This window comes from Dryas octopetala, chromosome 1 (assembly GCF_963921425.1).
Source record: "Dryas octopetala chromosome 1, drDryOcto1.1, whole genome shotgun sequence".
Taxonomy (NCBI): Eukaryota; Viridiplantae; Streptophyta; class Magnoliopsida; order Rosales; family Rosaceae; genus Dryas; species Dryas octopetala.
The window spans coordinates 12940758-13084040 of NC_141366.1; the positions used below are offsets into that span (position 1 = coordinate 12940758).

The 143283-nt window shown below is 36.0% G+C and overlaps 12 protein-coding genes, 1 long non-coding RNA gene and 3 pseudogenes across 22 annotated transcripts; 7 read left to right on the plus strand and 9 right to left on the minus strand.

Moving 5' to 3' along the window:
- Positions 1-3801: 3801 nt before the first annotated feature.
- On the minus strand, positions 3802-9647 carry LOC147298058 (nuclear/nucleolar GTPase 2-like). Its single transcript, XM_086243594.1, is given in 12 exon segments — positions 3802-4185; positions 4188-4577; positions 4888-4945; positions 5501-5601; positions 6215-6355; positions 6667-6795; positions 7063-7167; positions 7285-7386; positions 7893-8047; positions 8277-8406; positions 8821-8954; positions 9283-9647. Coding segments are annotated over 12 exon segments (1752 nt in total). The 5' UTR covers positions 9521-9647; the 3' UTR covers positions 3802-4116.
- A 4888-nt stretch (positions 9648-14535) lies between these two features.
- On the plus strand, positions 14536-22032 carry LOC147298059 (Leucine-rich repeat (LRR) family protein). The gene is made up of 21 exons (XM_086245716.1): positions 14536-14743; positions 14913-14976; positions 15090-15226; positions 15318-15404; positions 15929-16004; positions 16258-16332; positions 16459-16528; positions 16621-16698; positions 16801-16861; positions 16965-17043; positions 17147-17237; positions 17744-17804; positions 17887-17954; positions 18117-18187; positions 18333-18470; positions 19394-19498; positions 20303-20427; positions 20595-20691; positions 21067-21141; positions 21312-21367; positions 21694-22032. Exons 1-21 carry the CDS (start codon positions 14679-14681, stop codon positions 21767-21769), a joined length of 1755 nt encoding a protein of 584 aa, XP_086101842.1. The 5' UTR covers positions 14536-14678; the 3' UTR covers positions 21770-22032.
- Positions 22033-22962: 930 nt separating this feature from the next.
- LOC147298060 (uncharacterized) lies at positions 22963-23733 on the plus strand. The gene has a single exon (XM_086243578.1). It carries the CDS (start codon positions 22963-22965, stop codon positions 23731-23733), a length of 771 nt encoding a protein of 256 aa, XP_086099704.1.
- Positions 23734-25655: 1922 nt separating this feature from the next.
- LOC147298061 (nuclear/nucleolar GTPase 2-like) lies at positions 25656-43300 on the minus strand. 4 transcript variants are annotated; one of them, XM_086229632.1, is made up of 5 exons: positions 42971-43300; positions 42589-42706; positions 42023-42152; positions 41638-41792; positions 25656-25862 (listed from the first exon to the last, which is right to left on the minus strand). In XM_086229632.1, exons 2-5 carry the CDS (start codon positions 42658-42660, stop codon positions 25731-25733), a joined length of 489 nt encoding a protein of 162 aa, XP_086085758.1. In that variant the 5' UTR covers positions 42661-42706; positions 42971-43300; the 3' UTR covers positions 25656-25730. The 4 variants fall into 4 exon arrangements, with proteins under 4 accessions (XP_086085758.1, XP_086085756.1, XP_086085757.1 ...); XM_086229630.1 differs by having other exon boundaries at positions 42924-43300; XM_086229631.1 differs by having other exon boundaries at positions 42907-43300.
- A 575-nt stretch (positions 43301-43875) lies between these two features.
- Positions 43876-51528, plus strand: LOC147298062 (plant intracellular Ras-group-related LRR protein 6-like; annotated as a pseudogene). Its single transcript, XR_015122294.1, has 17 exons — positions 43876-44033; positions 46326-46461; positions 46620-46655; positions 46769-46896; positions 47071-47146; positions 47402-47476; positions 47610-47678; positions 47771-47848; positions 47943-48012; positions 48095-48173; positions 48277-48367; positions 48853-48913; positions 48996-49063; positions 49228-49298; positions 49449-49585; positions 50471-50575; positions 51387-51528. The product of XR_015122294.1 is annotated as a plant intracellular Ras-group-related LRR protein 6-like (transcript).
- Positions 51529-51532: 4 nt separating this feature from the next.
- LOC147298063 (uncharacterized) lies at positions 51533-53410 on the plus strand. The gene is made up of 2 exons (XR_015121764.1): positions 51533-52735; positions 52861-53410. It is a non-coding gene; the product is annotated as an uncharacterized LOC147298063 (long non-coding RNA).
- An 882-nt stretch (positions 53411-54292) lies between these two features.
- On the minus strand, positions 54293-56310 carry LOC147298064 (uncharacterized). Of its 2 annotated transcripts, none has more exons than XM_086229191.1 (2): positions 54984-56310; positions 54293-54511 (listed from the first exon to the last, which is right to left on the minus strand). In XM_086229191.1, exon 1 carries the CDS (start codon positions 56269-56271, stop codon positions 54988-54990), a length of 1284 nt encoding a protein of 427 aa, XP_086085317.1. In that variant the 5' UTR covers positions 56272-56310; the 3' UTR covers positions 54293-54511; positions 54984-54987. The 2 variants fall into 2 exon arrangements, with proteins under 2 accessions (XP_086085317.1, XP_086085316.1); XM_086229190.1 differs by having other exon boundaries at positions 54294-54511; positions 54992-56310.
- Positions 56311-62356: 6046 nt separating this feature from the next.
- Positions 62357-63354, minus strand: LOC147298065 (CBS domain-containing protein CBSX5 pseudogene; annotated as a pseudogene).
- Positions 63355-65419: 2065 nt separating this feature from the next.
- Positions 65420-72525, plus strand: LOC147298066 (plant intracellular Ras-group-related LRR protein 6-like; annotated as a pseudogene). Its single transcript, XR_015121763.1, has 17 exons — positions 65420-65527; positions 65689-65724; positions 65838-66197; positions 66453-66527; positions 66656-66725; positions 66818-66894; positions 66998-67059; positions 67142-67220; positions 67324-67414; positions 67901-67961; positions 68044-68111; positions 68276-68346; positions 68497-68634; positions 69519-69623; positions 70430-71454; positions 71554-71795; positions 71917-72525. The product of XR_015121763.1 is annotated as a plant intracellular Ras-group-related LRR protein 6-like (transcript).
- A 772-nt stretch (positions 72526-73297) lies between these two features.
- Positions 73298-75769, minus strand: LOC147298067 (uncharacterized). 3 transcript variants are annotated; one of them, XM_086228952.1, is made up of 2 exons: positions 74402-75769; positions 73298-73562 (listed from the first exon to the last, which is right to left on the minus strand). In XM_086228952.1, exons 1-2 carry the CDS (start codon positions 75679-75681, stop codon positions 73559-73561), a joined length of 1284 nt encoding a protein of 427 aa, XP_086085078.1. In that variant the 5' UTR covers positions 75682-75769; the 3' UTR covers positions 73298-73558. The 3 variants fall into 3 exon arrangements, with proteins under 3 accessions (XP_086085078.1, XP_086085080.1, XP_086085079.1); XM_086228954.1 differs by having other exon boundaries at positions 74398-75769; XM_086228953.1 differs by having other exon boundaries at positions 74394-75769.
- Positions 75770-85705: 9936 nt separating this feature from the next.
- LOC147298068 (CBS domain-containing protein CBSX5-like) lies at positions 85706-87564 on the minus strand. Its single transcript, XM_086228683.1, has 2 exons — positions 87086-87564; positions 85706-86704 (listed from the first exon to the last, which is right to left on the minus strand). Exons 1-2 carry the CDS (start codon positions 87433-87435, stop codon positions 85822-85824), a joined length of 1233 nt encoding a protein of 410 aa, XP_086084809.1. The 5' UTR covers positions 87436-87564; the 3' UTR covers positions 85706-85821.
- A 21852-nt stretch (positions 87565-109416) lies between these two features.
- LOC147298069 (stem-specific protein TSJT1-like) lies at positions 109417-110761 on the plus strand. The gene is made up of 4 exons (XM_086244848.1): positions 109417-109728; positions 109858-110098; positions 110184-110304; positions 110394-110761. Exons 1-4 carry the CDS (start codon positions 109517-109519, stop codon positions 110582-110584), a joined length of 765 nt encoding a protein of 254 aa, XP_086100974.1. The 5' UTR covers positions 109417-109516; the 3' UTR covers positions 110585-110761.
- Positions 110762-111102: 341 nt separating this feature from the next.
- LOC147298070 (ribosome biogenesis protein BRX1 homolog 2-like) lies at positions 111103-114319 on the minus strand. Its single transcript, XM_086244842.1, has 9 exons — positions 114193-114319; positions 113881-114098; positions 113576-113717; positions 113176-113254; positions 112931-113055; positions 112676-112777; positions 111855-111923; positions 111667-111765; positions 111103-111394 (listed from the first exon to the last, which is right to left on the minus strand). Exons 2-9 carry the CDS (start codon positions 114078-114080, stop codon positions 111263-111265), a joined length of 948 nt encoding a protein of 315 aa, XP_086100968.1. The 5' UTR covers positions 114081-114098; positions 114193-114319; the 3' UTR covers positions 111103-111262.
- Positions 114320-114998: 679 nt separating this feature from the next.
- LOC147298071 (lanC-like protein GCR2) lies at positions 114999-123425 on the plus strand. The gene is made up of 7 exons (XM_086240139.1): positions 114999-115057; positions 120948-121185; positions 121425-121603; positions 121791-121902; positions 122002-122118; positions 122208-122522; positions 123007-123425. Exons 2-7 carry the CDS (start codon positions 121000-121002, stop codon positions 123343-123345), a joined length of 1248 nt encoding a protein of 415 aa, XP_086096265.1. The 5' UTR covers positions 114999-115057; positions 120948-120999; the 3' UTR covers positions 123346-123425.
- LOC147298072 (protochlorophyllide reductase, chloroplastic) lies at positions 123426-125829 on the minus strand. 2 transcript variants are annotated; one of them, XM_086240160.1, is made up of 5 exons: positions 125436-125829; positions 125238-125336; positions 124394-124913; positions 123938-124296; positions 123426-123822 (listed from the first exon to the last, which is right to left on the minus strand). In XM_086240160.1, the coding sequence occupies exons 1-5, from the start codon at positions 125487-125489 to the stop codon at positions 123667-123669; spliced, it is 1188 nt and encodes a 395-aa protein (XP_086096286.1). In that variant the 5' UTR covers positions 125490-125829; the 3' UTR covers positions 123426-123666. The 2 variants fall into 2 exon arrangements, with proteins under 2 accessions (XP_086096286.1, XP_086096278.1); XM_086240152.1 differs by having other exon boundaries at positions 125238-125351; positions 125436-125824.
- A 1517-nt stretch (positions 125830-127346) lies between these two features.
- On the minus strand, positions 127347-134249 carry LOC147298073 (Transducin/WD40 repeat-like superfamily protein). The gene is made up of 7 exons (XM_086229283.1): positions 132294-134249; positions 129920-130010; positions 129605-129762; positions 129474-129525; positions 129249-129331; positions 129019-129112; positions 127347-128208 (listed from the first exon to the last, which is right to left on the minus strand). Exons 1-7 carry the CDS (start codon positions 133902-133904, stop codon positions 127616-127618), a joined length of 2682 nt encoding a protein of 893 aa, XP_086085409.1. The 5' UTR covers positions 133905-134249; the 3' UTR covers positions 127347-127615.
- Positions 134250-143283: the final 9034 nt, after the last annotated feature.

The following is a 143283-nucleotide window of genomic DNA, read 5'->3' on the forward strand; positions in this document are numbered from 1 at the left end:
TCAACTAATCCGAGAGAAGCTAGATTGTTAGATTGCTGCCATGTGGTTTATGTGCATAATTGCACACGCAGATTTTGTTTTCGCTCACAAAAACTCATTTGACACTCTCACTTATTTTATTGTAAACTTGTGGGGTGTTAATTATCATACATTGTTTCCCCTTATCATACTTTTTTTTTTTGGCCACTCATACTTATTTTCTTTAAATAAAGGTAAAATGAGTATTATGATATTTGAGGGTGTAGAGAGTACAAATGTGTTGGGTGCCAAATGCAATTCCCTTTTTCTGTTCCTAATAAAACTCCAAACAATGTGTTCATATGTGGCATGTGAATCCCTTAATTATTTATTTAGCCACATTATAATATAATTTTGAGGTTGAATTGGAGTTATGCTTAGATTAATGCAATTTCGAAACCTGGGATCCATAAAAAAAAAAAAAAAAAATTAATAAAAAAAAAAAGATATGTTCAAGTGGAACTGTGGAAGGACTGGTAAGACTTTGGGGGATGGAGTGAAATGTGAAATTTTCATTTTTCTTGTTATCTTAATATTTGTTCTGGTCCAAATGGATTTAGGTATATAAAAAATTATACACAACTTTTGCTATGAGAGAGATGGTATCACTAGTTTTGCCATGAGCTTAAAAAATCAATAATGATAGCACTAAACTTGTGTTACAAATTCATCCACTGTATAATGTGTTAGAACATGTATTAATATATAATTTGTTAAAAATAAATAGAGTTTAAAATATAACAATACTCTTAAATTAGCCTAATGCTACAATTACAATGAATTCAATTTCCCAAACAAAGCTGATGAGTGATGGCCAGTGATTTTGGCAAAGCTGAATACAAAAAGAAAAGGAAAGAATATAATTAGCCTTACTAACATGATGTCAATGCCTACGTTTGCAACAGGTTAATCAATCATATTATACCCAGAATTAAACAATTAATAAATCATGTAAGCAATAAGCTAGACAAAAGGGCAATATTTTTTTTCTCAACTATGTTAAACAATAATACTCATTAACTAAAATAAAATAATTTATAAAAATGAGTGTCATGAGTCATGACAGATGTGCAAAGCAGATCAGATTTTATATGGCATGCATGTATATAGCTAGGAGCTAGAGAAATCCATTGATAAGGAAGATGAATTCTATGGATTTTGAGTGGCCGGCTTATAACAAGAGTACAAGACCAACAGAAGTAAGAAATATTTGGATTCAAGTTTTAGGCAATTTTGTAAGCAAGATAGAATAAGTTTTGGTGAGCATACATATTTCTAGCTAGTCACTTAACATGAGAAAATCTTTAATGTGTTTTTACTTTTTCGTTTGTTGCTAAGTTTTGTATTTCTTTCAAAGAACTCTAATTGGATTTACAAGATGTTAATCACATTTATTCATGATTTGAGTCATTGGTTGACATAGGTTCACAATATGAGATTCATTGATCGATAGTTGCACAACACAAATTTTATTTTAAGCAGAATAGTGTAGTAGTAGCAAATAGTGGCCTTTTTGACAAAATCCATTTGAAAAGGAGATGGATAAGAGTAGGACAGACAGCTGCTGCCTGCTGGTTGTATTCTGTATATTGATTTGATTCTACACTTTCCAACTCTCCCGCAGGGATTGGCGCCGCAGGGATTGGCGTAGGTCAAACTAGCTTGCTGGGTCCACTCGCTAGTCAGGCAACTCAAAGTGTCATGTTTGGACCTTGGGACCCACATATATATCACCTTCAATTTCTCATCTCTCTTAGAAGTTTTGAACGAGGGGTAGTACAACGTGTATGATACGATTCATTAATTTTAAAATGTCGTGTATGGTACGTGCATGTATTCACATATTGATATGTATTCATATTTAAAAAGTAAATAAAATATATAAAATCATCATACTTAGAGTCCGTTTGACACTGTTTTTAGAATTATCAAAAATATTTTCAAATTAGTAAAAATATTTTTGGTAGCGTTTGAGCGCTTTCAGTAAAACGCTATTAAATAAAAATGCTTCCTAAAAACGGTGTCAAATAGACTTTTAGTAGTCGTACGATGCAATCACCTTGTATTCAAGACTTTTTCATAAATTTTACTTAAACATGTATAATAATATATTAATTATACAGTACACGTGACACACGATTAGTCCAAGAGTATCTCATGAGTTATCCCATACCACCCACATAATATAGAGTAAGTTTTCCATTCTAACGGGGCATCATTCATAATGAGGTAGACCCCTCAACGCATAAGATCCACCTGATTATAAGAGATGTCCCGTTAAAAGCATGCCCATGGAAGACTCAGGCCACAATATGCAGGCATGACCGCATGAATGCATTATTTTTACAGCTTTTCTTTTTCCTGACAGAGATCGAATATGTGTGACACTTTTTTAAGGAAGCTCCACCTCCACTGCTCTAAGCCATGCAGTGACGTACGACACAGTAGACTACAGGGTTGCTTAATTTGACCTTTCTCTCCCACAAAATGACTACTTATATACCTACTAGGTTCTGTCGTGTATATATATATGATTTAATAATAGAGGGCATGATATTGATGGTCTCCTTCAAAGACTGAGGTCCCTCTCCTCCCAAATAAAAAATGGGAAATTACATTTCATAAACTTTCAAAGATGATTCTGTCACGTTTTTCCTCACAGTGAGTGCCAACTGCCAATTAATAAGAGTTTAGGATTATGAATTTCAAATGACTTCATATACTATTAAAGAAGCGTTTATTTGGTGGCAAAGAGTAAATGCATTTGAAGACTTATTTCATACAAATTGCATGAGAATATGAGATATATAGCACTTGTCACTTGGGCCAACGAAATTGAGTAGATAATTGCTATTAAGATGGCATATATGACCTAGCCAACCCAATAGGTGAACAATAGAATGGTTGGGACTTGGGAATTAGGACCGAAAACAATCAGTACTCATTCAGGGACAAAAAAACAAAACACTTTGAAAATGTGGTTGGTATTAATGTATTATACTACTAATATCTAAAAATAGTGTACGTACATACAATTATACCAACATTTGGTTGATATTGGTCCATGTCTCATGACCCAAAGTCTGAATTCTGAGTCTCGAGACCAAGGACTCGAGGCTTGAAATTCAACAGATAGATTCAAGACTCAGGAGTCGAGATCAAGGACTCAAGGGTAGGAATTCAAGACTCGGGATTCAAGGTTTAAGGCTTGTACTAAGAGACTTGAACACACCCTTGCATTCCCAAAATCCAACTTATTGTTTGATTAATTCGTTTATGTGATAAGAAAGAACAAGATAACCAATAATACGTGGAGGGGTGAGAAAGAGTATTGGTTCACTTCCATGCAAACTAGATGATATGAAGTTTCTTCCCAATCATGACTCCACAACGGTAGGGATTGGCATTGCTTTGCATTACAATGGTTTGTGGTACAGATTTGTCTATACCATTAACGAAAATAAGTGGCATTCATTAATCGAACCCCAATTGTTACCCCCATGAAGTGATTGGGTCCATTATGGCAAATTTGGTCGCAACACACCATGTGAACGTGAAGTGTGAAGTGTGAAGTGAACAAGTGAAGGGTAAGCTTTTGCTATCAAATTAATAATGGTGTATGCTGTAGTAGCTAGCCTTGGATAAAATATTATCTTGGACCATGGGAAGCCTACATATGAGGGGACCAATGAAAAATTGATTCAAATTCGCTGTCACACCATGGGATGGAAAATTGACCAAATCTTTGAAATTAGTTGATGGACAAGTATGAAAATTGGGAAATTTTAGAAACCAACCCTTTTATATTTATCATCGAGAAAATCTCTACCAACAAAAATAATACTGGGCTGGTCAGAGTAAAGAATTGCCTCCCTAATGGGTAGAATAGGGCATAATTTAGATAAAGGTAAATACAGAATTGGAATAGCAGTTGTCGTCATTATACTATCAAACTCGTACGAAACTCTTGAGGTAATCATAACATTTATGGACTACAGAGAGTAAACATCTCTAATACAAAAATCTATTACTCCATTGTTGGAGACTCGCCAGCCTACTCTTCCTTAGCGGCTGGAAAACTACTCAGATGTCTCATTCTCAGAGTCCAGAGACGGATGTCTCATCCTCAGAGTCTTCAGACTGCTCGGATGCCTCATCTTCTGAGTCTTCAGACTGCTCGGAGAATGCTCGGATGCGTCATCCTCTGAGTCTGGAGACTGCTCAGATGTCTCGGCCTCAGCATGAGGAAGCTGTTCAGATGTCCCAGCTTCAATGGCGGGAAGCGGTTCAGGTGTCTTGTCCCCCTTCAACTCATTTTCATTGTAAAGATCCCTTTGAACAGGGACACTCATTTGCTGCTGAGATGAAATAACATTTGCGATGGCTCTAAAAGCTGATGCCTGATTGCTATCTACCACTGTATCATTCTCTATAACATTAACACCAGTCTCCTCTGATGGCAATTCTCTTTGTGGAGGGGGTACGAAAAATGGTATCTTACCCCTCTGCCAATCATGGAGGATCATCTTTGCTGCAGTCATCAAGTCAGGTTCACCACCCTAAAAGCAGGCCAATCAAAAAATTTAGGTGCATAATAACCATTGGGGCTTGGGGCATATGCATAAGTTATAAATCTATCACAATCCACATTCCACGGTTAGAGCTAAGGAGGGCAATGAACTATCTCTAAGGAAGAACATACAAATTAAAGGGAAAATACCTACACTTGATATTCACAGAAATAGGATTCCACTTTTCCTTCACTTTCCTTTTTTTTTTTAATAAAAAATATATAATTGGGAAGACACCAATTGCAGAAATTTTAAAACTATTGTGATAGCTAGCAAGCATCATTAAGTAGCAAGTTACCTTCAAAAGTTTGCCAGATGATTTGCACAGTTGAACTAGAAAGTCATTATCATCATCCCTGCAAACAAAATCACATTAGATATTGTTACCTGTAACTCTTCGTTTCTGAGAACACGTGCAATTAGAAAGATTTCCATGACCAAAAAACAGCAAAATATCAAAGTAAATAAATCAATAAAATAAGATGACTGCAATCTCAATGAACTTGTCAGGGCATAACAAAGTAAAAACCAATCCAATACTAAAACATATCAAAACTACACCCCTTTCAATTATACTAACAGAAACATGGCACTCATACATGCTACCTGAACCATTAAGTAAGCCACATAAAGAATTTCAGGTTATTTTTTCACATATACAAAGATCATTCTTTAGGATCTTTACTTTTTCTTATAAAGTTGACCCTGAGGAAGTCTGATATTTGGGTTTTCTGCAAATATGTAGAACCCAGCCTATAACTGGTGACTCAGACTAACAAAGACCATTGGGAGGGTGGAGACCACTCTCAAACAAAAGCTTACAAAGATCCAAAACACTAGAGATTTCCATTTAGTATTAGGTGTCAGGACCAAAGCATCAATATTCAATACACACAGACAAAGCAACATACCAGTCTGCTATCTTATATGCTCTTTGCAGGTGTTCCTTCTTAACTCGTTTCAAAACTTCTCCTATGTGTTCTGAAGCATCCTGCAGATTTGTGACACGTACCTGGAAAAAAAGGCCTAATTATTTCCCAATTGATGTTTATGTAGAATACTACATTTGCAGGCAAACACCGAACTCAGGCTCCACCCCACAGTGAATAAGCAAACACAAATGATAGCCTCTAAATGGGTTACACAAGTACAAAAAAGGTCTAAAAGAGCAGTATTTGGAGGAAGAACAAAGGAAGCTATAACAAAGTAAATTTCAAAAACCAGAGTTCACTTATGCCATGGATGGTATATGTACAGCAAGTAACTGGTAGAAACATAAATTAGATTTCATAGAACTAGAACACTTCCACTATGGGGGGAAGTAATATTTATGATCATTGAAAAGACTTTTCACGTACAGGCTCCATGTCATTTTTGAGCCTGCACTAATTCAACCTCATATATTTGCAAGTCAAATTCAAGACACTATGACCAAACCACTGCATTAAGGTATAAACTTAAAAGCACCAAGTTCAGCTAGCATATTCTAGAGTAAATTGTGATATAACTCACACTTTTTTTTATGAGAATTGTGATATAACTCACATGATCATCATTATTTCAATGGATTGCTCCTATCATTCACTTATTTAAAAACCAAAAAATAAAAACCAGAAAAGACATACCACACCCTTCAGTACAATATCTGTTTCAGAGTCGCTGCTTTGATAGACAACTCCAGGGCAATCAATCAAGAAAATCCTCTTAGTGAGTGCTATATATTGCCACACTTTAGTTTCCCCTGGAATAGGAGCAACCTTGCAAACCTGTGGAGAAAGAAACACAAAAATATGTCAGCTAAATCCAGTACCATAGTTAGAACATAATGTAATATAAGTAAAACAGAATGAACCAGAAGTCCTGTAAACATACAGACAGAACCTTAAACATCCAACTCCCAAACAGCTAGCAATAGAACTACCATTGAAAAGCATCTAGAACAGACAATCACTTAAAAAATAGTGGCCCTGCCAATCTGATTAGCACGCACGCACGCACACACACACACACATAATCCAAATTAATGGCAATGAAAGCACTACAACACCATAGCAGAAAGAGAGTTAAGAAATATTACATTTTTTGTTCGCAATGTGTTGATAACAGATGACTTTCCGACATTGGGATACCCAACAAATCCCACAGAAATTGCTTGCTTGTCACTTTTTAAGCGGGAAAATTGTCTCAGCACTGATAGAAGAGAACCCTAAGTGCAACAAAGAAAATAAATTAACACATTGCACATGAAATCTAAAATAATATGAATATATAAAAAGTACCATGCAATTTCCTGCAAGGCAATTGAACAATTGCAAGTGTCACATTGGAGAGACAGAACGGAAGTGGTGTTGGAGGCAGATGACACGAGTTCCAGAAGTCCAAAAGGATCCTAACTCGTTAAGGCACTCTTACTTCACCAGCACTACCATGAAAGTCGATACAATAAAGGGGCATCATGGTATAAAGAAGGTACCTTGCCAAATGATTTGTTGATGCTGGCATGAAATGCAAGAGTTGGAAATTCCCCAGATAATACTTTCAGCCAACCTTTTGTCACCCACGCAGGTACCAAATCACACTGAAAAATCAAAGCATCAATATTGTTAAAAAACCATAGGAGGAATCTGATTGAAATAAAAGAAGGTGAGCTCCTCATAAATCTAGAGGATTCCAAAACATGAGAAATGCAACCAACCTTGTTTAACAAAAGAATTAAGTGTTTATGCGTGCAATGCTCTTTCAAATGCTTCTCTAGGTGGTAACATCTTGTACCTTGCGGATCCCTTGCATCCAAAACCTGTAATTGGAGGGGGGGAAAAGTGAGGTGATGGTGTGACATTCAGTCAGGTGATCTTAGGTGTATTGAAGTGGACAAGCATGGCAAGTAAGCAAATACTAGAAATAAAATAAAAAATCAACTTTTGAAGATTTGATAATTACCAACCACTCATAAAGCAAGTCTTCTATACAAGAGATGTCTAGGTGAATGATGCAAATGCTAGAAGTAGATCTACACATTTGAAGCAGGAATTACCTTGACGAACACATTGTCCTAAGTTCTTTTTTGTTTTTATCTGAACATTGTCCTGACCTTATAAACATTACTACAGCATGTATTCCTTGTTTACCATGTTACTATGTGCAGCATACAACTAATGAATAATATGAACTCAAATGATGACCATAAAAAAGACAACTTTGATGACAGCTAAATTGAAATTAAATTTTTGTAAAAAAGGTTCATAATACATGTCTGAAATTAGTACTATACTTTCTAAATCAACAAAAAAGAGAAACACTGACCTGGACAACAACATCTGAAGAGTCTATTACTTTGTAGAGCTCACCCCAAATACGTTTACTTTGTCCCTTCTCAAACATTGTATGTCGGACGAGGTCCCTAAACCCGTCCCCTTCGCTTCCTTCTGCAGCATTGTCATGCTTCTGCTCGAACACATCTACAGAGTTGCAAATAATATTAGGTGCACAACCATTTCGGATTTGAAATAAGAAAATGGCCAATGTTTTTAAAACTAAATACATATATACACACTTGCATTTTTTATTTACAAATGCTCTACATTTCAAGCATACACAAATTACTGACCAAACAATTAAAGCAATAGAATAATTGCTTATTACGACTGGGCACACCCAAGGGAATAAACTTTATAAGACAATAATTACCATGAGAACCATCAGCTTTCTTAGCTAAAGACTCATAATCTGCTGCCAAGAGTTTTGGACGCTTCCTCTTCGTCTTAGGTCCAAATGCATCGGAAAACGGTTCTCTCTCGAGGAGATGGACTCTAGTTTGCTTCACAGGTATTAAAAACATTAAATTAGCAAATTATATTACAACTAAGCCATCATCAGAACAAAAATAAATATCTAAGGTTATCTTCTTTTTTCCTGTTTTTTAAATTTTTTTTGTTTATTAAATTTTATAGAAATTTTAAGCTTTCTTTAGAAGCAAGGTAAGATTTTCCTTAGGAGTTGCGAGTCTTAAGCAATTTCTAAGGTGTGAATAAGATCACACATAAATAAAAAATGAAAATCAATAGCCTGAATGCTGCATCAAATTAGGCAGTCCCAAAGAACAATCTTGATTTATTTATTTTTTATGTTGCTCCAACAAATGTTAGCTCAAAATGTTACCTGTGATTCTCCGGCTCTTCGTTGAAATTTTAATAAATAAATAAATAAAATGCTAGACTTCACAAAAGCATACCTTCTGATGGTCATTCAATAGAGAAAACGGCAATTTCTTCTCTTTCAAAATAACATTGTATCTATTAGACATCCGATTTTGAAGCTCTTCGCGGAAAATTTCAAGCTCCTTCTGATTTACAACCCGAGTATTCCCTAAAAATTCAATGAACGTGAAAAACTGTTCAGCAACAAAGCAAATTTAGCTCAAAGAGGGAAAATCCATTAATCAGCTTTTTTTTTTCAACCAAATAAAATCGACACTGCCATAATTCAATGAATTATTCAAAAAATTCTAACACAAAGATAACTAATATAAAAATGAAGCATTTCAACAAGCTCTGCTACACTCAATATTAGCTAAAGTATATTGCAACTAAGGACCTCTATACAGTATGTATAATTCAACCATTACTAGAAACTCACTAATTTGTCAACAATACCAATATATACGTATACGGTGTAGCTATACGTATCTACGTACCGAACCAGCGGCGGTCGGGTTGGATTCGAGTGTTAGGCAACTCATCGGATTGGAACTCGTTCCTCAAGACCTTTCCCTTGCGGTCACGCTTGGGCCTCGTGTTGTACATCTTGAGGCGGCGGACCGTGGCCGCACTACGCGACTCCGAGCTCTTGCTCTTCCCATCCGTACGGTTCGCATCCAAAGAGTGCTTCGGCCTGCCGGAGATGTTTACTTTCCTCTCTGTCTTCTTCGTCATGTTTGTGTGGTCTGTTTGGTTGCCGGGAAAGTGATGGAAAGTAAATGGCCAAGTTTTCTTTTTTCGTAAAACCCCGGAACTAGGGTTTCGAAGAGAGGGGTAGAGCAGTAGGGGTAGAGGACGATATGTGGGTGGGATTGATGGGCCGGGTCAATAGGGTTAAGTGTTCGGGCCGAGCGAGTTGGGTTAAATCTTAGCCGGAGACCTCTTCGGCGTTTAGCAGGATCGGTAGATTTTTATTTTTTGAAAATTTATTTAGTGTAACCGATACATAGTGTAAGTTTGTAACCAATTTAATGTATAATAGTTTTATTAGAAGATATATTTATATTAATATGATATAGTATTAATAATATTCACTCATGACAAATTAAATTAATTATATTATGTAGTGATGCATCAATTACATAAAATACGTTTTTCTATTTTTTAGCGGTCCAATAATCTTGAGCCAAATTGCATGATGATAATTTCAGTCGGTCAGCGCAGCTCTAATTTTTTGTTTTTTTGGTTTTTGGTTGACGAAGAATATGGGATGTTAGTTTGCACTTTGATTTTTGGGTGTTGTAAACATCGCACTTGTTGTGCTGCTTGTGCATCAAATAATTTATGAGAGTTTGGCTAAGGCACTTAGGCCCCGTTTGTTTGGCTGTAATGCTACAATTGGAATAGGTATTGTATTCCATTCCTTAACTATGTAGTAATGTAATGACTTTTACCTTTTCATTCTAATGTTTGGAACAATTTAGTAATTGAAAATATGGAATGATTTGTAATGGAGTAAATAATAGCACTTTTTCAATTTTATCCTTTTCTTTTAACTTATCAAATTTGAGAGAGGGAGAGAGAGGAGAGAAGAATGAGAGATAGAGTGGGAGAGAAACTGCTGTATCGTTCGACAAAAAAAAAAACTTCCTATTGGATCAGTTCAAGGAATTTCAAGATAACAATAATTTTTTAATTTGGACAATTATATCTTTTTCTTAATCTCTTTATGTTGATGATGAACCCAGAAGTTTCTCTGTCAATTGTTTGTTTCCAGAATTAAAAGGATCGATCTCGTCCCCCTCCTTCAATTACTTCGAATATCGGCATCAATGAGTTTTCTCCAAGTCGCAGAGGATAAGAAAAGTTGAGAAATTATAATCAACTTAATTAATTGATATATAATTTATTGTTAAAGATTGATTAATGGGGTTGAAGATTGACATAGATATATCCTACGGTGGTGCTGCTATGTGCATAATAGAAAGAAGAACATCCATAGTGGTAAAAAATTATTATCAACTTAATTAATTGATATATAATTTGTTGTTGAAGATTGATTAATGGGGGTTGAAGATTGACATAGATATATATATATATGTATATCGTACGGTGGTGCTGTTATGTGCAGAAAAGAAAAAAATAACACCCATGGTGGTGGAAGAGGAGGAAGTGATTTAGAAAAAAGAAAAAAAAAAAACTCTTTTTTATTAATTTTTCTTCTTCCATGGAGGAGGGATCAGGTGGGGTGGTAGGAGGCATGGCAGATCTGCCATGGAACAGAAGAATGGAGGAGGACGAGAGGAGTGAGTTTAATGTTTTCAATTTTTTAGTAAATGAGAGGGTAATTATTGTAATTTTACATTCTAGCTAGTGTGGGAATAGAAATACCACCTCCCTTCCGGCATTTCTATTCCACCTCTTATTAGGAATTGAATTATGGTCAACTAAGGTCAATTCCTTAGTACATTTCCCTTACAAGCCAGCCAAACACCATATTTGGATGGAATGGGAATTGAATTCCCATTCCTGCTCTAGATTCCGTCCAAACAAACAAGGCCTTAGAGCAATTCCAAGTTTCCAACAAGCTTACTTATATTCTAAATAAATTTGTATAAAAAAAGTTAAAAAATTTATTTTAGCTAATTACTTTTAAAATGTTACTCCAATAATGTTCTTTATTGTAGCTAACATGTGAGGTAAATTTGTACGATTGCATTTAAATAATTCAAAAATTCTTTAGGTGTGGCTGTTTTGGTTATAGTTATTTTCTCTCTCCTCTTACCTAAACTTAGCTAATCAAAAAACAAATCATAAATTAACTAACCGGATAGCTAAGGGTTCGTTTGGTAACGTTTTACAGAACAATTTTTTAAAAACTGTATTGTAAAATGAAAATGACAAATTAAATTTTGAAATATCAAAATATGAAAAGGCGTCTGATAGCGTAATTGAAAAATAATTTTATAAAACAAAAATAACAAAAACACATTTGATATTAACTAATTTTTACAGCCAAATAATTATATTCACAAAATATATTAATTATAAATTATTATTAACCAATTTCATAAAATAATTATAAAAAAGAGAAGTTTCATAAAACCCAACCCACCTCGGCCAACGCGACTATCTTGGAAAAGGAAGAGTTGTTAGTGGCCGTGTTATTCATGGAGACAAGACTGCAAGCACCTATGATCTAGTTAAACGGATGTATTTTCTCTATGTAAAAGTTGTTAAGGCTCGTGAGCTTCCTACTATGAATGTTACGGGGAGTCTTGATCCGTTTATTGAAGCGAGAATTAAAAATTATAGAGGAATTACAAAGCATATATTTTGAGAAGTAGAAAAACCCAGTATGAAATCAAAGGAACAGGTGCAAGCATCTGTACCTAGAATCTGCCAGCGAGTCCCGACATCAACATCCCAGAGAGACAGAGATGGATAGATAGAAAGAGAAATAGATAGAGAGAGAGATGCAAGTCAGGTTTTCGCCCTAACATATTTTGAGAAGTAGCAAATCAGGTTTTTGCCTTTTCAAATGAACAGATGCAAGCATTTGTACCTAGAATCCGCCAGCGAGTCTCGACATCAACATCCCAAAAAGACAGAGATGGATAAATAGAAAGAGAAATAGATAAAGAAAGAGAGAGAAAGAAATAAATAGAGGAATAGAGGAGAGATGGGTGAGGTAGCAGCAGCGGCGAGTATGGCTGCCGTCGGAGGTGGGTCTGGCTGGGTGGGGAAGAAGTGCAGATTGCATGTTTTTTTTTTTTTAGTTGTATTTTTTTTTATTTGTATCTCGTGTTCTCTATATTTTCTAAATTCTGAAAACATCATTTAGTTATTTTTTTGAATTTACACTGTAAACTGAAAATTCTATTTTGTGTTTTTCAAAAACTGTTTTCTCAATATAGCAACTAAACACATTTTTGTCATTTTTTTAATTTATAAAATAGAAAACGGTTTTGTAAAACATTACCAAACGCACCTTAATCTGTTGGAGAATGATTTTGGGAAGAAATAAGCAAATATAGCTAAGGAGGAGAAGGTAGCTAAGATATTGGAGATGCTCTTAGTACCTAATTTTACATTTATTATGTTTTTTCTAAGAGTGGGGTTTTGTTCCGATTAACTGAAGAACCGACGGAATCGACCAATCGATTAGTCGTCGGTGTCGGTAAGTCTTACCAATAGTCGATGTCGGTCGGCATATATCACCGAATGGGAGCTTCGGGGTCGAAAGCAGTGTGCTTACCAACCCCCTTGAGCCACCAAAACAGTCAAATTGCCCGAACTGCACCACCTGTCGCCATTGATCAACACCGAGAAGTCGATGACAGACTGCCTTCAGCTCAACGACGGATCTATTTTATGGCTTTTGACCTTTGTTGATTAGGTGGTGTTTCGACATGATCGGATCGGTTACCGATTGAATACCACCCCTAGTTTTTACACAAAGTGAATTTCACTATAAAATCATTTTGAACTTGTATTCGTGTATTCTCTTTGGACTTTTAAAATGTGGCATTTATCATCTTAACTTAATAATTGTGTTTAGCAGCCTGACTAAAAGAGCCCAATGAGAAAAATGTATTGGGCCTATAAATTTAAACATTTAAATAGGTCCAACCCAAATTATAAATATTATCAAAATTAATCCTCACTTTTTTTTTGGCCAACCAAAATTAATCCTCACTTTACCTACCCATCTAAACCCAAATTTCAATTACTCACTATATACCAACTACTTATTGGTTTATTTTTATCCATTAACTTTGTTAGAAATAGTCTTAAGTTTGAATGTGCTACCCAACAATACCCACTCCTCATATGCTTCCCACTCATAAACTCTACACTGTCCCACTTTTATTTTTCTTCTTGTCAATATCCAAGTGTCAAGTGAATTATATATATATATATCTATATATCTTTTAATGTTCTTAAGATATAGATTATTTGCCTAACATACAAATCTCTAACATACAAATCTTTAAGAAGCGTGAATCAGTCCTCTAAATGGCCAAAATTGTCCTAATTTCGTTTAATTTTTAAATTGATGTTATTTTATTAGATTTGATAGAATTGAACTCTAGACTTGACTTATTTTATTATAACTTTTATCCTATACACTTTCATCACTTCCGCTAATCCAAGGATATTATTCATACTAAACACCTCAATGAAAATTTAAAAACTCAATCAAAAAGTTAAAAAAATTAGAAATCATAGTAGTATCATTAACATTATCTTTTTTATTTATGGATAAAAGTGATAATCTAAATTATAATATAATATTATATATTTCGAACTATTCTCGATTGTGAAAAGTGTAAGCATTAACCTTATCAAATTGAGAATAACTTACCTAAAATGGGGATACAGAACTGGTATCTCATTCTCTTTATCTATCTCCTTTTTTTTTTTTTTTTTTTTTTCTCTCTTCTCTCTTTTTGTTCTCTTTTTCTCACTATTGTTACACAAGCATGTCCCTGTGATAGGGGCAGACAAGGTATTATCTGTCAAATTTAATGAAATTCTATTTCAACAATATTGGAGAGGTTCAAATCTGAATCCCCACCTCAATGATCATTTGATCTAATAAGTAGTAAATGGTTTCAAATATCATGCACCATAATTATTGATTAATAGAAAATTTCGAATATGCACCCAATTAACTGTTTTTTTTTTGGTCAAAGATCATTCAAGACTTGAAGTAACAGTTAACATTACTGTATTTTAAGTTTTAACAAATAACCAGAAGACGCGGTTATCTCCCAATCTGGTTACGAAGCTGGTGTCGTGAAACAGATGAAAAGAAGAAGCAACAACACCAACAAAGCTGCACCTGAGACCGAGTGTGCAGATCCAAAAGCAATCACAGTGCATTTCTATGGATCGGGTTATCAAAGCTGCGAGGAGCTCCGGTTCGCTCAACCTTTCAAATCGCTCTCTCAGGCAACTCCTCCATTTCAATCACTCACCATTGCACATTTGCACTGATCAAAAATATTATCCATCTCCATCTCCATCATCATCATCATCTTTGCTCATGACAATTCTCGTCCGCAATCAAATTTGGAATCATATGGAAACTGGTTTTATTTTTTTGTTGTGAAATTATCAGGGATGTGCCCGATGAGGTATATAGAAGTACGAATGCAGTTGGAGAAGATGAGAAGTGGTGGGAGGTAAATTTGAATTTGTTTCGTTCTTCCTTTAAATCATGAAACGCTAGCTTCTAATTCGCCGAGTGAAATGCTTTTCAAACGGACTAATGGAGGACCCATTTGCTTGTTTTCAGGCTGTGGAGCTACAGAAGCTCATTCTAGCTCATAATGAGATTGAATCATTGAAAGAAGAGCTCAGAAATTTGCCTCTACTAACTGTGTTAAATGTCTGCCACAACAATCTTTCAGAGCTTCCAGCTGCAATTGGAGAGTGAGTTCTCGTTCAAAGTATATATTTGTGTTCTTAGTGGTCTTTGGCTTATATTTTATTTTTTTGTTTAAATCTCAAAACCCATGGGCAGGCTTACATTACTGAAATCATTAGACGTATCCTTCAACTCAATTCTAAAGCTGCCTGAGGAAATTGGATCAGCAACTGCTCTTGTCAAGTATGATTTCTTCTTCTTCTTACTCAATCCCCACATTTATTTTATAAGAAATAAATAAGAATAGAAGGCCGGTAGGCTTTATTTGTTTATTGTTTCTGTGTATCGTGGCGTTCATGCATGCCTCTTTTGTCTTTGTTGCTTTTCTTGTACTTTGGTTTGAAACAAATTTTAGATGGAGGACATTGCAATGTGGAATTGAAACCTAATATTTTTATACAACCATGAATTTTTATTTTATTTTCTGAAGTTGCCTGTTTTAACTAATTCCTGCATAATCAGACAGATTTTTGGCTGATTTTAAGACGAAACTATAATAGAAGTAGGATGTTATCATCTGGTGTGTAACTCGCTATTTCAATTTCCAACAATGCTGTGGAATCCAGATTTACAAACATATGATCATATAAAAGATGTAATTACCTTGCATCCAAATTCTTAATTATGGTGTCATTACTTCTATTAAATACCTAAGACTGGAATATCACAAGTTTTAGGTTAATCTGGTTGTTGTGTGATCCTTCCAGATTTGATTGTTCGAACAATCAGCTTAAGGAACTTCCAAGCTCACTTGGAAGATGCTCAGATCTATCAGAATTGAAGGTAATGCTTTACTTTGGTTGACTGTAGATGTGGTGATGTGCATATGGTTTGTAAGTTTGACACAGCAATGTCACACAACCTTGTGGTGTGGTTGGTTTAACCTCTTGTCCTTGGCCCAAATCTATATGCATGTAAAATAAAACTCACTACGTGTAGTAGGAAAGGCTACTTTCATTTCTTTTTCTTGCTCTGCTTTTTTTAACATCATATCCAGTTTTGACAAAAAAAGTGAGTTATGATAACCTTTTCACAGGCATCAAATAATGTTATCACCAGCTTGCCAGAAGATCTAGCGAACTGTTCAAAATTGATGAAACTAGATGTGGAGGTATGATCAAGATTCGTAATTTTAGCACTTGATGATGCTGGGTTAGCACTTTTTTTTTTTTTTTTTTAATATAATCATTAGTAATTTGGGGCCTAAAATGTGAATTTTATCATCTCCCTGTGCCAGGGTAACAAGCTAACGCTGCTATCTGAGAAATTTGTTGGATCGTGGACCATGCTTACAGAACTCAATGCATGTAATGTCTGCAGATTTGCTAATTGGGTGCTTATCTCGACTTGCATATCTTTAGATATGTTGAACATTGTTTGTTTATTGGAACCTATGCAGCAAAAAATCTGCTGAGTGGAATACCAGAGAATATTGGAAGCCTTTCTCGTCTTATTCGTCTTGACCTTCACCAGAACAGTGAGTCAATTTGGAATTGAAATACCTTAAATAACCCTTCTTGGGTATCATGTGAACTAATCTGTTCACTTTTCCTACTGTCTATGTTTACGAGTTTTGCAGAAATTTTATCAATCCCACATTCAATAATGGGTTGTTGTTCACTTGCGGAGATTTATATGGGGTATCCACTGTTACATGATCCTTTTAAGTTTTTAGGAGCATATAGTATTTAAAGATAACTTTTGCATCTTTCAAATTTATCTGGCACTGACATCAAATTTAAGGAATAATGCACTGTCAACACTACCGGTGGAGATGGGGGCTCTTTCTCGTCTAGGAACTTTAGATCTTCAATCAAACCAGGTAGCTTGAATTTCATTTTATTTCTTTGCTATAGTTAATGTAAACTTATTTAGGAAGAACAACTAATTTTAAATTGTCTGCAAACTACTTCATTTGCATGCAGTTGAAGGAGTATCCTGTGGAGGCATGTAAACTGCGTCTTTCGATGTTGAATCTTTCAAACAATTCATTGTCTGGATTGCCTCCTGATTTGGGTAAGGTTTGCTAATTGTAGGGTTGTATAAAAATATATATGGTAAATCTTCATAGAAATTCCAAAATCCTGTAGGGTTTGTGATGCTCTAAAAACCTCTTGTTGTGTGTTTCACAGTTTGGGTTACATGAAGGGACTAGAATTCTACTCCTGATGCCCTAATTGGAAAACAGTTTATTAAAGTATGGATGAGCCCAAATTATTTTTGAGAAGATCACTGTCTTAATTCACTTTTGCAAGACCAATAGTTCCTGCTTTTAAAGTATTTCTTGTCTAGTGGCACAAGTTAGCACTAGTGTTAGCTATATTTCCCACAGGTGTGGTGGGATAGGGGTGGGTAGGCAAATGAAATGATGGACTAAACTTTGAAGTGTTTGTTTATATTCAACTCAACAAAGCTCTTATGCCTACCTTCTCCTTACTTATGTAAGCATGTAAAAAATACAAAATTGATAGTTGACATGGTTGATTGATATTAAACATTCTTAATTGTTATTCTTTGTTTAGGCAAGATGACTACCCTGCGAAAACTTTTGCTTACTGGAAATCCTTTACGAACGCTTCGAAGGTGAGAAACATTTTGTTGGCCCTTTTTGATTAAATGCTTCTTTTGAGTAAGTATATAGCCAACCAATATTTTCCTCTTGCAGCTCATTGGTTTCTGGACCAACACCTGCTTTATTGAGGTTTCTTCGAAGTAGACTTTCTGAGAATGAAGGTACGCTCTTTTGACTATTTATGCATGACCGTTTCTCTTTTGCCTTTCTAACATGCAAATTCTGTACTTTTCCTTAGTATTGTAAAAGTTCCAAAGACACCATGAATTACAGTTTTCAACCAACTACTGTCTTAAATAATTTAATTCAAGATTCTTATGTAGATGCTGAAGCGACAACTACAAAAAAAGAGGATGTGATTGCCATGGCAGCTCGATTGTCTATCACCTCAAAGGTACTCTTGTAAGAATAATCATTTAATAGCTTCACATGTCAATTGGGGTGATCTCGATTATTCTAGCAGAGCTCAGAATTTATCTTTCATTTTAGTCTTTCTTTTTATTCAGGAATTTTGCACATAAAATGGTTTTTAATTTCAGGAACTTTCTTTGGAAGGGACGGGCTTGAGTGCTGTCCCATCAGAAGTATGGGAATCGGGTGAGGTCATAAAAGTTGATCTTTCTCGGAATTCCATCCAAGAGCTGCCAGTTGAACTTTCGTCATGTGTCCAACTCCAGGTAAACATCTTTGTACTTATCCTCTGTCTGCTCAATAGAAAAGAAAAATGGTATAGCAAAGGGCTATGTATGTTGGTGGTTTTTGTTTGATCTGTTGATGCATGTTCATTGAATTTAGTGCTAGATTAAAATTTGGTTGTGGCCTAATGTATGAAGGTTTATGGGTGCCTAAGGTAAGGCTAAATGGTGGAAAAGGTTAGGAGAAATACATTGCAAGAAAAGGGAAAAGGTTTGAATTGAAATCATAAAGAAAACTGAGGATCTGTTTGGAAGTGGTTCTGTATGAAGCACTTTTACTAAATAGCACTTTCGTTAGAACTAATTTAAAGCACATAAAAAATGTCATTAAAAACCCAATTGCTTCTTACATGTTCACCTGCAAGTGATTACTGAAGAAGTAGCTATCAGGTGTTTTTCCATGAAGCATTAAAAGTGTAACTCTAGCCTGAAAAAGCACTTTTGTCTATTTCAGCCAAACACGACCAAATTCTCTTTTGGTTAAATGGAAGCGCCTTTGCTGCCAGAAGCACTCCCAAATACACCCTATCTCTTAGGTTTCTGTTTGGGACTAGTGTTAATTCTTCTTATTAGTCATGCATTGTGAACTCCAGTTGCTTTGACGTTATACAAGTATGGTAATGGTGGCTGCTTCAAGCATCCAAATTACTATTCAGTTTTGAAAAAATTATGCCATATTGCTTCTGATCCAAGCCATTCATAAGTTGATAAATTTTTTCTCCTTTTTAAGTACTCTAAGTAATAAAATAGTCATTGATCATAAGCAGCCAATATCTGATTGGTCTTCTCTGGGGGCCAAGTTGATTGGGTATTGCTGTCTACTGACTTACTGGACTCATTTCTTTATTTTTTTTTTAACTCAGTGACCGTATGTCAATTCATCTTACAATTATCCAAATGCGCAGACTTTAGTTTTATCCAGGAACAAGATTAAAGACTGGCCAGGTGCAATTTTAAGGTCACTTCCTAATCTTTCGTGTTTGAAGCTGGACAATAATCCATTAAGACAGGTAAATATATGTAACCAGTACGATAGTCTTTTTCTTGACTTGTTAATATATCAACTTCAATAATATGTAAGAGTTTTAATGAGAAACACACAAGAGATGTGGTCCATGACAAATATAAATCTGCATTTCACATGTTTTCATGATTTTCTTCCACTTGGTGTTGATTTGTTAGATTGTACATTCAATTGTTGGAACTATTTAATTAATAAACAATTTGACTACTGCCTAGCCACTGTTTGGTTCAAGTCACTCTTTATTCTTTATGTAATAATGATCTATGATATGCTTGATATAGAATAGTAGGAACTGTAGGATTGCTAATGCAACTTTTGTTTTCTTTTGGTATCAAGACACTCTACATGCTATAATTGTGTGAAAGTTAAGCGGATTAATTTTACATGGAGAAGGATCAAATCACTTCTTGTGAGTTCCACATTATGATGATCTTTCTGGATTCTTTTTTGTTATATCTGAATAGAGTAGAAGCCTTGTGGTCAAAAACAAGTTGAAGCCCACACTTATGCTGAACTGTAGATACTTCTTCTTGTGGGTGTGCCTGTGTGTATGCTACAATAGTAACATATATGTGATACCCCATCCCGCACTACATAATAATTGAGGAATGGGGATAAGAGGTTTTGCACCATGACTTCTCAAAACCAAAGCTCTAATACCATGTTAAACTAATGATACAATGTTAAACTAACACTGTTTCTCAAAAGATTTTAAGTTTTCAGGGGATGGGCCAACAATGTACATTAAACTAACATATTTGACTGCCCTCCCGATTTGCTTGACGTGTAGATTCCATCGGATGGATTTCAAGCAGTTCCTATGCTTAAGGTTCTGGATCTAAGTGGTAATGCAGCTTCATTACCAGAGCATCCCACATTTTCTAGCTTACCACATTTGCAAGAGCTTTACCTGAGGTTAGTGAACTTGTGAGACACACACACGCACTCACACATACAGAGAATATATGTGCATGCAAATCCATGTCTTCTTGTAGATATGGAACTTTTTTTGCATATTTGCATACATCTATTTTCACGTTTTTTCTTTTTTAGGCTAAGCTACTTGTATTTTCACTTTGTAGACGAATGCAGCTATGTGAAGTGCCATCGGATATCTTGAGCCTGCAGCAACTGCAGATCCTTGACTTAAGCCAAAATTCCCTTCAATTGATTCCATTGGTAACATATTCCTTGATAAAGAAAATATTCAGCTTGTAATTCCCGTTATAAGTTTAAGTTTAAACGGGCTAGAGTGTTGAAAGAAAAAAGGATAGGAAATTTATTCTTTAATAGGGTGGTCTTCTATAAAAAATAAACACTATAATAGGGTGTTGTTTTAATGAGTTGAGGTATTCTTTAAATGACATCCTTTTAATAAGGTTATTTTTATTGGATGAATGTTGTTCTACATTCCCACTTTATCTGTAGTATAGGTTATGTTCTAATGGATTTTGAAAAAAAAAAAGGACTGTTTAAAATCCTTTGGCATTGGCATAGGTGGTACATCATTTGCTATTCGAATTCTTGATTGTCTTTGTTGATGTTGGCATGCAGGAGTTCAAAAATCTTACTTCTCTCACCGAGCTAGGCCTATCTGACAATAACATATCAACACTTCCACCAGAGTTGGTCAGTACATGAAATCTTTCGCTTTTGTATTGATTTTTATATGTATGTTGGACCAGTAAGCAGATTTCATTTGGAATTGTAAACTGGGTCATATAATATGTTTGTCCACACTTGATTTGTTACCGTATTCTAAGCTAAAGGTTTTATTTATTTACTTTTTTTTTAATCAGGGTTTGCTTGAACCTAGCTTACAGGCCTTGAGACTTGATGGAAATCCATTAAGAAGGTACGCTACATTTCTCCTCAATCCTCATTTCCTTAAAGTTTCACTGGAAGGCTTGTTGTCATTCTATAGCTTTGTGGTCTTAGTAGTACAAAATTTTCTACACAAATAAAAGAATTGACTCAAAAAAGTATATACCAGCTTGGCAACACACACCATTGAATTGCATGTTAATCAGTTACACTTGCTACTGCAAAGTGAATCTCATGGTAACATAATGATACGTGTACAATTTACATCATCCATATGATTCGTAGAGTTCTAAATTCCAATTTTGCTGGTTCTAATGCATCATCATTCTTCTCACTTTAATGTATATATTTGAACAGCATTCGGAGGACAGTTTTAGACAGAGGAACCAAAGGTGTGCTGAAATATCTGAAGGACAAAATCGTTGAAGCCTAGAATCTGTGCACATATCTCCCTTATTGTCCAGATGTGCCTAAAATCTTGATTTCAAGACCTCATGCTTGTTGTATCATTTGAGTTTTTAATTAATATTTTCTTATACTTGCTAGGCCTGGCTTCGACACCCCGGGCCCCACCTCTTTGACTTCCTGTTGCATTGTATTATTTTTTATTTATATATTTCTGTTGTAATTGGAGCTTGACTTGTGGAGTTGTGGGTATTATGCGAATTTTACAAATATAGAAATTTTTACAGATAATGGTAACAGGACCTACTGAAGTAGTAGACTCTAGTAGTATTAGATTTTTTCCATTCTCCTAAATGTTAATGTAAACAAATCAATATTAGTGGAACTTAAAAACTTGCTCCATTGCATTGGTCTGTCAATTTTTTAATAAATTTTAAATTTTCATTTGACCCTTAAAAAATCAAAACATAAAAATGAATAAAAGAAATCACTCACCTCTCCTCCCTTCCCTCCCCGGCAACGTTAGCGCTGGCCATGGAGACCAACACCTGTCCTCTAGCTATGGCCACTATATCATCGCTGATGACGATGGTTGCTTTCTTTTCATATTTTTGAAGCTTGAAAAAAGATTTTTTAAAAGTAATGAGGGAAAATTGGAAAAATAGGTGTTTTAAAGGACTGACTGCTGACTTCCATCAATATTTTCTTCACGTATCTCTTTTTTTTTTTTTTTTTTTTTTTCTCATTTTTCCTGAAAGCACAGATCATTTACATGCGTGCCAAAATATCATCTAGTCTATCTCATTGCTAAAAAATCTTGGGTCATATTCATATAATCATATACATCAATGTTGATGGAGAAAATGGTGGAATAAAAATGGAGTAGTGAGTAGTTTTAACTTTTTGTAGTGGTAAATAGTAGTGAGAGTAAAAGAAAACTGAAAAGTTTTTTTTTTTAGTTTATTAATTATGGGAAAATATAATTGAAGTTGGGGTTGTATTAATTTCACAATCATAAAAAAAAAAAAAAAGGTACATAGTAAATACAACTATACAAGTAAGTTAAGTAACACAATAACAGAAACTCTGGCTTCCTATATAAAGCTGCACCGTGGTCACAGTCATTTCATCCCCGCCACTCCACACAATTTCTCTCTGCAACTTTTCAGTAACCGTTTTCAGAAACTGTGAGAGAGAGAGAGAGAGAGAGAGACAGTGACCATGGTGCTCGACGTCACCCTCAAGCGCATCGAGTTCACGAAGCCGGAGCCCAATTACGACGCCTACACCGTCCACGTGGGATCCCACCGCATCCTGACCGTTGAAACCTACTCCGACAGCACCGTCACCAAGTGGCTGAAGCAAATCCTGAAGCGCCGCTCCTCCAACACGGCGGGCCCCACCAAAAGGTCCTCCGACGCCGCCACCATTTACGTCGGCCTCGTCGCTGAGTCGGAGTACGTGAAGTACACGAGCAAGGGCCTCAAGGACGTCCCCTACGAGGTCCTCGCCATCTCCGTCGGGTCCCACACCATGGTCTACAACCTCCCCTACCCGGAACCACAGGAACGCCTCGTGCGGAGGTTCATCAACGCCTTCTTCGCCAACCCTAGGGTGGTGGTACTCGCCACCGACATGGCCAACGTGGCGGCGAAGCTAAAGCGACTCCACGGCCTCGAGATCAGGAACGCGGTGGACCTCAACGAGCTCGCGGTGAAGAAGCTCAGGCGCGACGATCTGGACCTTGCTCGCTACGATCTAGACCGTCTGGCTAAGGTCGTGCTCGGGAAACAGGTCGACGTGGATAGGCCTGAGGAGAAGCTGGAGTGGTACACGCTTGCGAAGCTCAAGTTCTTCACTCTTGACTCGTACCTCTGCTTCTTGGTCGGTGCTGAGCTGTTCAAGGCCGTTGACGGCGGCGCTGGTGCTGGTGCTGGTATTTGTCCTGGAGGTGCTTGTTCTGCAAAGAAGAACAAGAAGATGATGAAGTAGCTCGTGTAGGTGTACGGACTATCGATCTATCCCTCTGTTAATTTCTTGTCTGTTTGGTTTATAGTATGTAGTAGATTAGGGCTCCTAAATCCTATTATCAGTCTGTTGAATCGCAATGTTGTTGTTCGTTGTTTGCTTTGGGCTCTTCGGATTTACTATTAGCAATTTTCTTGCTGTTATGCTGAACAGTGTTAAGTGCTATATGAAACTCGTATTTTCTTTCATTTTCCCTGCGTTTTTCTCGGAAAACAAACAGAAGTCCAGAATTAGTTAGTTACTGCTTATTCCTCTGCAAGTTTAGTACAACTGCCGTTTTTTGGTTTTAGCAATTTTCTCGCTGATAGGTGAACAGTTCCATGCATTTTCTTTCATTTTCCCTTTTGTTTTCTCGGAAAACAAACAGAGGTCCGGAATTAGTTAGTAATTGCTTGCTCTGCAAGTTTAGTGGTTGCTACTGCGTAGCTGGGATTTTCCTCAGAACGTAGGTCTAATGATTTTTTTTGTCTTTTTCCGGGTACGAGTCGCGCGCGCTGTAGTGGTGGTCTGCAGAGTGTGCACTGCGTGAGCGCTGTACGGGTTTAGGGATCAGAGACGCGCCTACGTGCGCGTGGCTTGTTCCACGATCCCTGGCGGTGGTTGTCCAGTTTGTTAATTACGATTCCGTTGCCAACTTACGGTTCTGGCCTATATATACGCATGCCTGTATGAATTTGATTTGTTGGGAGGTTTTTTTGTTTTTTTCAAAGGGAGAGATGCATGCGATGAAAATAAATAATAATCAAATATGTAATCCCTTTTTGGGCAGTACCGTGATGTGATAATTAATAATACTAGTATTTCAAATATGCCTTTGATTAGGGCATATAAATATTGTTAATTTGTTACACTTGGTTGATTTGAGGAACCCTTTGTTTTAATGGATTCATATGATTTATAATTTATGATTGATTATTGGGTCGTTTTATATCATTTTCAATCACTATTTTCGAAATACATAATATCAAAATACCAATAGAACCAATTGATTTGAGCCGTAAATAAGGCTCTTGGTTTTTGGTATTATAATCAATATTTGTTTGTAGGATTTAATGTTAAAACTGGATAAAAGTCTATCAAACTTTATGAAAAAAGTATAATAAACTCAATTAAGAACTCTTATGGAAGTCTATCATTAGTTTTTGTGGAGTCTATGAAAGTCAATGACACTATATAAACTCTGCAAAAATCTACCCACTTAAAAAAACGTCTATAAAAATGTATATAATTAAATTTACATTGAATCCACGTACCCCCTTAATGTTCAGCCAGTGAAAAAAAACTGGTGCGACCAAGTATATAATAAGAGTCAATAACAAAGAATAATAAAAAAAGAGATGATTGTTCAGCAAAAAGAAAAAGATGAGAAATGATTAGGTAAGGAACACAAAACACATATCAATCCATGAGTTGTACCGAGCTGAACCGGGTGTTGGCATGGGTGAGTTGTCGTAAGCTGATGGGATCAGCCAACAGATCGAGACAGACCCAGGTCCAAGTTTACTTGGGGGTAGGCAAAGTGGTATTGCATCTCGCGAAGGTGAGCAGAGAGGAAGGAAATTTCTTCAACAAAATGGTGCCAATATGTTTATGATGGAAGGCATGCACAAAACTTGGGGTTTCATTCTTGTATTTTGTGCATCCATTCAATGACTTCTCTGCCACTCAAGGTCCATTCTAAGTAACATGTTTTTGAAAACATGCAAGAAAACACTGCTTTTAGATTGGAAGAGAAATATTAAACAAAAGATACTCTTAACATTGTTTATTATAATGCGCGCATCTCTCTTTGAAAAATTTCAAATGTCATTATGACTCATACAGAGCTATTATTGCTTCCAAACTCAATCTCAAATTTTTATTTATTTATAGTTGTGGAAAAACGGGAGTTTTGCACTCGGATTCATCTTGAAGAATGAGGCATCCATATTGTTGCCTGTTACATGGAAGTGCCTGTGTAATCAATGCCTTTTTCTTCCAAAGCAAGTCTCACCCTTTGCCTGTCCAATGACTATGGGTGGTGATATAACTGCATGACTTATTAACATCAGCTCTTGGGATATATGTTTCGTTTCGTCTTTGAATCTTGAGGTCTGCAAATGGTAAGACAAAATTGATTAACATCATTCACGAAAGTAAGTTTATTATATATTTAATAAGAGGTAAATTTCCGGATTAGTAACAGAAAAATAAAATGAAAAACCATAATGAAATACTACAAAGTATACCACAATAATTTTATAGACACTTTAAAAGACATTAGCCAGCTCCCAAAGGAGCACAACATGAAGCCCCCTCAACAAAAACAACAACGTACGTTGACCCAGCAGCAACTTACTTAAACCTCAACCCCCAACACCCCACTTCCATGAACAACTTTCGAATTCTAGCTAGTTACTATTCTTGAATGCCTTCTCACAAAGTTTGATTTTTTTGATTGCATAACAACCTTAGCATCGCCCTTCATAACAGCTTAATAATTATAATGAAACGAATCACATCTTGGATTCGTATAACCTTTAGCTATGTTTAAATTTGCATCTTCACTTGGTTTAAGTTTGCTTGTTCACTTGGTTTAATCATCATCATCATACTCCTCCAAGTAAATGAGTAACGCCCTGCCACAGAAGGGCAAAAGGTCCACCAGAGCACATGTACTTAACACATGGAAGAGAATAGTCTCCTCTCCATTCTTGCTTCCAGTCAGCGAGACCAAAGCTTAAACTGGATTTTCTGGGCTTTAGACCAAGATCTTGGTACCCCCAATTCCATAGAGATTAAAAAGAAAAAGTTGAATGGTGGGGCAGGGAAAAAGGGATCAATGGAAGCTCCGACAAGCATGATGTGCTTGATTGCATTGAAAAAGAGAAAAAGAAGGAAACAAATATTGTAATAGATTTGGTGCAAGTATTGTATATGAGAGTTCACATCAAATAAGAATATATTTTTCTTTAATTTGGTTTATGATTATATTCCCTGCTGCAAAGTACTGAGTAAATGCAGGGGACAAGGGAATTAGCAAACTAGCCATTGCATACAAACCCATCTTCTTTGGCTATACACTTATATATGAATCTAAAACTTGCTCAATGTGTACACGTACTAGTCTATTCATTTAATAATAAAATAGATCAAGTGATCACTACCCTCTAATTGCCTTTAGAAAAACATATATGATCAACCAAACATACATATTTAAATAAGCTAGACAAACAATACCAAAAGGTCCAAATTAACAAGCATTAGATTGCAATCAATTTACACAATAAAAGACATTTTTCTGCAACAAAAGAACCCCCTCTAGACGTTTCCCAAGCAAGGCTTAAAAAATTCAGGTATGCATCATTTCTAGTAATTATTTCAAGCCAGAACCAACCCAAATAATATATTCAAGTATTCCCCAACTTCCTCCTGCCCTATTTTGGTCCAAGGGAAAATGATAATACAAAGAAGAAATACATGCATACACTTAATTGGAATTTGTTTTTCGCTCTCTTTTTCCCATCTAAATGCAACAAGGTCATTTACAACATAGGAAAGCATACATACATACAGCTAGTTTTCGGCTTGCTACCTATATATGTATTCATCCTCCAAATCTAAGAGCAGTACTAAGCGTGCTAGTACAGGAATGAGCATCACATCTACCATGCTCAAGTCTAAAGTCCACAAAACTCCACCATTTAATGAAATCTCCTTCAAATTAAGTATACCACAATTATTTTATACACACACGTTAGTATTTATTCTTGACACTATAAAGTCTACCAAACTCCACCATTTAATGAAATCCTTCAAAGTATTCCTGAAGGAGCAACAGCATGAAGCCCTCAACCAAAACGACAACGTTGATCCTAGAGCAACTTACTTAAACCTCAACTTAACCACCACACTTCCCTGAACAACTTTCAAATTCTAGCAAGTTACTATTCTTAAAGGCCTGCTCACAAAATATGATTTTCTTGATTGCATAACAACCCTAGCATCGCCCTTCATAACAGCTTAATAATTATGTTTCAGCTACTAAAAAAATGATTTTTCAGGAAAAGAGCTTACACTGAGTTACAGCACAAAGCAAGCAAGCAATTCGGCATTACTGGTCGAACCAGATTCTTGGGACCAGTCATATTCGAAAATATGAAAACCCAGGGGACGGTCGTTGAAAAGACTTGGTGGAGCACCAGGCCTTTTCTGAAAGGAAAAGTGAAATGTTGAGAGCAGAAGACGCATCTTGTCCATCTTGCTTTTCTTGTCCTCATCCATGAAATGGGAAACAGCGAGGCAGACGTATGGACCTCCTAGATGGACAAAACTAAACGGGTGTGCTTGAGTAACACAAAATTCAGGAGGGAGATGTGGCTTCATAGTATGGATGCGCTTAGGATCACAATTAGAAGCATGGGAGATGTGGTAGACTACTACACCCGAACCTTGTGCAGGCTCGAATTCATAGCTAAACATTAGCTTATCATCATCATTCTCCAACTCTACAACTAAAGCCCTGCCACAGAAGGCTTTGTTCGCTCGCCACCAAGATCTTGGTGCCCACAATTGCATAAGAGAAGAGAGTACCAAAGAGTGAATGGCGTGGGATGTGACAACCAGAGGGAAATACCAGGGTCGGCATGGTCACCCATTTCTGGGTTGCCGGGCAGAATACCTCAAAAGACAAGAGGTGGCGACGACATTGAGGACAACCCGCCAGAGCATAGAGAGCACCGTCCACCTCAACCACCAAGGGTTGAGGCTTCTCTTCTTGGAATTCCCCAAACCTGCTTTGGGGATTGATATAAGGCTCAGAATCGACCAGGTTTCGATTGGTCTCGAACTCATAAACACTTTTACTATACTTCCGTTTGTGTAGAGAATACGGTGGTGCTTCATCATTGGGAATCAGGCCGCCGGCGAAAAGAATTTTTGAGCCGGAGACACCGACACCTGGAAAGGCCGGAATATCAGGGCCGCTGATAGAAGCCAGTTTTCGAAATTGGCTATTGGACTTGGAGGAGCAGCTCTCGCATTCGAATATTTTAGTCTTGAACCAAAAGGATAAATAGCATCACGATCAAACTCAAACTGACAGGAGCATGATAATAAATCTCTCACCTTGATGGCGTGGATAACGTATATACAGAGACTTATCACCATCCACCTTCTCATTCTTAATCTTCACCCACTCATCCATGCGGAGATCGAGCTGGGTCTGGGGCGACAAATTAATCATTAATATATGTGTTTAGGGTTATTCCCAAACCTAGATCAAATTCCTCAAATTCCCAAAGTCTGACACCAAGCCTCTAATACCACGTCAAAAGTCTATTTATGTAGGGTAAAAAGATGTTTATTCCTTCTTCTCCACAAAAGAGGTATTTATACATGTCTACAAATACAATAAAACCTTCTCTATATTGGATAATTATATGAAACTAAATATTTACAAAAGAATAAATACAAAGAAATAAATATATTCCTAATATAGCTAGGACTCACGTAACAAAGCATATTCTTGTACATGTATATGTATATATACTTGTGTATGATTAATGAAAGGCAAAAAAAAAACAAAAAAAAAAAGAAAGGCAATCAATTCTCTCAAAATTAACTCACATAGGGATCGATCCAAACCGGGTGAGAAGGGGCAGCACACATGCTCGGCCAAATGAACTACCCCAAGTTCTCTTGCTTCAATGAGATTAATGGGCATGCAGGAGCTTAATTAATTAATTAATTTCGTGTGTTTCATGTGTTTTTTTTTTTTTTTTACTTAATTAACATTAATTGGTTATGTTATATTATTGTTTTATTGCTATATCGTATATGCATGATGATGGAACATATATATAGATGTTTGCATTTGTACGTGTAGCAATTTTTTATTTATTTTTAGTAACCGACAGTGTCTTGGACCAGCTTTCACCCTCAACATTTGATGAAGAAGCCATCGTCGGAGTAAAGAGATAGATAGGGAAAAGAAAGGGAGGATGACTGGAAGCAGAGATGGGAAGCAAGAACTCAAAGAGAGTTGCAGAAAAGAGAGAGAGTTCTTAGCTAGGTTTGTATGAGCAATTAAAATGCCCTTATACAAAATTAAACATGTTTTATGATACTCACAATTTTTAAAATACCTAAAAATAAAGTTTACCTTCTTATACTTTTTTTTGGTCATAATTTAGAATACTTTGGAAATATTGATGTAGTGTTAAATGGACAACAATCCTTTTCTAACCCAATTTTTTGTAAATAATAAATAAAACATTTGATACACAATATATATCCCATCAACTGGAAAAAAAAATGTGAGGGAGGATGCATTCACCAAGATATCAGGAATAGTAGATACAATATCAAAATTGGAAGATAGATCGAACAAGGGCAGATAGGGTTTTGGGGTTTTATTTGGTTGAGGGCAATTTTGGATTTTTTAAAAAATGAAGAGGGTAGTTTTGGCATGAAAAAATTGATTCCTATTCCCTTTTCTCTAATCCGGACTCTCTATGAAATTCAATTCCTCCGAGATAAGGAATTCAATTCCTTATTTTATGTGGGCCCTATACTCTTTCCTATTTTAATATATGTAAGTAAACAAGGGGAATCAGAATGGAATGACTCCCAAATATAAGTAAACACACAAATGTTAATTACTCACATTTTTTCCATTTGGACTGCGGATAAGTAAACATACTCTAAATTTAGAGTAAAATGATATTTATTCTTCTCCATAAATGAGGTATTTATATGTGTACAAATATAATAAAACCTTCTCTATACAGGAAAATTAACTATATGGAATTAAATATTTACGAAAGAGTAAATATATTCCTAATATAGCTAGGACTCATGTACGTAACAAAGCTCATTCTTGTACATGTATTGTATGATGTATATAATACTTGTGTATGATTAATGAAAGGCAATCAATTCTCTCAAAACTAACAGGGAAAATCGAAACCCGGTGAGGAGAGGGCAGCACGTACACATGCTTGGCCAACTGGCCTACCCCAAGTCCTCTTGCTTCAATGAGATTAATGGGCATGCAAGAGCTTAATTAATTGATTATTTTTAAGAGTGCTGCTATTTGCACACCCTTTTTTTTCTTTTTGCACACCCTTTTGTAAAAAAACAATAAAAAATAAAAAAAAAAGACACACTTACCCTCACCCAACACACCCCAACTCCATTTTTTCTCTTTTGCACACCCCATCAACAGACAAAAAAAAAACACACACACCCAGCCACACACACCCCCCTTCATCTCCCTCACCCGACCACACCCACCCACCCACGCAGCCCTCTGTTTTTTTTTCCTTCCAAGCCCGGCAGCCCCTTTCTCCTTTCCACTCGCCCAATAACCACCGCGCAGCACCACCTTCCTCGCAGCACCACCACCGCGCGCCACCACTAACCACCATCTTCCTTTCTCTCCGCATGCACCATCACCACAGCACCCCCAAAACAGCCACCACAACCAGCCCGGAAGCCCCTTCCTCGGCTCCTCCATCTCTCTCTCTCTCCTCTCTCCCTTCTCTCTTCCCTCCCTTTCTCTGTCGCTGCGGTTGGTTCGGTAGACAACCATCGAACGAAACTAATGGTTTCGGCAAATGACTGCCGAACGAAACTAACAGCTTCGACTGATGGCTACCGAACGAACCCGCCGGTTTCGGCGGATGACTACCGAACGGCCTGAGCGCGAGGATGGTCCGGTGGTGGTACTGCTGCGAGCAGGGTGGTGCAGAAGGTGCTGCGCGGGTGTGTTAACAGAGAAAGAGAGAGAGGGAAGGAGAGAGAGTGGGGCCGGGGCTGGGTGGAGGGGAGGGAGGAGGTCGGGCTGGGTTGGGCGCTGCGCGCGGTGGCTGAAGGGCTGGGGTGGTCGGGGCTGGGTTGGGCGCGGGGAGGGTGGTGCAGCAGGGAGGAGAGAGAGGGGTGGTGCATGGTGGTGGGCACGGGGAGAGTGGTGCAGCAGGGTGGTGGGCGCACGGTGGTGGTGCTGCGCGCGGGGAGGGTGGTGCAGCAGGGTGGTGGGCGCAAGGTGGTGGTGCTGCGCGCGGGGAGGGTAGTGCAGCATGGTGGTGGGCGCGGGGAGGTTGGTGCAGCAGGGTGGTGGGCGGCGCACGGTTGTGGTGCTGCGCGAGGGTGGTGCAGCATGGTGGAGAGGTGGGGAGGGGGTGTGTACGGGGGGGGGGGGGGGAGATGGGGATGGGGTGTGTGAGTTTTGGGTGTGTGTGTTTTTTTTTTTCTGTTTAGGGAGGGTGTGCAAAAAGAAAAATGGATGGGGGTGTGTGGGTGAGGGAAGGGCCAAATGGTCTTTTCTCTTGAGTTTTTTTTTTTTTTTTCAAGAAAGGGTGTGCAAAGAGAAATTTAGGGTGTGCAAATAGCAGCACTCATTTTTAATGGGCATGCAAAATGCCAATCCATCAAAATGAATATATGTGCCCTGTGTTTTCCTTGCTAAAAATCTGTACGAGTAAAAAGGTTAAAGAGTAGTTGGAAACTTGGAACTTGGAAGAGAGCACAGAGTCATAAACTTATCATGCTTGCTATCTAGATTTGAAACCGGTGGCTAGCATTTAATTCTAGAATCAAAGAACAGAGAGCACAAATAGCATTCTTTATGCTGTTTCATTGAGTCCTACAGGTCTGACAAAACCTGAGTTATTACATTAATTAAACAAAAGTTAAATTCCATCCTTATTTTAAAAGAGGCCATTATGAGTTTATGACTCAACTGAATTGAAGGGGCTTAATAAAATAGGGCTTCTTAGCAATGTTCATTTTGTTTAGAATTAACACTTGAAAACCAATTAGTATCTAGAAGCATGTTATTCAGAATGGCAAGGGCATGCATGTGGTCCTTGTTGGAGGGTTATGTGAAGGTTAGTCCAAATTTATCATAGGACAAAATCAAGAAGGTTTGCATAGCATATATATAAATGTTCATTGTCCATGCATTTCTTTTGTCACTTTTATTCCTGTCACTGTTTGAATGATCGATCTTTTGCTGTAAATCTTTTATTACTCTTTATTATCATATTTGATTTCCTTGGTGCAGGAGCAGCTATAACATTCAAGATACGGTCCAGGACTCATCTCTCTCTCTCTCTCTCTCTCTCTCTCTCTCTCTCTCTCTCTCTCTCACTTAAGTGCATCTACCACATTAAGAGCAACTTAAGTGCGCGCATCTACCTGCCATTCACTATTCAATTTTTTAGATTTAAATATCTGAAAAAAGCAGGTAGCTAGCTGCTTACAATTTTACAAATGAAAATAATTGCTACGCAAATGTACATCAGATCATGTCAGGCTTTTGACTGTTCAATGAAGAAGCAGCAGAGGCATTAATTGTTTCTGAAATGAAGTCTGCAGACACCGCTAGGTTTTGGAGTCTTAAGTGCGCATCTACCTACCTGAATATTTGAATATATAAAGCTAGCAGCTTGAAGGGCTGAACACAAGTTAAACCTTTTGGATCAGAGTTCGATCGCAATTGTAAGCGTGAGCTGATGGAGGTAGTTAACTGAAAGAGATGGCTCAACATCCCATTTATACCGAATCTCTATTTGGCCGACAGAGTTTCGAAGAGATGATCCAGAATACTGTTAAATGGATCGATAATCGTCTTAATTGGCCATATCAAAAAGCCTTCAGGTTAGTATTGCTATTTTTTATTTGATATGTTATGGATCGATGCTTGTTATTTTTTTTCTCAGAATATAGGTTTATTTTTAAGGTAAATTAGTGATAAGCCACTACATATATTCACCCCGGTTCAGCAGTAAACCATTGCAATTAGTTTATTTATTTTTCAACCATGCTTTTATAATATTTTACTTACTGCAGAGCTTAGTCAAACTTATCTTTTCAATCTGTTTCGACTTTTGTTGTTTGTCCGCTAAAATATAATATGTTTATTCTTTTTAATTACTTTACCTAGCTAAAATATAATATTGTAGTTTGTCCGCATTTTTTATTATTTATCATAGCATTTTTTATTATTAATAATATTATCATATTGAAAAAAACATTTATTGGTATATTTATATGTTAAAGAAAATGAAGATGTACCATATCTTTTTATCTTTATGTACATATATGAAATGTCAATTTTTTTTGCTTCTATCGAACTTTCTTTTTGGGCCCGCTCTTATCAAACTTTCTAACTACAAAATAATTATTCTATGACTTAAATTTACATTTTCCAGGAAAAAAGTTTGATTTTTCTTCTTGTTTGTTTTATGGTTTACTAAATTTTGGTTTTTCGCTCTATTTTTAAATTTAGGGTTTATTTAAAATTGTTGGTGTTCCAAAAACTTAAATAGTAATTAATTATAATTTAAAAGCTAAACATGTGATAAACGAGACCTCAAAAAGAAAAGGAAATTAGTACAATTAATTCTCACTGAGTTACAGTTTGGTTTATTAGTGTGTGTATATATAAGGGCTTATAACTGAAAATTATAAGTTTCATTCTTATTGTTGAAGGGTTTCTCTACCCTTATGACCGACCAACAAACTTAAACTCTAAGTCCTAAATGAAATTAATATATAAACAAATAAAAAAAATCAACAAAACTGTAATTCTTACTGAGCTACGATTTGGTTTATTAGTATTTAGGATATATAAAGATATAACTTAAATTATGAGTTTATTTCTTACTGTTGATGGTTTCTCTAACCCTTATAACCAAAAAACTTAAACTCTAAGCCCAAAACGAAATTAATATAAAAATAAATAAACCTATAAATCAACTAAACTGTAATACTCACTTAGTTATGGTTTAACTCACTTGAATTATAGTTGGGTTAACTAGATTTTAGGATATGCATGTAACGACTTAGAGCTTAAGAACTAGGTGTTAAGGATTTGAATTTTATGGTTTCCCTACACTACAAACTATAAACTCTAATGGAATATAAAACATACATAAAAAACAAATCAACTAAAACTGTAACTCGATCTTATTGCATTATAGTTTAATTCTTCTGAGTTACAGTTTAAGTTGAAGGCCCAGGCCAAGAGGGGGGGAGAAAAGATATTGCTGTTCTTAATATTGGGTCAACTTTCAACTAAAGAAATATTGAAATTTTCTATAAAAAAAACAAAACATTGAAATTGGAAGGGTTGGTGCTGTTTATTTTGTAAATTTGTAATTTGGGCTGGTGTTGTTTAATGTGGGCTTTTCTGTTTCTTTGGAGGTTTGCGAAAATTCTGGGTTGGCCTCGTAGAAAAACCGGTGGCATAATTGTAAATATCAAACACTTTAGTGTTATTTGTTAAATTTGAATATTCATTATTCTAGGCAGTGGCTAGAAAATAAAGATTGTAATGGCTAGGTTCCAGAACTATGTGTTTGTGGATAAATCCACATGGATTCAATAGTCAATCACAAACCAACACGTGGCCCACCAGGTCCCATTTTTTGTTCTGACTTTTTCAAATAGTCAACTTGGTCAGACCCAGCCATCTGTGTCATCATCTTAGCTCAGCAAAATGCCAAACAACATGTACATCTGAGATCGGCTCTTACCTCCGGGTTACCCATGTCCGATCCGAACCGACATTGGGATCCACCAGGAATTCGAGAGATCATCTTTTTCGGACACCATCAGTTCGGCTTGGATCTGGAGATCATCTTTTTCCAGTCACATCTCAACCATTGGTTCGGCTCGGCCCGGACCAATGACCGATCACGATCAGGCGTGCTTTGACAATCTTGTCACCACCTGATCATCTCAACCATTGGTTCGGCTTGGCCCGGACCAATGACCGATCCTCAACCATTGGTTCGGCTCGGCCCGGCCCAATGACCGATCACGATCAGACGTGCTTCGACAATCTTGTCACCACCTGATCATCTCAACCATTGGTTCGGCTCGGCCCGGACCAATGACCGATCACGATCAGACGTGCTTCGACAATCTTGTCACCACCTGATCATCTCAACCATTGGTTCGGCTCGGCCCGGCCCAATGACCGATCACGATCAGGCGTGCTTCGACAATCTTGTCACCACCTGATCATCTCAACCATTGGTTCGGCTCGGCCCGGCCCAATGACCGATCACGATCAGGCGTGCTTCGACAATCTTGTCACCACCTGATCATCTCAACCATTGGTTCGGCTCGGCCCGGCCCAATGACCGATCACGATCAGACGTGTTTCGACAATTTTGTCACCACCTGATCATCTCAACCATTGGTTCGGCTCGGCCCGGACCAATGACCGATCACGATCAAACATGGATCTCCACGTCACCACATCAACTCAGTCCATTCCATTCCCAGGTCGGATCGGTTCGGCTTTGGTGATCATCATCTCAAATCCTAGTTGCGGCTGGATTTCACTTGAGGGAATCATTGCACTACCTACCTGATCGGCTTGGCCGACTCGTCTAAATCCGATCCGATCACACATGGGTTTCACGTCTACACGTGAGGACATGTGTTCGGATCGGCTCGGCCTCCCACCGCCATTCTAAAGAAGATCACGTTGGGACGAACCGCCATACTCAAGTGCACCTGACATGACTCTCTGACAGATGAGACATTCCAGCTCACAGCCATGACTATTGGGGCATTCCACCTGATCTTCCATCCTTGCATTCAATGCAGCATTGAATGCTGAGGAGGTGAGTGGCTGTGCATGCTACTAGTCATGACCGAACGCGTGGACCACTCTCCACCATTCATTTATATGCAGGTAACTTACTCATCACAATTTCCTTTGTTTATATAAGCCATCTTATATGCACAAAAACCAGGACCAATCAAAAAAAGCAAACACTTGCACAAACTTTGGCTTACCAAAAACACACTTGGACTTTCTGAGAATAAACCCAGAACATTTGCCTTATTCTTCCTATTCTCCCAAGTTCATCTCCTGTTCTTCCTCACTTTCATTCAAACACCACCAAACACACATCACTGACTTCATCATCAGAGCGTGTTTGGCTGGTACCACACCGGTCCATCTCCTTTGATCTTGTATTCATTTGCAGGAAGATCTCAATCAACATCCACGTCATCGTCCAGCAAGGCATCTGATCAGCCAGATCATCATTTCTAAGTTGTTGCATCTCTTTTACGGAAATTTGCATCAACACTATGGTACGATACATATTAAGTAAATGATTTTAAAGTTTAATTTTGAGCTCTCACTACTTTTAAGATTCAGGTCTTTTTTTTGTATTTGAAAGAAGTTCAATTTATACCAAACCGATCCTTTTTTTCTTTCTCTCTCCGTTTATCTCTATCTCTCTCCCACTCCTTTTTTCATTCTCTCCCCATTTACTTTTAATATAATTTGGAAGCTATTTGCATTAAAATAAGACAATAACTGAACTAATTGCATGCATAAAATTACCACAAGTAGAGCAATTAAGTTTCAAATACATAAAAACTTCAATTAGGCAATTCATTGCAAAGTAAACTTAAAAAAACATTTAACAATAACATTGTTTTAAAATAATCCCCAACATGAGAAACACAAATACATAGAATATATAAAACCGTTGATGGTTGCCTCCTTTCATCTTCTTCTTGAACCTCTTGGTGCGCTTGCTCTTCCACTGAAATAAACACAATAATTAATTTAATGAAGAAAATTTATAAGAAGATAAGATAGAAGAGGTAATTGAATAACAACCCAAAAAAGAAGAGGAATATTACCAGAATAAGGAAACAGGAATTTCCTTCTTAAAGTTCATATTGACCCATTTTTCCAGAAAAAAATTGAACAAATCCATTAGCAATCCAGGGAAAAATAGACCCGCGTCAATTTCCTCCAGTGTCTACAATAATTTTGACATGAAAACAAATTATATAATATATTATATCGCAAAATTTACAATAAAAAATAAAAAATTAAAGTGCGATGCATACCAATGGTTGGCGTCTCGAATGGTGTCCGTGTTTCTCTCTTTGTTGATTTATATGAACAATGACATTCCTTGCATAAGAAAGAACGCAAAAAGCATTGTTCTCATACCTTCCATATTCAAAGTTGTCATAAACTCCTTTATAATCAAATAAGTTACCGATAGTGGATTTATTAGGAACAATTCTCTTCTTCTATCGCCTAAACAGAGGTGTTCGTTTATATTTCATGGTATTAATGAATTCGACTACTCGGATGAAAGGGCTTTGTGGGCATCTGATTTTAAATCCACAATTCTCTTAGATGCAAAATCAGATGCCCACAAAGCCCTTTCATCCGAGTAGTCGAATTCATTAATACCATGAAATATAAACGAACACCTCTGTTTAGGCGATAGAAGAAGAGAATTGTTCCTATTGAATCCACTATCGGTAACTTATTTGATTATAAAGGAGTTTATGACAACTTTGAATATGGAAGGTATGAGAACAATGCTTTTGGCGTTCTTTCTTATGCAAGGAATGTCATTGTTCACATAAATCAACAACGAGAGAAACACGGACACCATTCGAGACGCCAACCATTGGTATGCATCGCACTTTAATTTTTTTTTTTTTTTTTTGTAAATTTTGCGATATAATATATATATAATTTGTTTTCATGTCAAAATTATTGTAGACACTGGAGGAAATTGACACGGGTCTGACTGGATTCTTCCCTGGATTGCTAATGGATTTGTTCAATTTTTTTTCTAGAAAAGGGGGTCAATATGAACTTTAAGAAGAAAATTCTTGTTTCCTTATACTGGTAATATTCCTCTTCTTTTTTGGGTTGTTATTCAATTCCCTCTACTATCTTATCTTCTTATGAATTTTCTTCATTAAATTAATTATTGTGTTTATTTCAGTGAAAGAGCAAGCACACTAGGAGGTTCAAGAAGAAGATGAAAGGAGGCAACCATCAACGGTTTTATATATTCTATGTATTTGTGTTTCCCATGTTGGGGATTATTTTAAAACAATGTTATTGTTAAATGTTTTTTTAAGTTTACTTTGCATTGAATTGCCTAATTGAAGTCTTTATATATTTGAAACTTAATTGCTCTACTTGTGGTAATTTTATGCATGCAATTAGTTTATTTATTGTCTTATTTTAATGCAAATAGCTTCCAAATTATATTAATGTATGCTAAAAAAAAGTTAGTAGATGAAATTATTGTTGTTAATTTGGCTCGCATTTGAAGATTTCCTGGTTCATGGGGGATTTCCATGGTATTCTAAGATGAAGTTAGGAGTCCAAATAGGTGTTGGAAGGTTATTAATTCCTGGTGCGTTTTGGACTTCGTTTTGGACAAGTTTTGAGGTTTTCCTTGTGTATAAAGGAAACTTATTTCCTACTCAAAGTTAACTTTCTTCCTACTTTATCTAGGATTGTAATCTAAGGCCTATGGTTATAAATAGGACCTTAGGGGCTTAGAAAAATGTGAGAGAATCAGATTAGAGTGAGCAAGTCCTTAGGATTCTTGGGAGGCACACAATCTAGAATTGGTGAGATCAAGATTAGGTAATTAATCTTGGGTGAGAGATCTAGGTTTTTGGGAAACACTTTGTGAAAGGGTGTACAAGGGATTTGGGGATTGGGTTATGTGATTTAGTCCAATTGTAATCTTAATACTTATTATTCTCATAGTGAAGAACGGAGATCTCTCCCAGGGACGTAGGCAGGAATTTTGCCGAACCTCGTAACAAATCTCGGTGTGATTGTGTGTGCTTGTTGGTTTATTATTTTCTGTTTTCTTGGCTGTGTTTGTTATTTATCTTTCATCGAATTATTGCTTGTACGCCGTGAAGGTGGGAATTAGGATTTAATTCTCAAACTACATCAACAATTATATATTATATATTTTAATGCAAATGCTAAAAACGCATACCTCAATTCTTTATATATATATATATATATATATATATATAGGGCCCTTCCAATAAGGGATCATTCATTTAGTGTTAAATGAGGGATCACCTTGTGGGGCCCACATGAGTCGTTTTGTGTTAATTCGAACCGTCCATTTTTTACATTTCCATTGATAGATCATCCCTGCAAAAAATCAGCCAAATCGAAAATCGTTTACTCGTTCGATTAAGTGGTCAAAGTTTAGGTGTTTATAGAGGAATTTGTTTTAAACTTTGACCGCTTAAACAAATGGGTAAACGATTTCCGATTTGGCTGATTTTTTGCATGGATGATCTATCAATGTAGATGTAAAAAAATGGACGGTTCGGATTAACACAAAATGACCTGTGTGGGCCACACAGGGTGATCCCTCATTTAACACTAAATGAGAGATCCCTTATTGAAAAGGCCCTGTATATATATATATATAATATACAAGAATGCTCTAAAACTAACTAATTAGTAAGTTAATACAAAACTAACCACCATGTTGGACCCACTGCACAATGTAATCTTAAAATCCGAACCGTTTATTGTTTAGATCCTACTTCAAAGATCATTCCTGTAAAAAATCTCTAAAATCATAAGTCATTTAGTCATTTGATTATAATAACAACTATTTCTATGCTTTTATCGAAAATATTGATCGTCTATTTATTTGATCTCAATTAGATGACTACACGATTTTCGATTTAGTTGATTTTTTACAATGATGATCTTTGAAATATGACCTAAATAATTTATGGTTCAGATTATGAAATTAGTGATGTGGTGAGCCCAAAAGCATGGTTAACTTCGTATTAACTTGCTAACTGGTTAGCTTTAGAGCACTCCTCTATATATATATATATTTTAGCATATATTTAATGGTTGGTATATTTAGTGGATAAATATTTTAGCATAGAAACATAAGTAACAGTAAGTACATTAAGAAGATGCATACCATGCTCTACCTCTAAATCGTTGAATGGAAATCCAACAATAAAGATAAAAAAAATTAAAAAATAAAAAGACAAAATTTTAAAACATGCAAGTAAATTCTATGTTTCGCGTCAAGCAGCATAGCATGCTTTAATTAAAGCCTTTATACATAACGTTACGTTTTCTGTTTTTCGTTGTATTTTCATCAAATTAAACTGATGTTTCTTATTAAAAGACTTAATGTTTATGTATGAACACTCCTACATATGCAAACTTCTGAAACCCTCTGTAGATTAAAGAAAGAAATTAAAAACTGATTCTCGCGTTAAAGATTGTTTTTATGCCGTATACAAACGCATGTATATGTTAATAGTATTTATTAGGCCACGACGTTGAATGTTCTCGAGCGTAGTGGAGCCATGAGCTGTCTTTATAATGGTTTGACAAATCCTCTCATGCACATAAAATCTTTGATACCGAGTTGAACCAGAACCCATGTGTCAAACTCAAAGCTCTCTTTCTTCTTGATTTATTTGGAGTACTGCTATTTGCACACCCCTATTAAAAAAAAAGACTATATAGCCTTTTAAGTGTTTATGCGTGCAATGCTCTTTTAAATGCTTCTCTAGGTGGTAACATCTTGTACCTTGTGGTGGTAGTGTCACATTCAGTTAGGCGATCTTAGGTGTATTGAAGTGGACAAGCATGGCAAGTAAGCAAATACTAGAAATAAAATAAAAAATCAACTTTCGAAGATTTGATAATTACCAACCACTCATAAAGCAACTCTTCTATACAAGAGATGCCTAGGTGAATGAAGCAAATACTAGAAGTAGATCTACACATTTGAAGCAGGAATTACCTTGACAAACACATTGTCCCAAGTTCTTTTCTGTTTTTATCTCCTGACCTTATAAACATTACTACAGCATAAAGTAATCCTTGTTTACCATGTTACTATGTGCAGCATACAACTAATGAATAATATGAACTCAAATGATGACCATAAAAAAGACACAACTTTGATGACAGCTAAATTGAAATTAAATTTTTGTAAAAAAGGTACATAATACATGTCTGAAATTAGTACTATACTTTCTAAATCAACAAAAAAGAGAAACACTGACCTGGACAACAACATCTGAAGAGTCTATTACTTTGTAGAGCTCAACCCAAATACGTTTACTTTGTCCCTTCTCAAACATTGTATGTCGGACAAGGTCCCTAAACCCATCCCCTTCGCTTCCTTCTGCAGCATTGTCATGCTTCTGCTCGAACACATCTACAGAGTTGCAAATAATATTAGGTGCACAACCATTTCAGATTTGAAATAAGAAAATGGCCAATGTTTTTAAAACTAAATACATATATACACACTTGCATTTTTCATTAACAAATGCTCTACATTTCAAGCATACACAAATTACTGACCAAACAATTAAAGCAATAGAATTAATTGCTTATTACGACTGGGCACACCCAAGGGAATAAACTTTATAAGACAATAATTACCATGAGAACCATCAGCTTTCTTAGCTAAAGACTCATAATCTGCTGCCAAGAGTTTTGGACGCTTCCTCATCGTCTTAGGTCCAAATGTATCAGAAAACGGTTCTCTTTCGAGGAGATGGACTCTAGTTTGCTTCACAGGTATTAAAAACATGAAATTAGCAAATCATATTACAACTAAGCCATCATCAAAACAAAAATAAAAATCTATGGTTATCTTCTTTTTTCCTGTTTTTAAATTTTTTTTTGTTTATTAAATTTTATAGAAATTTTAAGCTTTCTTGATAACGTGCCTTTATTAGTAATTTAGAAGCAAGGTAAGATTTTCCTTAGGAGTTGCGTGTCTTGAGCAATTTCTAAGGTGTGAATAAGATCACCCATAAATAAAAAATGAAAATCAATAGCCTGAATGCTGCATCAAATTAGGCATCCCCAAAGAACAATCTAGATTTTTTTTTATGTTGCTCCAACAAATGTTAGCTCAAAATGTTATTTGTGATTTTCCGGCTCTTCGTTGAAATTTTAAAAAATAAATAAACAAAATGCTAGACTTCACAGAAGCACCATACCTTCTGATGGTCATTCAATAGAGAAAACGGCAATTTCTTCTCTTTCAAAATAACATTGTATCTATTAGACATCCGATTTTGAAGCTCTTCGTGAAATTTGCTCCATGAACGTGAAAAACTGTTCAGCAACCAAGCAAATTTAGCTCAAAGAGGAAAAAACCATTAATCAGCTTTTTTTTCAACCAAATAAAATCGACACTGCCATAATGAAGCATTTCAAACAAGCTCTGCTACACTCATATCTCATACAACAATATTAGCTAAAGTATATTGCAACTAAGGACCTCTATTATAATTCAATCATTACTAGAAACTCACTAATTTGTCAACAATACCAATATATACGTATATGTATACGGCGTAGCTATACGTATCTACGTACTGAACCAGCGGCAGTCGGGTTGGATTCGAGTGTTAGGCTACTCATCGGATTGGAACTCGTTCCTCAAGACCTTTCCCTTGCGGTCTCGCTTAGGCCTCGTGTTGTACATCTTGAGGCGGCGGACCGTGGCCGCACTACGCGACTACGCGACTCCGAGATCTTGCTCTTCCCATCCGTACGATTCGCGTCCAAAGCGTGCTTCGGCCTGCCGGAGATGTTTACTTTCCTCTCTGTCTTCTTCGTCATGTTTGTGTGGTCTATTTGGTTGCCGGGAAAGTGATGGAAAGTAAATGGCCAAGTTTTCTTTTTTCGTAAAACCCCTGAATTAGGGTTTCGAAGAGAGGGGTAGAGCGGTAGAGGTAGAGGACGATATGTGGGTGGGATTGATGGGCCGGGTCAATTGGGTTGTGTTTGGGCCAACTGAGTTGGGTTAAATCTTAGCCCGAGATCTCTTCGGCGTTTAGCGGGGTCAGTAAACTTCTATTTTTGAGCGGTCCAATAATCTTGGGCCAAATTGCACGATAACAATTCCAGTCAGTCGGCGCAGCTCTAATCTTTTGTTGGCTAAAGTTCAATTTAGACACTAAATTATAGGGGGTATTTCAACTGCATCAATCATTTACAAAATCATTAAAAAACATACCCCATCTAAAATCTAAATTGAAAAAATGAATTTTTCTTCCTCTTTTCCTTTTTTACCCCTCTCCACCTCTCCACCTCTCACTCTCTCTATTCCCTCTCTCCGACCAACCCTCCCGACCCCACTCCCACCACAACCTGCCAAACCCTCCCCTTCCACTTACCCGAGTCTCTCTCTCTCTCTCTTTTCTCATTTTTCTTCTTTTTACAGTGTCTCCCTTCTCTCTTGCGTGACTTTGCACAGTCCGATCGTGACCAGGCCAACTATGGTCAAGCCTAGCCGGCGCAGCACCACCAGCCACCAGCCCACAGCTCTTTTCTCTCCCCCCGACCATCCCTCTCCTTTCTCGCGCGATTCCCTCCATGTGCACAACTCAGCCCAAACAAGGCCGACTATTTCCCAACAGCCTAAGGCCACCGGCAGGTCCCCCTGGTGTTGGCCATCCCCTCACGAGCTATAGTTGGGGTCAAGAAGGTTGTGGTGGTGGTGGGGTCGAGAGGGGCTGGGTTGGGAGGGTTGGCCGGAGAGAGGGAAGAGAGAAAGAATGGGAGGTGGAGAGGGGAAAAGAGGAAGAAAAATTCCTTTTTTTTTTTTTTTTTTTTTTAATTTAGATTTTAGATGAGGTATGTTTTTGAATGATTTTGTAAATGATTGATGCAATTGAAATACCCCTTATAGTTGAGTATCTAAATTGAACTTTAGCCTTTTTTGTTTTTTTTTTTGGTTGACGAAGAATATGGGATGTTAGTTTGGAGAAATTATTCTGTGTATCCGTTATACCGTCACGTGGTGTAATCAATGCAACGTGTCATAATGGGTGTATGTTATTAATAATACATCCTACTAATATAAATATATCGTCCAATAATATAATTACATGTTGGATTGGTTGCACCACTTAACGGAGTATCGGATACACACAATAATTTTGCGTTAATTTGCACTTTGATTTTTGGGTGTTGTAAAAATCTCACCTGTTGTGCATCAAATAATTTATGAGAGTTTGGCTAATTCCAAACAGCTTATTTATATTCTAACTAAATTTGTGCAAAAAAAATTAAAAATCTATTTTATCTCACTACTTTTAAAATTTTACTCTAGTAATATTCTCTATTTTAACTAACATGGATATATTATTATTTCTTAAAATTTAGTATTATTGCTAATGTGAGGTAAATTTGTACGGTTGCATTTAAATAATTCAAAACATTTTTACCTACCCATCTAAACCCAAATTTCAATTACTCACTATATACCAAGTTACCAACTACTTATTGGTATAGTGTAATTTAACTTATTTTTATACATTTTGTTAGAAATAGTCTTAAGTTTGAATGTGCTACCCAACATTAATACCCACCCCTCATATACTTCCCACTCATAAACTCTACACTGTCCCACTTTTATTTTTCTTCTTGTCAATACCCAAGAGTCGAGTAAAGTATATATATATATATATATATATCTCTTTTAATGTTCTTAAGATATAGATTATTTGTCTAACATACAAATCTCTAAGAAGTGTGTATCAGTCCCTCTAAATGGCCAAAATTGTTTTAATTTCGTCTAATTTTTAAATTAATATTATTTTATTACATTTGATGGAATCGAACTTTAAACCTATTTCATTCTAATCTTTATCCTATACACCCTCATTACTTTCAATAATCCAAGGACATTGTCCATACTAAACACCTCTATTAAAATTTTAAAACTCAATTAGAAAGTTTTAAAATTTAGAAATCATAATAGTATCATTAACATTATCTTTTTATTTAATGAAATTTTATCTCAACAATATTGGAGAAGTTCAAATCTAAATCCCCACTGTCAATGATCATTTGATCTAATAAGTAGTAGATGATTTCAAATATCATGCACCATAATTATTGATTAATAAAAAATTTCGAATATGCACCCAATTAACAGTTTTTTTTTGTCGATCATTCAAGACTTGAAGTAACAGTTAACATTACTGTACTTTAAGTTTTAAGTTTGACATAAATTCAATTTAGACACATAATTATATATGTCATTTCAACGGGGTTTACAAATTTTAAAATATTTTAAATATACACCCAATTTATTATTTAAATTGAAAAATGGACTTCCGTCCATCGATTTGTTGAGAAATCAGTTAAATGTCAGCTTGGCTTTTATTGACGGGGATTAATTGGCGACGTAACGCCAATTTAGCATACCTTTCCCGCCAAATGAGCGACACATGTCCACCTGACACAGGCTCACACACCCATCACCTCTTTCCCGCTCGTCGAACGCTTTTCTGACCATTTAATCTTTCAAAAACATCACGTTTTTCCCCAAATTCGAATATAAATTCTTCACCTGTGTTCGACGAGCGAGAAAGAAATGATGGATTTGTGGGCCCGTGTTAGGAGTTAGGTGGACAGGTATCGTCGTGTCGCTCATTTGGCAAGAAATGTTTGCTGAGATAGCACCACATCGCCAAGTGATCTCGGTCAGTAAAAGTCTAAGTTGTCATTTAACTGATTTCTCAACGAATCAATAGACGGAAGTCTATTTTTCAATTTAGATGTATATTTGAAATATTTTAAAATTTGTGAACTTTATAAAAATGACATATACAGTTGTGTCTAAATTGAATTTATGTTTAAGTTTTAACAAATAACCAAAAGAAGCGGTTATCTCCCAATCTGGTTACGAAGCTGGTGTCGTGAAACAGATGAAATGAAGAAGCAACAACACCAACAAAGCAGCACCTGAGACCGAGTGTGCAGATCCAAAAGCAATCACAGTGCATTTCTATGGATCGGGTTATCAAAGCTGCGAGGAGCTCCCGTTCGCTCAACCTTTCAAATCGCTCTCTCAGGTAACTCCTCCAATTCAATCACTCACCATTGCACATTTGCACTGATCGAAAATATTATCCATCTCCATCATCATCATCTTTTCTCGTGATAATTCTCGTCCGCAATCAAATTTGGAATCATATGGTAACTGGGTTTTTTTTTTTTTTTTAATTATCAGGGACGTGCAGTTGGAGAAGATGAGAAGTGGTGGGAGGTAAATTTGAATTTGTTTTGTTCTTCCTTTAAATCATGAAATGCCAGCTTCTAATTCGCCGAGTGAAATGCTTTTCAAACGGACTAATGGAGGACCCATTTGCTTGTTTTCAGGCTGTGGAGCTACAGAAGCTCATTCTAGTTCATAATGAGATTGAATCATTGAAAGACGAGCTGAGAAATTTGCCTCTACTAACTTTCAGCCACAACAAACTTTCAGAGCTTCCAGCTGCAATTGGAGAGTGAGTTCTCTTTCAAAGTATATTTTTGTGTTCTTAGTGGTCTTTGGCTTATATTTTATTTTTTTGTTTAAATCTCAAAACCCAATGGGCAGGCTTACATTACTTCTACTTAATACCTAAGACTGGAAATATCACAAGTTTTGGGTTAATCTAGTTGTTGTGTGGTCCTTCCAGATTTGATTGTTCGAACAATCAGCTTGAGGAACTTCCAAGCTCACTTGGAAGACGCTCAGATCTATCAGAATTGAAGGTAATGCTTTACTTTGGTTGACTGTAGATGTGGTGATGTGCATGTGGTTGGTAAGTTTGACACAGCAATGTTACACAACCTTGTAGTGTGGTTGGTTTTTAACCTCTTGTCCTTGGCCCAAATCTATATGCATGTAAAATAAAACTCAATACGTGTAATAGGAAAGGCTACCATCATTTCTTTTTCTTGCTCTTCTTTTTTTAACATCATATCCAGTTTTGACCAAAAAAGTGAGTTATGATACCCTTTTCACAGGCATCAAATAATGTTATCACCAGCTTGCCAGAAGATCTAGCGAACTGTTCAAAATTGATGAAACTAGATGTGGAGGTATGATTGAGATTCGTAATTTTAGCACTTGATGATGCTCAGTTAACACTTTTTTTTTTTTAATAAATAAAATCGTTAGTAATTGATAAACTTTGGGGTCTAAAATGTGAATTTTATCATCTCCCTGTGCCAGGGTAACAAGCTAACCTGCTATCTGAGAAGTTTGTTGGATCGTGGACCATGCTTACAGAACTCAATGCATGTAATGTCTGCAGATTTGCTAATTGGGTGCTTATCTCTACTTGCATATCTTTAGATATATTGAACATTGTTTGTTTATTGGAACCTATGCAGCAAAAAATCTGCTGAGTGGAATACCGGAAAATATTGGAAGCCTTTCTCATCTTATTCGTCTTGACCTTCACCAGAACAGTGAGTGAATTTGGAATTGAAATACCTTAAATAACCCTTCTTGGGTATCATGTGAACTAATCTGTTCACTTTTCCTACTGTCTATGTTAACGAGTTTTGCAGAAAATTTTATCAATCCCACATTCAATAATGGGTTGTTGTTCACTTGCGGAGATTTATATGGGGTATCCACTGTTACATGATCCTTTTAAGTTTAGATAACTTTTGTATCTTTGAAATTTATCTGGCACTGACATCAAAATTTAGGAATAATGCACTGTCTACACTACCGGTGGAGATGGGGGCTCTTTCTCGTCTAGGAACTTTAGATCTTCAATCAAACCAGGTAGCTTGAAGTTCATTTTATTTCTTTGCTATATTTAATGTAAACTTATTTAGGAAGAACAACTAATTTTATATTGTCTGCAAACTACTTCATTTGCATGCAGTTGAAGGAGTATCCAGTGGAGGCATGTAAATTGCGTCTTTCGATGTTGAATCTTTCAAACAATTCATTGTCTGGATTGCCTTCTGAATTGGGTAAGGTTTGCTAATTGTAGGGTTGTATAAATTATATATGGTATATCTTCATAGAAATTCCAAAATCCTGTAGGGTTTGTGATGCTCTAAAAACCTCTTGTTGTGTGTTTCACAGTTTGGGTCATATGAAGGGACTAGAATTCTACTCTTGATGTCCCAATTGGAAAACAGTTTGTTAAAGTATGGATGAGCCCTATATATTTTTGAGAAGATCACTATGTCTTAATTCACTTTTGCAAGACCAATAGTTCCTGCTTTTAAAGTATTTCTTGTCTAGTGGCACAAGTTCCAACTAGTGTTAGCTATATTTCCCACAGGTGTGGTGGGATAGGGGTGGGTAGGCAAATGAAATGATGGACTAAACTTTGAAGTGTTTGTTTATATTTAACTCAACAAAGCTCTTATGTAAGCATTTAAAAAATACAAAATTATAGTTGACATGGTTGATTGATATTAAACATTCTTAATTGTTATTCTTTGTTTAGGCAAGATGACTACCCTGCGAAAACTTTTGCTTACTGGAAATCCTTTACGAACGCTTTGAAGGTGAGAAACATTTTGTTGGCCCTTTTTGATTAAATGCTTCTTTTGAGTAAGTATATAGCCAACCAATATTTTCCTCTCGCAGCTCATTGGTTTCTGGACTGACACCTGCTTTATTGAGGTTTCTTCGAAGTAGACTTTCTGAAAATGAAGGTACACTCTTTCGACTATTTATGCACGACCGTTTTTCTTTTGCCTTTCTAACATGCAAATTCTGTACTTTTCCTTAGTATCGTAAAAGTTCCAAAGACAGACCACGAATTACAGTTTTCAACCAACTACTGTCTTAAATAATTTAATTCAAGATTCTTATGTAGATGCTGAAGCAACAACTACAAAAAAAGAGGATGTAATTGCCATGGCAGCTCCATTGTCTATCACCTCAAAGGTACTCTTGTAAGAATGATCTTTTAATACCTTCACATGTCGATTGGGGTGATCTCGATTATTCTAGTGCAGAGCTCAGAATTTATCTTTCATTTTAGTCTTTCTTTTTTATTCAGGAATTTTTGCACATAAAAATGGTTTTTAATTTCAGGAACTTTCTTTGGAAGGGACGGGCTTGAGTTCTGTCCCATCACAAGTATGGGAATCGGGTGAGGTCATAAAAGTTGATCTTTCTTGGAATTCCATCCAAGAGCTGCCAGTTGACTTTCGTCATGTGTCCAACTCCAGGTAAACATCTTTGTACTTATCCTCTGTCTGCTCAATAGAAAAGAAAAATGGTATAGCAAAGTGCTATGTCTGTTTGGTGGTTTTTGTTTGATCGGTTGATGCAAGTTCATTGAGTTTTAGTGCTACATTGAAATTTGGTTGTGGCCTAATGTATGAAGGTTTATGGGTGTCTAGGGTAAGGCTAAATGGTGGAAAAGGTTAGGAGAAATACATTGCAAGAAAAGGGAAAAGGTTTGAATTGAAATCATGAAGAAATGTTTGGAAGTGGTTCTGTATGAAGCTCTTTTACTAAATAGCACTTTCGTTAGAACTAATTTAAAGCACATTAAAAATGTCATTAAAAACCCAGTTGCTTCTTACATGTTCACCTGCAAGTGATTACTGAAGAAGTAGCTATCAGGTGTTTTTCCATGAAGCATTAAAAGTGTAACTCTAGCCCGAAAAAGCACTTTTGTCTATTTCAGCCAAACACGACCAAATTCTCTTTTGGTTAAATGGAAGCGCCTTTGCTGCCAGAAGCACTCCCAAATACACCCTATCTCTTAGGTTTCTGTTTGGGACTAGTGTTAATTCTTCTTATTAGTCATGCATTGTGAACTCCAGTTGCTTTGATGTTAAACAACTATGGTAATGGTGGCTGCATCAAGTATCCAAATTACTATTCAGTTCTGAAAAAATTATGCCATACTGCTTCTGATCCAAGCCATCCATAAGTTGATAATTTTTTTCTCCTTTTTAAGTACTCTTAAGGAATAAAATAGTCATTCTCTGGGGGCCAAGTTGATTGGGTATTGCTGTCTACTGACTCACTGGACTCATTTCTTTATTTTTTGTTTAACTCAGTGACCGTATGTTAATTCATCTTATAATTATCCAAATGCGCAGACTTTAGTTTTATCCAGGAACAAGATTAAAGACTGGCCAGGTGCAATTTTAAGGTCACTTCCTAATCTTTCGTGTTTGGAGCTGGACAATAATCCATTAAGACAGGTAAACATATGTAACCAGTACGATAGTCTTTTTCTTGACTTGTTAATATATCAACATCAATAATATGTTAAGAGTTTTAATGAGAAACACACAAGGGATGTGGTCCATGACAAATATAATTCTGCATTTCACATGCTTTCATGATTTTCTTCCACTTGGTGTTGATTTGTTAGATTGTACATTCAATTGTTGGAACTATTTCAATTAATAAACAATTTGACTACTGCCTAACCACTGTTTGGTTCAAGTCACTCTTTATTCTTTATGTAAAAATGATCTATGATATGCTTGGTATAGAATAGTGGGATTGCTAATGCAACTTTTGTTTTTTTTTTTTTGGTATCAAGACACTCTACATTCTATAATTGTGTGAAAGTTAAGCACTTGGAAAAATTGGTAATTTTCATGAGATTAATTTTACATGGAGAAGGATCAAATCACTTCTTGTGAGTTCCACATTATGATGATCTTTCTGGATTCTTTTTTGTTATATCTGAATAGAGTAGAAGCCTTGTGGTAAAAAAAAAAAAAGTTGAAGCCTACACTTATGCTGAACTGTAGATACTAATTCTTGTGGGTGTGTCTGTGTGTATGCTACAATAGTAACATATATGTGATACCCCATCCCGCACTACATAGTAATTGAAGAATGGGGATAAGAGGTTTTGCACCATGACTTCTCGAAACCAAAGCTCTAATACCATGTTAAACTAACATTGTATCTCAAAAGATTTAAGTTTTCAAGGGATGGGCCAACAATGTACATTAAATTAACATATTTGACTGCCCTCCTGATTTGCTTGACTTGTAGATTCCATTGGATGAATTTCAAGCAGTTCCTATGCTTAAGGTTCTGGATCTAAGTGGTAATGCAGCTTCATTACAAAGAGCATCCCACATTTTCTAGCTTACCACATTTGCAAGAGCATTACTTGAGGTTAGTGAAGTTGTGATACACACACACACACACACACACGTACACATATAGAGAATATATGTGCATACATTACTGATGTAATAGAAAGAGAAGAACCAAAAGGAATTAAAGGGGGAAAATAAAAAATTAGAGAGAAAGATCAATGAAGGGCTAGTGTTGGGATGGCGTCACTTGCTTTTTGAAACAATCTCACGTTTTTGTCTGGTCATCTGCTTCTGTATTCTTTGTTTTTCAAGTGAAGGTTTGGAGAATTAATCAGCTTTTGTATTTATACTTAACACTCTGAAGTCTACAAAACTCTACCATTTATTGAAGGTATACTTCACACTCTAAAGTCCACAAAACTCTATCATTTAATGAAATCCTTCAAAGTATACCACAACAATTATTTACTATAAAAGACATTAGCCAGCTCCCGAAGAAGCAACATCATGAAGCCCTCAACCAAAACGACATGTATCAATGAATGATGTATCCTCTGAATTGAAGTCAGTTGCATATTGTGTTGTACATATCCATCAAATAGCACGCAGCTTTCGAGTTAGGTGGATTCCTAAACCTTACAGAAGACATAGCTTCATAGACAGGGATGATGACAAGATGGAATTTAACAGGAGTTCAAACTGCAATATATTTTCCACATCGCGTGATAATTGGAGTGATCAAAGGAGAAGGCCTGCTGAAGCTATAGATTATGCTCAGCAATCAATGCTTGCAACGACTTTCTGTGAGTACGGGTGTCCAAGAGGCATGTTCGATCTGCACCTTGCACAGGTGGTTGCCCAACCTATGTGATAAAAGTTGGCAAGCGTAAAAGCCAATGGGATCAGTCAGCAGAGAGAGACCCAGCTCCAAGTTTACTTGAGAACAAGGAACAAAAGAGTGAGTATGGATTGCCTTTCCATCCTTTTCCCCCATTGCCCCCATTTCCCTGTCATAAGAAAGACCCTTTGCCTTCTCATACTGTCAATCGTGTGCCAGTTAATCAACCTGCAGAAGGACAACAGGACAGCTGTGTTCATGTGACTTGTCACTCTCAAGAAAGCACTCCTAGCACAACTGCTGCCAATCAAGCAGCCCAAGTGGACTGGAATGGGTGGGGATGTAATCAAAACAACTCCGGAGTCGGTTAATACCTCAAATTAAGACCTCAGTGAAAAAGATGATCCTATATGGTGAAGTGCTCTTATAAATATTGATCCATCAGTTAATACCTCAAAGAGGTACGTAGTATTTATTTTAAGTATCATTCTCATAGTGATTTGTAAGGCTTGAAGGACGGTTTAAAAATAAATGAAGAGGCATTGATCACTTTTGAACCCACTTTTTTTTTTTTTTTGAGATTTAGGTGGAGGGGAATCAAACTTGGGTACATAAAGGTAAACTCTACAGTCCTTTCAATTGAGCTGTCCACCAACTGCTGAACCCATTTTTTTTATCCTTTCCATGATTTATGTTGTTGCTTATTAGATTAATGGGTTAAATACAAAAATGGTCCACGAACTTTCCAAGTTGTATCAAAGCAGTACAAACGTTAACTTCTATCCAAACATTAACGAAATTGGTCACATGAAATGTGATGAACGGACTAAAATGCTTTTGAAAATGTGGTCACTTACTGTGCACATGACCAGTTTTCGTTAAATTGTTCGATGAAAGTTAATGTTTGTACTGCTTTGGTACAATTTGAAAAGTTGGTGGACCAAATTGACACTTTTAATAATTAATAGACCAAATTGAGATTCATTATAAAATTTGTGAACCATTTTTGTATTTAATCCTAGATTAATTAAGTTCTTATCTACTTTTTCGGTAGTCGCCTGATAGTTCTTGGGGACTACAATGATTTATGTATGGTATTTCTGCAACATTCTATGATAAATGGGAGTTTATATCTATGGGAATTTTCTTTCCTGAATTCAGTTCATTCGCTTTATTTTGTTGTTTAGAAAATGTTAGTTGCTCATTAGATCAACTGTGATTACTGATTAGATTTACTATACATAGTAGTTCCTCACTTATCAATGGACACTGTTTGACGTATGCAAGCATAGAAATTGGAGAGTCCGGACTCAGTTATATTTTTTAAAGTTATTTAATGTTATTACCATGACAGCTTGACATTGGATTTGTAATTCCAGTTGATGTGTATTTCTTCTCATTGTAGAATGATTAATCTCTCTCTCTCTCTCTCTCTCTCTCTCTCTCTCTCTCTTCTATTACATGGAGGTTTCAATCTATATCCTCAATTACTCATCTACCCATTTCATGCCACTTGACCCATTGCTATGACTTAGGGCATTTATCTCATATGTTAGCATTATTATATGACAGTCATGCTCTAATGAACGAAGAAATTTGGATGACTATAAGCGCCACGCAGTTATGGGTGCCTAAATTCAGTCACTCAAATCAAGCAATCCTCTCATATAAGATTGTTGACATAGTTGAGTAAATAATCACTGTTGGACTATTTTTGTTGAGGTCAACAACCTGATGTAGCATCTGGCATCAAAATTAACCTCATTAATCTCCTGTGATATCAACCATGAGAAAGTTTTACATAATCTAGAGAGTTTCCCTCGCAAGACTACAACAATTCAGATATGCATCATTTCTAGTAATTGTTTCAACCCAGAACCAATCCAGATAATATTTTCAAGTATTGTATAAGAGTCAATGCAGGGGACAAGGGAATTTGTGATTATCAAACTAGCCATTGCATACAAATATATGAATCTAAAACTTGCTCAATGAGTAGACTAGTCTATTCATTGAATAATAATATAGATCAAGTAGCAAACATACATATTTAAAATAAGCAGGTCAAACAGTACCGAAAGGTCCAAATTAACTAGGTCACAAAAGGACATACATATTTAAATAAACTGAAGTACTGACAAGACCAGATTTACTAGTTAGTAGGTCACAAAAGGATCCCATCTCCGCCCAACCCCAACTTCTTGGTCCTCGAGTATGCTATTCACTTGTGAATTTACCTGTTCCCAAGTTAAAAGAGCAAAACTTGATAAAAATCCTCCAGAAAAACAATAGTAAGATCAAAACAAGAAATCATAATTCACAACTTGGCATGCAAGTAGACAATATAAGTGCACTCTCTAAGTACAACAGACAAGGCTTAATCCTACGTAAACCTGACAAAGAGGAGGGGAACCAGCTCAGTCTGCCAAGCAAGGGTCATAAGAGAGAAGGTTTTGAAAGCATTAGAGTTAATTAGTTCCAAAAGGATGAGCATATAGTATAAAGGAAAAGGATGTTGATTTGTTCATACCACAAGTAGATGATTAGAATTGAACTTTACATATTAGAGTATCGATCATAAGCAAGTTGATGGGATTCTAAAAGAACCCCCTCTAGAAAGAAGCACGTGCACTCTAATACTTAGAAAGTGGTTGGCACAGAATTAATAATAACAGAAATGAGATATGGAAATGAAGGAAAAGAGCTTACTGACTTACAGCACAAAGCAACCAAGCAATTCGGCGCTACTGGTCCAACCAGATTCTTGGGACCAGTCATATTCGAAAATATGAAAACCCTGGGGACGGTTGTTGAAAAGACTTGGTGGAGCACCAGGCCTTTTTTGAAAGTTCAATTGAAATGTTGAGAGCAGAAGACGCATCTTCTCCATCTGCACTTCCCCATTGCTTTTTTTCTTCTCCCGACCCATGAAATGGGAAACAGCGAGGCAGACATATGGACCTCCTAGATGAACAAAACTAAAAGGGCGTGCTTGAGTAATAGAAAATTCAGGAGGGAAATAAGGCTTCAGAGTATGGATGCGCTTAGGACGAGAAGAAGCATGGGAGATGTAGTAGACTACTACACCCGAACCTTTTGTAGGCTTGAATTCGTAGGTAAACATTAGCTTGTCATCATCCTCCAAGTCCACAACTAAAGCCCTGCCAGGGAAAGGGGGTAATTCAGGGCACAGCCTCGTCCATCCTTGTCTCGGGTTGGCCACGTCAAAGCAGAAGTGTGGTGCTGGTGGTGGTGTTGGTGGTGCTGGTGGTTCATCATCTATAATGCTTGGGTGGCTCGCCACCAAGATCTTGGTGCCCACAATTGCATAAGAGAAGCAAGTAGAAAAGAATGAATAGCATGGGATAAGACAACCAGGGGGAAATACCAGGCTGGGCATGGTCAGCCATTTCTGGATTGCCGGGCAGAATACCTCAAAAGACAAGAGCCGCTCGTCACATTGGGGACGACCCGCCAGAGCATAGAGAGCCCCGTCCACCTCAACCACCAAGGGATCAGGCTTCTCTTCTTGGAATTCCCCAAAGGTAGTTTGGGAATTGATACAAAGGTTCGGATCCACCTTTGGATCAGTCTCGAACTCATAAACACTTTTACTGAACATATGTTCGATTTTGTCACAACACGCTGGTGCATCATCACTGTGAACCATGCCGCCGGCGAAAAGAATTTTTGAGCCGGAGACACCGACACCTGGAAAGGCCGGAATATGAGGGCCGCTGATGGAAGCCAGTTTTCGAAATTGGCTATTGGACTTGGAGGAGCAGCTCTCGCATTCGAATATTTTAGTACTTGAACCAAAAGGATAAAGAGCATCACGATCAAACTCAAACTCACAGGTGCATGATAATAAATCTCTCACCTTGATGGCGTGGATAACGTAACAAGGGATTGCAGGAACCTTGCACTCCAGGCTACATATATACAGAGACTTATCACCATCCACCTTCTCATTCTTAATCTTCACCCACTCATCCATACGGAGATCGAGCTGGGTCTGGGGCGATAAATTAATGTGTTTAGGGTTATTCTTAAACCTAGATCAAATTCCTCAAATTCCCAAAGTCTAACCCCAAGCCTCTAATACCACGTCAAAAGTCTAGGTGTTTAGGGTAAAAAGAGGTTTATTCGATCGATCTTCTCCATAAAGGAGGTATTTATACATGTCTACAAATACAATAAAACCTTCTCTATATAGGATAGCTATATGAAACTAAATATTTACAAAAGAATAAATATAAAGAAATAAATATATTCCTAATATAGCTAGGACTCACGTAACAAAGCATATTCTTGTACATGTATATGTATATATACATAACATACTTGTGTATGATTAATGAAAGACAAAAAAGAAAAAGAAAAAAAGAAAGGCAATCAATTCTCTCAAAATTAACTCACATAGGGATCGATCCAAACCGGGTGAGAAGGGGCAGCACACATGCTCGGCCAACTGAACTACCCCAAGTTCTCTTGCTTCAATGAGATTAATGGGCATGCAGGAGCTTAATTAATTAATTAATTTCGTGTGTTTCATGTGTTTTTTTTTCTTTATACTTAATTAACATTAATGTTAATAATTATAAACCCCCTAGTTAGAGATAAAATCTTTCATAACCTCCACCCAAAATCTACCTCTCCTATAACCCCCAATCTTACACTTAATATTTTCCTAAACTCCCTAGTCAACTAATACCCAGTCAAGTTTGACTCCCCATCTTTTAATTTTCCAGTTTTACCCTTTTTTTCCAATTATAACCCTCGAAAAAAATATCAAGCCCACTTTTCCATCTTTCTGAAATATCAAGCCCACATTTCTCTCTCTCTCTCTCTCTCTCTCTCTCTCTCTCTCTCTCTCTCTCTCTCTCTCTCTCCCCCGCGGTTGTCGTCGGCGCGTGCGCCGCCGTCCGGCGACGGTTGCCGGCGATACCAGTCCCATCACGCTCACCTCTCCCCCCTCATCCTCTCCCTGCCCTCCACTCTCCGCGAAACTGAACGTCGACACCGGATCGGGTCTAGGCAGACCCGAGCTCCCCGCCGGAGATCTGCCAGTTCCGGCGACGACGAGGTGCCGGACCTCCATGGATGGCTTCCTTTCGTCGTCCCGAGTCCACTGGTGCCATCAGAATATTTGGACGACCCCTAGGCCCGCCGTTTCGAAGGAGAGAAGCCGGCGACATCATTGTCGGCGATCTCTATGTTCCGGCGACCATTTCCGTCGAGTCAGGTAGCCATCTTCTTCTTCTCGTTGTGCTCTTCAATTCTATGTGTTTGGATTAGTCCAATTGTTAATGAATCAAAAAACCCCAAATTGATACCTCACAGCCAATCTTTCCTCTCTCAAGTACTTGCATTACGAGTTGTCTTATTGAGTAAGCAAGACTTTTGCGTTTGCTATCTCTTACAATTCCTTTTGTTGATTACAGACTATACAGTGCATGGTGAGCTCTGGTTCCAGCTACCACGCAAGTTTCAAAGGTTCAGTCCTTTTTACTTTTGTTTGTATAATTTCTTTTTCTCATTTTACATTCAGTGCTTGCTCTCTGTTTTGTGCATTTTTTTTTAATATAGAGCTAGGTGTGAAAGTTTGTTGGTCTTTAGAGCTGGTTGTGAAAGTTTGTTGGTATGGTAATTGTTGCAGGTTGGTTGATTGTGGTGGTGGTGGTGCAGTAAATGTCATGCTTATTTAATTAAAGATTAAAATGTTATTTAAATGCTCCTTAGCCATCTTTTTATTGATGGCTAAGGAGCATTTAAACATTTATTGATGAAACAGTTTCAGTTCGTGAAACAGTTTCAGTGAAACAGTTTCAGTTCGTGAAACAGTTTCAGTGAAACAGTTTCAGTTCGTGAAACAGTTTCAAAGAAACAGTTTCAGTTCGTGAAACATGAGTTTTAAATGAATTTTGAATGAAATTATGGTTCTGAAATATGATGAATCAAATTTGCAGGTTGAAACAGATCGAGGCAGTGGCGACTGTCGTGTACTCGTCGCGCGTGAGGTGATCGGACGACGTTGTATTGTTGGCTACTCCTCTCATCTCAATGCTTGTTGTATTGTTGTTTTTTTTTTTTTTTTTGATAAGGTTGCTGTGTTCTTTTTAGTGAAACGGAATTCAGTAAAGGTGTAACTGTTTTAGTGAATTGCAATTGTTTTAGTAAAGGTGTAATTGTTTTTTAATTAAGGTGTAATTGCATTTTAGTCGAGGTGTAATTGTTTCATCACTTAATTCAGTTTCAGTAAGTGAATTCATAACTGAATTCTTCAATTTAGTGTAACTGAATTTTTGAAATTCAGTTTCAGTGTAATTGAATTCTTGAAATTCAGTTTCAGTGTAATTGAATTTTTGAAATTCAGTTTTAGTGTAATGAAATTCAATTTCAGTGTTTGATTTTAGTTTTAGTGAAATATTGAGTTTTAGCAAAAACTTCAATTCAAAAAAAAAAAAAAAAAAAAAAAAAAAACAGTTACAGTGACGTCAGCGCGCGTCAGCATGCGTCAGCGCGCGTCAGTATGCGTCAGAAGGGTAATTTAGGATTATAAATTTTAGGGGGTTTTGAAAGAGTTTCTAGCTGGGTGGGGGTTTAGACAAATTTTTTTGGTGAGTAGGGTGTTTAAAATTAGGCACTATTAACATTAATTGGTTATGTTATATTATTGTTTTATTGCTATATCGTATATGCATGATGATGGAACATAATTATATCAATAATGCTAGTTGTCCCACATTCGTATCCCATCTGACAAAATTAAGGAAAAGAAAGGGAGGATGACTGGAAGCTCAAAGAGAGTTGCAGAAAAGAGAAAGAGTTCTTAGGGTTTTATGAGCAATTAAAATGCCCTTATACAAAATTAAATATGTTTTATGATACTCACAATTTTTAAACTGCCTAAAAATAAAGTTTACCTTCTTATACTTTTTTTTTTGTCATAATTTGGAATACTTTGGAAATATTGATGTTGTGTTAAATGGACAACAGTCCTTTTCTAACCCAATTTTTTGTAAATAATAAATAAAACATTTGATACACAATATATATCCCATCAACTGGAAAAAGAAAATGTGAGAGAGGATGCATTCACCAAGATATCAGGAATACTAGACACAAGATCAAAATTGGAAGATAGAACAAGGGCAGATAGGGTTTTGGGGTTTTATTTGGTTGAGGGCAATTTTGGATTTTAAAAAAATGGAGAGGCCGGGTGGTTTTGGCATGAAAAAATTTATTCCTATTCCGTCTTCTCTAATTCGGACCCTCTATGAAATTCAATTCCTTCAAGATAAGGAATTTAATTCCTTATTTTATGTGGGCCCCACACTTTTTCTTATTTTAATATATGTAAGTAAACAAGAGAATCAGAATGGAATGACTCCCAAATTTAAGTAAACATATGAATGTTAATCACTCACATTCTTCTCATTCCGACTACGGATAAGTAAACATACTCTAAATTTAGAGTAAAATGATATTTATTCTTCTCCATAAATAAGGTATTTATATGTGTACAAATATAATAAAACCTTCTCTATACAGGAAAATTAACTATATGGAATTAAATATTTACAAAAGAGTAAATATATTCCTAATATAGCTAGGACTCACGTACATAACAAAGCTCATTCTTGTACATGTATTGTATGATGTATATAATACTGGTGTATGATTAATGAAAGGCAATCAATTAATTCTCTCAAAATTCACAGGGAATATCGAAACCCGGTAAGGAGAGGGCAGCACGTACACATGCTTGGCCAACTGGCCTACCCCAAGTCCTCTTGCTTCAATGAGATTAATGGGCATGCAAGAGCTTAATTAATTGATTATTTTTAATGGGCATGCAAAATGCCAATCCATCAAAATGAATATATGTGCCCTGTGTTATCCTTGCTAAAAATCTGTATGAGTAAAAAGGTTAAAGAGTAGTTGGAACTTGGAAGTTGGAAGCTAGGTTTCCCTTTTTAACAAAAAAGAAAAATTCCAATCATAAAAGTTCCCTTTTCAACTTTCAACCATACATTGTAAATAATATATTAATATACTGATAATGCTGGCACATCTTTTTTTGCCAACCAAAATACTTGGCTTTTAAAGGTTTGTGCAGTAAAAAATGTCTAATGGTCATAACTCATAAGTATCTCTGTTCTTGATGAACAAACTTGTATTATCTACTCACTAATCACAGTTTCTCTTCTTTACCATATAAAATAGGAGTTGAGCCACTTCATTCCATGTGCTCCACAAAGAATGGAAACCTTCAGCCAATAAACAAGTATTTGTAGTCTTTGAATTTGAAGAAGTGAATCACATGCTTTTACTAAATCACAAATAGTGATTCTAAGGGAAGCTTAATCCAGATATTTGTTATGTATTGGGTCAATTCAATTCTAGTATTTAATGATTTTGAACAGTTGAACCAGTGAGTAAGCAAAAACCCTTCATATGGATGAGTCTTCTAACTTTTTACCTCATATTTAGAAACAGTTTAGAATCATTTGCGTATTCCATGATGGTCAGGTGACCTTTCTCAAACATCTTTTTAACTTGTTAAACTGATTTGAGAATAAAACATGACTTGAAATCATTTTGCTGCTCTGTCTCTTTTTGTTTCTTAAGTTGATTGCAATACACTTCTGCATTTCTTTTGGAGCCACCACCAGACCCTTAGCTTGGTAAATGAAGGATACTTCCGACCACCTAGAAGACCAAAATTTTGATTGAACTTCAACTACCTACAAGGCTACCATTGGGTTTGTACATAAATGATATTTAAACCTTTTCCATTTAAATAGCTGCAATAAAGGGGCTTCGGCCAATTAACTAGAGTTATAATTTGGAGTGAGAAGATCAAAATTGATTAGTCCTTGCTGGACTGGAGTTTGAGTGAATTAGTGAAACCTTCTGTACCGATCGACCACCAAATTAAGCAATATAGAAGCATATATACGTCAGTACTAAATTGTAGGATTGGTGTATATTGTAATTTGGATGATGAACATGGCACATTCTGCTGCAAATGTTGGCAATGCAATAAGTTTCAATTTCATGAATTTAGTCATTTAAGGCTTTACTTTGATATAGCCCTGCCCGGCTGCCCGCATTGAATTTGCCAAAACTGTGGATAAAAGGAAAACAATTATGATACATATACATGTAAATAAGGAAGTGTTATAACTTATTAGAAACATAACAGTAAGTACATTAAGAAGATGCATATACCATGCTCTGTCTCTAAATCGTTGAATGGAAATCCAACAATTAAGATGACAAAATTTTAAAACATGCAAGTAAACTATATGTTTCGCGTCAAGCAGCATAGCATGCTTTAAAGCCTTTACATAACGTTACATTTTCTATTAACCGTTGTATTTTCATCAAATTAAACTGATGTTTCTTATTAAAAGACTTAAATGTTTATGTATAAACGCTCTTACATATGCAAACTTCTGAAACCATCTGTAGATTAAAGAAAGAAATAAAAAACTGATGCTGGCGTTAGAGATTGTTTTTTAAGCGTATACACACATGTGTATGTTATAGTATTTATTAGGCGACAACGTTGAATGTTCTCGAGGGTAGTGGTCCTAGTGGAGAAATGAGCTGTCATCATAATGGTTTGACAAATCCTCTCATGCACATAAAATCTTTGAAACCGAGTTGAACCAGAACCTATGTGTCAAACTCAAAGCTCTCTTTCTTTCTTGATTTATTTATTTATTACACACCCACATATGCATACTTTGAGATGCTATGACCATGACATAATCATTTTAAACAAAATCGTGAACTAATGGCAAACAGCTCTCAAAAATAAACAAACAAACAAAACATTGAATCTGCATATGCCTGCAGATTTGGTCTGCTCAAAATAGAATGAAATGCCAAAACAGGCAGTTTCAAGATCAAATTGTAAAAGAAGAAAAAACCACATACATTTCATACAACTCTGAGTCCCCAACATTACAAGCCAACTTGAAACTTTGAGAACATTAGAACAAGATTCTCCTATTCACAGAAGTGACAGAACTATCTCTTTTTTTTTTTTTTTTTTTTTTTTTTTTTTTTCTCAATCTCTTATTCTTCACCAAACCATGACCCAAACCCCAAAGGGATTAACCAAAACCCAAACTTTTTACCAAAACTCCCCCTCCTAACACTCTATTCCATGGTCTCCAAATGTTCCCTGAAGACCTTTAACATACCAGAAAATGTGACGATACCCACCAAGCTACAGTCATCCTCAATGACCCAAACATAGTTCACTCTGTGAGCAATGGCCTGAATCATCACAGCAACCAATGAGCTCTTGGGATGGCAGACAATGGCCTCAGCCCTCCTCACCATTCTTGCTGAGTAGCTACTAGACCTACTCAGCCTCCCATTCCTTGGCAGCCTGGTATTTGGGGACACAGAAGACTCCTCATCTGATGAAGAAGACATTGATGATGAAAGACCAGAGCTTGATGAAGTACTCAATGTGTAATTCTCCAAGACCCCCTGTAGCTTTCTCTCTTTGAGCCTCTCCATCACAACCCTGATCAAGCCCTCAGGGGGTCCCCCACAGTCAATGTAGGCCATGAGGTCTCCTGCAGAGAGAGTGGTGATGGCTGCAGCCACTGACTCATCACAGCAGGCAAGGGTGAAGGGAGAGATCTCCCCAATCAAGACCCCATCCATGTCCACCACAGCCACTGAGGTCTGCTGGGCGAGCGAGTGGGATATGAGTTGGACCGCCGAGTTGGCCGGGGAGTGGTAGTTGATGGCCAGGATGTCAGTGTTGCTGATGATGCCAAGAGTGTCGATGGAGAGCGCCGGGATGGGTGAGAAGAGGCCGATGGAGCTGAGGAGGAAGCGGATTACGTCTTCCTGTGTTAGCCAGCAGAATTCTTGGCCGTTATGGATGGTGGTGGTGGTGGTGTTGGTGGTGGTGGCGGTGGCGGTGGTTGATTTTGGGTGCTGTTTTCTTCTTGAATTTCGGGTTCGGATTGGTACCACCAGGTTCTGGACTCCCTGGAGCATGAGATCAATGGCTTCTAATAGACTGAAAAGGACAGAAACAGAGAGATTAATTAATTGTGTTAAACAGAGTAAGTGTTGGCCATCCCCACGAGCTATAGTTGTGGTTAAGAAGGTTGTGGTGGTGGTGGGGTCGAGAGGGGCTGGGTTGGGAGGGTTGGCCGGAGAGAGGGAAGAGAGAGAGAATGGGAGGTGGAGGGGGAAAAAGAGGAAGAAAAATTCTTTTTTTTTTTTTTTTTTTTATAATTTAGATTTTAGATGAGGTATGTTTTTGAATGATTTTGTAAATGATAGATGCAGTTAAAATACCCCTTATAGTTAAGTATCTAAATTGAACTTTAGCCTTTTTTGTTTTTTTTATTTTTGGTTGACGAAGAATATGGGATGTTAGTTTGGAGAAATTATTCTGTGTATCCGTTATACCGTCACGTGGTGTAATCAATGCAACGTGTCATAATGGGTGTATGTTATTAATACTATACCCTACTAATATAAATATATTGTCCAATAATACAATTACATGTTAGATTGGTTACACCACTTAACGGTGTATCGGATACACACAATAATTTTGCGTTAGTTTGCACTTTGATTTTGGGTGTTGTAAAAATCTCATATGTTATGCATCAAATAATTTATGAGAGTTTGGCTAATTCCAAACAGCTTATTTATATTCTCACTAAATTTGTGCAAAAAAAATTAAAAATCTATTTTAGCTCACTACTTTAAAATTTTACTCTAGTAATATTCTCTATTTTAACTAACATGGATATATTATTATTTCTTAAAATTTAATATTATTACTAATGTGAGGTAAATTTGTACGATTGCATTTAAATAATTCAAAACATTTTACCTACCCATCTAAACCCAAATTTCAATTACTCACTATATACCAACTACTTATTGGTATAGTGTACTTTAACTTATTTTTATACATTTTGTTAGAAATAGTCTTAAGTTTGAATGTGCTACCCAACATTAATACCCACTCCTCATATACTTCCCACTCATAAACTCTACACTGTCCCACTTTTATTTTTCTTCTTGTCAATACCCAAGAGTCGAATGAAGTATATATATATATATATATCTTTTAATGTTCTTAAGATATAGATTATTTGTCGAGTTAATTACACTTACACCCCTTGAAGTTTATCGTCTTTTCACATACACCCCCTGGGGTTTCAATAATTACACATACACCCCCTGAGGTTTCAAAACTATTGCATATAACCCCCTACAAGAGAAAAAAATAAATAAACAAAAAAGAAAATATTTGTATTGAGGTTGGACCTTACACCTTAAGTAATCTTATTAGGCCATTTACTCCTTAGCATGCCTTTATGCATAATTTCTCATCATTTTTTATCTCACTATAGGGGGTTATATGCAACAGTTTTGAAACCTCAGAGGGTGTATGTGTAATTATTGAAACTCCAGGGGGTGGATGTGAAAAGACGATAAACCTCAGGAGGTGTAAGTGTAATTAACTCATTATTTGTCTAACATACAAATCTCTAAGAAGTGTGAATCAGTTCCCCTAAATTGCCAAAATTGTTTTAATTTCGTCTAATTTTTAAATTAATATTATTTTATTACATTTGATGGAATCGAACTTTAGACCTATTTCATTCTAATCTTTATCCTATACACCCTCATTACTTTCAATAATCCAAGGACATTGTCCATACTAAACACCTCTATTAAAATTTTAAAACTCAATTAGAAAGTTTTAAAATTTAGAAATCATAGTAGTATCATTAACATTATATTTTTATTTAATGAAATTTTATCTCAATAATATTGGAGAAGTTCAAATCTAAATCCCCACTGTCAATGATCATTTGATCTAATAAGTAGTAGATGATTTCAAATATCATGCACTATAATTATTGATTAATAAAAAATTTCGAATATGCACCCAATTAACAGTTTTTTTTTTTGTCGATCATTCAAGACTTGAAGTAACAGTTAACATTACTGTATTTTAAGTTTTTAAGTTTTAACAAATAACCAGAAGAAGCGGTTATCTCCCAATCTGGTTACGAAGCTGGTGTCGTGAAACAGATGAAATGAAGAAGCAACAACACCAACAAAGCAGCACCTGAGACCGAGTGTGCAGATCCAAAAGCAATCACAGTGCATTTCTATGGATCGGGTTATCAAAGCTGCGAGGAGCTCTCCCGTTCGCTCAACCTTTCAAATCGCTCTCTCAGGTAACTCCACCAATTCAATCACTCACCATTGCACATTTGCACTGATCGAAAATATTATCCATCTCCATCATCATCATCATCATCTTTTCTCGTGATAATTCTCGTCCGCAATCAAATTTGGAATCATTGGTAACTGGGTTTTTTTTTTTTTAAATTATCAGGGACGTGCAGTTGGAGAAGATGAGAAGTGGTGGGAGGTAAATTTGAATTTGTTTTGTTCTTCCTTTAAATCATGAAATGCCAGCTTCTAATTCGCCGAGTGCAATGCTTTTCAAACGGACTAATGGAGGACCCATTTGCTTGTTTTCAGGCTGTGGAGCTACAGAAGCTCATTCTAGTTCATAATGAGATTGAATCATTGAAAGACGAGCTGAGAAATTTGCCTCTACTAACTTTCAGAGCTTCCAGCTGCAATTGGAGAGTGAGTTCTCTTTCAAAGTATATTTTTGTGTTCTTAGTGGTCTTTGGCTTATATTTTATTTTTTTGTTTAAATCTCGAAACCCAATGGGCAGCTTACATTACTTCTACTTAATACCTAAGACTGGAAATATCACAAGTTTTGGGTTAATCTAGTTGTTGTGTGATCCTTCCAGATTTGATTGTTCGAACAATCAGCTTAAGGAACTTCCAAGCTCACTTGGAAGACGCTCAGATCTATCAGAATTGAAGGTAATGCTTTACTTTGGTTGACTGTAGATGTGGTGATGTGCATATGGTTGGTAAGTTTGACACAGCAATGTCACACAACCTTGTGGTGTGGTTGGTTTTTAACCTCTTGTCCTTGGCCCAAATCTATATGCATGTAAAATAAAACTCAATACGTGTAATAGGAAAGGCTACCATCATTTCTTTTTCTTGCTCTTCTTTTTTTAACATCATATCCAGTTTTGACAAAAAAAGTGAGTTATGATACCCTTTTCACAGGCATCAAATAATGTTATCACCAGCTTGCCAGAAGATCTAGCGAACAGTTCAAAATTGATGAAACTAGATGTGGAGGTATGATCGAGATTCATAATTTTAGCACTTGATGATGCTCAGTTAACACTTTTTTTAATAAATATAATCGTTAGTAATTGATAAACTTTGGGGTCTCAAATGTGAATTTTATCTTCTCCCTGTGCCAGGGTAACAAGCTAACGCTGCTATCTGAGAAGTTTGTTGGATCGTGGACCATGCTTACAGAACTCAATGCATGTAATGTCTGCAGATTTGCTAATTGGGTGCTTATCTCTACTTGCATATCTTTAGATATATTGAACATTGTTTGTTTATTGGAACCTATGCAGCAAAAAATCTGCTGAGTGGAATACCGGAAAATATTGGAAGCCTTTCTCGTCTTATTCGTCTTGACCTTCACCAGAACATTGAGTCAATTTGGAATTGAAATACCTTAAATAACCCTTCTTGGGTATCATGTGAACTAATCTGTTCACTTTTCCTACTGTCTATGTTAACGAGTTTTGCAGAAAATTTTATCAATCCCACATTCAATAATGGGTTGTTGTTCACTTGCGGAGATTTATATGGGGTATCCACTGTTACATGATCCTTTTAAGTTTAGATAACTTTTGTATCTTTGAAATTTATCTGGCACTGACATCAAAATTTAGGAATTATGCACTGTCTACACTACCGGTGGAGATGGGGGCTCTTTCTCGTCTAGGAACTTTAGATCTTCAATCAAACCAGGTAGCTTGAAGTTCATTTTATTTCTTTGCAATATTTAATGTAAACTTATTTAGGAAGAACAACTAATTTTATATTGTCTGCAAACTACTTCATTTGCATGCAGTTGAAGGAGTATCCAGTGGAGGCATGTAAATTGCGTCTTTCGATGTTGAATCTTTCAAACAATTCATTGCCTGGATTCCCTCCTGAATTGGGTAAGGTTTGCTAATTGTAGGGTTGTATAAATTATATATGGTATATCTTCATAGAAATTTCAAAATCCTGTAGGGTTTGTGATGCTCTAAAAACCTCTTGTTGTGTGTTTCACAGTTTGGGTCATATGAAGGGACTAGAATTCTACTCTTGATGTCCCAATTGGAAAACAGTTTGTTAAAGTATGGATGAGCCCTATATATTTTTGAGAAGATCACTATGTCTTAATTCACTTTTGCAAGACCAATAGTTCCTGCTTTTAAAGTATTTCTTGTCTAGTGGCACAAGTTCACACTAGTGTTAGCTATATTTCCCACAGGTGTGGTGGGATAGGGGTGGGTAGGCAAATGAAATGATGGACTAAACTTTGAAGTGTTTGTTTATATTTAACTCAACAAAGCTCTTATGTAAGCATTTAAAAAATACAAAATTGATAGTTGACATCGTTGATTGATATTAAACATTCTTAATTGTTATTCTTTGTTTAGGCAAGATGACTACCCTGCGAAAACTTTTGCTTACTGGAAATCCTTTACGAACGCTTTGAAGGTGAGAAACATTTTGTTGGCCCTTTTTGATTAAATGCTTCTTTTGAGTAAGTATATAGCCAACCAATATTTTCCTCTCGCAGCTCATTGGTTTCTGGACCGACACCTGCTTTATTGAGGTTTCTTCGAAGTAGACTTTCTGAAAATGAAGGTACGCTCTTTCGACTATTTATGCACGACCGTTTTTCTTTTGCCTTTCTAACATGCAAATTCTGTACTTTTCCTTAGTATTGTAAAAGTTCCAAAGACAGACCATGAATTACAGTTTTCAACCAACTACTGTCTTAAATAATTTAATTCAAGATTCTTATGTAGATGCTGAAGCGACAACTACAAAAAAAGAGGATGTAATTACCATGGCAGCTCGATTGTCTATCACCTCAAAGGTACTCTTGTAAGAATGATCATTTAATACCTTCACATGTCGATTGGGGTGATCTCGATTATTCTAGTGCAGAGCTCAGAATTTATCTTTCATTTTAGTCCTTCTTTTTTATTCAGGAATTTTTGCACATAAAAATGGTTTTTAATTTCAGGAACTTTCTTTGGAAGGGACGGGCTTGAGTTCTGTCCCATCAGAAGTATGGGAATCGGGTGAGGTCATAAAAGTTGATCTTTCTCGGAATTTCATCCAAGAGCTGCCAGTTGAACTTTCGTCATGTGTCCAACTCCAGGTAAACATCTTTGTACTTATCCTCTGTCTGCTCAATAGAAAAGAAAAATGGTATAGCAAAGTGCTATGTCTGTTTGGTGGTTTTTGTTTGGTCGGTTGATGCAAGTTCATTGAGTTTTAGTGCTACATTGAAATTTGGTTGTGGCCTAATGTATGAAGGTTTATGGGTGTCTAGGGTAAGGCTAAATGGTGGAAAAGGTTAGGAGAAATACATTGCAAGAAAAGGGAAAAGGTTTGAATTGAAATCATGAAGAAATGTTTGGAAGTGGTTCTGTATGAAGCTCTTTTACTAAATAGCACTTTCGTTAGAACTAAATTAAAGCACATAAAAAATGTCATTAAAAACCCAGTTGCTTCTTACATGTTCACCTGCAAGTGATTACTGAAGAAGTAGCTATCAGGTGTTTTTCCATGAAGCATTAAAAGTGTAACTCTAGCCCGAAAAAGCACTTTGTCTATTTCAGCCAAACACGACCAAATTCTGTTTTGGTTAAATGGAAGCGCCTTTGCTGCCAGAAGCACTCCCAAATACACCCTATCTCTTAGGTTTCTGTTTGGGACTAGTGTTAATTCTTCTTATTAGTCATGCATTGTGAACTCCAGTTGCTTTGATGTTAAACAAATATGGTAATGGTGGCTGCTTCAAGTATCCAAATTACTATTCAGTTCTGAAAAAATTATGCCATACTGCTTCTGATCCAAGCCATCCATAAGTTGATAATTTTTTTCTCCTTTTTAAGTACTCTTAAGTAATAAAATAGTCATTCTCTGGGGGCCAAGATGATTGGGTATTGCTGTCTACTGACTCACTGGACTCATTTCTTTATTTTTTGTTTAACTCAGTGACCGTATGTTAATTCATCTTATAATTATCCAAATGCGCAGACTTTAGTTTTATCCAGGAACAAGATTAAAGACTGGCCAGGTGCAATTTTAAGGTCACTTCCTAATCTTTCGTGTTTGGAGCTGGACAATAATCCATTAAGACAGGTAAACATATGTAACCAGTACGATAGTCTTTTTCTTGACTTGTTAATATATCAACATCAATAATATGTTAGAGTTTTAATGAGAAACACACAAGGGATGTGGTCCATGACAAATATAATTCTGCATTTCACATGCTTTCATGATTTTCTTCCACTTGGTGTTGATTTGTTAGATTGTACATTCAATTGTTGGAACTATTTCAATTAATAAACAATTTGACTACTGCCTAACCACTGTTTGGTTCAAGTCACTCTTTATTCTTTATGTAAAAATGATCTATGATATGTTTGGTATAGAATAGTGGGATTGCTAATGCAACTTTTGTTTTTTTTTTTTTTGGTATCAAGACATTCTATAATTGTGTGAAAGTTAAGCACTTGGAAAAATTGGTAATTTTCATGAGATTAATTTTACATGGAGAAGGATCAAATCACTTCTTGTGAGTTCCACATTATGATGATCTTTCTGGATTCTTTTTTGTTATATCTGAATAGAGTAGAAGCCTTGTGGTAAAAAAAAAAAAAAAGTTGAAGCCTACACTGATGCTGAACTGTAGATACTAATTCTTGTGGGTGTGTCTGTGTGTATGCTACAATAGTAACATATATGTGATACCCCATCCCGCACTACATAGTAATTGAGGAATGGGGATAAGAGGTGTTGCACCATGACTTCTCGAAACCAAAGCTCTAATATCATGTTAAACTAACATTGTATCTCAAAAGATTTAAGTTTTCAGGGGATGGGCCAACAATGTACATTAAACTAACATATTTGACTGCCCTCCTGATTTGCTTCACTTGTAGATTCCATTGGATGAATTTCAAGCAGTTCCTATGCTTAAGGTTCTGGATCTAAGTGGTAATGCAGCTTCATTACAAAGAGCATCCCACATTTTCTAGCTTACCACATTTGCAAGAGCATTACCTGAGGTTAGTGAAGTTGTGATACACACACACACACACACACACACACACCCACACACACACGTACACATATAGAGAATATATGTGCATACATTACTGATGTAATAGAAAGAGAAGAACCAAAAGGAATTAAAGGGGGGAAAAAAAATTAGAGAGAAAGATCAATGAAGGGCTAGTGTTGGGATGGCGTCACTTGCTTTTTGAAACAATCTCACGTTTTTGTCTGGTCATCTGCTTCTGTATTCTTTGTTTTTCAAGTGAAGGTTTGGAGAATTAATCAGCTTTTGTATTTATACTTGACACTCTGAAGTCTACAAAACTCTACCATTTATTGAAGGTTATACTTCACACTCTAAAGTCCACAAAACTCTACCATTTAATGAAATCCTTCAAAGTATACCACAGCAATTATTTGCTATAAAAGACATTAGCCAGCTCCCGAAGAAGCAACATCATGAAGCCCTCAACCAAAACGACATGTATCAATGAATGATGTATCCTCTGAATTGAAGTCAGTTGCATATTGTGTTGTACATATCCATCAAATAGCACGCAGCTTTCGAGATAGGTGGATTCCTAAACCTTACAGAAGACATAGCTTCATAGACAGGGATGATGACAAGATGGAATTTAACAGGAGTTCAAACTGCAATATATTTTCCACATCGCGTGATAATTGGCGTGATCAAAGTAGAAGGCCTGCTGAAGCGATAGATTATGCTCAGCAATCAATGCTTGCAATGACTTTCTGTGAGTACGGGTGTCCAAGAGGCATGTTCGATCTGCACCTTGCACAGGTGGTTGCCCAACCTATGTGATAAAAGTTGGCAAGCGTAAAAGCCAATGGGATCAGTCAGCAGAGAGAGACCCAGCTCCAAGTTTACTTGAGAACAAGGAACAAAAGAGTGAGTATGGATTGCCTTTCCATCCTTTTCCCCCATTGCCCCCATTTCCCTGTCATAAGAAAGACCCTTCGCCTTCTCATACTGTAAATCGTGTGCCAGTTAATCAACCTGCAGAAGTACAACAGGACAGCTGTGTTCATGTGACTTGTCACTCTCAAGAAAGCACTCCTAGCACAACTGCTGCCAATCAAGCAGCACAAGTGGACAGGAATGGGTGGGGATGTAATCGAAACAACTCCGGAGTCGGTTAATACCTCAAATTAAGACCTCAGTGAAAAAGATGATCCTATATGGTGAAGTGCTCTTATAAATATTGATCCATCAGTTAATACCTCAAAGAGGTACGTAGTATTTATTTTAAGTATCATTCTCATAGTGATTTGTAAGGCTTGAAGGATGGTTTAAAAATAAATGAAGAGGCATTTGAACCCACCTTTTTTTTCTCTTTTTTTTGAGATTTAGGTGGAGGGGAATCAAACTTGGGTACATAATGGTAAACTCTACAGTCCTTCCAATTGAGCTGCCCACCAACTGCTGAACCCACCTTTTTTTTCTCTTTTTTTTGAGATTTAGGTGGAGGGGAATCAAACTTGGGGTACATAATGGTAAACTCTACAGTCCTTCCAATTGAGCTGCCCACCAACTGCTGAACCCACTTTTTTTATGCTTTCCATGATTTATGTTGTTGCTTATTAGATTAATTAAGTTCATATCTACTTTTTCGGTCGTCGCCTGATAGTTCTTGGGGACTCCAATGATTTATGTATGGTATTTCTGCAACATTCTATGATAAATGGGAGTTTGTATCTATGTTGAGCTGTAGAAACTGGGAATTTTCTTTCCTGAATTCAGTTCATTCGCTTTATTTTGTTGTTAAGAAAATGTTAGTTGCCCATTAGATCAACTGTGATTAGATTTACTATACATAGTAGTTCTTCACTTATCAATGGACACTGTTTGACGTATGCAAGCATAGAAATTAGAGAGTCCGGACTCTGTTATATTTTTTAAAGTTATTTAATGTTATTACCATGACAGCTTGACATTCGATTTGTAATTCCAGTTGATGTGTATTTCTTCTCATTGTAGAATGATTAATCTCTCTCTCTCTCTCTCTCTTTTTTCTATTACATGGAGGTTTCAATCTATATCCTCTCTCTCTCTCTCTCTCTCTCTCTCTCTCTCTCTCTCTCTCTCTCTCTCTCTCTCTCTCTCTCTCTCTCTCTTTCTATTACATGGAGGTTTCAATCTATATCCTCAATTCCTCATCTACCCATTTCATGCCACTTGAGCCATTGCTATGACTTAGGGCATTTATCTCATATGTTAGCATCATTATATGACAGTCATGCTCTAAAGAACGAAGAAATTTGGATGACTATAAGCGCCACGCAGTTATGGGTGCCTAAATTCTCTCATATAAGATTGTTGACATAGTTGAGTAAATAATCACTGTTGGACTATTTTTGTTGAGGTCAACAACCTGATGTGGCATCTGGCATCAAAATTAACCTCATTAATCTCCTCATGGCCATTAAAAAAAACCTCATTAATCTCCTGTGATATCAACCATGAGAAAGTTTCACATAATCTCTGAACTGCAAGCCTTTACAAGACCTCATACTTAACAAAGAGGAGACGGGAGGGGACATATGAGAGTTATATTATAGTTCCAAAATGAGAGTTTCCCTAGCAAGACTACCAACAATTCAGATATGCATCATTTCTAGTAATTGTTTCAACCCAGAACCAATCCAGATAATATTTTCAAGTATTGTATAAGAGTCAATGCAGGGGACAAGGGAATTTGTGATTATCAAACTAGCCATTGCATACAAATATATGAATCTAAAACTTGCTCAATGAGTAGACTAGTCTATTCATTGAATAATAATATAGATCAAGTAGCAAACATACATATTTTAAATAAGCAGGTCAAACAGTACCGGAAGGTCCAAATTAACTAGGTCACAAAAGGACATACATATTTAAATAAACTGAAGAACTGACAAGACCAGATTAACTAGTTAGTAGGTCACAAAAGGATCCCATCTCCGCCCAACCCCAACTTCTTGGTCCTCGAGTATGCTATTCACTTGTGAATTTACCTGTTCCCAAGTTAAAAGAGCAAAACTTGATAAAAATCCTCCAGAAAAACAATAGTAAGATCAAAACAAGAAATCATAATTCACAACTTGGCATGCAAGTAGACAATATAAGTGCACTCTCTAAGTACAACAGACAAGGCTTAATCCTACGTAAACCTGACAAAGAGGAGGGGAACCAGCTCAGTCTGCCAAGCAAGGGTCATAAGAGAGAAGGTTTTGAAAGCATTAGAGTTAATTAGTTCCAAAAGGATGAGCATATAGTATAAAGGAAAAGGATGTTGATTTGTTCATACCACAAGTAGATGATTGGAATTGAACTTTACATATTAGAGTATCGATCATAAGCAAGTTGATGGGATTCTAAAAGAACCCCCTCTAGAAAGAAGAAGTGATGGAAACTCATTGAAAGAAACGTTAGATTGACACAACAAAAGACATTTTTCTGCAGCAATCTTATCGTCGACATAGAAGCACACTCAACCAAGCATGGTTTGACCCTTTCGTTCTATTGCTAAAAAAACAGAGACCTACCCTTCCATCAACAAGTTTAGGACTTCTAGTTACCATTCTTGAAAGCCTCCAAAGCTGATTTTCTTGTTTACACAACAACCTTAATTAGCATTACCCTTCAAAACTTCACAAAGTCTAATAAACAAAAGCATCGACCGACAAAGTTTTACTACTGAAAGTCTCTTCTTATTTTCTGTGTATGTAAGTATGTTTGTATGTATACTTAGCAACTAAGCACGTGCACTCTAATACTTAGAAAGTGGTTGGCACAGAATTAATAATAACAGAAATGAGATATGGAAATGAAGGAAAAGAGCTTACTGACTTACAGCACAAAGCAACCAAGCAATTCGGCGCTACTGGTCCAACCAGATTCTTGGGACCAGTCATATTCGAAAATATGAAAACCCAGGGGAAGGTTGTTGAAAAGACATGGTGGAGCACCAGGCCTTTTTTGAAAGTTCAATTGAAATGTTGAGAGCAGAAGACGCATCTTCTCCATCTGCACTTCCCCATTGCTTTTTTTCTTCTCCCGACCCATGAAATGGGAAACAGCGAGGCAGACATATGGACCTCCTAGATGAACAAAACTAAAAGGGCGTGCTTGAGTAATAGAAAATTCAGGAGGGAAATAAGGCTTCAGAGTATGGATGCGCTTAGGACGAGAAGAAGCATGGGAGATGTAGTAGACTACTACACCCGAACCTTTTGTAGGCTTGAATTCGTAGGTAAACATTAGCTTGTCATCATCCTCCAAGTCCACAACTAAAGCCCTGCCAGGGAAAGGGGGTAATTCAGGGCACAGCCTCGTCCATCCTTGTCTCGGGTTGGCCACGTCAAAGCAGAAGTGTGGTGCTGGTGGTGGTGTTGGTGGTGCTGGTGGTTCATCATCTATAATGCTTGGGTGGCTCGCCACCAAGATCTTGGTGCCCACAATTGCATAAGAGAAGCAAGTAGAAAAGAATGAATAGCATGGGATAAGACAACCAGGGGGAAATACCAGGCTGGGCATGGTCAGCCATTTCTGGATTGCCGGGCAGAATACCTCAAAAGACAAGAGCCGCTCGTCACATTGGGGACGACCCGCCAGAGCATAGAGAGCCCCGTCCACCTCAACCACCAAGGGATCAGGCTTCTCTTCTTGGAATTCCCCAAAGGTAGTTTGGGAATTGATACAAAGGTTCGGATCCACCTTTGGATCAGTCTCGAACTCATAAACACTTTTACTGAACATATGTTCGATTTTGTCACAACACGCTGGTGCATCATCACTGTGAACCATGCCGCCGGCGAAAAGAATTTTTGAGCCGGAGACACCGACACCTGGAAAGGCCGGAATATGAGGGCCGCTGATGGAAGCCAGTTTTCGAAATTGGCTATTGGACTTGGAGGAGCAGCTCTCGCATTCGAATATTTTAGTACTTGAACCAAAAGGATAAAGAGCATCACGATCAAACTCAAACTCACAGGTGCATGATAATAAATCTCTCACCTTGATGGCGTGGATAACGTAACAAGGGATTGCAGGAACCTTGCACTCCAGGCTACATATATACAGAGACTTATCACCATCCACCTTCTCATTCTTAATCTTCACCCACTCATCCATACGGAGATCGAGCTGGGTCTGGGGCGATCAAATTCCTCAAATTCCCAAAGTCTAACACCAAGCCTCTAATACCACGTCAAAAGTCTAGGTGTTTAATTAGGGTAAAAAGATGTTTATTCGATCGATCTTCTCCATAAAGGAGGTATTTATACATGTCTACAAATACAATAAAACCTTCTCTATATAGGATAACTATATGAAACTAAATATTTACAAAAGAATAAATACAAAGAAATAAATATATTCCTAATATAGCTAGGACTCACGTAACAAAGCATATTCTTGTACATGTATATGTATATATACATAATATGCTTGTGTATGATTAATGAAAGGCAAAAAAGAAAATGAAAAAAAGAAAGGCAATCAATTCTCTCAAAATTAACTCACATAGGGATCGATCCAAACCGGGTGAGAAGGGGCAGCACACGTGCTCGGCCAACTGAACTGCCCCAAGTTCTCTTGCTTCAATGCGATTAATGGGCATGCAGGAGCTTAATTAATTAATTAATTTCGTGTGTTTCGTGTGTTTCATGTGTTTTTTTTTTCTTTATACTTAATTAACATTAATTGGTTATGTTATATTATTGTTTTATTGCTATATCGTATATGCATGATGATGGAACATAATTATATCAACAACCTAGTTGTCCCACATTTTTTTTCTTCTCACATTTGTATCTCACCTGATGTGTCATTACTTTACTAGAAGGGTATTTCCTTTTTCTTTTTTAGGTTTTATTTTTTAATTTTTAATGTCCAATGTATGAATGTCATATAAGATGGTATGAAATTGTGGTATAAAAATGTGATAAGTGTAGCATTACTGAGATATACATTTTCTCGTTATACCACTTAGTGCCTATTTGGTTCACGAAATTGATTTCTTAAGAAATCAATTCCAATGCATTTTTCACGGAAAAAGGAATGTAAGATCTCATTATTGTATTTGATAATGCTAGGAAAGTAAACTAGGAATTACTTCCATTCTCATGTTTGGTTGTGCAGGAATATGGAATAAAAATTGTTCAGTTTTCTGGCCAATTACACTCTCATCTAAAAGGGATAATTCATTTGATTACTATAGAGTTTATAAAAGGGATAATTTTAGCAAAGTTACTCTAACTATACCTCTAGTCGTAGTTGAGGATGTCACATTCACTTTGTTCTAATTAAGAATCTCAAACTTTTTGTTTGGCTCAATCAAGGGTTTTCAGTAAAAAAATACCAATTTTGAGGAACAAAAACGTCTTTTTACTTATAGAAGGATCGTTGCACTCGTTCGAGATAGGCAGTTGCCACATCACCCTCAACATTTGATGAAGAAGCCATTGTCGGAGTAAAGAGATAGATAGGGAAAAGAAAGGGAGGATGACTGGAAGCTCAAAGAGAGTTGCAGAAAAGAGAAAGAGTTCTTAGGGTTTTATGAGCAATTAAAATGCCCTTATACAAAATTAAATATGTTTTATGATACTCACAATTTTTAAAATGCCTAAAAATAAAGTTTACCTTCTTATTCTTTTTTTTGTTGTCATAATTTGGAATACTTTGGAAATATTGATGTTGTGTTAAATGGACAACAGTCATTTTCTAACCCAATTTTTTGTAAATAATAAATAATACACAATATATATCCCATCAACTGGAAAAAGAAAATGCGAGAGAGGATGCATTCACCAAGATATCAGGAATACTAGACACAAGATCAAAATTGGAAGATAGAACAAGGGCAGATAGGGTTTTGGGGTTTTATTTGGTTGAGAGCAATTTTGGATTTAAAAAAAAATGGAGAGGCCGGGTGGTTTTGGCATGAAAAAATGTATTCCTATTCCCTCTTCTCTAATTTGGACCCTCCATCTATGAAATTCAATTCCTTCAAGATAAGGAATTTAATTCTTTATTTTATGTGGGCCACACACTCTTTCCTATTTTAATATATGTAAGTAAACAAGAGAATCAGAATGACTCCCAAATTTAAGTAAACATATGCATGTTAATCACTCACATTCTTCTCATTCCGACTACGGATAAGTAAATATACTCTAAATTTAGAGTAAAATAATATTGAGCAAATTACAATTTAGTACCTCAACTTTACATGTTGTTTCAACTTAGTACCTTAACTTTGAAAACTTGCAAAAAAGTACCTCAACTTTCATTTTGTATCAACTTAGTACCCCAACTTTGAAAACTTGCAAAAAAGTACCTCAACTTTCATTTTGTGTCAAAATAGTACCTCCGTTAGTTTTTCTGTCAAAGTGGTAGGGGTATTTTCGTCTTTTTCTTAAATTTTAAAAATAATAATTTTTTTAATAAAAAAATTTCTTAAAATAAAAAATAAAAATAAAAATTTTTTATGAAATTTTAAGAAATTTTTTTATTAAAAAAAATTATTATTTTTTAAATTTAATTTTACGAAAAAATTTCATAAAATTAAAAAGAAATTTTTTTAATTTTATGAAATTTTTTTTTATTTTAAGAAATTTTTTTATTAAAAAAAATTATTATTTTTTAAATTTAAGAAAAAGACGAAAATACCCTTGCCACTTTGACAGAAAAACTAACGAAGGTACTATTTTGACACAAAATGAAAGTTGAGGTACTTTTTTGCAAGTTTTCAAAGTTGGGGTACTAAGTTGATACAAAATGAAAGTTGAGGTACTTTTTTGCAAGTTTTCAAAGTTGGGGTACTAAGTTGAAACAACATGTAAAGTTGAGGTACTAAATTGTAATTTGCTAAATGATATTTATTCTTCTCCATAAATGAGGTATTTATATGTGTACAAATATACACTACCAAAAAATTGGCCATCAGCCACCGTCCACATCTGTGGGCTTTACCCAATTTTTCCACTGATATCCATGTCTAACCAAGCTAGCTACGGAACAGCTACTAAAACTGGGTCAATGGGTACTACTTGGGTGGGTATAGGCCATTCACTCACATTTTGTGTAAAACGGTGGGATAATATGTTGACTTCTTACCATCTCCAACAACTATAAAATAATCACCTACAGTACTTGTGATATAATTAAATATAAAATTCCTTGAAAGTTGTGTAAATCAATATCAATAAAATATATTCATTATTATATCAATATCCTTGAAAATTGGATCGGGCAGAGATTCTCGAGCAGTCCATAATTTATCTTCGTAATGTGTATCCATCCTATCAACATACAAGTGGTCTCTAACCAAACCAGGGTGAAGCCAATCACAGTTACAACAACGCTTACATGGACACTTTAACAAACCATCTTGGCTAGCAACACGTAATGAATGATCAATGAAATTCTGTAATCCTGTAATGAATTCTGGACTCAGCCTGTCCATTAACCCAGCTTTTATCCATTGTTGCTGCAATAATTACAAAATTGAACCCAATTAATCACTTTGGATGCCTTGATAAAATGATAGATATTAATAGAATTAGAGCATCAATTAGAGCATCCAACTCAAAAGCAATTGGTAATGAGTGGAGAAGCCCAAGACTTATAAGCACATATGTTGCTCCACATTACTCTCAACACACCCCCGCACGTGTGGCGAGATTTTTGAGCCTTACACGTGAACAAATTGTATTGGGTGATGTGGGAGCACGTGTGGCCGTTGGGCCTTACATGCGGATAACCAAGCTCTGATACCATAATAGAATTAGAGCATCTAACTCAAAACCAATTGGTAATGAGTGGAGAGGCCCAAGACTTATAAGCACATATGTTGCTCCACATTACTCTCAACAGATATTACCTACCATTACAAGTTTATGATATCACAGTACAACTAAGATATCGTAATGGATCAATAAGTGCCCAAAACGAAAAAATAAAATAAAAACTATACGTATTTGTGAAGCCGATTGTCAATAAGTGTAAATGGAAGGGAACCAACTTAATGAACATACCTTGATGATTAAAGGTGATTTTAACGATAACCAACTTCCAATTCAATCAACTGCTCCAAAGGAAGGTTTCACTGAACTCATCTTGCTGATTGGAAGGGTACTCCATGATCTCTTTTGTAATCAATTATGTTAAAATTGTATTGGGGGTTATCTACGCTGCAGCAATTGTTAACAAAATTGAAGCAAATTGAGTCACTAAGTGTTCCAAATATGCGGCAATTGTTATGTGATTTGTTAAAAGAGCTCAACAACGTTGATCTATGGATGTTTACAGCTTCAAAAAAAATCCAAGCAAAACATACAAAAACACCAAATTCATAGCTAAAGTTGTTGTTGTTTGAATCCGCACCAAAACAGTTCATTCTAATTACATCCAGTTAAATCAAGAGGGCTTCATTTAAAAATTAGAAAATAGAAATCCAATCAAGAGGGCTTCATTTAAAAAATAGAAAATAGAAATCAAGCGGACTAACATACGCACCAGATAATTGAGAAAATATGCAGAGTTTTGCCGACCGCAAGCAAGGACACCCAATGTATCGGAATCGTTCCTTTCAATTCCTTTCATCAACAAATTTAGGAGATGAGCTGCAGAAGAACACAGAAGTCTAGTTCAGAGATGTTTTGTTCTTTTCTTTTCCTTTCATAAACAAAAGTATTTAGGAGATCTATGGTTCTTTCCTTTCCTTCACCCAAGTCTAGTTCTGTAATGGACCAAATAAAACAGAAGAACACCACAAAGTTTTCAATTCCATAAGTAGAGTTGTTGTTTGACTTGTGAGGAAAAAGACGAGAGGTGCCCCACTGGGGCACGCCCCATATAAGATTTACGCGGAAAAAGACCCAATCTGACGTGTGCCAGACTTTGGGTCCATCAAAAGTGAGTAATCATCTATTTTACCCCTTGTAAAATTAGTTTTATATATATGCGAATATATATAAAAAGTTATAAAAAATATATATATTATAATTGAATAAATTAATTTTTTAATCTATAGACATAGATATAAATATCTGTGAGATCTATTCTCACATATTCTCATCAATTGGTGGGCTTTTTGAACTTAATAAAGGGAATAGTATTGACTGAATTGAAATTTGTCACAGAATTTTATCTATGGCTAAAAATTTGTTCTTATTGGCCAATTTTTTGGTAGTGATAATAAAACCTTCTCTATACAGGAAAATTAACTATATGGAATTAAATATTTACAAAAGAGTAAATATATTCCTAATATAGCTAGGACTCACGTACATAACAAAGCTCATTCGTGTACATGTATTGTATGATGTATATAATACTGGTGTATGATTAATGAAAGTCAATCAATTAATTCTCTCAAAACTCACAGGGCAAATCGAAACCCGGTGAGGAGAGGGCAGCACGTACACATACTTGGCCAACTGGCCTACCCCAAGTCCTCTTACTTCAATGAGATTAATGGGCATGCAAGAGCTTAATTAATTGATTATTTTTAATGGGCATGCAAAATGCCAATCCATCAAAATGAATATATATATATATATAGAGCAAATTACAATTTAGTATCTCAACTTTACATGTTATTTCAACTTAGTACCCCAACTTTGAAAACTTGCAAAAAAGTAACTCAACTTTCATTTTGTATCAACTTAGTACCCCAACTTTGAAAACTTACAAAAAAAATACCTCAACTTTCATTTTGTGTCAAAATAGTACCTCCGTTAGTTTTTCTGTCAAAGTGGCAGGGGTATTTTTGTCTTTTCCTTAAATTTTAATAATAATAATTTTTTTTAATAAAAAAATTTCTTAAAATAAAAAAAAAATTTATGAAATTTTAAGAAATTTTTTTATAAAAAAAAAATTATTATTTTTAAAATTTTTTTTATTTTATGAAATTTTTTTATTAAAAAAAATTATTATTTTTTAAATTTAAGGAAAAGAAAAAAATACCCCTGCCACTTTGACAGAAAAACTAACGGAAGTACTATTTTGACACAAAATGAAAGTTGAGGTACTTTTTTGCAAGTTTTCAAAGTTGAGGTACTAAGTTGATACAAAATGAAAGTTGAGGTATTTTTTTGCAAGTTTTCAAAGTTGGGGTATTAAGTTGAAACAACATGTAAAGTTGAGGTACTAAATTGTAATTTGCTCATATATATATATATATATATGTGTGCCCTGTGTTATCCTTGCTAAAAATCTGTATGAGTAAAAAGGTTAAAGAGTAGTTGGAAGTTGGAAGCTGGTTTTCCCTTTTTAACAAAAAAAAAATTCCAATCATAAAGTCATAAGTATCTCTGTTCTTGATGAACAAACGTGTATTATCTACTCACTAATCACAGTTTCTCTTCTTTACCATATAAAATAGGAGATGAGCCACTTCATTCCATGTGCTCCACAATGAATGGAAACCTTCAGCCAATCAACAAGTATTTGTAGTCTTTGAATTTGAAGAAGTGAATCACGTGCTTTTACTAAATCACAAATAGTGATTCTAAGGGAAGCTTAATCCAGATATTTGTTATGTATTGGGTCAATTCAATTCTAGTATTTAATGATTTTGAACAGTTGAACCAGTGAGTAAGCAAAAACCCTTCATATGGATGAGTCTTCTAACTTTTTACCTCATATTTAGAAACAGTTTAGAATCATTTGCGTATTCCATGATGGTCAGGTGACCTTTCTCAAACATCTTTTTAACTTGTTAAACTGATTTGAGAATAAAACATGACTTGAAATCATTTTGCTGCTCTGTCTCTTTTTGTTTCTTAAGTTGATTGCAATACACTTCTGCATTTCTTTTGGAGCCACCACCAGACCCTTAGCTTGGTAAATGAAGGATAGATAAGGAAAAGAAAGGGAGGATGACTGGAAGCTCAAAGAGAGTTGCAGAAAAGAGAAAGAGTTCTTAGGGTTTTATGAGCAATTAAAATGCCCTTATACAAAATTAAATATGTTTTATGATACTCACAATTTTTAAACTGCCTAAAAATAAAGTTTACCTTCTTATACTTTTTTTTTTGTCATAATTTGGAATACTTTGGAAATATTGATGTTGTGTTAAATGGACAACAGTCCTTTTCTAACCCAATTTTTTGTAAATAATAAATAAAACATTTGATACACAATATATATCCCATCAACTGGAAAAAGAAAATGTGAGAGAGGATGCATTCACCAAGATATCAGGAATACTAGACACAAGATCAAAATTGGAAGATAGAACAAGGGCAGATAGGGTTTTGGGGTTTTATTTGGTTGAGGGCAATTTTGGATTTTAAAAAAATGGAGAGGCCGGGTGGTTTTGGCATGAAAAAATTTATTCCTATTCCGTCTTCTCTAATTCGGACCCTCTATGAAATTCAATTCCTTCAAGATAAGGAATTTAATTCCTTATTTTATGTGGGCCCCACACTTTTTCTTATTTTAATATATGTAAGTAAACAAGAGAATCAGAATGGAATGACTCCCAAATTTAAGTAAACATATGAATGTTAATCACTCACATTCTTCTCATTCCGACTACGGATAAGTAAACATACTCTAAATTTAGAGTAAAATGATATTTATTCTTCTCCATAAATAAGGTATTTATATGTGTACAAATATAATAAAACCTTCTCTATACAGGAAAATTAACTATATGGAATTAAATATTTACAAAAGAGTAAATATATTCCTAATATAGCTAGGACTCACGTACATAACAAAGCTCATTCTTGTACATGTATTGTATGATGTATATAATACTGGTGTATGATTAATGAAAGGCAATCAATTAATTCTCTCAAAATTCACAGGGAATATCGAAACCCGGTAAGGAGAGGGCAGCACGTACACATGCTTGGCCAACTGGCCTACCCCAAGTCCTCTTGCTTCAATGAGATTAATGGGCATGCAAGAGCTTAATTAATTGATTATTTTTAATGGGCATGCAAAATGCCAATCCATCAAAATGAATATATGTGCCCTGTGTTATCCTTGCTAAAAATCTGTATGAGTAAAAAGGTTAAAGAGTAGTTGGAACTTGGAAGTTGGAAGCTAGGTTTCCCTTTTTAACAAAAAAGAAAAATTCCAATCATAAAAGTTCCCTTTTCAACTTTCAACCATACATTGTAAATAATATATTAATATACTGATAATGCTGGCACATCTTTTTTTGCCAACCAAAATACTTGGCTTTTAAAGGTTTGTGCAGTAAAAAATGTCTAATGGTCATAACTCATAAGTATCTCTGTTCTTGATGAACAAACTTGTATTATCTACTCACTAATCACAGTTTCTCTTCTTTACCATATAAAATAGGAGTTGAGCCACTTCATTCCATGTGCTCCACAAAGAATGGAAACCTTCAGCCAATAAACAAGTATTTGTAGTCTTTGAATTTGAAGAAGTGAATCACATGCTTTTACTAAATCACAAATAGTGATTCTAAGGGAAGCTTAATCCAGATATTTGTTATGTATTGGGTCAATTCAATTCTAGTATTTAATGATTTTGAACAGTTGAACCAGTGAGTAAGCAAAAACCCTTCATATGGATGAGTCTTCTAACTTTTTACCTCATATTTAGAAACAGTTTAGAATCATTTGCGTATTCCATGATGGTCAGGTGACCTTTCTCAAACATCTTTTTAACTTGTTAAACTGATTTGAGAATAAAACATGACTTGAAATCATTTTGCTGCTCTGTCTCTTTTTGTTTCTTAAGTTGATTGCAATACACTTCTGCATTTCTTTTGGAGCCACCACCAGACCCTTAGCTTGGTAAATGAAGGATACTTCCGACCACCTAGAAGACCAAAATTTTGATTGAACTTCAACTACCTACAAGGCTACCATTGGGTTTGTACATAAATGATATTTAAACCTTTTCCATTTAAATAGCTGCAATAAAGGGGCTTCGGCCAATTAACTAGAGTTATAATTTGGAGTGAGAAGATCAAAATTGATTAGTCCTTGCTGGACTGGAGTTTGAGTGAATTAGTGAAACCTTCTGTACCGATCGACCACCAAATTAAGCAATATAGAAGCATATATACGTCAGTACTAAATTGTAGGATTGGTGTATATTGTAATTTGGATGATGAACATGGCACATTCTGCTGCAAATGTTGGCAATGCAATAAGTTTCAATTTCATGAATTTAGTCATTTAAGGCTTTACTTTGATATAGCCCTGCCCGGCTGCCCGCATTGAATTTGCCAAAACTGTGGATAAAAGGAAAACAATTATGATACATATACATGTAAATAAGGAAGTGTTATAACTTATTAGAAACATAACAGTAAGTACATTAAGAAGATGCATATACCATGCTCTGTCTCTAAATCGTTGAATGGAAATCCAACAATTAAGATGACAAAATTTTAAAACATGCAAGTAAACTATATGTTTCGCGTCAAGCAGCATAGCATGCTTTAAAGCCTTTACATAACGTTACATTTTCTATTAACCGTTGTATTTTCATCAAATTAAACTGATGTTTCTTATTAAAAGACTTAAATGTTTATGTATAAACGCTCTTACATATGCAAACTTCTGAAACCATCTGTAGATTAAAGAAAGAAATAAAAAACTGATGCTGGCGTTAGAGATTGTTTTTTAAGCGTATACACACATGTGTATGTTATAGTATTTATTAGGCGACAACGTTGAATGTTCTCGAGGGTAGTGGTCCTAGTGGAGAAATGAGCTGTCATCATAATGGTTTGACAAATCCTCTCATGCACATAAAATCTTTGAAACCGAGTTGAACCAGAACCTATGTGTCAAACTCAAAGCTCTCTTTCTTTCTTGATTTATTTATTTATTACACACCCACATATGCATACTTTGAGATGCTATGACCATGACATAATCATTTTAAACAAAATCGTGAACTAATGGCAAACAGCTCTCAAAAATAAACAAACAAACAAAACATTGAATCTGCATATGCCTGCAGATTTGGTCTGCTCAAAATAGAATGAAACGCCAAAACAGGCAGTTTCAAGATCAAATTGTAAAAGAAGAAAAAACCACATACATTTCATACAACTCTGAGTCCCCAACATTACAAGCCAACTTGAAAGTTTGAGAACATTAGAACAAGATTCTCCTATTCACAGAAGTGACAGAACTATCTCTTTTTTTTTTTTTTTTTTTTTTTTTTTTTTTTCTCAATCTCTTATTCTTCACCAAACCATGACCCAAACCCCAAAGGGATTAACCAAAACCCAAACTTTTTACCAAAACTCCCCCTCCTAACACTCTATTCCATGGTCTCCAAATGTTCCCTGAAGACCTTTAACATACCAGAAAATGTGACGATACCCACCAAGCTACAGTCATCCTCAATGACCCAAACATAGTTCACTCTGTGAGCAATGGCCTGAATCATCACAGCAACCAATGAGCTCTTGGGATGGCAGACAATGGCCTCAGCCCTCCTCACCATTCTTGCTGAGTAGCTACTAGACCTACTCAGCCTCCCATTCCTTGGCAGCCTGGTATTTGGGGACACAGAAGACTCCTCATCTGATGAAGAAGACATTGATGATGAAAGACCAGAGCTTGATGAAGTACTCAATGTGTAATTCTCCAAGACCCCCTGTAGCTTTCTCTCTTTGAGCCTCTCCATCACAACCCTGATCAAGCCCTCAGGGGGTCCCCCACAGTCAATGTAGGCCATGAGGTCTCCTGCAGAGAGAGTGGTGATGGCTGCAGCCACTGACTCATCACAGCAGGCAAGGGTGAAGGGAGAGATCTCCCCAATCAAGACCCCATCCATGTCCACCACAGCCACTGAGGTCTGCTGGGCGAGCGAGTGGGATATGAGTTGGACCGCCGAGTTGGCCGGGGAGTGGTAGTTGATGGCCAGGATGTCAGTGTTGCTGATGATGCCAAGAGTGTCGATGGAGAGCGCCGGGATGGGTGAGAAGAGGCCGATGGAGCTGAGGAGGAAGCGGATTACGTCTTCCTGTGTTAGCCAGCAGAATTCTTGGCCGTTATGGATGGTGGTGGTGGTGGTGTTGGTGGTGGTGGCGGTGGCGGTGGTTGATTTTGGGTGCTGTTTTCTTCTTGAATTTCGGGTTCGGATTGGTACCACCAGGTTCTGGACTCCCTGGAGCATGAGATCAATGGCTTCTAATAGACTGAAAAGGACAGAAACAGAGAGATTAATTAATTGTGTTAAACAGAGTAAGTGCTTTGGTTGCCAATTTTGGCAAAAACCAAAATTTTTGGATGAAACAATGGCCTGATTTGAATGGGGAAAAGTATATAAACCACTTAAAATTTAACAAAAAATTGGGTGTGACAATGAATTAAACACAAATTTTACAGCAGAGGATTAACAGAGCCTATAAATTTGAAGCAATCAATTAAATTAAACACCTTGAAAACTCTCACAAACAAGTAAAAAACTGAAAAATAAAGAAAACCCAGTTACCAATTCGATCAAAAACGAAGATTAACCCCAGAAATTAAAGAAAAGCAAGAACTTTGAGCACATGGGTTCGATTGATTTGCAGTACCTGGCAGAGGGTTCGACGTGTCTGACTTCCCCGGGAGTCTTTGTCAAGATTTGAGAGACAGGTGCCTTGAGAGCCGCAGAAGGGGACAAGAGGTTGTCATCCTTGGAGAGAAAGCATATGACGTCGACCATGCACACCTTCCCAACACACCGACAGTGGCTGCCGCCGGCGCCGGAGTCGAGGGATTTGTCGGAGTGGTCGCAGTCCCAGACGCTGATGAAGTTGTCCTCCGAGGTTTTCAGGGCGGTTAAGGCATCGGCAATGGTGGTGGAGACCGAGAGGGACCTCAGCGCCGGCTTGGCTAGACAGAGGTCGGATACCTCGTGCTGCCTCAAGAAGCTCACTGCCATGCAAATGCGATACAAAGAAGATGAGGATCGGTGAAAGGGTTGAAGCCTTGAAGGAGGTGGTGGCAGTAGGAGGCAGAGCTTGTGGAGGCAGAGCTTGTGGAGAGTACTTCTGGCGGTTACAAGAGTGGGGGTATTTATAAGAGAAACGTTACATTGGGGTGTGGAGAGATTGTTTGGCAAATTGTCGTGGGGGGTATGGTATAAAGATACCAAAAGACTGTGGGAGTGTGGGGTCCATTCCTTTTTCTTTTCCTTTTTTGTTTTATAACAAAAATAGGAGTCCGTTTGTGTCTGTAACTCTGTATATCACACAAACACATATATGATGATGGTAGACTGTCTGTAAGTGATGCAAACACTATTAACTTCAAATATTTGAGTGTTAAATTATATTTGTATGATACAATTTTCTCAAAAATAAACTAAATTGTTTTCGCAATTTTTTATTTTTACACAATTCAGATGCTTGATTAGGAGAGAATATTCCAGAATTTTATAGTAAATAGTATTACCATGCTTTTAAATTTTTCTTGGCTGCATTGCCATAAGTGCAAGTGTACAACTGGATTTTAACTTCCTCATTTGTCATCAGAATATGTTCGCAGAAGGAAATTAACATGTATGAAGAGAAATGGTTAAACATCAGATGAATCTTGGCAAAAAAAAGAAAAAAAAAAATCAGACGATTCAAAATCCCAACAAGGATAAGATTTTGTAGAAGTGTGTAGATTGGGTGATTGATTAGGGTTAGATTAGATCCAGAGTTCGATTCTCTCTAATATAATCAAAGAACTAGTATTTCTTAGAACTATTCTTATAATTGTGTATATAAAATGAGTAGATGACATTGACTGTTTATGGTTGATAAAGAGAATTTTTTATGGTTGACTTTCAGCGATTGAATTATAAGGATGACGGTTATTACTACCTGCCAAATAACTTATCTCGCCCACCAAATTTTTTTCTTTTTCTCATTTTTGTTAACTTGGAAATGGCGGTTGATATGGTCGCCGCAATTTGGCCAACTTTGAAATGGTAGCGTGGCGTCTATGGTCGTCACTATTTGGCCGCGATTTGGCCAACTTTGAATTGGCGGCGCGGTATCTATGATCGTTGCTATTTGACCAATTATGAAATGAGCTATGGTCATCAGTCATCTCTATTTGATCGGCTTAATAGCCGGCCATGTGCTGCTCCATTAATTGGTCCATTAGTTAACATCGACTAGTAATTGTTAGGGTTTTTTCATGAAGAATTGCTTTTATGACTAATTTGATATAGAAAAAATTGCACCATTGGTCTACTTATTCTTCACTTAGTCTCATATTGATCTACGTTCTTTTTTTTTGTTTATTATTGATCTACTAATTTTGTGACATGCTCCATTGTGGTCCAAATTAACCATCAAATTAGCACAAACAACTGCCTATTTAGTCATGGTCCGCACACATGGGGGCGCTGTTATGGTTCAATATGGAACTAAGTGAAGAATTAGTGGACCAATATGGAACTAAGTGAAAATTAGTAGACCACAACAGTGCCTCATATGCACAGCACATAACTAAAATATACGGTCGTTTATGCTAATTTGATAGTTTGGACCACAATGGGAAACGTCACAAAATTAGTAAACCAATAAGGAATAAAAGAAAGATCGTGGACCAATATATATGAAACTTTCTAAAGAATAAGTACGTGGACCAATGATGCAATTTCCTCTTTGATATAAAAGTTAAAATTTGTAGTTAAATTTTTCTTTAAAACGGGATGAGATCGATGAACATTTTAGTATGTAGATGATAATAAACTAATAACAATATGCCACTTCAATATTTGTTATCTCACCAACGGAAATTTCTATGGGCATAGTACATATAGACTTATGTTTCCTTAATTAAGTTTAATTACATTGCGAGTCAAATCACCATTTTTTAACTATTTTACGATTAGTATATAACCTGCAATGTATAGATAATAATATAAAGGACATTCTCAGTATAGAATGTACCTGTCAATATATACTGTCATGGTGCAGTGAAGATAAGATCATTTTATTCAATAAGGTGAGTAAGGGTATAAAAATTTCATGTTATCAATACTTAATTACAGTAAAAATTAAAATTAAGCAAAGAAAAAGTCATGTGGTCCATGTGCCTAGAATTTACTCAACCAATTATTAATTCAGATTGAGAAGGCACATGAAGAAGCCATTGGGTAAGTGTTAAAATAATATCGTTTTCCCTAATTAATTACTACCTCTCCACAACAACTTGCCCTCCCTAATGGTCGCCATCAAAGGCGCGTTTAGTTGGGGCTAGCTGACCTAGAAGCTGACCCTGAGATCTAACATAAAGCTCGATCAACCCCAACTCACTCACTCTTATTTTTCTAACCTACACTCTTTATGAAAAAGTGAAAAGGGTCATAATTTATAACTATTGTGTCATTGAGTCCATTATTAGTGAAAGAGTACAATTATTAGCCTCTTTGCCCATATGAGGAAAGTGTCATCGATTTACTGACATAAATTGATTAATTAATCCCACCATTTACAATGTTAAATAATTATCATATATGAACAATGATTTACAATGTGTTAAGTCTCATTATATGCTTTTAGAAATTCAAGTCAATAAATTTGTAAACCTCAATTAGAAGGGGGTTTTGTGTTGCCAATAACCATTACATCTAATAGATAGCACCAAATATCTCATTTGTTAGGAAGAGACCCATAATTCAAATCTCATATATAATAACTTAATTCAGGTTAAAACTAAAACTCCTATTAGTTAGAAGCCAACAGTCATCTTGCTTTTCTCTAAGCCTCTTCTCCTCTACAAGAAACCTCTCTTGTCAATGACACGGCTCCCACTCGACCTTTCAAATTATTTGTTTATTATTTTGGCTAAATGGAGAGCAAGCTTTTTCTAGGTAAGCAAATATTAAATCAAACCTGGAAATGACATATCTATATGTATTATTGTCCGCCAATGTACATGAAAGGGACCATCCATAATTTTTAGAAGCATTAATGAGAGTGTGAAGAAAACATGATGGGGGCAGACTATCTATTTTTTAACACATTAATTCGTAGAATGAATGGCTACGATAACGCACTCAAACACTTTAAGCAAATTAAACACTCAACTGTTAAGCAAATTAATTGTGTGAGCGTGACAGCCCATGGAAAAATTATACTAAATGAGCATACGATATTGTATGATTTTATTTGAGCAAGATCATAGCACGCTAATTGATTGGTAATTAATTAAAAGGTTCATTGACTTTAGGTACCAAATTATAATATTTTTTCATTTCAACTACTAAAACATTTATGTCATTTCAGTTTAGGTACTAAATTTCAGTTTAGGTACCAATTTTAAAAAATATAGTTATATCGAACTGTGACTGTCTAATAGTCATAACTTTTTTATTGATTTATTGTTTTTTCAATATTTGCAAGGCTTAAATTTTAATATTTAATCTTTGGGTTATAGGATTTAATCCCCCAAACTTAAATCAAAAGTATGAAACCCTAAAAATTTTGATTTTTTATAAATTTTAAATAGTCACAACTGTGACTGTTCGACAATTCCAACTATAACTATTCGACAGTCACAACTGTATGACAAACTGATTTGTGACCTAATCCAAAATGTTTTACTCTAGGTTAGTACCTAAACTAAAAAAAATTAGTGTCTTGCTGCTTTATTAAAAAACTATTTATATTTGGTATTTAATCCTAATTTTCTATTAATTAAACAGTGTTTTTTTATTAGTATATTCATTAATTAAAATTAATTAATGGGTATAATTAGGATAAACTAGCTTATTAATGGCTGGAAAAGCGCATGAAATCGGGACCATTTGAAGATCCTTTTGAGATTTGGATATAGATATATATATATGCTCCTTCTATTGAGGTATACCTCAACTTATTTATGTTGAGGTATACCCTCTTGGGGCCCATACGAGTCGTTTTGTGTCGATCCGAACCGTTTGCAAAGATCATCTTCATTGATAGATCATCCTTGCAAAAAATTAGCTAAATCAGAAATCATTTACCTATCTAATTTTGATAAAACAAATGGACGGTTTCATCGAAAATATTTGGTTCATCCATTTATTTGATCAAAGTTAGATAGACAAATGATTTCCAATTTGGCTAATTTTTTGCAAGGATAATCTATCAATGGAGATATAAAAAATGAATGGTTCGGATTGACACAAAACGACTCGTGTGGGCCCCAAGAGGGTATACCTCAACATAAATAAGTTGAGGTATAATTCAATAGAAGGAGCATGTATATATATATATATATATATATAAACTTTTTAACAAGTTTTTACCTATATATCTTCCTCGCTAGCTGTCTGATAGGGATCTTGGTGCAGGCATTCGTGGCACAAGCAGCCAAGCATTAGGCTCTGGGAAGCCAATTGCCATGAACTTTTTTTTGGTCAAAATTGTCATGAACTTAAGAAAATGTTCGATCAGCGATTGTTTCTTACCAAGCTTATGTTGATTGAAGCATTTGTTTTGTTTGGTAGAGATGTTTTTAACTGGTACAAGATTTTACAAATTGTCGTAATTCGCAAACTATTAATATTAAAATAATTTAAATGTTTTACATCCATAAGTTTGAACATAACACTAAAATATTTGTATGTAGGTGTGATAATTTGGGTACAATACTACAACACGATTTGAACAATTTAATATATATGAACTAAGAGTTTTATATCTTATATTGAGAATATTAAATCTTGTATTATAATATATAATGTTGTGGGCTTCTTTATATGTAACTTAATGAGTTTGGTTAAGATGCTCTAGATTCTTGTTTAGATTTTGTTTCATAATTAGTGCTTTTTAGTTTGGGAGGCGATTTTCGCACTCCTTTTTTCTCCGTTTGCATTCTATCTCTTTTTTTAATGTATTTTGTATATTTTTATTATATATTTTTTCAAATTTACCCTTTATGGCTGTTAAATTTTTATTTTAATTATATTTCAGTAATGATTATTTTTTTCTAAATTCTCTCATACTTATTAAAAAATTTAAAATAAGTAATTTTCTATCCCTCTCGTCGTATCTTCTTCATATTGCATCTCTTTGCTTTCTATGCCATTTTTTTTTCTTTTGTGAACCAGTCTTGTACGTGTTTTCAATCATTATTCTATACTTTGTTAGGAAAATATTTAGCCTGTCATATTTTTTTTCGTTTTCTTCATGAGAGTCATGATTTATGTATCTTCTTCTTTTGATGGTGGGTTTTGTGTTATGAAATTAATTGGGGTTTTCAATTAGTCCACTCCCTCATTTTTTGGTCTTTTGACACTGCCAAGAAAAATGTCCCCATGCCAAGTAACCACTACTTATTTGTAGCATATTTGATTTTAAAAAAAATGAATGTTACATAACAGTTTAATAAGAAAAAATAGATGTACTATATCATAAAGACGGACAGAAGTGTAGAAAATTACATAAGTTTTTCTTCCTTTTTAAAAGAGAGTTATAGAAATAGATATATTATTATGAAAGTTTTAAAAAATTAAATATGTAGGATTTAATGTTGCATAGGCCGTTGACATTCTATAATTAAAATCCAAAGGGCATACATGGAAAATAAATAATAAAAATATATACAAATATTTAAAAAAATAAGAAGGAGTGCAAATGGAGTAAAGAGGCCGGAGTGTGAAAATCACCTCCCTTTTAATTTTTACCCTTCCATATGCTCTACGTCATATCATGACTGCCTTAATTTTATTTGTAATTTATGTTTTTACAATTAGATCTCAATTAAGATTAAAGGGGTAGTAGAACTAGTGGGTTGAGATCTAGGTTTGTTAAATCAGTGAGAGAGGGTGGGACTGGATGGGAGAGATCGTGGGAGGTTGAGAGTGAAAAATGAGGAGGGTAGTTTAGACCTTTCACATTCAAAAAAAAAGTCATAAAAGTAAATTAAAAAACAAAAAAGATGTTATAAAAAAAAATTTACTCAAAAAAGTAGGTCATTTAGTTCAATTTCCCTACAAATTTTACCATGGATAATGATGCATTTTGAGTACAATTAACATGAATTCGTCACATGTAAAACGTACTCAAAGTGGAAGGCAAGCACCCATTGCCTGCCCGTCTTATTGTCAGTGTCTTTTGAGAAATTATTGTCTGCAGCAAATTAATGCTTTTCACAGTACATTGTGCAATTTGTACCAACGCTAGCTGCATGTGAAAGCATGGCTTGACCCCATATGATGTTGAATTGTTGATGGTCAATTTTCAGTCCCATGTTGGTTGGGTGAACCGCCAACAAATTAATGTACAGATTTGGAAAAAATTTGGCCTTTTTCATGAACCTGAATAAAGTATGTGATCAGCATCCTAATTAAGCTCAAGCTTCAGACTCTCGCTCAAGCCGGCCTCTAATTTACTGACTTAGGGCTCTCACACACTCTATGAGACAATGGATGTATTGTACTTTATTGAATGGAAAGCTCCTTTTAGATTATATAGACAAGTAAAGTAGTTGTGGTGGTACAAAATTACAGAGATCGATGATTTTGGCACTCCAAAAATAACTTCTCTCACTCCTCTACACTTTCATAGTAGAGGAGTGGTGTCATTAGTAGTATTACTTTAAAAAAAGTGTCAACATATTTAGCTCAAGTCATGTTCCACATGAGAATGTATATTTGAGAAAATCTCATATCGAAAATATATAATATTTTGATCATCTCCATTTATTACTAAATAAATTTTAAATTGAATACACTCTAATTTCTAGATGATTACAATAGCTATAACATGCCTTTTTTTTTTTTTTTTGCCCAGGGTAGCTATAACATGCCTTTCATATACGTAATATGCATGAAAACGTTTTATATAAATGGTTATGATCAACAAAATATCCAATCCTTGTACTATTATTGATTTTTATGTGAAGTTGCAATTAACGTTGTCTTTTTCATCATCTAAGACAAACTCGAACAGTCGAAGATTGCATACCCTCACTTGTTTTTGCACACCATAGAGGCATGCATGCATAGACCAACTTAAGTATGATCACAAATTCATCTTCAACACCAAACTAAATTGTGGCCACAGAAATTGAAGCCAGACGTGTGCAAAAACAACCTAAGATAAGATGTGACAGAGAAAGCAATATATATATATATCCTCCCAACAAAAGCCAAATGGCTTTATGAATTTTGATGCCTGCCTGCCTCATTGCTCAACAAAGATAAGGTAAGTCGCCATTCTGGCCAAGATCTTCTCCATTGGGGAGAAAGCTCAAAAAGGGGAAATCAGGAATGGAGTCTGGGGTCTACCACGTGGATGATTGAATTAAGGGGACCATGGATGTATATATGCTATTAGCTTATTCCATATAAATAGTATAGTGCATATAATAATATACGGAAGTAAAAACAATATACACATATATATACTAACTTTTGGGCACGCGCTACGTATGTGTCAATTGGTATTTTTATTGTATTTTTTTTTTAATTTTATTCTCATTATTTTATAACTTCCCACCACTCTCTCCATGCTTAAGGTAATAGGGTATTTTTTATATTTTATTTTAATGGTTGTATTTTAATTTAGAGTATTCAAAAATCTCCTCCCATTTATACATATGTATATATAATACTATAAATTCAATCGAGTAATTTCAGGTGCACCATAAATGCGGGATCTGTTAAAGTGCTAATTAAACTCTTAATGATGAATCAATCAACAAAATTATGGTATACATATATATATATATATATATATATTAAAATTAACGGAAACACGATGTGTGTGTAATGTTGGAAATTGTGGCCTCATATATATATATATATATAGAGGAGTGCTCTAAAACTAACTGGTTAGCAAGTTAATATGAAACTAACTATGATTTTTGGACCACTACATAACTAATCTCATAATCTGAACCGTCAATTATTTAGGCCATACTTCAAATATCATTATTGCAAAAAATCAACTAAATCGGAAATCATTTGGTTATTTAATTGAGATCAAATAAATATACGATCAGTATTTTCGATAAAAGCATATAAATAGTTGTTGTTATAACCAAATGACTAAATGACTTCCGATTTTAGAGATTTTTTACATGAATGATCTTTGAAGTAGGGCCTAAAAAATGGACGGTTCAGATTTTGAGATTACATTTTGCGGTGGGTCAAATATGGTGGTTAGTTTTGTATTAACTTACTAACTAATTAGTTTTAGAGCATTCTTGTATATATATATATATATATATATATATATATATATATATATATAGAGGGCCCTTCCAATAAGGGATCTCTCATTTAGTGTTAAATGAAGGATCATCTCGTGGGGCCCACATGGGTCTTTTTGTGTTAATTCGAACCGTGCATTTTTTACATCTGTATTGATAGATCATCCCTGCAAAAAATCAGCCAAATTAAAAATCGTTTACCCATTCGATTAAGCTGATTTTAAACTTAATCAGCCAAATTTGTGTTGTTCGTCCATTTGTTTTAAACTTTGATCGTTTAAACGAACGAGTAAACGATTTCCAATTTAGCTGATTTTTTGCATGGATGATCTATCAATGGAGATGTAAAAAATGGACGGTTCGGATTAATACAAAACGACCCGTGTGAGCCACACAGGGTGATCCCTCATTTAACACTAAATAAGAGATCCCTTATTGGAAGGGCCCTATATATATATATATAGGCTTCTTCTATTGAGGTATACCTCAACTTATTTATGTTGAGGTATACCCTATTAGGGCCCACACGAGTCGTTTTGTGTTGATATGAACCATTTATTTTTTACATCTCCATTGATAGATCATATTTGCAAAAAATTAGCCAAATCGAAAATCATTTGTCTATTTAACTTTGATCAAATAAATGAACGAACCAAATATTTTTGATGAAACCGTTCATTTGTTTGATCAAAGTTAGATAGGCAAATGATTTCCGATTTGGCTAATTTTTTGCAAGGATGATCTATCAATGAAGATGATTCTTGTGAATGGTTCGAATCAACACAAAATGACTTGTGTGGGCTCAACACCTCAACATAAATAAGTTGAGGTATACCTCAATAGAAGGAGTCTGTATATATATATATATATATATATATATATATATATGTCATCCTTCTGAAAATGGTCACAGAAAAGAATTTTAAGATATATGCTAAAACGCAAATACAGTGCGTGTGCAATGTGTTGAATTTGAATATAATAAGAAAAGACGTAATAGTCAAGATGAAAGTGGAAAATTGAAATGAGAGTAAACTGTAAACATAAGAAGCAATTAAATAGGTGATGTAATATACTACAAGAGTGGCTTTGAGGTTAGTCGAAATGTTGAAGGCTTCTAAGTTTTATAAATCTCTTATATATATTCTATATGTAAGGTCTAATTTTGCATCAAGTCCTCTAAATTTAGGGTCGGTCCTGATATTTTGTTTTCGTACACTATTTTATATAAGAGATGAAAGTACGTGGTTTGAATATAGCTGTGGGAATTAACTTAGAATCTGTCATTTACCATTTATTGGTATACAATGTGGACAAGTATGATTACACTAAAAACTTGTTTGAATTAATTGAAGCTTTGATAATCTTAGTAACCATGTCTAGGTCTACTATAAAGGACGGGAATAGTGAAATTAATTTCAATGCGTCAATGTTTAATATTCTTCTGCTTTAGGCCAGTCACTAAGATATCCCATTTTGCTTTCACCCCAAATTGCTGGACAGTGAACACCGAGAGCTTTTCTGCAAGAGGAAGAGGCCAGTAAAATAAGATATGCAAATCTCTTAGTGTCACAAACACACATATAGAAGGATGATGGTAATCGAAATAGATTGATTGGTTGTCTTGATATTATAATAATAGAACTCTTGAGTAGAATTTATCCATACAAAACCGACCTGCAAAGATTCTACATATATATGGGCTTAGTGGTCGATCGGTCGACTCTGATACCAAAAAAGACATAGAATAAACCTTGAATATAACTTATACATACAAAACCAGCTTAGAAGAAAAGAGTACCTAATAGCTCATACACGAACTTAAGGAGTTCTATATATTTAAAAATTTTTTATGTATGATCTAGAGATCTTCCTAACATTAATTTAGAGTTCTCTAGTATAGTTTAGGGCCGGTTACTAGTAAAACATGGAAGATCGATTTATAATGCTCAGTTTAAAGATCAAGTAATACCTAGATGAGTACTATAGGAACTGATCTCATGGTGATTATATATCTAGCTAATTTCATTCATTTTAATGGCTTTGTCACGTACGTTGTCTTGAATAATCTTTCCTACTATAGCTAACGTTTAAAACATCGATCTCTTGTACTACATGTTAGTACTAATATTAATGACTAGAATATATACATGAAAATGTGATATTTCAAACACAAGTGACATTGGCTTTATGAATCTTCTATATATGAACAAATTAGTTTGAGCTACGCAAACCTAATTTCCTTGTCACCATACAACAGAGCAGCGTCTAATTAATTTGGTGGCTCACATGCTATATCAAATGGAATATATATATCAATGTAAGCTTGCCAAATCTGAGATGACCGGCCTATTATATAAGTGGATTGCAAATAATAAAAAAATTTCATCTGAAATTAAGAAACATTTCCATGCATGTTTTGGAACTAAACTACCATTTACTGTATAACTTAAAAAGATATACAAAGAGATTTTAAAGAAGGATATCTCTTTTTTAAGTAAAAAAAAGTATCAAATAAGGGTGAATTCCTCAATACGATCCAATGATATGAACTATTTAACAATTTAAAGTTTTAAAATTTAAATCCCTCTAAATTAACCTTTTCTTTGGGTTAATTTAATTCACTGTTAGTTCAGGTCCTTAAAAAAAATAATACATGTACCTAACTTGATGATCATGATCATAATCGAGTGAACAATATATGGCTAGCTTAAATTAATAGCATTAGAGAAAAAATTAATTAATGAAGAATTAGACATAGTGAAATAGAAATTAGAGTACATCAAAACATCAACATCAAAAATCAGTAGTGACATTGATGTAAGTAATTTTCAGCTATAATCGATTGAGAAAACTTGATGTATATTAATGCAAATTGCACTAAACAACAATTTGTTTTAAGCACTACTTCCACACATTCATAATTTATTGATGTGCATGCAAAATGCACCAAAGAGTACAATAATTGTCGTAAGCTAGCTGCCTAATTATGTAAAGCAATTTCTTTGCCACACATGATATGGGTCCAGTCAAGTGTGTCAACTTTCAATTAAGTAATTTATTATAAGCCATCATCAGGTAGAGCCGTAGATTAGAATTAATTATCATCATGTTCTTTTTAGTGGGAGTGACATGTCGTGTCTCCAATTATGTTGTGACCTTTTTCTCAATAAAATATGTTATAACTTATAAGTCGGATAGCCAACCTTTGCAGTTTATTGTAGGACTGTTTGGCAAAAGATCGAGCTTTTGCATATAATGTGATATTATTTACTTTATCAGTTTATCTACACCTATAAGTTATAACTATAAAGATAAATAGTTTTTACACTTTGGACTATCCAAATTTTGAAAATTTGGTCTCACATTATCATCTAAAAGAAAAAAATTAAACTATATTGCTATTTAAAATTTGTTGCAATGTGAGACCCAAACTTAATTAAGGCTCTGTTTGAGATTGCAGTGAAAGACTCAAAAGCTGCTGTGAAAGACAATTCTCAATCACCTACAACAGTTTTGGTGTTTGGTAAAAAAAAAAAAAAAAACTGTTTTCCCCCACAATTCTCAACTTTCCACAGCAAAAACAGATTGCAGGTTTCTAGGTACTTTTAAAAGCTGCAGTGAATCACAATAACAATAAATATTTTATTTTACTCATAATACCCTTATTGATTTCTATAATTTTTATTTGTTTATTTTAAATTAAAAAATATGTCCATTGTTAGTTATATTTTATATTGTGATAATTAATTATGATATTTTATTTGTACGATTAAAATTATAATATACTTAAAAAAATAATAGGCATACTTATTTAATAATGTTGTTCTTAAAAAATTTAATGCTAATAAAAATTTGTAGCCACAAATTTAAAAAATAAGTAAAAAAACATTTTAGTTTTACCAAACAAATAAGTGAAAGACACTTTCAGCATCATATTCATTTTAGTAATTATACACAGTCACAACACTTTTTCATTAACATTTACCAAACACTTTGATACTGTTTTTTGCACTCACAGCACTTTTGAAAACATAATTTATTAAATACTCAATTGCTTTACTTTACAGCTGACTTTACTTCACAGCTGTTTTTTCTCACAGCAATACCAAACTGGCCCTAACTCTATTAGAATTTTTGTCTAAAATATAATATGTAAATGCTTTGTACATGATCTCTTTGTAAGAAATATTTTCATCTTCTTAAACACACTTTACCACTTATTGTTTCATTTGAGTCTTATGTTACTATTTTTAGAAAACATAAGGCTCTTAAGTGACCCCTACCATATATATATATATATATATAGAAAGTCTTTCATGGAACTGCCCCAATGGTCTCACATTATCATCTAAAAGAAAAAAATTAAACTATATTGCTATTTAAATTTAAAATTTGTTGCAATGTGAGACCCAAACTTAACTCTATTAGAATTTTTGTCAAAAATATAATATGTAAGTGCTTTGCACATGATCTCTTTGTAAGAAATATTTTCATCTTCTTAAACACACTTTACTACTTATTGTTTCATTTGAGTCTTATGTTACTATTTTTAGAAAACATAAGGCTCTTAAGTGACCCCTACCATATATATATATAGAAAGTCTTTCATGGAACTGCCCCCAATGGGGCATACTTTCACAATGAGGTATAGGGCTTACCTCATTGTGAAAGGATGCCCCCATTAAGACTAGAGCATAGTGTGGAGAAAGTCTTCTATAAAACTGCCCCAATGCATGAGATATGTATCTTCTAACAATGAAGTGGAATCCATATATAACTCACGGGGCATATAAATTTACACAATTGATCATATAACTTTTAGTTAAAAATTAAATATTTGACAAGAAAAGATTACCCTACAAACAAATTATAACGTCGTATTGCTAATCCTTTCAAAGAAAAAAAAAAAGCATGTTTGGCCCACTCTTTGGCCGCAATATATAGATAGAAATTGTTATATAGTACAAGGCACCAGACTCTTCCATAATGCTAGAACGGCCGGTACTCTTACATTAAATGAATGAATCAATCGGACGTGCTAGTGATTTAAGAATTTGAACTGTTGAGAGCTGTCCCCATGATGGAGAGCAAAAACCAAAAAGGGTTGGTTCTGTAATATGTCGATCTTCACCAATATATAAGCAAAAGATAATATCAACGTGATCAGCTTAATTACAAGGAAGCAAAATAAACATATAACAAGTAGTAAATTAAGGCTGGATACTTGGATAGTACATATAATATTTCTTCTTGATCAAAATTTTCGGTTTTAATTTAGCTTTAAAGATGATTTAGAGAAAACGACCATGCAAGAACCAGTTGGTCAAAGAATGTTAATTAATTATTGGAATTTATTCTCACGTCGATCCGTTATTCTACCCCGTCATATATAATTATATATTCTTCTAAGAATGACTGTCAATTATGAATTAAGATGCCAATTATCTAGGTGATGAATTGTAAAATATTAGGAGGAGTGTTTAATTTAAAGATTCTCACATGGAAACGAACCTTGATTTATTTTTATTTTTTTAATCTCTTTAATTAAACTTGTAGTAGAGACATTAATTTTATATACCTCTATGATTGATGCATCGATCGATCTGCACACTGCTACATGTTACAACTCGAAATAAACAATGGAACAATATCAAGTGAGTACGTGTTCCATCGAATATAGAGAAATAAATGTGAAATGAATGATAGCATATCACTTGTAATGTGTAAAAGTACGTAGTCTTTAAATTTGATTACGAATATATTCACATGCTTTGTTTCAAAAAGTAGTAACGAGAAAGAAACCAACAACTCATTACTTATAAACTAGCTACTAATTGATCATACATAGCATACCATATCACTTGCGAACTTTATAGCTACTGCAAAATATTCGCATAAACTTATTTTTTTATATATGAGTCAAACATACGTTTATACATATATCAATAAAAACAACCATGTTTCAAGTGGGCCTTTTAATTACATATTAAACTGTAATTCAGATCTTAGCTACCTACTTCAATTTCTTACCAATATTTATAATGAAGTCATGCATGCAACATGGTTGTTTTTAATTAACTTTTTATTATTATTTAATAAATGCATGTTAAACGAATATTAATTAATAGACACACCTGAAATCAAAACTTGGAGTGTGGTGGTTTACGAACCACAAGAAAACAGGTCATCGATACAATTGCGTTCAGATACTTATTAAGGTCTGGGATATTCGAGGGGTTCTAGGTTTTAGTTATATATTTTCTTCACAGAAAAAAAGGAAAATAGTTTGGTGCACCGTGCATGGTATAGCCTATAGGCTATAGCTAGCTTCAAGCGAATGGTGCTAGACCCAAGTAAATTATTTGTGACCTCTTAATCCATTTTGTTTGCAATTTTCACTGGTTAGAGTCTTATTTATGAATATATATATAGCAACTTTCACTATTGTCCTTTTCAAAAGTACATCGAACAAGGACATATGTGTCCACTAAGGACATATGGCTATATCTTATCACTTCACAGTTGACATTGACAAATTCTAAGCCGAAAAGATTGAAGATTGCTTGTAGGATTTTTCTCTCTTTTGCTAATTAGTTGATATGGCCTTTTCCGATAGACAGATCACATCGTCACAAGTACCCCATGGGCTATGGCTGCTAGCTGAAGAATAACTTTTAATCAATCACATTTAATCAAACTTAATTTGAAAACAATCGAAACCCACGTCATCATGTTTCCTTGTACATTTCAAGCATATTCATTCACACAAATTGCATACCCATATATTTATTTATTTATATTGATAATCACTTTTGGAGATCAAACAAAACTTGGATGTAGTTGTTTTGTCATTTTGTTTGCTATTCTTAATTATCTTTATTTGAAAATTGATTTGTACCTTCTCTTTGGTATCTTGGTTCGGTTCACATTAATGAAGAAAGAGACAACCTCTCCAACCCACTTATTTTGACCATTAATGTCATCTTTCTACCAGAAAAGAAAAAAAAAAGGTAGTATTTCGTTTGCAGACCTGCCAAGTAACACATTTCATTTTTATTTTTTTTGCCATTTAACACATTTCATTTTTAAATTTTTAATTAAGAACAAATTAACAAGGACTAATTGACCCAAAATATTAAGATAATAATAAACTACCAATATATATATATTATAAACGAATGTTGTTCATAAGTTTTAAATTTAAGACCTTCTCCCATAAATGAAAGATCAAGTGATATTTACTAAACTAAATAGTCATTGGTCAACTACCGATATATATATCAAGTTAACATGTTCTATTGCATGCCAAATATATATCGGTGTAGTTGTAAATTTTGCACAATATTTGAGGAGTCTCAAGTTCAAATTCAAATTCCTCCTCCCTTCCTCCCTTCCCAACACCTTATAAAAAAATAAAAATAAAAACATTCTTTCTCGAAAATATATAGTTGCGGCACCATTTTACATATAGAGAGATATAGAGATGCAAAAATAGAAACATATAACTACAACCACATGGTACATCTTATAAATCAAAAGAATGAGGATGGACAATTAGAGGTTTTATTATCAGAATTGCTGAGATAAAGTCATGATATTATGTTAGACATGCATTGAATTATAGAATATTTTAGATCATTAGAGTTTGTTTATTATATTAGACTGAGTGAGACTAAACTATACTAAATTGTATTAAACTATATTAAATTAATAGGTTTGTGCATTAGTAAATGGATGAGAATGCATTTTAGAGACAAAAACAACTAAGCCATATATATATGTTTGGCATGCGGCTTGACTAAAAGCTTTGCGATCCTTATGTAGATCACCCCAAGTGACATTATTTACCCTCTTTTTGTTTTTTATTGATAGACAAAAATCCAGAAAAATGGAATCGGAAAAGCACACACAGAAGATTCCAAAAGTGGTGACAGAGATGCACATGGATCTGTGGCCGTAGACATTTAACATTAGAACAGAATAGTGAGATATATATATATATGAGCTGTCATTACTCCGTACCTATTATATAACATGTGCCAGATAAGTACACAAGAAAATAACAAGATATGTAACAAAATACAAATATTGGAGAATAAATTAAAAAACAAAAAGAAGTGAGTCACACTCACACACACACTGGCATGTAGTGGGTGCGGTGCTTAACACTTTGACAGCGTGTAAAATTAGTGTTTTGATTCAGAAAACGACAGTCCAGCGAAGGGTGAAATGAGAGATGGCTTATCTACTTGTCAGACTCTTTCGTCATCCCACTTCACAAATCACATGCATGATTGATACAAAAGGTGAGAAGGTACGGCTTTCTGATCATCACCTTTATATGTACATTTTTAATTTCTTCTAGTTGTTGTACCAATTCTCATACGGCCATTATCTTGTGCATCTGTATGAACAAGGCAATCATGGTTCAAATATTTGGTCTATGTTTGCTGCTACCCTGCTACCTAGTCTGTTGTTTTTGTTCTTTTCTTTCTCTTTTGTGGGCTATAATCTTCATTAATTTATCACTTAATAGTATGAATTCGTATAAATTCGGACTATTTAATCTAATTTGGTATCTTATATGGCATATCATACATAATAGTTCAATATCTAAGGTAATAGGAGTACTTTTTGTTGACCTTTATGTAAAGCCCATGGTAAATGTTCAGATTGTAAATTCGTAACAGTTGTATTGTTTGTGTCATTGTGTGGAAGCATATATACCACTCCATGAATGCAGGACTTGGGCTCCTCCACTCCTTTCCCCTATGATGAGGGAATGAATAAATGATTGAATGTCATTTGGGTTTGGACTTTGAATGTGACATTTAGATTCTTTTTTCCAAATGCACAATAATTAGCTGCTTAACTATTCACCAAACATGAAGTGATGTAGCTGACAAGAATTAAAAGCGAAAGTTCCAATGAAACAATCACATTAATTAATTGTTGGCTTGGCTTCCTTACTAGCTCCACCATGCTAACCCTGTTGTTTATTCCATGTCTGATTGATTTGTGCGAATTGTTTGTGTCACTGGATTTGAGTTATGGACCCTATATATCTTGCCCTTCAATTTGAGCCACTTTGGTAACCAAGTTCCAGTGCCCAACTGAACTTGACAAACACAATAAAGCTTATGTGCTTTATGCCTTATTGCTCCAATAAAATGAATAGTGGCCTCTTCCTACCAATGTATTGGGCCTGAATCAGCACACTTGGTCCATAAACTTGGGAATCTATTGGTCTTCCAGATTGCTTTTGGGATTTTATAGGCCTGGTCCTAGCTAACCACGAAATAGGGCCTATCTAGGCTTGGTGCATCTTATGGACTTTATTATTATTATTATTTTTGGGATCGTTTGTGAGCTTTTTCTTTGGTTCAACTGATGTGATTGTATAATGTGTTAGATAGACCTAATCAATTCATTGCCAAACAGGGAATCCATAATGTGCGGACCCAAATTGACTATTATAAATAGGTTGGGTGTCCTTGCCACTCATATGGTTGAATGACCCTATTTCAAAAGAGATTAGGAGGCTTGCTCCAATTAGTGAAAGTCATTTATCATTGAGGAGCTAGGAGAGGAAGATATATAACCAAAAGGGGTCTATTGCAACACACACAAAAATCAAGAAGAGCGTAACATTAGAAATGAAAACTTGAATCGAAAAGAGCCAAGGAGATTGAAAATTTTGTTAAATGAGTTCTGCCTGGCACAATTCCAATGCATGCTTATACCAAACATGATCTCTTCCACCAAACATACTACATTAGGTCAATATATTTGAACAAACACGAATACGAGCTCTAATGTCGTGTTTAATTAAAATGTGCTAAGTTCATATTGTGTTTGTGTTGAAATATCCCATTTTATATAGTGAATAAATGAGTGCCCCTTAGTCAAATTGTTGAGCATGCATGGATATGGCAACCCACCAATTTTCAAAGTCATTGTAGAATAGGAAATTCAATTTGTACCATTTGGAGATCACAAAACAAGAGGCTAGTTAGCCCATCGATTTGGGGTGTCTCTAGCCTCCAGAAGTATTAATTTCTCTTGGATAATGATTGTAAACTAAGAAAGTTTCTTATGAAATTAAAATTGTTATAATCCAATCCAACTTCTTTTGGCTGTTTCTATGATTTCATACAATTAAAAAGCAAAAATATTCATAGTTAAAAGACATGAAAGGCTGCAGAAAACAAAGGAGGGCACCGCTCCAGCATGGAATGGAGTTAAAGTGTTAGAGATGAGATGCTTGGTGTCACGGTCCGCACTTAGAGTTGTGCTTCCGTGACATTAATATGAAGTATGGAGGGCCAATTGCCAAGAGAATGGCATCCGTTTGGCGAAGAGTGGCCGGGTTGCGCGCGTGGAAGGGTAATTTCGTAATTTGGCTGTTTCGGGGTCTTCCGGTTGAAATTTGGGAAATCTAAAAATACCGGTAAATCCAGGAGGTCGAAACGAGTCCAACGCAACTGACGGTTCGTCAATCGGAGTTCGGATGAATTAATTATGGCCAATTATGACTCCTCGCGCAAGTTGATGTTTCCTCCTGTTTTGTGAAGAAAGGCATAAAATGCTCTTTAGGGGGAGACATGGTGTCAAGCTCTCCACCACCCCCGACGCCCACACCCAAGGAGCGTTAAGCGAGCTACTCTAGGAACCGGAGGGGACCTAGGGGGCGGGCACATGACTTCCGGAGGGCGGTCATGTGTCTCTGTGGGACAGGAGGTCCCACGGACAGTACAAGCGAGCGGGAGTGCTTGTATTGCGCTGGGGACCTAGGGGGCGGGCACATGACTTCCGGAGGGCAGTCATGTGTCTCTGTGGGACATGAGGTCCCACGGACAGTACAAGCGAGCGGGAGTGCTTGTATTGCGCTGGACGCGCGCACACGAGGCTACAAGGGGAATTTCCTTATGCCGCGCCGTATGTACATCACGCCAACTAGATGTGAACTCCCGGAGACTTCATGGTGCACATTGGCCATGTAGTACTCAACGAGGGCATCGGCTTGGGTTCGGCCATGCACAAAACATGATGCTAGCAGGCACGGGAAGGGCGACCCCGTGCCAACGAGAGAAAGCTAGTGTGGGGCATCGGAGAAGAGTTGCTCACTCGGGTGGCATGCTTACAAGTTGGCTTGCATGTTCAACTCGAGGAAAGGACTATGGGCGCGAGCTAGCCCTTAGTGCCAGGACGGTGAAGATGTGGAAACAAAGTATGACCCGACATGTGAGAAGGGAATGCCGGCGTCATAAGAACCTATCGATCGGGCGAGTGTCTTGGCTGAGAACCTTGGCACAAGGAAGCAATCGTATAGTCGCTACGAGCGAGACTCGAGATGAGTAGTTCTTGTTGGCAAACCTCAAGGAGGCAACGAATGGGTCGAAATCTTGAGAGGAGTATAGAGAAAGGATGGCTGGCCTTGATTCAGAGGAATCTTGGCGCCGCACGCGCAAATTCCGCTGCGTAAAAAGTGAGCCCGTAACACTTGGTCATGCAATATATCATAAGGTGGGTCATAGCCATGCGCCAAAGATTAAAGGAATGAATGATTTTGTGGTCCTGGGTCTGCTCTCTTGAACCAATCTCAAAGCTTCAAAAAATATCATAAATTACTCCTAAATTTTGATTTTTTAAATATTTTTAATTGAAAATTCAAAGAAATAAAAAATTAAGTTCAAGCCTAATTTGTCCGTGTACTCGTCTGTGAAGTTGAAAAAATATACTACCGAGCACTCAACAGAGTGCCGAAAACTCGGCACATTTTTAGATTGTAGATGTAAATTTTTAAGTTGTATATATCTTTTTTAAGTTATAAATGACATATTTTAAATTGTAAATACATATTTTAGATTGACAGATATAACTTTTAGATACAGATTAGCTTGCACATATACATCTATTAAGCACTAGTCGGACAATTTTAACTTCTACTTAACTTTTAAGTCGGTTATATTTTAAAATAAATTTCTTTCATAAATTTCTAATTAAAGTACCCAAAAAAATAAAACAACCGACAGTCCACATAGATCACTCAAAAATAGACCGGCTGTTGCAGGTGAGAGCTGACTCTTATCCCTGTCACTGTTGCCCATTTTGGATAAGTCTAAAGTCTAATAGCCCACCACACCAAGCCATATCTATAATCTGAATTGTTTTACCATAAAAATTTTATTCTGCCCCAAGAAAAAAGAAAATCAAAATTTCATGTCTGACATATCAGCATCACAATAAGAAATACAGACTTGGTGGCCCAAGGTCATCCCCTTCCAAATTTTAATTTTGTCAATAATGATTTATGATCAAAATTGTTCATTTTTTAGATAATTTATTAAAATTTATTTATGTAAAAATTAAATTTATAAAAAATTATTTGATTATATAATTATTATCAATTTAATAAAAAAAATTGATGATTTTTTATTAAACAATAATTTTTTGACTAAAGTATTGATTTTTTTTAATTTAATCGACAACAGTTATATAATCAAACGATTTTTGATTGAGTTGATTTTTTTACAAAATTAATCTATAATAAGTTATCTAAAAAGTGAACGATTACGATCATGTGCCAACATTATCAAAATTATAATTTTAAGAATGAGGTGACCTTAGGATACCCCAAAAAATGAACCAAGTACTGTCCAATAAGAAATGTTGATTCCACACCTGATTATTTGTTAGTTTCCTTGTAAAAAATTTTCAAGCACCTTATGTAATTTGAGTTTTTTTTTTGGCCTGGGTAATCTGAGTTTGTTTTAATCATGCATCCAAGTTGAGAAACTCTGTTCAAAGTACATCATCAAGAAAATAGAAAGGTCTTGAAACTCAAGATTGATGGCGTGACAACTCAAGATTGGTGAAACTAAATATTGGATTGATCAGGTTGGTGGGTAATAGTTAATTAATTAAAATATCAAAAACCATTTGCGAAATATTTCATCTCCCATGGATTTAATCTGCTCATCTTAATTTCACTTACATAATTTTAATGACATGAAAATGATAGGCCCTTTCAATTGGATTGGATGAATAGACATGCCCATATGAAATTGAGAAAGATATGAAAACAGATGCTACTACTTGAAAATATGAGTGCTTGCACATGACATGAAGCTAGTTGTGAATGATAAAGAGTTGATCTATAAGCTTTGGAAGATGTTTTTAACCATCATTATACACTAATCCCGACTCTTAGATGGATCAATTACAATAAGTCTTTTTTTTTTTTTTTGGCCAAGAATTACAATAAGTCTTTGATTAAGTTAAATGTGATTTCCTTTTCGTTATCCAAAGAATTCCATTTTTGGTCACGCAATAGCATACTTCTATGACATGGTCTACAGCAATAAGTCAGGCAAGTGCTCCTCCCCTAGTATTACAGACAAGAGGGTTGGAGGCAAAACAGTCCCAATTTTCCATTTTTTTATTTTTCTTAATCAAAACGACAACAGATTCTTCATCTATATATGCAAGGAATTCTTAGGCAGAAAATGACATAATGAAGAGAAAAAGATAAGAATACCTTGGAGTTTGAGAATCTTATCCATCCCACAAAGATCCACGCCCACAATTACATATAATACTGCCACTGGCCCACTTAAAACCACACTTCATGATCTTTTTTTTAGTAAATAAAAATCCCACTTCATATTTTTCAGGTGACCTTATAAATAAGACAAAGACCCCAATCACAACCCCTTGCATTAAAAACAAATAGAAAGAAAATATCAAGCACAGGACTAGCTATTCGGGTCATTAAGCACAGGACTAGCTATTATTGTCTGCATAATTTGATCAAAATGTTGGCTATTTTTCACAAGGCATTTGCTCACCCACCAGAGGAGCTCAACAGTCCTGCCTCTTACAATGGTAGCAAGAAGCCTAAGCTCCCAGAAGAGACTCTCAGAGAGTTCCTCTCTCACCATCCCCACAATAACTTCTCCATGACCTTTGGTGATGCTGCAGTGCTTGCTTATGTTAAGCCAGACCAACCCTTTTCCGTACATCAGAGGTACATACTAATAATCAAACCTCTACATGAATTCAGACAATTATAAGCCAATTTCAATTTGTGTGATCTATAAATGTTCATCTTAATTTTCTCATTGATTTTAAAGTCGAATTTGTGGGTGATTTTTAGGTCGTTCTGTGGTGTTGATGATATATACTGCCTCTTCTTTGGGAGCTTGAACAATCTATGCTTACTGAATAAGCAGTATGGTCTGACAAAGTGCACTAATGAGGCCATGTTTGTGATAGAAGCTTATAGAACCCTGCGTGACAGGGGTCCATACCCTGCTGACCAGGTTGTCAAAGATCTTGATGGAAGCTTTGCTTTTGTTGTGTATGATAGCAAAACTGGTAGTGTCTTTGCTGCTCTGGTATGTCACACCACTATGTGTTAATTTTGTTTTGAAAGGAGCTTATAAGTTATGAACTTCACAAATTTGATGTTTTTGATTGCAGGGTTCAGATGGTGGAGTGCAACTGTATTGGGGTATTGCAGCTGATGGCTCTGTGGTAATTTCTGATGAATTAGAGGTCATAAAAGAGGGCTGTGCTAAATCATTTGCTCCATTCCCAAAAGGTACCTTATGTTATTAGCTTTGCTTATAGCTAGTGATCTGTTTTGATCTGTGTTCTGGTTCATTAGATTTAATGTAAATTGTTGTGCAGGGTGCTTATTTCATAGTGAGGGAGGATTGATGAGCTTTGAGCATCCAATGAATAAGATGAAGGCAATGCCAAGGATTGATAGTGAAGGGGCCATGTGTGGGGCAAACTTCAATGTGGATAAATATACAAGGGTCAACAGCATTCCACGTGTTGGAAGCGAAGCCAACTGGACTGAGTGGAACTCAAATTAGGACAAGTGTCATTGTGCTTGGTCACTGTGGCTGAAATTACTTGCTTTTTCTCTACCAAAAAAAAATTACTTGCTTTTTTATGCTTTGATCCTTCTCCTTTTTCAGTATGTATTTCTTTGTAACCTAACCTTAAACAAATATAAGAAGATGGGTATGATCTTCCAAATTGAATTGTTATATGTGCAAGTTATGTTGTTACACCTGACCTAAATCATTGATAAAAACCAAAACCAAAACCAAAACAATCTATGGTAGAATTGTCTGAATCAGCAATCTTGATTGAGTCTAATGTTTTTTTTTTGGGTCGAAAGGATGAGCCATGCATTAAAAGAGCCCAGTGGGCACAACTGCACAAGAAATACAAAGCAAGGGCCATATTTCTCCAGAAGAGAATATATTGCATGGTGTTTTACCTCGTAAAATACAAGAGACAACCAATCCAAATTCTACAATTTGGTATTGATAACTATCCTCCCCAGAGAAGCAATTTGAGAGAGTAGAGTAAAAAGAGAAGAAAGTGCAACAACATCAACTTGCATATATAAGTTAATCAAATTCCAACAAAATTAAAATTTGAAAGAGCATGGGCAGTTAACCAAAATCTGCCATTTTGATATGGATACATGACTTAGAAATTATAACTGTGTTTTCTTATAGAAGAACAGGAGATGAAAGATATCATTCCTTCCACATGTCAGCAAACTCATCAGGCTCCAATGGATTTGATAGCTCATGCATCTTTCTCCTCGTCTTTGCTTTGACTTTCTTCGCATAAGTCCCAGCCTTCTTCTTTTTCTCCAATGCTCGAATCTGAAAGCATAACAAATATTTCATTAATAACAGTAAACTATCGTATCTGGAGAGAGTTTCCAAATACCTCCAGACAAAAATTTCAAAGCTTCCACTCACAAAATAAAATCTAGTTGGCTCAATTTAATGGGACAGACCATCCTTTTGAAGGACTCATTTACAAATTTGGCCAGTCATCATCATTTGACCATAGAAATGATCACATATTAACTCTTAGCAAACAATAAACACAGGCACACACATACACAGATACATATATATGTATATCTAACCTGATTAGGTGAAATGTAAAATGGATTCTCATATAATGTTGGGCCTCCAAAGCTGCCACCAAATATCTTGATTGGGTTCAAACAAAATCGTGGACCAACCTATACACAACCAGTAGTTCTGAGTTAAATCGACATCACAGATACCCTGATAACATATATAGGTTAAGGAGAATAATATCAATATGGACCTCAACAAGCGTCATTTTATCTAAGCCCCCTCGAGCTACTTTATCCGATTCATTATGAGGAACTGATATCTGCATTTTAAGGGTGGAAAAAGGTCAAGACAAAAGGCTGCAATATTGTAATCAACAAATTTTTTTCAATAATCAGACAACATAGCTGCATCAGAGTAAGACACAAACATAATATGGGCCATATGGTATTAGACAAAGCTTAATTCAGAAGTTATTCAAGAATCTGCACTACCACTCTGTTTGCAACTATATCACTTGGATGGTTTTTCATATGTTTTCTTATAAGCTTCTTTTATACCAGATTCTGCACTACCTACTTTTTGGATGCCACCTCATGTACACTAGGGTAGGGTGGTCATCCCCATTGTATTCATGTAGAATTGTTAAAAATACTTCGGCGTAGCATATAATTAGTTAAAATCATTACCACAGTCATCAGTATTTTACAATAAATTTAGAGTAGCACAGTTGTCAGCCCCCATGATACTCTTCCCATTCAATTTTTAATAAATTAATCACAACTATATCCTTGCATAAAATTACTCTACGCCTCTACGGACATTTTTAAAAAAGGAAAAAAAAATGAAGGATAGGCCTTAGGTGAGACCAGCATTGCTGGCCTCTGGAGACTGGTTTGAACCCCCAAGGGATCCCAAAGGAGGCTGGCATCTGGGCCTCCTTAGTCAAGGGAGACCAGTGACTGTCCCCAGAAGACAAATACTACATTACTCAATCTATGGCCGCGGCCATGACTGTATTTAATAATACAATATGAGTCAGAGCACAAATATTATAATGTACAAAATCAGTACCTGGTAGTTTCGGAACCATATATGGTCATCAACGATAGAGAAAACAAAGACATGATCATGATAAGGCTTAGATTTCCTGTGCTCCTTTGGAGTGCCAAATATCTGAGAAGAAATATTAACAAGAAAGAAGAATAAGAATAATATATACTGTACGAAAAATTCCAAACAATACCTAAATGAACAATGTAAAATGATCACAATTAACCAAGAAGGAAATGACAAGGATAACAAAAGGAGGAAGCAATGTTGATATACCTGTGTGATCATCTCCTTCAAAAGTTTCCAGTGGCCATCCTTGTCAAAATTGGATGAAAAAGTCAAAATAGGCCGGGACCCTTTTAGATGATTTCCAGTAAGCTTCAATTCCTCCATTGTGTGCACTGAAAACCACAAGACAATTTGCATTGGCCAGAATTTTTCAAAAGATAAATAGCCACAGATGAGATAGCCAATCACTCAAGATAAGCAATTAAATGCAAAATGCAAACCAGAAATATTACCAGCATTCACTAAGAATTTCACAGATGGCCCATTGGGACATTTTGACATCCACAGATAAAGATCTTTCCCTTTCCTGCACTGTAATTCAGAGACCCCAAAAATAGTATAAATCAGCATAAAGAAAACCAGTAACCTTGATATTTACTGTTATCCCTATCTCAAACGCCCAAAATATCCTAATAACCAACGGTCAAATGAAAAAATTGTGCAATTAAGCTTAACACCGTGAATTTAAATCAACTCCTTAACCACCACCAGTAACAAATACCTATAGATATGTAAATGGTCAGATTGATTAGCATCTACAAACTAAGTTCAGCAATTAAAAGGAAACATAATATTAAATAAATATCAAATAAAAAATGCTCAACCAGGTCATAAAGAAACAATAAAAATCACCTCAAAAAACAGACAGGAAGAGCAACTCTGTAGCTCGACCAGCTCGTTCAAGGTGGCGCCTTTACTCGACTTAGACTCTACCTTGTTGTCCTTCTTGCAATGAGGCAATAGGTCCACCACATTCAACATCAAATGCCGATACCTAAGCATACCACAAATGTAATCATACATAACCATACATAATACATACATATTCATTCATACATGCATAAACCAAAATCATTAGCATAATCATTTATCAAAAGGGCACGTCTATACTATGAATAATGAACTAGAAGCAGATAAACATGGGTTTTGATTCTCACCTGAAACTAATGCGACGAGAACAAGTAACCAAGATCTTCTCTTTGTTCCTAAACACTGGTGTTCTTTCATTTTCTTTCACTTGGTCATCCTTCTCCTCCTTCCAACCCGAAAGCGTTCGTTTTGGCCTCTCTGGAGCAACCTCCTCCTTCTTCTCTCTTGGCGGAGCTTCAGTCTCGCTGTGCTTTCTCTTCTTTGCCATTACTTTTTGTTGAAAAATCTAAATTCCATTACAAGCACAGTTAGTTGTGAATATACCAAGCATTCTTAGGAATCCAAACCCTACGAAGAGTTTTGGGTGAGCGATAACTGACCTGAGAGAGTCGGGGCTTTCGGAGGCTTCTTCTGTTGAGATGAGAGTGATAAATCAGGGTTTAGGGTTTACAACGATTGTGGTGACGATTGAAGAAAGAGGAAGGAGTAAATGTTAAGCGTTTGTTTTGGGTTTCTGGAGTATTGGAGTACCCAACAGGATCATATTGGGTTTAGTTTTTGGACCGAACCATCTTGACCCAAGTTTTCTGGCCCACCCAAGTCTGGCCTTGTTAATTTTCTTTTCTTGGGCTTCAGCTCAATGATATCATTGGTTTACTTCTTAGAGAAAATGTATTCTTATCAATTATCTCCAACATTGTAAAGACAAATATTCATTCTTACAGTATCCCAATGTCAAATGGAGTAGTTGTATTTGATCCACAGTTCTTAACAAAAACTTTTTGTTTCATTCTTCATGCCTATCATGCTCTTTTGAGTCTGTTTGGGAGTGTTTTTGCTCAAAAACCTTCTATTAAAACCACTTTTATTAGCACATATTGTTAGAAGCGGTTTTTAATAAAATACCTAAATTCGGACTTGTTTTATAGTTATATTTGATCCACAATTCCTAATAAAAATATATTGTTACTTTTTGTAGGCATCATACTATCATGCACCTCACTATCATGTTATCATGGATTATTATTCAATTTAATTGTAAAAATCTATTTCAACCTTGTGTCCCAAAGACATTTTTAGCTTTTCTTCATAAAAACAACAAAATTACATTAAAAATTTGCTTTCAATGGTGGTATTGATTTCGCATGGTAAACCATGCACTAGAAACCTACGAAAAGGAATCGGTCTCTTTTCTCGTCCTCTCACACTGACAGACTCAAAGTCCCGCGAACCAAACGCCAACTAAGCTGCAGCTAGGGGTGGGTTCGGATCGGTAACCGAACCGAAACTCCTAAACCGAAGACCGAACCGAACCCATCCGGTAAGCCTCCATGGCAACCGAGACCGAGACCGAGACCGACAAGCCGGTAAACCGACGTCCGGTCAACCGAAGAATCCGGTCGGCTCGGCTCGGACATGGGCCTAAACCGAACACATGCTGGGCCATGTTTTGGGCCACATTTTGGGCCATTTTTGGGCCTTGACTCCATTCACTCAAGGCCACTTCTGAGTTTCTAATTAACCAACTTTGTAATTCAAAGACCTGTAAGTTTTGCTGTAATCAATTAATCATACATTCAATAAAACTATAGTCTACTTATCTACATACATTAATACATATATTTTAAACATAATGTTTAAAGAGAACTGATAATAATATCCTATAAATATTCAAATATGACAACTTCCATGTTTTTTTGCTACTACTACAATCTACATAAACCAAATTTACAAGTACTAACTTATATAATTACAAACCCATTAAAAAATAAACAAACAACTGCAGACCAGCTTCAGCTTCAGCTCCACCTCCAACTAAATTAATTGATTTACAAACCAAAAATCAATTTACCAATTCAATTACAAACCAAAAAACCATATAGTAGGCTGATCAGCTCCAAAATACTGCAGATCAGCTCCAAAACACTGCATATCAGCACCAAAAAATGGCTGACCAGCTCCAAAAAACCATATACCAGCTCCAAAAATGGCAGACCAGCTCCATAAAACCATATACCAGCTCCAAAAAACCAGCTCCAACATAAATGTTAAACCTTTGCAGCAACCTTAAAACTCCAAACATATTCACAACCTTTGTAACATCTGAATCAAAATATAATTAACCAATTAATAAACAAATAACTTACTTGGACAGTTAAGCAAAATAACCAAGTTAGCAAGATAACTTACTTGAACAGAAATTAAGCATGTGTTGGTGTACTTGGAGGAAATGCACTTGAAGTTGAAGACCTTTGTGAGGCATCCACCACTTCAAAATATTAAAAAGAACAATTACTTACAACCAGGCAGCACACAAAGACAAGAAAAAAAAATGCAGCACACAAAGACAAGAAAAAAAAATGCAGCAAGCAATCGAGCACTTACCTCTTTCAATTTCTTCAAGTTCTTTGTAGAATTGAACTTCATCATCAGTTGGCTCCTTGTAGAAATTGAATTCTTCTGCCCTAAACCAATCACTAGTACACACTAATGCCTCTACAGTTTTTGGGGTCAAAGAAGATCTAAAAGGATCCACAATTCTCCTTCCCAAGCTAAATGCATTCTCACTAGCCACTGTTGAGCTTGGGATGGAGAAGAGATCCTTGGCAACCTTTGAGAGGATTGGGTACCAAGATTGGTTAATTTTCCACCACTCTAAGAGATCAAAACCCACCCCTTCTAGTTTCTCAAATGGATCATTTAGATACTTATCCACTTCATTGGATATCTCAGTAGCCTCTTCCTCCAATCTTTGTCTTTTAATCCTTAATTCCAGCCTAGTAAGTCCAGCTTCTTGAATGACCACACTTGATGGGACATTGCTTTGATTTTCTGCTCCTCCTTTGTATGCACTATACAAATTGAACAAGCATTTTCTGATCTCACCAATAATGTGTGAGATCTTTTCAGTATCTGCCCCTAGCTCTTCAAATGCAGCTTTAATCATTTGGAGCTTGAATCTAGGGTTTAACACATGTGAGACATAGACAAGTTTGTTCACTTTCTCAAAACTGCCCCAATACTTGTTAAACTTAAGCATCATTGAGGCAGCCACCCTTTGCAACACCATATTACTATAATCTTGTTGTTTTTCTGCAATCTCACATTGCAACTCACTAATTTGAACAAAAATCAGCGATGATGTACAAGTTTTGGTGGCACTAAGGACTAAGGTAGCATCATAAAATTTTTTAAGGAAATGCACAAAGGCTTTTGCTTTCATCCAATCCTCATCACTTGGAGGACCAACTCTTGTTTTTCCATCCCTTTCTTTCTCATCAAAATAGCTCCTAAATGGCCTATATTCCTCAGCCATCCTATTAAACACCATTTTGTATTTGGCAGCAGCCTCCAACATCTTGTAAGTGGAATTCCACCTAGTTGCCACATCCATTGGCACATTGGACATTTCCCCCATCTTAAAAATGACAGCAAAGTCCCTAAACTTATCCAATCTTTGAGGACTTGAGTGAATATACTTCACACAATTCCTTATTGCCTCAATGGACCCAAACAGTTCATTCAACCCATCCTTGACAATCAAATTCAGAATGTGACAAGCACACCTCATGTGCAAGTACATACCATCAAATAGCAATGTATTTGCCTCCTTCAACCTCTTACTCATGTACTCAACAAGCCCATCATTTGCACTAGCATTGTCAACCGTAATGCTAAAGACTTTTTCTATCCCCCAACTTCTTAAACAGCCCTCAAGAACCCTCCCTAACTCCTCACCCTTGTGACTAGTTATTTTTTTGAAGTTGATTATCCTTTTATGCAACTTTCACTCACTGTCCATAAAATGGGCAGTCACAACCATGTAATTTATGTTTTGGACAGATGTCCAAGTATCAGTTGTGATACTAACCCTTTGATTCCTAATGACACTCATAATTTTTGCCCTCTCTATCTGGTACAGATCTAGAACACCAGCAGCCACCTTCTTTCTATCTGGTATCCTAAACCTAGGACACAAGTCACGGACCAATTCCTTAAAAGCTTCCCCTTCCACTATCCTAAAAGGATGTTCATCTCTAATCACCCAACTCACAACCTTTTCTTCATGTCTTTTTTGATTAAAGGAATGGGGAAGCAATGGAGCCCCCATTGTGTCTTGTGTAATGGTGGGTTGGCCTTTAGAAATGCTGCCTATGTAAGCTGGACATTTTTGACATTGCCTTTTTAAGTGATTTAGAATCCTAGTAGTCCCATTGTGAGTAGTATGGGCTGGAAATTCTTGTTTGCAAGTATTGCATCTAGCAAATGGCCACATAATCTTACGCTGCTCATGCATTTTTTCAAACTTGGTGCAATGTGTCCACACTATAGACTTGGTCTTCTTAGATTTGCTTTCAGTCTCTACTTGATCATCATTCTCATCTTGGGTTTGGGTTTGGGTTGATGGTGAAGGTGTAGGTACTGGTTGGTTTGGTCTGTTTAGAGGTGACATTATTGTAGGGCAATTAAGGTTAGTAGAGGCATTCATAGTGCTGGATTGGCTAGACTCCATGTGCCCTAAATTCCAAATTGACAAAGTGTAACAAACTCAATTAAATTTAGACAACAGCAATCACCAATCATGATAAGTGAAAACAAAGAAAAATAGAAATCACCAGCTGAAAACAGATTGCAAATTCCATTTACATTTACATTTAAGAAGCTAGTTCAACAATGAATCACACAATCAACAGGCAGCACCAATAATCATTCAATCATTATCAAAATTACAAGGGCGACATACCTCAAGCAGGCTAAGCAGCAGGCAGCAGCACCAACAAGCAGGCTAAGCAGCAGCACCAACAAGCAGGCTAAGCAGCAGCACCAACAAGCAGGCTACGCAGCAGCACCAACAAGCTCTTCAACCTTGCAAAGAATCCTACATTGATTAATAAATCATCAATTCTGAAACCCTAACCTAAACTGATTCAAACCCCAATATTGACCCCAAACCCTAAATTAATTATTAATCAATTTAATCCAGAATATTGACCCAAACCCTAACCCTTAAATTGACTCAAACCTGAAACCCCAAACCCTAAATTAATTACTAATCCATTTAATCCCCAATATTGACCCCAAACCCTAACCCTTAAATTGACTCAAACCTAAAACCCAGACACTAAATTAATTATTAATCCATTGAATCCCAAATATTGACCCCAAACCCTAACCTTTAAATTGATTCAAACCCTAACTCTTACCTGCGGAGGTGGTGGTGACGAGCGATGCTGGTCTGTGAGGTGGTGGTGACGAGCGAGCTCTGTGAGGTGGTGGTGACGAGGGATGCTGCTCTGTGAGGTGGTGGTGAAGAGCGATGCTGCTCTGTGAGGTGGTGGTACTGGTGACGAACGATGTGGCAGAGAACAGAGAAACATAGAGATCGGTGAGAAGAGAGCAATGAGAATATGAGATCACAGAGAGAGTGAGAGTGTGAGAGAAGAGTGACTGAGTGAGATCGTACTTACTTGGATCGAGACTGAGAGAAGAGGCAGAGAGATCGTGACACAGAGAGTGATCGTGACACAGAGACTGAGAGAAGAGGCAGAGACTGAGAGAGGAGGCAGAGAGGACGCAGAGAGGAGGCAGAGATGAGGCAGAGAGGGGGCGATGAGGCAGAGAGGAGGCGATGAGGCAGAGAGGAGGCGATGAGTGAGAGAGAAGGCGATGAGTGAGAGAGGAGTGAGAGAGGAGGCAGAGAGGAGGCAGAGATGAGGCAGAGATGAGGCAGAGAGGGGGCGATGAGCAGAGAGGGGGCGATGAGCAGAGAGGGGGCGATGAGGCAGAGAGGAGGCGGAGAGTGAGAGAGCCAGAAAGGAGGCGGATTCGAGAATGAGAGACCCAGTGAAAAAAATTAGGTCTGTTGACCTAAGTTAGTTTTGTTTAAAGTTTTTTTTTTTTTTTTTTTTTTATTAAGACATTAGGGTATTTTGGGGTTTGGTTTAGGGTTTAGGGTATTTTGGGGTTTGAATTGGGGTTTGGGTGGGGTTTGGAGTTTTTGATTTTTATTACATATGTTTTTTAGTATATTGTTTATTAGTTTATATATTTTTTAATTTATTTCATATCTTAATAAAAATATTATACCATAACCCAAATATAACCTTAGGGTATAGGACTATAGGATATACTATATAGTATATGAATATAGTATATAGTTATATACCATCATACCATATACTATATAAGTATATAGTATATTAGTATATAGTTATATAGTATATAAGACTATAACTCTATAAGTATATAGTCTATACAATAATACAATATAGTGATATACATATAGGATATTATTGTATTAAACCCCAAATCCTATATAAGTATATAGTATAACTATATAATAGTATAATACCATATAGTTATATACAGATATACTATTATACTATATAAGACTTATAAGTATATACTATATAGTAAATTAATTATATACCATAATACCATGTCCTAATATACTAATATACTAATATAGTAATATATACCATAATAGTATAATACCATGTCCTACATAAGTATATAGTTATATACTATATAATATATTAATTATATACCATAATACCATATATGGTATATTAATTATATACCATATGGTCCATATATGATATAAAGTATAAACCACAGGTTCACAACAATGAACCACACAATAGGGTTTAGGCCCTTAGGGGCTTAGGGCATGGGATATACATACTGATATAGGATATAAGTTATAATGATATATAGGGTTTAGAATTTACTAATTTAGTATAATATATTAATATTATGGTTTAGGGTATTTTTAATTAGTTTATATATATATCAATATATGTATATATATTAAAAAACATATAAATTAAAATTATAGGGGTTTATAAATTTATATATGTTTTATATAAATTATAGAAATGTATTATATAAAATTATAAATTATTTATTAGAAATGTATAAAAATGAATTATGTAAATGATTTGTTAAGTATATTCGGTTCGGTTCGGTTTACCGACGGTTTAAGGATATGGGAACCGGAATCGAGTCTGAACCTCCCGGTTCGGTAGTCAAACCGAACTTCCGGTACGGTTTTACTTCGGTACGGTTTTTTTCGGCTTCGGCTGGGCCGGTTTCGGGTGCGGTCTCGGTTTTTCGGCCAAACCGACCCAGCCCTAGCTGCAGCCATACACGTGTACCTGGCTCGAGAGAGCTCGAGCACTTCAGCGATGAACCCAGAAATGGCGGACCGATTTTTCCCGAACGAAATGGCAGACTTCGTGGCAGAGGCAGCAGCAGACGAAGCAGCCTCTGAAACTCGAAGGGCCAAAGACTCACTCACAAAGCTCCTCTCCCTTCCTTACAAAACACTCTCCGACATTCTCAGAAGCTCGGCTTTGGACCTCAAAGAAACGGTACTCCCCACCACACTCTTGGACTTTCATAATGACCATTTTACTTGGTTTTTTTTCACTGAACTCGGGGCTTTGGGTTTGTGGGTTCTTCTTAATTGGGGATTTTAGAGTCCAACCAAGACTAGTTTTTTTTTTTTCCATAAAATTCTGAATTTGGGTTTGTCTTGTTGTTATTTTGGGTTTTGAGAAATGCCATTTAAGTGATTTCGGTTTTTTGGTTGATGTTTTGTGGGTTTTAGGTGGTGAGGCGGACGTGGGGTTTGGGTGGAAAGCGTGTAGAAGATTACACTTTGTACACAGGAGCTCTTGGGACGGCTTTTTTGGCCTTTAAAGCTTACCAAGTCACCAAGAATGAGAGTGATCTTAAATTGTGCTCTGTGATTGTTAAGGCCTGTGACTCTGCTTCTAGAGGTTCTGGGTATTCTCTCTCTCTGCCTCTCTCTGTGTCTCTACATAGACGCACAGTGACACATGCACGTTTGAATTGCTTGTTTGTGACATATTATAGCACAATTTTGATGCTGATGTTTCAATTCTGGCTTACTGCCCTTGGAATGTGTAATTTAAGTTGAGTAGCTTTGTTTATGTACTGAATGGGCTTGCAGGCGTGTGTCATTCATATGTGGGCGGGCTGGCGTTTGTGCCCTTGGTGCTGTTCTGGCTAAGCATGCTGGTGATGAAGTGCTACTTGACCGCTACTTATCACAATTTAAAGAGGTGGTAGACTTTTTTCTTACGCTTAATACATTGTTCCTCTTGAAAGTTGGCCTTTAAATGTCTGCTTCCCTTGATATTCTATTTTTCTCTTAAGAGCAGATCAAGCTGTCTAGTGATCTTCCAAATGAGTTATTATATGGGAGAGCTGGGTTCTTATCGGCCTGCTCATTCTTAAATAAGCATATTGGAAACGGGACAATTTCTACTACTCGCATGGTAAGAGAATTTGTGCTTAAATATTTCTTCAGATATATCTTGAATCGAGTGAATTGACCATCCATTTGTTCACGAATCAATTTGTGTAGAGATCAGTTGTCGATGAAATTATAAAGGCTGGTAGACAATTGGCCAAGAAGGGAAGATGCCCACTGATGTACGAATGGCGTGAGAAGAAATACTGGGGTGCTGCCCATGGACTGGCAGGAATTATGCATGTTTTGATGGGCATGCAACTGAAACCTGATGAGGTGGAGGATGTTAAGGGTACTCTACGTTACATGATTAAGAATCGTTTTCCCAGTGGTAACTTTCCTTCAAGTGAAGGAAGTGAATCAGACCGTCTTGTGCACTGGTGCCATGGTGCTCCTGGAGTTGCTCTTACACTTGTGAGAGCAGCTGAGGTAAGTCTAATTAGGCTTATCTTTGACAAAAATCTTGTTGGACTAGATTTTGGATATTGTAGCTGTGTGGTAGATAGAAGTGAAGACTGAAGAACTAAATTTTGCATTAGTACTGGAAAGTTTATTCTTTTTTATCCCAGTCTGTTTTCCAAGCAGTGCAATTTGGAGTACTGCATAGCAAAATCACTTAAGAAACTGTCACTCCTCAATTTTGGATTCCTATAGATTTGTTATTCTGTTATTGCTGAAAACATGAAGTAATACAAAATGAGATGAAAATGGTAGGTTTCTTGCCAACGCATATATTTTGTTAGTGATTGTGGATAAGAAACAAAGTCAATATTACCTTTCTTTTCTGGATGTGATCTGCAATCCAAACATGAGATCTTTTTTATTTTATTTTATGGTTCTATGACTTGGATGGCTTCATTTAATGTATTTGCCGTGTAGCTTACCCTTTAGTCTATGCATTTGATTTCATTAGGTTTTTGGAGAAAAAGAGTTTCTGCAAGCAGCTATAGATGCAGGGGAGGTGGTGTGGAACCGGGGTCTGCTAAAGCGAGTTGGCATTTGTCATGGCATCAGTGGGAACACTTATGTGTTTCTTTCACTCTACCGGTTAACAGGCAAGGTTGAATACTTGTACAGGGCTAAAGTATTTGCTTGCTTTCTACATGATAGAGCACTAAAATTCATATCAGAGGGGAGGATGCATGGAGGCGATCGCCCCTATTCTCTGTTTGAAGGTGTTGGAGGAATGGCTCATCTCCTTTTGGACATGACTGAACCATCTGAAGCTCGGTTTCCTGCATATGAACTTTAACTACTTCCCATGTAATAATGAACTTTAACTACTTACCATGTAATAAATTATAAGTAAATGTATGATATTGCTTTACGAGATTCCGAAACTTTTGTGTGTAAGTATAAATAAGAGAAAAAAATCCGCACTTTGCAACAAGGGTGAGAGAATCTTATTGACAATTGTAACTAACACTATGTCATCCACACGAGAAAAATTGCTTACAACAGCAGAGCATTTGATTTCAAACTCCACACTCTACAAATGGACCTGATCTATTTTCTGGTGACATCCTCCTCCTCCAAGGCAAACATTGGTTGACAAGAACATCAAGCTTCTGAATTAGGCCAAACCCACAAGCTTTTCACTGACTTCCCACACCTTGCGAGCCTTTTCTGCATCACTAGCTTCTTGGGATAGTTGGTTCTCGAAGGAAGCCGAATCCTTGTTCCAGCTCCAGTACACCCCCGACTTTGTCAAACTTGGGTCGCTCACAACCTGAGTCAGCAGAAGCAACCAATTTGAGTTCATGCAGAAGATATATAAAATAAAAAAACATATGCACCATGCCAAATTATAATAGAAGCTCTCTTACTGTCACTCAAGTTCTTACCTGAGCAAGTCTCTTTCCGGCTTCTTCTTCCGAGACATAGCCCTTCGTGATGTACTTTTGGAATGGAGGGAACAGAAGCCTGAACAAGGGAATGTGCTCCCTAAACAAGCCAGTTGTAGCAATGCAGCCTGGGTAAAGGGAAGCAAATGTTATCCCAGTCTCTTCGTGGTACCGCCTGTGGAACTCTTGCATTGTGAGCATGTTGCAGACTTTGCTGTCCTTGTAGGCCTTGGCACCATCAAAGTCTCCACCATCGATCATGGCCGAGCTATTTAGACCATTTAATCCCCCTGCAAGACCCCTCAAGTCCCCAAGGTTGGCCTTGGGAGGTACATTTCCGGCCAAAGTGTTTGTGTTCCCTGAACCATTTAACAGAAATAACACCAACATTGGCACATATTCTAGAAACAAGACTACATATTGTAAAAAAATTGTTTACTTTATTTGCAGCAGTACCTGTAATTGAGCCAACAATGATGAGTCTTCTTGATGGGTAATCGGATTTGTTCAAATCTTCAAGCATTAACCGTGAAAGGAGGAAGTGTCCAAGATGGTTGGTCCCAACACTTTGTTCAAAGCCTTCAGCAGTGAATGTAGGTTCCTTAGCAGTTGGATAATAAACAGCAGCATTGCACACCAGCGCGTCAAGTGGCCGCTCAGAGCGCCTGAAGTTGTCCACAAATTGGCGCACACTGTCAAGGGAAGCAAGGTCTAGATGCATAATTGTGTAGTTTTCTTTGGGCATGCCAACTGACTTGGCAGCTCTTTCAGCCTTGAGGAAGTCCCTGCAGGCCATAATGACATGCCATTTTCCTGTTTCAGCCAAAGCTTTAGCTGTGGCTAGACCTAGTCCAGAGGAGGCACCAGTGATCACAACACACCCCTTTCTTAGAGTTTTCTTCCCCTCTGATGCAGCCCTGTTGATTGTTGGGGTTGTTGTGGCTGTTGTCTGGGCTCTCACAGTCTTGAATTGTCTCTGTAATCAAAACCATTGTTTTTTATGCACACAAATTTGGTAAAAGGTCCAAATGTAAATGAAACAGAACCCCATTTTGAGCAAGTAATTAGACATACTGTTACTTAGAGTACTACTAAAACCAATTGATGCTTCATGTTAGAAGAAGCCTCAATTCATCATTTATAGCAATTATGACAAAAGATGAAACCAATTTATAGCAATTCATCATTTATATAACCAATTGATGCTCCACTCTTTTTTGTTTGCAAGAAGAAACCCATTTTCTATTCTGTAGAACAAAGAATAAGCAAGGAAAAGAAAAAGAATCCAATATTATCTTACCTTGCAGCTCAATGCAACAGAGTTGAATTCAGCCTTGAGATTGTCTGAGAATGAGACTCCAAACAGACTTGAATCCTTGAAAGAGGCACTAGACTTTCCCTGAAAGAAACAATTCTAAGAAAACCAACCCCATTAGTTTCTCAGGCGTTAACAACAAGAAGAAAGGCTTCCTTGAACAAAGTGACTGAAATGACAAACCTCTTTGGGAATGGAGAAAGCAGAGGAGACCAAAGAAGCAGCATGAAGAGCCATTAAACCAGCAAAGCAAAGCTCCTCTACCACTTTGAATTGGGTTTTCTCCAAACTTTCTCGTAAGCTAAGCAGATAGTGTGGGGTGAGTGAAGTGAAGCTGAGCTGAAGTACTTGAAAAGGAAACACCAGTTTGTATTTAAAGAGTGCTTTTGGCACTTTGGCAGATTTGAGACAGAAAGGACTGAAATAGTATATTTTAATGGGAGAGAGGATAAGAGATAATTAGCAGCATGTGAGTCTGCCACATCAATTTCAAGCAACCAATGAGGTTTTGAGGTTTAGATTTCCTCATGATAGTTTTTCTCTTCTTAACATCTTGGTCTGCTTACCCAAAGAGTTCCACTCCTTCGAGTCATGGGCAGGGGCTGCACCTGCTCAAGAATTTGAGTTATAAAAGGATAGGGAGTTGTGGGTTAGAGGCAGAATTGAGCCAGGTTTTGGCAGGTTAGAGTAGTAGGTGGGGGGGGGGGGGGGTTGTTCTGGAATATTGTAGCAAGTTGGAGTAGGCCCACTTTTTGGTGGAGCAGTATAAGGCTGAAAAAGGAAACGTGGGCCTAATTAGTGCAAACCTTATCTGGCCTGACATAAAAGGCCTAGGCCCAATCCCTGTTTCAGCCCAACTGTGACCCATGAAAAATGGCCCAAGGAACATAGGCAGGTAACTTGGTGATGTTTGTTTTTCTGAAAGAACTTACACATGTAAGTTGTAATTCTCATAATAGGTGTCAACACAAAACGATGACCGAGTTGGCCTTGGAATTGTTAACTCCTTAAAATGTGCATCAAATGCCAGGTGCAGCCGGAGGAACAATGCCAACGCTTCAGTAGACTTGTGTGGTTGCCATCACTACTCTGATAAGCAGTAGTTAAGCAGCTCTTGGTGATCCCCAAATATCGATCGATTTCTTATATCTGCAAACAAAGCTAGCACTACCCCTTGGAGTTCCATTAATGTCAGGTCGATGATCTATCTCATCCTTTGCACCTCCACTACGTACGTACACTCACATCATCATCAGCTTCATAAGGTAAGAGTACCATATATATGTAGCACCTCAATTCATTTATACTATTTTGTTTGTGCTTGCACATCATAGCACAAAATACTATCGTTTAATTGCTGGGATTAGACATTATAGGCTAGGGTTGGATTAGATTTTGAGAGTCATGTTTGGTTGTGATCTCATATATATTTCAGTTTGAGTCAAATGGGTTTGAGGTGTTTTGGACTCAGGTTCAAAGTCCTAGTCCTGTCCGAAATCTTATTAGGTGCACACCAACTTTCAAATGGGTTTTGGGGCGGGAATTTGGATGAACAAGATAATGCCTAGCCATGCAAGCATGTTTTGTAGGGACAAAATTCTACTAATGAATCATGACATTTTGATATTTATGTAAAGTTTATGCAACTTGAATAGAGAGGACAAACGAAAATGTCGAACACCAAAGTCATATGCCCATTTTGTGTAATGGGCACCAAATTCTTCTGTCATATTCACTTTTGTTTGGAAGGTTTACCAGTAGGTTCGATTCACTAGACCCTCATCACAAGAAAAAAAAAAAAAAAAAAGTTTAGTGCACTAGATTACTAGTATTCAGTTTCAGTCACTCTGACAATTCTCAATTCTCACCTAAGGAGATATGAAGACTACTAATCAAGATTTAGGAGGTTATAGAGATTCCCAGTTTTGATCCCAATGCATGTATACTACTAATCAAGATTACTGGGAACTGGTAAGAAAAAAAAATGAAGACTAGTGCACAAAAACTGTAAAAAAAATTTCAATTTTAATTTCAATTTCAATAAGCTTTTCCCATCTCATAACTCTACAATTCCCGATTACAGAAATTCATCGGTTTCTAAATTCATTGTGTAATTTTTATTTTTATTTTCTTTTTTCAACAAACCTATTTTCTTTCTTGATGCCCATTCGGATCGGCTCTCCAATTGAACTCCACATCCTATAGGCTCAAGAACAGGGAAACAAATGGAACTCTAATATTACAAATCTCACCAAATCTCTCTCTCTCTGTACACATTTGCCAATTGGGGAATTGAACAGGCTTCTTTTGCTATTATCAACTCATCTTCCCCATGATGATCAAGGCCCTATTTCTTTGGCCCCTTAAATCCGAATCGGCAATCCAAAATTTTGGAAAGTTCTAATTTCGCCTCGAAGGCCAGCAGTTACAATCACCATACCCCACGCTGACATGTTCTGGCTTACACCATTGCTAAAATCAAAACTAACACGAGGGCTTCGGTTCCTAGTAGCTAGAAGAAGTTTTTCCTCAGGCCATGTTGCCGAAATTCTATCAAAGAAGTAATTGTTGGATGCACTGGAAATTGTTCCATGAAGAGGACTATTGGTGCAACCGGATGCTGATCGGGAACCCTCATTGCCATTAGCCTCTTCGACAGGTGTCGGGGGATGATTGGCTGTGGAGACCTCATCAAGATTGTTGTTGTCAAGCCCATTCTGTTCTCCATCTTGTAGTCCCCATAAATCACCCATGCCAGGCCAAGGGATGGCCACTGATACATCTTGACAATGGAAATGCTCATAGGAGCGGGTGACAGTAACACTCTTGCTTCGGCTAGGGCGGGAATCAGCTTCATGTTTCCATATATATACATGAGAATCCTCGCTAGCAGCTACCACATATTTACCATTTGCTGTGAGGGCAGCTGAGATTTGGCTATTTGTGTTTTGAAATCCTGTCAAAAAAAGACCAACTCACCCTATGAAAAGGCAAAACTCTATAATGCATATGCAAATATTTGATAGGGATGTTCATTGATCTATCAGACAAAGCATAATTATGATTAATTACTACTTAGAAAACACACCTCTCTGCTCTATTTTTACTTTTGTCAACAATAAAATTGTTGACAAAAGAAAAAATAAGTTCTGAATTATTCCGGTCTGAAAATTAATCCATAACTTCCATGTGATAGATACTGGAAAGTTGGGCATGGAAAGCTGTTTGCTGATTAAAGGAAACAATGAGCATGAGCAAAATAGGGTCCTAGGCATTCTTTGTCAATGTCAAACTTCAGTTGTATAAGGAATAATTTGACTTTGAAGTTTAATTTCAGTAACATGACCTCAACTTGGGTAACAAATCAAATTACCAGAAAAATACAATAACATTATAATTTAATACCATCTATAGTGCTTCGATCACAGTCTATTTATGCAATCTTGTGAGAATATCAAAAACCACTAATTATTAGGAAAAGAGAAAAGGAAAATATCAAACACCAGTGTAAAGTGAACACTGTAAACTAGACTAACAAAGTTGATAGATGCACACTAGAGACAGAGGGTTTCAGATTAATGAAGTCAATAACAATTTCACAACTGTTTGCAGAATAACTGACCCAAGAAAAGTTATGGAAGTAAAGAAACACAAGGATTAACTTTCAGTAATACCATCAGCTTCAAGGGCAAAGATTCATGCATCATACAATTCCAAATAGCTAAAATAACAAATGAATAAATCATTTAGAACATTGCGTGCTTACCCTTGAACTTGTGAACCAGATCAACACCATCAACAACCCTGATTCGTGAATCTGCAGATGTGATGAGTACTTCTGATGAACTTCCTGGTGCAAACTGTCAACTGAAACTGATCAGCAACTGAAAATAATCAAGCAAACTTGCAGCTCAAAGTAATCATAGAATAAACCATATGCAAGATGGGAAAATGCTAAGTTGAAACAGAAGTAATCATGGTCAAGCCAATTTTTACCTGGAAACCTGTGATTTTCTTGTGATGAGATTTCTTTTTCTTGTTCTGCAGATTGATTTGGCTTTTCTGTTGCAACTTATTCTCTGAACAATTTGCCAAAGTTTATTAGTTAATAGTCAGTGGTGTAAGGAACATGAAACTGGCACACGTGCAAGCCGCACAGAGAGAGAGAGAGAGAGAGAGAGAGAGAGAGAGAGAGAGAGAGAGAGAGAGAGAGACATGTACCAGATGTGTTGTATAAACGGCAGCTCCCTTTGTATGAACCAACTAGGGCGCCCTTCAGATAACAAAAATTTCATGAGCCATTAACAATACTAACATATAATATAAAGACAAGCATAAGATAAAGGCCCAACCTGACCATCCGGAGTGTAGCAAGCAGCAGTGACCATCTCATGCAAATCATTCCAATCAACCACTTGGCGATCAGGGATGCTCCATATGCGAACCTTAGCATCAAGTGATCCACTAATGAAGTATCTATCATCAACAGGGTTGAACTGGATGCAAGTTACTGCATAAAGACACATGCGAATCTTGATTTTTCAGTTCTTTTATGACCCCTCAAGGAAGGGGTGTGCACATTAGCGCCTTTTTATGCAACAGTTGCTCAAGCAGAGGCCAAACAAAATGGTAGAGCAATAGATGAAATGCAGGCCACATATACTTACCATAGTCACTGTGTGAGAATATCTTCAAACAAGACTTGCTAGACAAGTGCCAAAGGCGCACCGTTTTGTCCATTGAAGATGAGAGCAGGTGCTGGGGAAGGGAAATAAAAGAAAAGGAAGAAAAAAGGAATCTTTGTTAGACATTTTGCAAAAGAAAATAAAAACAAAAAAATTATCCACATCATTGCCATTGCACTTTTCTTCACATAAAGCTTAATTGAAGTTTGTGAACACAACACCACCATTTTAATCAATCTGCCTCTAACTTTCTACACAAATTATAAAGGGAAGTCTTGTTTACAACAGAACTCCTACAGAAATTTTATATTTGATATCAGAAAAGCAAAAAAAAGCAAAAAAAAGAAAAAAGAGGGTACACAATGAGTCAATAAGTTTTTTAGGGTTATGATGATTTGAAATTTTGAGAATTCTCATAATAATCAAAAGTTAGAGAAGAAAAGAAAAAAGAAACTCTCAGAAAATTATTTCACATATAAAATATGCTACTATATCTGAATACTGATATAAGGTCCATACTCATCATTTTCCATATCTACAATATTACATTGCCTGATGACAGCCAAAGCACTAAGCCCACCGTTGGATCCACTGAAACATCCTTACCACAAGGCAATGAACAGCAATGTGCATCATTATACTTTCAACATATGCCTCAAAAACAAAACTAACACCATCCTCTCTTTCACCTTCACACACCTGTCTTGCTCAGAGTCAGAACACAACCAACCTGAATCCGCTCAGAGAAAAAGGTACTCATAAGCCTTAGAATTATAAACTCGTCAGTGCAATAACCCAGAGCTTCCCCCAAAAAACAGACCCTTGACAACTCTTTTACAATGGAACTCCATTTACAGCATTCCTGCCTGAGAAAGGAATATAGTGGAATTACTCAGGCCCCAATACCTCAGTCACACAATTTGGCATCAAGATTTATCTCTTGTTTTATTGTTAATTGAATTCTAGTCCTATACTGAGCAACAAGATTTTGATGACAAATGAGAGCCTTGATTTCCTACGACCTCTCTTGTACCAGAAGAAGCAGATGAAGGGTGGAATTTGACAAATCATCCTTGCAAGACAGGTATGCTATATGACTGATGAACATTAAAAACTAACGTGGCTTAACAACCACGGGTTATTGCCTAGTGCTCAGCAACCTACTTAGAACATCTTTCCTCACCATCAACCATGTTAGCTCCCTTCATCTTTGCAGTTTAATTTGGCTTATTTCAGGCTTCCCAAATTTTGAGTGACTTCTTCGATGATGCCTTTTAACTTATACAATCTTAAAGGTCAACTTCAGTTGACATATCCAAGACCGAAGTTTATTAGGGATTCTACCAACATAAGCAAGCATTACACCCCTTCTATGTGACAGAGTTTATTTCAAAATTAGATCCTGCCCTTTATTACTCTGACATTATTTCATTAACATGTAATCATGAAATACATTCCAAAATCTATTTCTTTTACATCCTTAAAATTTTAGGGGTATTTCTACGGTAACCTATAATATCCTGCTAAAATAGTGGAAGGAGTTTAGGCATATTTATCCTATGGAAGCAGGCTATCAGCCAAGGATAATAGGTTTTTTTTTCATCAAAGGTACAGTCAAGTGGTAAAGTCAAATGTTTCATTCATTTATTATATCTCTACTCTACATCAAATCAAGAGCCATCAGTGCACTCATTCTGCAAGTGCCTAAACTTATGGAAATAAACAGCACATGTACAAGAGTATATATAGCACCAGCACATGATACTTCAAGAAACAGATCAGTGATCATCCCCAAATTTCTAATGCAACTTTTAATTAGACTCCTATTGATTTGTTCAATTTCTGTAAAAGGTTTCCATAATTTATTGTCTCTCTTCCAAGCAATTTAACAAAGCAGCTTCACCAAATTCAAGGTGCATATAATCGATAACCTAGAAGTATTTTCATAACGAAAATCTGCATCTTTTAAATCCTCTCTATTAATATTTCAAGTAAAAACAAAAAAGAAAATTATCCAGAGTATTCGAATGTCTCACTATGCAGCATAATCTGTATCGTCAGTTAAATGTCTCTGTTGGACCCTTAATATGACCCAATTCATATATCCCTCTCCATGTGTATCAACTGACTCGAAATGAAAAGAAAGACAGTATCCTAGGATATAAGCAACCAAAGATCATCTACATCATTAGTCATACGCAAAGCTATAGTTCACTCGGATCACATATCAAGAAAAGCATGCATTATACACAGGAACATTTCGCATCAAGTAACAACAAAGAATCACTGTTTACCAAAAAAAAAAAAAAAACAACAACAACAACAAAGGATCAAGCAAGTAAGAATAGTAACTAACCTGAGACTTGGACCAAGAGAGGTCAAGCACATCATCTAGATGCCCTTGGAATGAAGAAATGGGTTTTTCTGAAAGTGCAAACATAGTCTCCGGAATCACATAATGGTCCAAAGTCAATGACTTCCGACTGATCGACGACCTCCCTCTTCTCTTTTTCTCTAGATGGTTGTCAACATTTGGCAAGAACGAAGATGGTTCGGGAGAGCCATTGGCAAAAAGCAACAAACTAAAGTTGCTATCTTCTGATTTCTCCATCAAAAGGTCACCCTTCCTCTCTGTCTCCATGACTTGCCAAACATGAATGACACAATCCTCACCAGCACTGGCCAGATACTTCCCATCCAAGCTAAACTTAATACTCCAAATGGACCCATTATGTGCCTGAATCTCCTGGCTCTTGAACAGCGCCGTGAGCTCTTTACAAGACTTCCCATACTGCCTAACCCTCACTCTCTCTGGCCCATGAAACGAAACATCCTGACTATCATCCGTGGCAGAGCTTGACCTCCGCCCGCCTTTCTCCGACGAGGTATCCCTCTCGTCGCTGCTCCGCCTGTCTTTATGACCCGTCATGGTGCTGGCAACATTCTTAATGCTCTTAAACCACCCTACTCTCTTCTTCAACTTCGAAACGCCTCCACCACCCCCATTGGCATTGGAATCCATAGAATCTTTATGACCCTCCTCCACATTCTGCCGCCGCATCAGTTCTTGCACAATCGGCGAATGCCCAACACTCATCTCGAACTCCTCCATGGTCAACTGCTTACCAGTCCCCACCTCCTTAAGCTTGTTCCACATCCCATCTTCTCTAATCTCATTCACAACGAACTCCTTCCCATTATCAAGATTCCTAATGGTGCAGACTTGGGTAGCATTGTCATCACCAACCTTACCGATCCCATTAATTTCCAAGTCCTCCTCGGCCTTGGAATCGCTTCGAATCTCATCGGGCCGCCTACAATTCTTTCCGGAAGGCGGCTTATTGGGCGGCGAGGAGGAGGAGGCATTTGCAGCAGCAGAGGATCCATTGCTTTTACTTCTTGAAGATTTATAAACGCAATTTTTTGTAGTATTTGTATTTACAAATGAACCGGCGCCAGTGTCGGCCTCAGCCGAACAACGAATAGAAAGAATTGAAGAGGAACAAACAGAGGAAGTAGTAGCAGCACTGTTACACTGATCGCCTCCGTCGGATTTCGACCGGACGATGATGCCATTAACGCCTCCGCAACTTTGTTGGTTAATCAAATGATCCGACGACACCGAGCGCCCGAACTCGCCGCCGCCCAAACCCGTTTCGCGGTTGGCCCGGGTGAGAGCCGGGTCGCCGCTGAGACCCATTTCGCGGAGGAGTCGGGAACGGCGTTCGGAGATGGAGGAAGGCTCGGAGATCCAGACGTCGTACTTGGAGACGCCCATTGGGAATTTGGGTACTGGGAAATGCTTGTCGGAGGCATAATTGGGGGAGGTGGAGTCGGAATTCTGGTTCGGGTCGTCGTTGTCGGAGCCGGAGTTGGAAGTGGAGCAAGAACAAGAGGAGGAGACAATGCGATCGAGAGACTCGTAGAAGCGCTCGTCTTCGTCTTCTTCCTCCCCGGCTTTGCTCATCGTTTACTGGGCAATCCCATTTGAGAATGAAGATGATGCCCGAGAAACCGTCGTCGTCGACCGAGCGATTCGGATCCGACCCGAGTGTGACCAAATCGGTGACGGTTTTTGGTGGGTTTCGATCTGTTTTGTTGGTTTCAGAGAGAGTTTGGTGGGAATTTGATGGGATCGGACAAGAGAGGGTGTGGAAGTGTGTGGGTTTCGGGTTGTGAATCAGATCCGATAACCGGCACAGAGGGAGAGAGAGAGTGGGGAACGAAGCCCTATGCTGCCTGGGGTTGTTTGGGTTGGGGCTTGAGCAATGTTGCTGTTGTTGTTGTTGTTGTTGTTGTGTACTTGTGCAGTTCTGTGTGTATCAGTGCATGTGGAGAGAGAGAGAGAGAGAGAGAGAGAGAGAGAGAGAGGGGGGGGGGGGGGAGGGGATTTTCATGTTTGGTTTTCTATTTAAGAAAAAAAAAAACGGTGTGAGAAAGTGAGGAAGAAAATGTTTGTTTGGTTTTGGACTTTTAATTTTAATTTCTAAGGATGGGGTTGGAAAATTAATTTGGGGGCTTTTGGGAGTTTCAACTTTCAACTTCCTTTGTGTTGTATTAGCAAAAAATAAACTTTTATTTTTCAATATGCAACATTGATAGGTTGAAAAACTATTTATATTTGATATTTAATTTTAATTTTTTATTTTTAAATTAAGGTTTCATTCTTTTAAACTTGTTATTGATATTATTTTTCAAAACATAATAATATTAGTAATTGGTGATAGATATTTTGCAACTTACAAGTTGTTTCAAGATTTTTTTTTTTTTTTTATAAAAAAAAATCGAACCTAGATCTAACTTAATCATAACCCTTACTTTATCCACCTTCACCATTTAAGCTAACCTTAAAGGTTTATTTTTAAGATATTTTCTTTCACCAAATATATATATATAGATAGATAGATAGATACCATAATACTGATTCAATTGCGAATTTATTTACTAATATGGAGATAATCAATTCACCTTGAAGATTTAGGAGCAAATGTTTCTTTCGTTAGTGCTAGATTGTTGTCATAGGGATGTAATGCGCATATGGTGTCTTAGGTTATTGTTGCTACAACAAGAAAAAAAACTTCATATTTTAAAATATCAACAATAAAAGTGAGAAATTATTAAGTACAACAAGTGAGTATAAACACTTTTTTATTTTTTAAATATGTTACGATCAGAATTCTTTTTTTAAGCGTTTATTGGTTCGAAAGTGTTAATTTTGACTATGATTATACAAGGCTATTGTGAATATTTACCATGAAATTATCATGAATCAACAACCAACAATTTCATTCAAATTTCAATTTGCTAATTTCGCTTCTATAGCTAAGTAGTTGAGAAGATTGTCAAGCACATAATTCAAAAAGTATAATCAAACTGTCTTCTTTTGCGAGGATGATTTGGTTTTACATCCCATCGATATGAAGCATGGATGCCATGGAAAACGTAAATAAAAGTTTTTTTTTTATTTTTTTGTTTTTGAGAAATTTATTTTGTTTCCATGGATGTATTTTAAATTTTTAAGTGGAGTATAACACTTGTAAATTGAAAATTTTAATGCGACCTTTATTTTTGTTGGTTATTGCCTTATTGGTGAGAACTGTGAGATCTTATTTTCTTTTAAACCAATAATTAAAAAACAATTCTAAAATGGGTATCAAAACTCCGTAAGATGTTATTGGCAAAATAAATCTTTGATAAATTTTTGTGAGTAACAATCCTCATGAGTTTAAAATAAAATATCGAAGATTTACAATCACTTGTAAATCCCACATGGAAGATAAACGCATATGATTTTGTCTCAATGAAGGCTCAAATTAAAGATGGTTGTATTTACAGTAGGTATAAATTGGAGAAAAGTCAAAAAAGTGGATGATGATGTGGATGATGATGATGATGATGATGATGATGATGATGGTTCCAAAACTTTCCAAAAACAGTTTACCTCTAGTCCCGGGCTAGGTTGTCTGGGCCTGAATTATAATATGAGTGTCTACGAAGCCCAGTAAATTGAATGCATGGAGATCGAGTGGTACCTAGAGGCTACTGCCTATTCTGGCCAACCACTTACCATTCACCTCACATCGCACATGGTGTCCAGCCCATTAGTCCATTACTGTTAAGTGAAGGTGACACCCCAAATTGCTTGCTACTTGCTTCAACTGCTTTTGGGGACCAACTAATTACTAGTAATAATTTTGGAAATAGGGACCATCGTGTATTAATGTCTGCCAGTTTATATTTGACATTCTGCATCTCTAGCTCTCTCTCTCTCTCTCTCTACAATGGTTTTTTTTTTTTTTTTTTTGTGCCGTTGGTGGGTAGGTCTAATAGAGAACTTTCAGTCCAAAATCCCAAGAAAAACATCAATGGCTAAGATTGGCCATCACCAATGTTGATTTTTCTTTTACATTTTTAAACTACATTTAACTTGCCCTCAATCGAAAACCCTAAACAACAAAAAAATCTCGAGTTTACACTCTACAACCATTCAAAAACGAATCCCCCAATTAGAATATTTTGGATTCTTAATCCCTTAAGAAAAAATTTTATAACTATGTCCCTAATTAACAACAAAGTTAACTTCATGGAAAATATGTAGAAGTTATACCACTCTATGCGTTTTTTTTTTTTTACAAAGGGAGGTCAAAGAAAGAGGCCTAGAGGGGGAGTGGGGATCAAAATCCAATGAGGTGGGGGCAGCGCTTGGCCAACTGGCCTATCCCAAGTCCTCACTCTCTGTGTTTAATAAGACGATGAATGTCCTTAGCAACTTAAAGAAAATTTTAGGGGTCGTAGGATGTAATGTGATGCAATCAATTAATCACATTAAGCCTTGGAGTCACTTAACAACTATGCTACATATTTATTTGATCATGTATTTTATAGATGTGAGACTTTTTTGTATAAGTAGGTTAATGGTCTCAACTTAATTAAAGATTTTATTGTAATATAATCAGTAAATACAATACAAATAATTGAATTGAAATTCTAAACCTCACTAATTAAACTCCTACAATATCAAGTGCAATCCTGATAGCTGTTAATGATACCATAAAAAAAATTGAAGTCTTCCACCTTGAAATCCGATGACAAATCCTAAGTTTCTCACATCTTATAGGGACAGGGACACAGATTATACACCAATTTTACAATTCAACAGATGAATAAGAAAAGTTTTATCCCTTTTGACTTTTAGCAGAAAGTGAGTGTTGACTGTTGAGTGAGGGGTCATTTAGGCAGCAATAAAAGGAAAGAATATTATGAAAAAAGCATACACTATGACACTAAAATATGATGGCAGTGTTTAGGTCTTAGGCCTTTAGACCCAGCAATCAAAGTAGGGTATGCAAGCAAGTGCATAGGCTATGGAGTAGGCTCAAGATTTTGACTGTCAAAACACAAAGAAAAAGAAACAAGTCAAATTAGAAATTGCACCCATCCATTTGTGTGGCTAGGTATCAAAGTATCATTACATACCCATGCACCTTCAATCACGTGTTGCTTTGCAGGTGTTTAGAGTGCCCTAACTTACAAATAAAGACTATTTTACAGAGAGAGACCGAGCCAGAGCAGTGGGCTGGTGGTTTGTCAAAGAGAGTGCATGCCTACCCATGTCCTATAACATAAATGCAGATCCTAATACATAGAAAATTATCCATTCTTTAAAAGATTTCTTTGTTGCTATACCATTCAAAACTCACACTATAAAGGTAATAGCACAAAACAAAGTAATTTTGAAAGGATCTGGCTCTATGCTTGTATTGATATTCCTTAACTTTTGATTTGAGTATTGTATATTACAAATTCAAAGATTATCTTGTATTAGGGCTGTTTGGTAACTTTTTAGGTACAAAATTATTTTACGAATTTGAGTCTTCCATTTGTGTACTTTATTTATTTTTATTTAACTTTTAATGTCAACTGTATATTATAAATCTAAAAGTGTGTGAATACAAAAGATAAAATAGATTTAGAGATAATTAGACTTGGGTCCTTTGGAAAGAACAGTTTTTAGATAGAGACCGGAGGTATTTTAAAATTTATAAGAAAATAATTTAAATTTATAAGAAAATCCTTTTAATTCATAATAAAGTTTTCCTCCGATTTTAAGGATATTTCCCCTCCTAGGGTGTAGAGTGTGCTTTGTAGAGGCTGCCCAAAATCCCATAATTAAAATCTAACATAAAACCGTCAAAAAATAAAAATAAAAAGACTTAATTAAAAACTCTAAATCAATACTGGTGTTAATCTAAAAAATACTCATAAAATAAACTGGACTCTAAGTCTCTCATAAATTTATAACATTTTTTAAGTACGTGTGAGAGGTATATTCATAAATTTATAACTCTTAAATATTGTAATATAAGACTAGGATAAAAATAAATAAAAACAAGTATACTAGATAATCCAAATTTAAACTCCAAAACAAGGAAGAGAATCCATTTTCATTTTGAAATGCCAAAAATTCTTTGCTACCAAATCCCATTCTTCAAATGTTAGACAATTTGGCCTTTTGCTTTATGATAAAAAAAAAAAAAAGAACTTTTATATGATATTTTACTCCTACTTAGTCAAAGTCCAAAAGAACTAGGCTGTGTGTGCCTATATACCTTGATGGCCGAGCTTTGCATCCAAACATGCCGATGGTTTGCTACTTAGGCTATACATCTAATTGGTTCAATTAATATTTGTTCATTAGAATATAGTAAAGTAACTTGACCATATTATCCATTTCCAGCTAAAAGTGACATGGACTTGGTCCAAATTAAAATGCATTACAACTCATTCTTGTAAAGGTTTCTTTATTACAAATTGTCCTTTAATTTTCATTTAAATATTAATTTGGTCCTTAAAGTACATTTTCATTCAATGTGCTCCTTCATCTTTACTATCTAGCATCAATGTTGTCCTTAATTCCATTGTATTTCATCCAAATTTTCTTAAAAAATTATCATGTGCAATGCAAGTGCCCATTTTGTTAGGAACACAATGGTTTTCATACGTCTTATAATCACCCAAAAAGACCCTACAAATTTTTTAAATTCCAAATTCATCTTTAAAAAATACTAAAGAGATTAGAAAAAAAAATTATCCTCAACCTGAGTCTTAACACACTGTCTCTAGCTGTGTTAAGACATTTTTACTCATGAAAAAAAAGTTTCATGCAGCGCACATGACCATGTTTTATGACAATTCAAATGAAATTGAACAGAAAGATAATATTGATGTGTGGTAGTAAATATGCATGATCACATTGAATAAAAATGCACTTTAAGGACTAAATTAAAATTTTGGTCAAAATTAAGAGACCATTTGTAATAAAAAAAAAACCTTTATTGCAAATGAAGCTTGGGAGCTCATGTGAAGCTTAAAGTTAAACAAATTAAGGAGGAAGATACCAAGAAAAGGTTAGGGTCGGTGGCCGTACCAGACCACCTCACATTCATAAACCACAGCAGATCAAATGTGCTTACTGCGTAGGAAATGTTTCGGACAGAGACTTGGTTTTGTACTATTAGATCATTGTATTTCAGATTAATCAATTTAATCATATACATGTTTAGTTGGCAATTGGCATATGGTGGTACCAGGTGTTTTTATTAAAAAAATAATTTCAAAAGTGGAGGGTTAAAATGGGACTCCTACTATGAGTGCCGTAGCAAAATATTTTAGGAATAAAACTAAAAATCTGAACCTCACGACGATATAATCATCTTTTAGGTAAATTGTTTCACTTTGATAGCTAATTTTATGGACTCGGCCTACAGTTAAACCGGATTTTAAGACATTATATTATACTGTTATACCAAGGCTTAAAATTTGGACAAATGTAGACATACTCTAATAGTACATGTTGGTGACTGTTTTGCTAAACAAATACAAATTGTATCGTTTAAAATTACCCTCCTCCCCCAACCCCCAACTCCCCAAAAAAAGGCATCAAGTCAACAATATTTGGGATCATATCGTTGACTAAAGATGGAAAGTATTGAAATTATTAGTATGATGAATTGATGATGTTTCAGTAACGAACCCCGACAGTTGGACAAGACTTGCACGTAAAGCTAAAAGTGGGGTTTAGCACTTGTCAAAGTGAAAGCCAAAATTAAATTGAAGGATGTTGGTGTTTTGTCATGGACGGCCAAGCAAAAACAAAAGAACAGATCCTCACAACACAACCTCAGTGCTCCACTCTCCTCTTTGATTAAAGCTAGTTTTTGAGCAAAACTATGATCCATCCCTGACCTCTCAGTTTTCATCTATAAAGCACTTTGATTCCGGGGAAAGCATATATTATCACACAGACTTTATACTTAAAAGAAATGGTCATTCTAGCTCTGCAGATAAACTGGATCTCAGGGAATGTGGGTGCATCATGATAACATACATATGGGTTTTTTTAAACATCAATTCTATTGTGTCTCACAAAATAGCATTTTTCTTCAATCAACAGTAATTGTTTGAACTAGTAAAGGTCTTGAGTGTCATGAATACTTTGTCAGCCAGATTCATAACAAGGAGCATCTAATGAAAGTGAATAATCCACCAAGACACATGGCTTCAATCTGTGCCGTCGGATCAATGGGCCAGGCCCCATGAATGAATTGTTTTACATCGTAGTCTTGTTAGTTGTTGGACTGATATATGTTAGAAAACATAATTATTAGTTCGATTTTATTTCACTGGAAAAAATTTATATATTTTTATGTTGTAGTGATGTGACATTTTTTGAAGAAAGAGATAGAGACAAGAAATGAGAGAAAGAGAGTCAATGAAAGAGGATGAGGTGATATCATGTGGTATCATATGAGGGGATAAGTAAATTCTTTTCTATTTCACTTGAATGTCTAATAAAATGTTTGGATAAAAAGTAGATATCAAACGGTTAGATGTTATTGGGGTTGTGTGGTTAGATACAAATTAACTATGAGTATAAATAATGACAACTTTAACCCCTTTTTCTATTTTGGACTCAGAACTTTACCCCCTTTTTCTTTACCAACATCTTGTATAGATGACATTCTTTGCCAAACCAACGCTAGCTTATACTTCTTTCTAAAAGTCTCTAGCACTATATACATATCTTGATTTGAATTAGTTCTCATTTTCATATACCCCTCTAAAGGTAACATACATTGAATTGCTTTTAGATATAGGAACAACATCAAAACTTTACATTTGAAAACCTTATCCATGACAATTATTGCTCTGCAAAAATGAGTGATATGGGGACGTGACAAGTGTACTTTCACATTTCCAAAGCATATGCATGGCATGAGAAGAAGAATTTATTCCCTTAACATTCTTGTTCTCATTAAATTCTTTGAATTAAAAATACATATAAAAAATAAAATGATACACAACTCTAGCATCCTGCTCTGCTGCCCTACAGCAAAAACAAAAAAGGATCCAATGCCATTGCTAGTGTATATAACTCTGAAGCACCCAATATGCCTATAATATTATTTATTTATTTATTATTAAATGGGTCTAATTAATTAAAGCCAGGTCAAACACAGTAGTTACTAGCACAATTCCCCCACTAACTTTAATTTCCAAAATATAATTAATTAGATAGATCAGAGGTGGTGTTCTCATTGACATTCTCAGCTTCATGATATGAAAGGGAACCCTCCTGCTCATTACCTAAGCATAAGCAATTTGCTTAGCTTTATAGGGTTTCCACCATCACCAATAAATTGATTAATAATGACTTCATTAAAAAATAACTAACCCACATTAATATTAAACATACCACGTGGCTTGATTCCCAACACAGCCTGTTTGTGCGTGAAACAGGTTCTTGATTTAATTATAGATATCATATGCTAGAGAGGAGAATTAAGTAGAGAAAATTTCAAATGCCATTATTAATGAGTTATATACTTATATATAACATGCTTTGGATTTAAATTTAATTATATTCCCATCACCAAATTGTCATGAGGGTCACTCAGTAGTAATAAATAATAATAATAATAATAATAATGTGGCAGCTGATACTAATTTTTTTTGATCAACCGGTCCTAATTAATTTATTAATTGCTCAATCACCCTTTCATGTGATGAAAAGACAGAAAAATTATCGCAAAACTACAGAGGGCTAACTGTTTCAGAAGGAACATGAAGATCCTATACTATTGCAGATCATGGGGGCTAGTGAATTATTATTATTCTGATATATTTTCATGTAATTTTAATGATCAGTACCTCATATAAAAAATAAATATCTACTCTAGTACCCCAGATTTATATGCATATAGTGCAAGGACAGGTAAATAGTTAACAAGAATTAGATGGTTCTGAGCAGTTAATGTGGTGACAGATTTATGGATGCATGAAATAATGAAATCAGGTGCCTGATGAATGTGTCATCATCAGCAGCTTCAACACATGAAACATAACCCCACACATCTCACTGAGCGAGCCATTTAAAAGATGAAAAGGATTTGGTTCTGTTTAATTATGGCCTTATTGTTTTGTTTCACATGCATGGTTGGTTTTGTAACAACTTAAGCTTTTGAAGTTCAGTATATGTTTACCACTGTGTTAGAACTCTTGCTAGAGATTATGAGTTTGAAACCTCCGTCCCGAATTCCCATTTTTAACTTGTTAGATTTGTAAGGTTCAGAATGAGGCTACATTATTGGCTCATTTTCTACGGTTGTAGCTTTTGAAATCCCTGTGATTGTCATCCACTCCATTTCTTCATTCTCTCTCTCAAGCACATAAACAAAGATTCACAAATTTGCTGAATGGGTACTCAAATATGGGCAAGTACTGGATGGGATTTAGTTCATTATATAATTAGATTAGCAGAGATTTCCTGAATTTGAGGTTACCAACTTATATACAATGTACAATATTAATGTTTAAAGCATTATATCCAATAGATGTGTCATTGGTTGTAGTCTAGCTAGCTTGTAGACTAATTGGTACATTTGACTTGTTGGTTTGTTGCAGCAAATTATAAAACCCCAAATGAGTTATATACGGGATTGGAGAAGCACTTAATTTCCAAGCCTGCAGGACCATGACTATAACATGATAACACAATGTCTGAGTCATGCATGTGAATTAGGTTGTGAAGATGGCTAGCTTGCATAGCATTACTCATGAGAAAGATGCAGGTATCACAAGTCTGTTTTGACTGCATCTTGAAGAAAGCAGAGAAAGCTTCACATTGCTTAATTTCTTCAAATATGAGTAACAGAACTTTCTCATATTGAAGTTTGCATTGACATGCCAATATTGAAGCCCCCCATATCCAAGGAAAAGACCTAGCTAGCCTCACACATATATGTCCCATCCCAACTGGATGCATCATGCATATTTTATTATCACAA

Coding starts and splice junctions, on each gene's coding strand:
- LOC147298059 (XM_086245716.1), top strand. CDS start 14,679: ATGGATCGGGTTATCAAAGCTGCGAGGAGCTCCGGTTCGCTCAACCTT. Junction 21,142..21,311: donor CAACACTTCCACCAGAGTTG/GTCAGTACATGA, acceptor TTTTTTAATCAG/GGTTTGCTTGAACCTAGCTT. Junction 21,368..21,693: donor GATGGAAATCCATTAAGAAG/GTACGCTACATT, acceptor ATATTTGAACAG/CATTCGGAGGACAGTTTTAG.
- LOC147298060 (XM_086243578.1), top strand. CDS start 22,963: ATGGTGCTCGACGTCACCCTCAAGCGCATCGAGTTCACGAAGCCGGAG.
- LOC147298061 (XM_086229632.1), bottom strand. CDS start 42,660: ATGTCTAATAGATACAATGTTATTTTGAAAGAGAAGAAATTGCCGTTT. Junction 42,153..42,588: donor TATTGAATGACCATCAGAAG/GTATGGTGCTTC, acceptor ATACCTGTGAAG/CAAACTAGAGTCCATCTCCT. Junction 25,863..41,637: donor CTTCAGATGTTGTTGTCCAG/GTCAGTGTTTCT, acceptor TACCATTTGCAG/ACCTCAAGATTCAAAGACGA.
- LOC147298064 (XM_086229191.1), bottom strand. CDS start 56,271: ATGGATGAGTGGGTGAAGATTAAGAATGAGAAGGTGGATGGTGATAAG.
- LOC147298067 (XM_086228952.1), bottom strand. CDS start 75,681: ATGGATGAGTGGGTGAAGATTAAGAATGAGAAGGTGGATGGTGATAAG.
- LOC147298068 (XM_086228683.1), bottom strand. CDS start 87,435: ATGGCAGTGAGCTTCTTGAGGCAGCACGAGGTATCCGACCTCTGTCTA. Junction 86,705..87,085: donor CACGTCGAACCCTCTGCCAG/GTACTGCAAATC, acceptor TGTCCTTTTCAG/TCTATTAGAAGCCATTGATC.
- LOC147298069 (XM_086244848.1), top strand. CDS start 109,517: ATGTTGGCTATTTTTCACAAGGCATTTGCTCACCCACCAGAGGAGCTC. Junction 109,729..109,857: donor CCCTTTTCCGTACATCAGAG/GTACATACTAAT, acceptor GGTGATTTTTAG/GTCGTTCTGTGGTGTTGATG. Junction 110,099..110,183: donor GTAGTGTCTTTGCTGCTCTG/GTATGTCACACC, acceptor TTTTGATTGCAG/GGTTCAGATGGTGGAGTGCA.
- LOC147298070 (XM_086244842.1), bottom strand. CDS start 114,080: ATGGCAAAGAAGAGAAAGCACAGCGAGACTGAAGCTCCGCCAAGAGAG. Junction 113,056..113,175: donor GAAATTCTTAGTGAATGCTG/GTAATATTTCTG, acceptor TGTGGTTTTCAG/TGCACACAATGGAGGAATTG. Junction 111,395..111,666: donor TTTACATTTCACCTAATCAG/GTTAGATATACA, acceptor TTATGCTTTCAG/ATTCGAGCATTGGAGAAAAA.
- LOC147298071 (XM_086240139.1), top strand. CDS start 121,000: ATGAACCCAGAAATGGCGGACCGATTTTTCCCGAACGAAATGGCAGAC. Junction 121,604..121,790: donor TCTGCTTCTAGAGGTTCTGG/GTATTCTCTCTC, acceptor ATGGGCTTGCAG/GCGTGTGTCATTCATATGTG. Junction 122,119..122,207: donor CAATTTCTACTACTCGCATG/GTAAGAGAATTT, acceptor CAATTTGTGTAG/AGATCAGTTGTCGATGAAAT.
- LOC147298072 (XM_086240152.1), bottom strand. CDS start 125,489: ATGGCTCTTCATGCTGCTTCTTTGGTCTCCTCTGCTTTCTCCATTCCC. Junction 124,297..124,393: donor CATTGTTGGCTCAATTACAG/GTACTGCTGCAA, acceptor TAAATGGTTCAG/GGAACACAAACACTTTGGCC. Junction 123,823..123,937: donor CCGGAAAGAGACTTGCTCAG/GTAAGAACTTGA, acceptor CTGCTGACTCAG/GTTGTGAGCGACCCAAGTTT.
- LOC147298073 (XM_086229283.1), bottom strand. CDS start 133,904: ATGAGCAAAGCCGGGGAGGAAGAAGACGAAGACGAGCGCTTCTACGAG. Junction 130,011..132,293: donor TCTCTTGGTCCAAGTCTCAG/GTTAGTTACTAT, acceptor TCCCTTCCCCAG/CACCTGCTCTCATCTTCAAT. Junction 129,113..129,248: donor AGAAAATCACAGGTTTCCAG/GTAAAAATTGGC, acceptor TTCAGTTGACAG/TTTGCACCAGGAAGTTCATC.